Source organism: Perca flavescens, chromosome 21 (assembly GCF_004354835.1).
Source record: "Perca flavescens isolate YP-PL-M2 chromosome 21, PFLA_1.0, whole genome shotgun sequence".
Taxonomy (NCBI): domain Eukaryota; kingdom Metazoa; phylum Chordata; class Actinopteri; order Perciformes; family Percidae; genus Perca; species Perca flavescens.
In genome coordinates this window covers 3,843,480-3,954,399 of record NC_041351.1, presented here as the reverse complement: position 1 = coordinate 3,954,399, position 110,920 = coordinate 3,843,480, and the positions used below count along the sequence as shown (strand labels likewise).

General features: G+C 41.5%; 3 protein-coding genes across 7 annotated transcripts in view; 2 read left to right on the top strand and 1 right to left on the bottom strand.

The window, feature by feature from the left end:
* The window catches only part of LOC114548364 (oocyte zinc finger protein XlCOF6-like), a 4,479-nt gene extending 681 nt beyond the window's left edge, over nucleotides 1-3,798 (top strand). The window contains exon 2 of the mRNA XM_028568265.1: nucleotides 1,700-3,798. Within this exon, the coding sequence (XP_028424066.1) occupies nucleotides 1,700-3,582 (1,883 nt within the window). The 3' untranslated portion in view covers nucleotides 3,583-3,798. The remainder of the gene's footprint in view (nucleotides 1-1,699) is intronic.
* A 3,115-nt stretch (nucleotides 3,799-6,913) lies between these two features.
* LOC114547736 (parvalbumin-like EF-hand-containing protein) lies at nucleotides 6,914-9,584 on the bottom strand. Its single transcript, XM_028567074.1, has 4 exons — nucleotides 9,479-9,584; nucleotides 9,160-9,295; nucleotides 8,150-8,265; nucleotides 6,914-6,957 (listed from the first exon to the last, which is right to left on the bottom strand). The coding sequence occupies exons 1-4, from the start codon at nucleotides 9,582-9,584 to the stop codon at nucleotides 6,914-6,916; spliced, it is 402 nt and encodes a 133-aa protein (XP_028422875.1).
* A 41,168-nt stretch (nucleotides 9,585-50,752) lies between these two features.
* aatkb (apoptosis-associated tyrosine kinase b) lies at nucleotides 50,753-110,295 on the top strand. Of its 5 annotated transcripts, XM_028567310.1 has the most exons (14): nucleotides 50,753-50,896; nucleotides 73,492-73,625; nucleotides 85,057-85,198; nucleotides 93,954-94,033; nucleotides 95,367-95,485; nucleotides 96,564-96,651; nucleotides 99,741-99,874; nucleotides 100,891-100,975; nucleotides 101,456-101,577; nucleotides 102,162-102,311; nucleotides 102,873-106,404; nucleotides 106,978-107,107; nucleotides 107,532-107,738; nucleotides 108,204-110,295. In XM_028567310.1, exons 1-14 carry the CDS (start codon nucleotides 50,875-50,877, stop codon nucleotides 108,230-108,232), a joined length of 4,974 nt encoding a protein of 1,657 aa, XP_028423111.1. In that variant the 5' UTR covers nucleotides 50,753-50,874; the 3' UTR covers nucleotides 108,233-110,295. The 5 variants fall into 5 exon arrangements, with proteins under 5 accessions (XP_028423111.1, XP_028423113.1, XP_028423112.1 ...); XM_028567312.1 differs by lacking the exons at nucleotides 50,753-50,896; nucleotides 73,492-73,625 and adding an exon at nucleotides 81,869-81,984; XM_028567311.1 differs by lacking the exons at nucleotides 50,753-50,896; nucleotides 73,492-73,625 and adding an exon at nucleotides 82,917-83,176.
* The last annotated feature ends 625 nt before the right edge of the window (nucleotides 110,296-110,920 follow it).

The window sequence follows — 110,920 nt, the reverse complement described above, 5'->3', positions numbered from 1 at the left end:
GAAAATGAAAGCTCAGATGGGCCGATCAGGAATCTTCTCCTTATGAGGTCATAAGGAGCAAGGTTAATTTTTTCCTTGCTTGTTTTGTGCGTTAAATTTTCTTTTGTAAAAATGTGACACGTAACATTCGATGCTACCTTTCAGCAGAAATCAACATGTTTACAGCCTGGTACGACGACGGGTTGGGTCTCTATAGCTGAACTCCCCCTTTATGACATTTATCAGAGTACAGCATAGAAAATCTGCATAGAAATACAGGAACTATTGGATAGGATAGAACAACATCATGTAATTCTTCTAAAGAAAACATCACATAAATGATCACATTCATTATTAAATTGTTTTCATTTTAAATAAACTGTATATCTGAATACAAAACACATTTTCTAAAGGCTCAGTCTGCCACTTTTAAAAAACAAAACAATTCCAGTGCTGGTTCCATGGTATGAGAATTTTGGATAGTCGTCATGGAAACATTAATTGGTCATGTGATAAGGGCTGGGAAGATTGGCAGAACTGGCAGCCAAGTGACAGTACCCTGATCCAATGGAAAATGCAATAATATTTATCCTAGTTTATCCTATCTTAGTTTAGCTTAGCTTGGCTTACTGAGAGGATGACAGGGTTGTAACCTAGCAACAGCATAGACATATGATAGAGGCCAAGCGGCTTTAGACTCGGTTTTCATCGCTAAGTAACTATATACATATATTAGCCTACATATTTATCTGCAACATGGCTAAATACGCTACAATAAAAACTAAAGTTCAGAAATAAATATCCACAGCTTTTATCAGTGAATGATTGGGATAAAAAATAACGGCCCTGGCATTTGCAACACACTTTAAGCCCTCCTCCCGAAAAAGTCCAGTCTGCTCTGATTGGCCAGTGTGTTTCCTGACATATTTTACTGCCTTTAGCATGTAGGTACATGCGACAATGTTACCACCGCAGTAGCTTAAAAAACAAATCCTCCAGTCCCGCCTACCTGAAGCAGATGACCAATCATAGAAGGCCGGCTTAGAGTTGCATAACGTTTACCTCATTATTTGGCCACGTTCAACATGAAAATCAGACATTATAACATTGTAGATATGACAGAAAATACAGAAAAGAATAATAAGTCCACTTTAAAGCACAGTACATAATATAAAACATGGAAAGAGCAATGCATGGCCACAGTAGACACTATTTTACAAATAAATAAATCTTAGGTGCCTTCTCTTTTCGTGAAACTGAGTCAAGGCTAAATTTAGCCAGGATAGCTTGGAAATCCAAATAGGTTTTGTGAAAAGCCCTCTGGTTCATCATAATAAGGATCTCTTTTGCCCTTCTGGCATTTGCCAAAATTCCAGATTGCCAGTCCGTCACTGGTTGTTTTTTATTCAGATTATTATTATATTTTTTGGGGGTGGCTTTATTAGATAGTGACAGTGGATAGACAGAAAAGGTGGTAGAGAGATGGGGCATGATACACAGCAAAGGGCCGCAGGTCGGACTCGAACCCGGGTCGCTGCAAAGGACTCAGCCTACATGGGGCCAAGTCCTCTTACTGGGGCGAGACCAACATTTCCTTTTTGCAGAATATAAGATGAAATGAAGACTGCAGATCAGGAATCATCCCTGATCTCATACATACAGTAATGTTACCAGAGATACCAGTCTGAAGTCACAGTTGTCCATAATGTGCTCCCTGCAGATGTCCAGCAGCTGTTGGTGATTAAAGGCGATTTCCCCCCTGAGTGGAGCCCCAGCCTGGACCAGGAGGACACAGACCCCCTCCACATAAAAGAGGAGCAGGAGAAAGTCTGGATCGGTCCAGAGGAAGAGCAGCTCAATGGGCTGGAGGAGGCCAACATCACCCGCTTCCCTTTCACTCTTGTTCCTGTGAAGATTGAAGATGAAGATCGGTCTTCGCAGCTCCATCAAAGCCCAACGCAGGACAACAGAGAGGCAGAACCTCCAGCCGGCTGCTCGGCTATGCAGATAAAAACAGAAACCGATGGAGAGGACCGTGGAGGATCAGAACCAGCCAGGAACCCAGAACCAGATACTGAATCACAAACAAATACTGACGATGAAAGGGCTTCAGACTCCTCTGACACTGAACTCAGTTATGATGATTGGCAAAAACCTTTGTCAGATTCTGGATCTGAAACTGAAGACAGTGATGATGATTGGCAAAAACCTTTGTCAGATTCTGGATCTGAAACCGAAGACAGTGATTGGATGGAGACCAGGGCACCTGAGCCGGCTACAAATGCTCTGAAATCTAAGGAAGTCCCTTTAAGTGATAAGGGATGTAATGCTGGCAAAAAATCCTTTGGCTTCTTTAAGTGTAGTAGAAGATATTACTACAAGGAATGGCTTCAGAGACACATGACATGTCCTTTTGGAAAGAGGTCTTCCAGATATTTGGTTCCTAAGAAATGTTTGAGAGCGAAGCAAAAGGTGGATTCGCAGACCAGAGTCCACGCAGGAGAGAAACTATCAGGTTGTGATGTCTGTGGGAAAAGATTTAACCAGCGGTCAACTATTAAGATACACATGAGAGTCCACACAGGAGAGAAACCGTTTGTTTGTGATGTTTGTGGTAAAGGATGTAACCAGTTAGCACATCTTAAGTCACACATGAGAATCCACACAGGAGAAAAAACGTTTGGTTGTGATATTTGTGGGAAGAAATTTACAGAGAAGGGATATTTGAAGATACACATGAGAGTCCACACAGGAGAGAAACCATTTGGTTGTGATATTTGTGGGAAGAAATTTACAATGAAGGCAATTTTTAAGCAACATACGAGAATCCACACAGGAGAGAAACCGTTTGTTTGTGATGTTTGTGGTAAAGGATGTAAACAGTTAGCACATCTTAAGTCACACATGATAATCCACACAGGAGAGAAACCGTTTGGTTGTGATGTTTGTGGGAAAAGATTTAACAGGCAGTCAACTCTTAAGCGACATACGAAAGTCCACACAGGAGAAAAACCGTTTGGTTGTGATGTTTGTGGGAAAAGATTTAACAGGCAGTCAACTCTTAAGCTACATACGAAAGTCCACACAGGAGAGAAACCATTTGGTTGTGATGTTTGTGGGAACAGATTTAACAGGCAGTCAACTCTTAAGCGACATACGAAAGTCCACACAGGAGAGAAACCATTTGGTTGTGATGTTTGTGGGAAAAGATTTAACAGGCCGTCAACTCTTAAGCTACATACAAACGTCCACACAGGAGAGAAACCATTTGGTTGTGATGTTTGTGGGAAAAGATTTAACAGGCCGTCAACTCTTAAGCGACATACGAAAGTCCACACAGGAGAAAAACCGTTTGGTTGTGATGTTTGTGGGAAAAGATTTAACAGGCAGTCAACTCTTAAGCAACATACGAAAGTCCACACAGGAGAAAAACCATTTGGTTGTGATGTTTGTGGGAAGAAATTTACAGAGAAGGGATATTTGAAGAAACACATGAGAGTCCACACAGGAGAGAAACCATTTGGTTGTGATGTTTGTGGGAAGAAATTTACCAAGAAGGCATATTATAAGTCACACATGAGAGCCCATACAGGAGAGAAATAGTTCTTTTCAGTCTGTTGTGAACGATTCTTTGTGTAAATGTGTTTGTAAGAACCACAACAGTTTTTATCGTCTTTTATTGTTTTGATGGATTTTATTTTTTGTCTTTTGTGTTCTGGGTTTAAAATCTGTGAATTGTTTTAAATGTTCCCTTTGTCAAAGTTGTGTTTAGAGCTGCAAAGATAAATCGATTAATGAATCGCCATATTTTGATAATCGGTTAATTGGTTTGAGTCATTTATTTATGCAAAAAAAGCAAAGATTCTCTGATGTCAGCTTGTTAAATGTGAATATGTTATGTAGTGTCTTCTCTCCTCTGTGACAGTAAACTGAATATCTTTGAGTTGTGGACAAAACAAGACATTTGAGGACATCATCTTGGGCTTTGGGGAAACACTGATCCACATTTTGTTTTTATCATTTTCTGACATTGTAGAGACCATTCATCCAGGAAATAATCGACATCAATCGACTATGAAATTATTCTTAGATGCAGCCCTAGTTGTTTGTAAATGAAAGGGAAGTGATTGTGAATGATAAACCTTTATTATATTATGAGAAATGACAACATATATACAATAAGTCTGAAATGGAGGAAACAGAAAAGAAACCAATAACGCTGCAATAAGGGAATATATGACATTTCCTGTAATGTCTAATCAATAGATATTCAAACTGTGTGATCTAGTCATCTGACATACTGGATTGTACTTTTAAAATTAAATAGAGGGAAGGGGAGACCTTTACAGTATAATTTCTGACTTGGAGTCTGACCTATAAAAAAAAAAGTGGATTAACATAAACTAGGGATGTAACGGTATGAAAATATAACCTCATGGTTATTGTGACCAAAATGATCACGGTTTTCGGTATTATTGCGGTATTTTTAAAAGTGTGTTCAATATGTTCATAAAGCACTGATAGGCCTACACAAGCTGAAATAGTTTCAAAAATTGTAACAGTGTGTATTATATTACAAAAATATAGGCAAAACCTTATCAAAATTGCAACTTTTAACATTAATTGTAAACAGCTTATTTGTCAGGAACATTTACAGTAGTGCAGGTTTAAATTCTAGAAATGCCCTGTCCTTTGACGTTCTTATGATAACCAAAATATGCCCATGCTTCAGACTTAGTCCTCTTAGGGACTGTTGGTTATTTATTTAAGGGGCCACCGGAGGAGTTTTGGGACCTTTAGTCAAAATAGACCTGACCCTCCCTTCATCAGCAATACATTTTGTATAACCCTCCAACATGATTGGGAGAAAAAGGATGACCCTCCCAAACAAATGATTGTACTGATTTGTGCTTGGCAAAGCTGTACAGCTTTCCATTATTTTTTTATAGCAATGCCATAGATAGCTAAACGGCTGCACTCTCATCTGACGCATCCCACTCCTCTGATATGGTGTGGTGGCCATTTCAGTAGATTTACTCACTACCGTTGTTGTGGAAACATAATAAGCATGGAAACTAAATGCACACTTCCTGCGTTACTTCAAATACTAAGTTACTCCTCTAGTAAACTCAATAAAACATTGAGACCATTCAGCAAAGCACACTGAGTAATTCAACACTGGTTGCTATGGACTCGTCACTAGGCTTCCTCAGTCATTGAATATTTTAGCATAGGTAAAGCTGCCAAAGCTGAACATTATCCAAAACTCCATTTCTCAGACGAGCGTGTTCATTTGGGAGCTTGCATGTTACCACCACTTCCTTCTCAAATCCCTTGAAAAGGCTGTCGTTTGCACGATTTCACAAATAATCACCGGGACCGAAAGGATAAACCTCCTGTCTCATGCCTTCCCGGCTGCCGTCTGGTGCAAGTTTCGGCTTTTCAAAATGAAAGCTTGCGTCTGGTCAGCTATGTTTTCGTACGATGTTTTTGATCTAAACAGTATGGCAATCATACTAATGAATACAATTATTTTTTCAGCAGACAACAGTTACAACACGATTGAGCTAGCAAAGCAGTTTTGTGTTTATATGTGCGAGCGGGATTTATTCAGTTTGGGAAATCCCACGGTCTCTAAGCTACAGGTCTGGCTGACTAAATAGGGAGGGACCCATCTGCTAGCAATAGGGGCCGAGACTGAGAGAGCTACATGGAGCTACATGGATACATATGCACCAAACAAGCCACTTTGAAATTTTGCTCTTCTCATGAATACAAAAGTTGGGTGACCCTCCCCCGTAGACCAAAACATTTTTTTATGACCCTCCCATCAACAAAGAATAAAAACACATGACCCTCCCTTATTTTCCTCCGGTGGTCCATTCCATATATACCGAACGGTCCCTTAGAGGGCTGATAAATGTCCTGAGAGCTGTCATCTCCTCCGTCCGCCATGATCACATACTGGATTGTACTTTTTAAATTAAATAGAGGGAAAGTGAGACCTTTAAAGTGTAATTTCTGACTTGGAGTCAGCCTTTTTCAAACCGTATAGATACTGGGAACTATATTCTCAGAAGGCGAAGCACTGCTACTCTGCTACTTGGGCGGAGTGATTTGCTCGCAGCACCTGAGAAGCCCCGTGGTAAGGAGCAGAGAGTTTGCCTGGAGTTCGCTCAGAGTTGGAGTAATATCACTCCACCCAAATAGCAGAAGTAGCAGTGCTTCGCCTTCTGAGAATATAGTTCCCAGTTTATATACCGTTAGAAGAAGATGGCTGTGTGTCATGTGACCTTGTTATTTGTACACGCTGTAACTATACAAATCAAACCATGTAAATAGGAACATGTTGGCTTTATTTTGTCACTTATTGGGAGCAGTAGGCTAAATGGAGCTGGTTACCTCCAGGATCTGTGCTAAGCTAGGCTAGATGGAGCTGGTTACCTCCAGGATCTGTGCTAAGCTAGGCTAGATGGAGCCGGTTACCTCCAGGATCTGTGCTAAGCTAGGCTAGATGGAGCCAGTTACCTCCAGGATCTGTGCTAAGCTAGGCTAGATGGAGCCAGTTACCTCCAGGATCTGTGCTAAGTTAGGCTACGGGTGGGTGCGTCAGACAGAGTTAGGACACGCACGGAGATGAGAAGGGTATGTATGGACTTCTCTAACTCTGGGGGATATGGGGAATAAGACAAAGTCCTAATATGTCGGGGTGTTCCTTTAAGTGTTTTTGGCACAAGGCAGTGAGCCAATAAAGCAATAATGTTTTCAACTTGAACAAACTTAACGTTTGCTCTTTTTCATTTAGCAAAGTGATAACAATCTTCACAATCTCTCAAGTGTTGATCTACAGAAGGAAGCAGAGCATTCTTTAAGGAGGGCAGATCGTCTTCCTCTCCTCGTATCTTCTCTGTAGTACGGATTAACCACGGGACCTCTACTTCCTCGGTTTCTTCTCCATCTTCACCATGTCTGAAAACTCTGCAAGACATGGAGGGACACACAGAAATCAGGCACTTAATGAAGCTGCATTTTCAATTTTGGCTTTTTTTGCTCTCTCTAATAAAACGTTTGTACTATATTGATAGTCTATATCGACGACGTTTCATTTTGGAAATTCCACCGGATGTCCCTCATTTCGGCCAGATGTCCGTCCCCTTTCGACTTCCTTTGTGTTGGCGTTCTAACCTCCGGTGGATTTGTGAGGACTATGGTTAACTGCTCCTCAGATCTCTGCAGGGTAAATCCAGACAGCTAGCTAGCCATTCTCTGTCCAATCGGAGTTTTCTGTTGCACGACTAAAACTACTTTTGGTTACACTTTACTTGAAGGTATCTACATAAGAGTGACATGACACTGTCATGAACGTGTCATAAACATTATAAACAAGTCATAAAAGTTTAGTGTCATTCGGTTTTTGTCACGACAAGTTAGGGTTAAAGTTAGGGTTCATGTGTCATGACAGTGTCATGTATTCATGACACTGTCATATCACTCTTATGTAGATACTTTCAAGTAAATTGTTACCCAACTTTCCAGCAGTGGTGGAATGTAACTAAGTAGGCTACATTTACTCCAGTACTGTACTTTAGTACAAATGTTGAGTTACGTGTACTTTACTTGAGTCTTTTCTTTTCATGCCACTTTCTACTTCTACTCATTTCAGAGAGAAATATTGTACTTTTTTAACTCTATTTTTAACTACATTCATCTGACAGCTTTAGTTACTAGTTACTTTGCATATTAAGATTTTTGAACACAACATATGGAGTTTATAAAATACAATATAACAATATAACAGCCTACAAGTCCAGCTAAACTGTCTTTTCTAGTTGCTAAAATGTGAGGCTTTTTCGGAATTGAGTATGCTACTTTTACTTTTAATACTTTAAGTACATATTCCTGATAATACTTACATACTTTAACTTAAGTAACAATGCTAGACTATCTATTTAAATAACTGCAAACCAACTGCAATACATTGACATGATGATCACAGAAGCGCTACACCAGGCTGAGGTTATTTGCTGTTCCCGTAGCTTTTTAGAAATGTGAGAAATGAGCGTTTTCTATTTCCTGCCTGTATCTGTTGAGCTGTGTAGAGCCTGCTGTACTGACTAACTGCTGAGCCTCAGTGGTGACAGCAGGCCAGGGCACCAGAGGGCGCCCCCACCTCTGTAGTCGATGCGTCCGTCTCCATCAGCGTCGACAGCCTGGATCACGGCCTCCGCCTCCTCATCGGAGAGGGGAGCCAATGGGCTCGCAGCCGGTACTGTCGACTGAATGTACCTGTAAACAGAGACACCTGTATCAGATAGAATGAGGAACCAGCAGTGGTGGAATGTAACTAAGTACATTTACTCTAGTACTGCACTTAAGTACAAATGTTGAGGTACTTGTACTTGACTTGAGTCTTTTCTTTTCATGCCACTTTCTACTTCTTCTCTGCTACATCTCAGAGAGAAATATTGTACTTTTTACTCCACTACATTCATCTGACAGCTTTAATGACTATAGTTACTTTACATATTAAGATTTTTTTTAACATGAAACACTTTGTTTATAATATCTGTTGTTTTATTATAAATTCAATTACCCAACAATAGGGGTTGATTTCCACCTTTTTTAAAGCTTTTAACGCTCTTTTTGACACTTTGTTGACACTTGTTTGATAAAAAACTACAGTGACGAACTGTTTTAGGGAATTACTCAGCCTTTTTCTAAAATGAAATATTTAATATCTGTGATCATATTTTGAAATATTTACATCTTCAGTTTTCAGGGAAGCAGAAAATGAAAATGTTGGCTTTGTTGGCAACATAAACATCCTTTAGATGATAGCAGGGGTGGGCTAGAAGGGGGGCATGGGGTGGCACCAGCCCCCCCTGAAATATGATTCCCCTCCACCAATGCCATCCCTGGTGAAAATGTGTACTGTATTCGGATATACAGTTTGTTTTTGAACTAAAACAAGTGAAATTAATAATGATTGTGATGTATTATTTAGAAGAATTACATTAGGTTTTCTATCCTATCCAATATTTCCTAAGTTTCTAAGCAGATATTCTATGCTGTATTCTGATAAAATGCCCACTCTCCCCCAGACTGATGATTGGTTCCCCCTGTGCCACCCCACTTAAAAAAAATCCTGGAATCACCCCTGAATGAGAGTAGGGCTCCTACTTGATCTCGTTCCACTCTATGTAGCCGCTGCCGTCTTTGTCAAGCATCATGAAGGCCTTCTTGATGGCCTCCTCTTTTTGCTCCGAGGTCTCGAACTGCCTCATGTACTCCAGAAACCTGCTGTAGTTGAAGTTCCCTGCAGAGAGTCATAAAAGATGACCTCAGGCGATGAAATCATCAGCATGACTGACGTGGGAGCGCCTCCTGGTTCATCATGGCCACATCAAATCCACACAGACACACACACACAAACACACACACACACACACACACACACACACACACACACACACACACACAGAAACAGACAGATTGTCACCTTGCATTCTCATGTCCCGTGGCATGCGGTCCACGTCCTGCTCTGTGAGGGACGCGCCCATGGCCACAGCCACCTTCTTCACCTGCGGCCGGAAGTCGTCCTCCATGTTCTCCACGCGTGTCCTGGGCTGGAGATCAGGAATAAACAGGCAGGTCAACAGTTAAATCAAAGGTGGAAAGTACGGTAAGTAATTTTATCGAAATTGCAATAAGGGGTAGTGCAGTGATCTTCAACAGGGGTTCCGTGACCCCTAGGGGGTCTTCAGAGTTTCTGTAGGGGGGAGCCAAATACCAAATACCTGCGCTGTGCTTTACTCTCTTTCTGCTTTGCTCTGCATCCTACCTAGTGGTGCGTAGAACAAATCGATTATCATGTGTAGGTAGCATAAGTTAGCCATTATGGTAGCCATCCATAAATACAATTGATGGACTTACTTTGCCTTCCACGTGTTTAACATTAAAACATAATGTTTAAATAATATATTATATCCATGTGTCCATTTTCACTACATTTTTATATAATATATGTAGTAGGGGTCCCTGCTCGGCCATTCTTTCAGCTAAGCGTTATTATGGAACCCACGCAACTTCTTTTTTTTTTTTTTTTTTTTTTTTTTTAATACTGTGTTTATTGGTTTACAGAGTACAAGATTAACAGATCTGTGCAATGCAAATAACCATTTGTTTTATTTCTTTTTAAAGCGAAAGAAAAAAGAAAAAAAATTATAATAATGAAAATCTGAGAGAATAAATTACAAAATAGACGAGTATACACATACATATAGTATACATACATTAATAAAATATAATCGATAAAAATAATATAAATAACAATAAAAAAAAATAATAGTAATAGTTGCTTACAAGTTCAATAGGAGAGGATTAATTGCTGCGATGTAAAAAAGTATGTGTATACACCTACAATGACAATGACCAGGGACTAAACCCACGCAACTTCTAGGCAAGACCCGCCCTTCAATAGCATTCACACACTGCTATAGGCCAGGTGTCCATGCCTACGTGAGGTAACGTATCCTGATTTGTTCAGGTCCGATCCCCTGACCAATCAGCTATCCTAACCTTAACCACTCGAGGTCAATGCCTAACCCCAACCAATCGAGCTGCTTCGTAGGGCGGGGCTTGCCTAGAGGTTATGTGGAATCCATAATAACGCTTCAGCTAAGGGGTCCTTGGCCTAAAACATTGAAGACCCCTGGACTAGTCATTTCATTTCATTTTTTTATTTTTATTTTAATATTTTTCAATGAGAATAATGATACAGAAATGATCATTCCCTCCACTATCGTCAGTCATATTGCAATACCAAGTCAAAGATATTTTCCTCATATGGTGCAGCTCTAGTGACAAGAACAAAGTACATTTACTGAAAGCTCCCATATTATGCTCATTTTCAGATTCATACTTTTATTTGGGGTTTTGGGTTTCTACTAGAACATGTTTACATGCTTTAATGTTCAGAAAAGACTTTAATTTCCTCATACGGTCTGTCTGAAACGCTCCATTTTAGCGCCTGTCTCTTTAAGCCCTCCCTCCTTAAAAAGCGGTTCTGGGTGTTCAGCATCTGCGCTTTCGGAGTCTCTGCACCGCCATTGCAGCCGGGGAATGACTGTAACGCCACTGCAGCGATACTTTCTACCTACACATAGTACAATTGTGACCTCACAACCGTACGGAAGTCCTTTCTTTTACTTTTGCGGTATTTATATAGCACCTCAACCTGCTTTATAATCAAAACAGACATGGAAATCTCACTTTTTACAATATGGGACCTTTAAATCATTCAAAACAAGGCATAAATAAACTCTACTGTTACTTCAACATGAGTATTTTGACTTATTTTTTTTCCACTGTGGTTTGTTATCGAGTATTTTTCCATTTCAGTTTGCCACTTTGGCCTAAATAAAGGGACCTTCCTTCCACATCTACCTCTTTTCATCATTACTGAGTCTCCAACAAGTGTCTGCTGTTCCTTTTAATAATTTCTTGGCAGACTCAGAGACTTGTTAATCACCACTGGCACGAAACGTTTCCCGACTCCAAATCAATACAACCTCGATTACCTGGTTTAAGTGATTAGTCACAGCTGGATTGGGTGGGTCATGGATATTTCAGGTCCCCATCATGACCCTTGTGTTGTTCTCCCGGCTAATAAAAATGTTGTTTCTATGCTTGAGTGTACTGAAGTTTTTTCCCTTTTTAGAGTTTTTGTAAAAAAAAATTTTAAAGCTTTTTCTATGTTTTTTTTCATATTTGTGTTGCTTTCTTGGTGCTTCGTTGACTGATTGTCACTTTTTTCCAAATTTTTGTCACTTCAGTGTTTTGGATGCTTTTTTCCCACCAGTATACACCACTGACACTTATTCTTGGAATTCATGGTCAATAAACCTTTGAAAATGCGTCAAATTTGACCCAAGGTTGACAGGAGGGTGAATGATGTCTATCAACGCTGATCTCAGAGGACACTTTCAGTGTGTGAGTATCCGACACATAAATGGGGGTATAAATGTATGCAGGTTAGTTGCGTAAACAGCATGCAGAATGCAGCAGAGACTGAAAAACAGCCAGTGACGCTACTGAACATAAAGCAGAGCATTGCTGCATTTCCACCGGCTGTTTCATCATTCCTCCTCTACTCTTCTACCGATTTCACACCATCATTCGGATCAAGATGAACGTGTGCTTTTTCTCGTTGGCCAGAGACTCTATATAGATCCACCAAAAGTCAAACACGACCATTCAGCTTTTTTTCTTCTTTTTTTTTTAAGATAATTTTTTGGGCATCCCAGTCCCCATTTTCACAGGACAGCTGAAGACACGAAAGAGAGAGAGGGAGGGGTTAACGACATGCAGCAAAGGGCTGCAGGTCGTTGTTCAAAAGAGAAAAAAGTCCACAGCTTGTTTACAACTTTAACAAAATGAAGCTCAGCTCATTCAGACAGACTTCCGTGCTTCACATTCCTCTCTCTACCAACCTGATCAGCTGCACTGTCATGAGCTGAGTGTGGGCGTTTACTCTTTCAGTTAAACCAACCACATTTTTGCCACTATCTCCGTTAGCTATCGCATGTTGCATTCAAACTTTAAATCTGTTCTACTCTTTGCTGCTGTCAGTTGTCATTTCAGGAAAAATGGATGCAATGCTCCTCCCCCCATTCTTCTCCAGTTCTCATCATTCCCAGCGCCCAGGGTTCCTCCATCAGAAGCCCACCTTCACATCACCTCCATCCAGATCTTCAGGCTTCCTTTATCCCTTCATCACCTACACCAGTGTCTAGACTCCATTGGGTGGATATTCCTGTAGTTCCACAGCTTCCATACCCCTTATAATTTAAAATTGCGATGGAGTGTAAAGAGTCTAACATATCAACCTTTCATGCACCATGTTGATCAAACTTATTTCACTCTTAAATGAAGCCTCTCCTGATTGAATTAGCAACCATGATAGCAAAAGAGAACACAAGTATTACTTCAGGCCAATCAGCTCTGAAAATATTGGAAATCATTACCAGTTACAGACCAGTGACCACCCTTTCCAACATATCCTGTCCAGTACTCACCAGATTCAAGGTTTACTGGTAGAGTCCAGCTGACCTCCCCCCCCCCTCTCGCCGTCTCTTATATACGGGAAGGACGCAGCCCCCAGTGGCCTTGCACCTGTCTCCCCGGCAGAGCATTAAAACCTTGGCTCCTGCTGCTGCAGACAGGCACACATCTCTCCAGATGTACTGGGACAAGACCCTACATTAGGCCTGGTAATGGGGTTGAACTGGAGGGCAGCATTCGTTCGGCTCTTGGGAGTTATTCATGTTTGGTGCATCCAGACTTAAAGGGATACTTCACCGATTAGCATTAAGCTTTGTATCAGTAGAAACCATAACCGGTATACCCCCTGAGACGAGAGATCTCTGTATTGTGTGTCTGGAAAAAAAACTCAGATGACGCAAAAATCATCATTTTGTGTCAATCCGATGCCCGTGGCTACCTGTACGAGCCGCAATACAGCGAGGAACAGTTGCGGCTGACGGAGGAACAAGAGGCGGCCGGAGCAGCTGTTGCAGTAAAATGTAAAATGTTTGTCTGGCAAAGACTTTTTCAGCAGCAACCTTGCATTTATGTACATTCAAACTACCGCACATGTGTACCACTGGGATACATTGGTACAGATCGGAGAATATGCAGGAAACTTTATTACAGATGGAATACTCAACACACTGCGAGACGCAGACCAGCACCTCAGCCTGTGGTGTCGCTTGATGCCGCTAGCTGGGGAGGGGGATATTGAAAGCGGTGTGTGAGAAAGCGGAAACGGAAATGTTGGTTTTATAAAATGTTGTTTTTATATATTGACACAACTTGAGCCACGAAATTCTCCATTCTGGGAGTTGTTGTCTTTCATCCACATGAGCCAAAAATACATTTTCTGGCTTTTCTCGGTGTAGAAGGCACCAACTTGTAAAAAAATTCACATTCCTACTACATAAATGACCCAATTTAAATACATATTCATCTTTCCAGCGGTGAAATATCCTTTTAAGCAGTATAATTTCCGCAGTGGCAACAGTTGTGCAAATTAGGGCTGGACTTTAAAATAATCGATTGTCTGATTAAAAGCCATCATTGTTGGAGTGATCTGATGTGGATTAATAAAATCCTGAAATTGATCTTTTAGTATGTCAGTTATGTTCATATAATGTCAGTCCTAAAATGTGAAGAAAAGGTAGCACGTTTCAAGTTTTAGCCAAAATGCATACATTTTGATTTATTGTGATGTGAGCCAAATTATAGAAGTGAAATGAGAGTATTTTGTCCTCCTTTAAAGGTAACTAATATTTTTGTGTGTAAGTGACTGATGGGAACAACAATCTTTGAAACTGGTCCAGTATTAAGTGTTAACGCTGTAACCGGCAGCCTCAGACCGGGCTGCAATGTAACGTTAACCCCATGGGGCAAATGTTCAGCATCAGTTTGGTCCACTAAAAGTGCTGTTTTTGCCAGCGACAGGCTCAGATTAATATTCTAAGTGTCTGACAACATTATGGAAAGGATACCTTCAGAGATGGACATTTAAAACCTCTTTAAAACCTTTTTGTTTAACCAGAAATAGCTCTGAGGTCGCTGGCGCTAAACCCACCAGACTCCATCTAAAAATCATAACCTGGTGGCTTTAGTGAACGCAATTTCAAAATGTGTAGTTTCCACTTTCTTCCAATCCTGCATCCTCCTTTCTCCATTTAACCTGTTGAACATGCATTACTTGCACTGAGACAAAAAATGCATTGGCCCACCTATCTACAGCCAGGAGAGACAGTGATAAGCCCTATTTCAACAAATGGTGGCGTATTCCTTTAAGCTTAAGGATTCACTGTGCCTTCCAAATGTAGGTTTAACATTAAAACGTGATGTATAAATGATGCCCAGTTTAACATGCAACTCAATTGCAAACAGTGGGGGGGGTCCCTATTCGGTCTCTCTCTCTCAGCTAAGGGGTCCCTGGCCAGAAATCGTTGAAGACCACTGTTCGAAAGTGTTTTCACACAGTAACGCTACTCAGAAATGTAATCTTGTGACGTGTTTACTGTGCATTGTTCTGAAATGCAGAGCACTCTGTAGCAGACTGCTCCCACAGCCAGACGTCAGAGACCATTATTATATGTCTGGCCCTGAACATTTGTGGCTACCTTTCAAAAGGCGAGGAAGTCTATTCCACACACAGCATCACCACTTTGATCAGAAATCCCTGAAACGTTGATGAATCACTTCAGTTTGATGGTCCCTGCTCCCAGCCAGCATCACGACAGGCAGGTAATCATTGCTGCCTTTTCGCCACGTACTCATATTCAAGTGCTACAGGGCAGAAAGAAATAGGGGGTCTGCAGGGAAAGTCTTGTGCTACACAGTTATATCACTCAGTTGTATGTGCTAAAAACATGTGCATTAAATAACGTATGAGCAGTGGAACACGTCTGGGCAATTGGGTGTAAAACTGTGTGTGTGTGTTTGTGCATGTGTATACACAAGACTGTCCCAGAGGTCGTTTGTTCAAGCAGCACTTACGTTGTTATTATTTTGACGTTTATAGTGGCGGCGCCCTCTAGTGGCCTTAGTAATTATGACAGGAACAAACAGGAAGTAATGTGACGAAGTGTAAAGGCCTCTTTACAGTCGCCGTTCCCGACCTGTCACGCGGCAATGTGATATCAAAATGACGTTGATCTTGCTGGGCGCGCCAGGATTTAAAGGTCCCATGGCAAATTTCACTTTATGAGTTTTTTTTAACATTAAGCCTGCCTATGGTCCCCCAGTGGCTAGAAATGGCGATAGGTGCTCTGCCTTTGAGAAAATGAAAGCTCAGATGGGCCGATCTGGGATCTTCCCTTTATGAGGTCATAAGGAGCAAGGTTACCTCCACTTTCTCTGCTTTTCCCGCCTAGAGAATTTGGCCTGCCCATGAGAGAGAGAGAGAGACATCATGGCTTTCAAACGAGCAAAGTGGCAGTTGGTCAAGGCCACACCCCACCCTCCACCTTGCCCCCCCTCTCCTCCTCAATAGCTACAGACACAGAAATGACACATCCTAAGGAAAGCTCATTGTGGGACTGGCTCTAGTGGCTGTAATTCTGCACCAAAGCTGAATTTCAGGAAAGAGACTTCAGATACAGTATTAGGGGACCACTAAGGTCTATAGAAAAGAGACTTCAGATACAGTATTAGGGGACAATTAAGGCCTATATAAAAGAGACTTCAGACACAGTATTAGCGGACCACTAAGGCCTATATAATAGAGACTTCAGATACAGTATTAGGGACCACTAAGGTCTATATAAAAGAGATTTCAGATACAGTATTAGCGGACCAGTAAGACCTATATAATAGAGACTTCAAATACAGTATTAGGGACCACTAAGGTCTATATAAAAGAGACTTCAGATACAGTATTAGAGACCACTAAGGTCTATATAAAAGAGACTTCAGATACAGTATTAGGGGACCACTAAGGTCTATATAAAAGAGACTTCAGATATAGTATTATGGGACCACTAAGGTCTATATAAAAGCATCCAAAGAGCACCATGTCATGGGACCTTTAAAGTGCACGACCAGTTTTGAACGTAAAGGGTTGTGATTTTAAACACGTCTTTAACACTGTGAAACAGTCACAGCTGGTTATGTTTAGGCGTCAACACTACTTAGTTGACTTTAAAAAAAGATTGTGGTTTGATTTAAAAAATCAGATGCTACTTCGCTTCACTTTGGTGCCTAAACATAACCAGCTGTGGCCGTAAAGATGTGTTTAAAATCACAACCTTTACGTTCAAAACCGCCACCGACATTCTCTGTTTTAGATATGAGGTCGTATTTCCGCCACCGCTAGGGGCGCTAATTTATGAAATGCTCCCGTGGGACATTTTAGAGGCTAGAAATAAATGACCCATGATGTTATATGGTTTGGAGGACTTGTTGGTATACACACTAAAACAGGCTTGTGTACATCCTTAGCTTTTGACATCAAGTGAACTGTGTTAGTGATGCAGGGCACTCTTATTGAGCAATGTTTTGTTGGGACACACTTCGCTGAAACCCCTGAGTCAAATAGCTGCGATGCCATTGATCTGAAGGTTCGATATTCTCTTTTCCTGTGCAGACGGATAACACAGTGTGACGGCTACACTTCATCGGGGGATAGAGAATTCATCTAACCAAAATCTTTCCTTTCCTGACAGTCTCACCGCCCTTTAAAATAAACTCTTTGGCACAAACAAAGTGTAATTAATCCCATTAAGATCACTGAATTGGGTGTTAAAGGACTCCTTCAACAAGCCTGGCAGCCTAATTAAAATTGACTCCATAAAGACCCATTCAGCTGAGGTGTCACATTAAACAGACACACATTAGGGTGGTGGATTAGCACACCAGAGTTTTGCAGACAACCTCCTAATGATGTGTGAAACTGTATACTGTCTGTGAAGATATGACGACCCATGCATATATTTTTGTATCCCTGCAAGACGCACTGCACTGCTACAACTATTATTTCTAGTCATAGTTCTATTATCTTTATTGTTACTTTAAGTGCCACGGCGCATCATGCCAACTGTTCTAATTCTTATGAATCATATTTCTGTATATCTGTATCAGTGTCTCTGTGTGCCAACCGGCAGCAGCAGATGGCCGTCCAACTAGAGCCTGGTTCTGTCCTGTAAAAAGGAAGTCTTTCTTCGCCACTGTCGCACCAAATGCTTTCTCGTGGGAAATTGATGGCTCTATGTAAATTAAAGATTGTGGTCTAGACCTACTCTATTTGTATAGTGTCCTGATATGACTCCTGTTGTGATTTGACACTGTAAATACAATTGAATTGAATTAAAAAATAGTCCAAATCTGCAGATGGTGAACCAACAGCATACAGAAGGATTTTTTCAGGCTTAAAGCGACATATTGTTACAATCTACACTACACAAAATAGGATATAGTTCAGTTTTAAAACATGCATTTTTATTTAAACCAAGTAATCAGTATCATAAATATGAAAATGTCTGGCATTTGTAACAAAGATAACCGTTTGAAAAGTGGTTGGAAATTAAGCGAGAGATTACGATTTTATTGGTGGATAAACCTCCTGCTTTGATAAATGTAGGCCTGCACATTAGGAGGCGCGATTCCCCTGGACCAATAAACGGCAGCGCCAATGCGGTAGGCTATCAATGTGTGGTTTCAGCCCGTTCATTCTGCTCAGTTTAAATCCAAAAATGTCAGCATTCCAATCAAATTCAATGGATGCCCATTTCCGCCAATGTGATGAAGAAACTTTCTCAAAATAATGACTTAGTAGCCTATATTTTGACATACTATCTCACTATCTTATTTTTAAATGCTATCAATATTTTGAGATATTAAGTCATTATTTTGAAATATTTATCTCATTAGTAAAACATACTATGTCACTAGTTTGAGATAGTTTCTCATTATAATGACTTACATTACATACATACATTTTTTTCATGACTTTTTATAGTTAAGATCTCATTTTCTTATTTCCTGTTGCGACAGGACAAAATGGCACATTTAAGAAGTGTAAACCAATAGAATGTCAGTTTAGGAGAGAAAAAGAGACGCTGTTTAATTGGACAGGAGCGGACGGGGGGCGGGGCCACTTCAGAGTTAGTCATGGCATCATTGGTTAGCTTTAATGTTCCAACCAATCCGTGCAGGATGATGTCACCAGTACAGATCCACTACCAGGAAGTTTCTCCAGGAGTTTGCATTTCACACCAAACATTGCAGGAGACTTTGTTGTTTGATTTTGAAACTGTACAGAAATGAATGGAAGCCATTGGCTGCCTGTAAGGTGAGGAAAACTACATTTCCCAAACACAATATATTGCAGCATGGTTTGCTAACACACATGTGATTTGTAGTAAATGGGCAAAAACGTGCAAAATTCACCAGTACTTGAAATGATTGCTTCCAAAGTTACAGGTTACAATCTTTATATTGGCAAAATTTAATGGAAACTCAGAAGACAAAACAGTTTAATGGCTTTTGTTGGGTGGAGAAACAGACTGTGGGGCAGCCAGCAGAGCTCTCAGCTTGTAAACAAGGAAAATTAGTTTCAGATGTAATTCAACAAATGAACAACCGGCTGTTTCCAGAAGCAACATAGCAAAGCTGTTGTTAGAGCCACCATGACAGACTCAGTTGAAAGGACTGGTACGTTATCTGCCTCCCTGCAGTAAGGGTACAATCCACAGCTCCTCTTTGTCTCTGCACAGCTTGTTACTGTATGTCTGTGACTTAATCACTTAAGTTTTCCCTATGGACGTTGTTTCTGCCTGCAGGACTCGGTGGTAACTTTAACATATGCACACACAGATAAACATTTACACTTCTGATTTCTCTCCCTGTCTGTCCTCTTAATTATTTAGCTCATGCAGGAGGAGGATTATTGAATGAATCTCTATCCCAGTCTCAGGTCTTTGCGCTATACGTGGAGGAGGTCTCTTCTCTTCTGCAGACATATCAGAGTCTAACCAGTGTAAACATGTACTTCTCTTATTGTTTGAATGTGTCAGTAGCTGCATCCCATGTCCCTTATTTGATAGCTCCTCGGTCCTCAGCTGAACCGGAAGTTGTTCTGTCCCTTCTCAGTGAAGGCCGTCTCAAAGCTCTTATTTCTGCCCCAAAGAGCAAGGAGCGAGGGATCACGGAGGAGTTATAGCCGAGGATACAAGAGAGCATCCTTCCCGGAAACCGTGCAGCTGAAGGAGTTGCTAAGTGCGCCCAAACAGCTGACGAATTCATGTGACGCTTCAGAGGAAAGGTTGTCTCATCCCTCTAAAACACATTTGATCGTTGCCTCTGTCCTCCGATGATTTCCTCCCATCTCTCCTGGGCCTCCTCGGTGGGAGGGACTAAGATGCGAGGAAGGAAGGCAAGTGGAGGAGACGGGGATGCAATTTAAGGGCTATGGGGCGTACCCAGTGTGTCCGTGGCTCAGATTCGTGCATGATACAAGCAATTTCCAGGCTGTTCTTTAAAGTGTAATATAGATATTTCTATCTTTTGTGAGTCAAAAGAATACATAGTATACATTCAACAAAATGTACTTAATATTAACATAATGCAAAGTTGTAGGCCTATTTGATTTTATTTGATTAAAAATACATAGGAACGCCTTATCACCATTGGTATCATCCAATATAAATGGTCCAAATAACAAATGGCAAAGACACATCCAATATCGGATACGTGTGTGATTAGTTTAGTTGAAAGGGAGAATGGTTTATTGTCACTTTTGAGGGGAAAACTTGTAACTGTATCTCTTAATTTTTTGTCCAACGGAAAATGGACAGTAAAAACACTTTAAGTTCTAATTTACAGAGACACAAAGAAATCTGTGTAGAAGTCGGATATCTTCTTTTGACAAATGGCAACCCTGTCACTTTTATATAATTCTTATTTTAGTTGTTAGTACGTTTTTGTCGGGTTGCAAATGGACATTCAAAACTTGACATTTACACAAGACATTTCCCTCTCAGCCTATACATGTAGGACAGGGGTTCCCAATCAAGAGACCTGACAATTCTCTGATTTGTACAGTTTTCTTCTGAAAATTTGTTTACGTTCAGCTCTTTGGACCTTTAAAGATTCTTCAAATACAAACATCCCCAGAAGAAAAATCCAACCGCTCATATGTCCACACGAGGGCCGTGTGATAATAGACCCCTCTTCATTTTAAGACTCACTAGTCAACGTTTGTAGCCACTGCTACAGGGGACGGATGCTTAGACCCTTATAGCAAAGATCTTAAACAGGTGGTCCGGGACCCCTAGGGGTTCCTCAGAGTTACTGCAGGGGGGGACACAAAATTATTGTTTGATATTTTTTCAAAAAGTTGATGAAAGAAATGTCTGAAAATACATACAAAATACATTAACATGAATCCTACATATTATTAGCGAAGATAAACCAGCCTGTTTGTGAAAAAAGAAAACACACAACACTGATGATAGGCTTTCTGGCCTGTAAGGTAAACTAGCAACCAAAAGTAACAATCCAGATACAGTTAAAGGGTAACTACTGTTTTTTTCAACTTGGACCCTATTTTCCTATGTTTTTGGTCCCACCAAACCCACCAGACTCAATGTAAATGAACAATAATTTTAGCATCGTAAAATACACTTAATTCAAAGTCGACAGAAACAAAATAACACTATGAAAAGCCGTTTTGGGTCGTATTACCGCTTTTCCAACAATCACAACTCTAGTTTTGGTTGAAATAAACACATAGTTTACCCATTTACATGTAAAAATATGTTGGCTCTCTACACGCTAAAAGTATTGTTTTTTTAAATGGAATCTGGCGGGTTTAGCGCTAGCGACTTCAGAGCTGTTTCTGGTTAAACAGAAAGGTCTTAAAGAGGTTTTAAAGGTCTATCTCTAAAGGGATCCTTTCCATAATGTTGTCAGACACTTAGAATATTAATCTGAGCCCGTCAGTGGCAAAAACAGAACTTTTGTGAAGGTAAATACAAGCTGCCCTATTATCTCACATTATAGCTTGTTTAGCCGCTGCCGATTAAAGTGATCTTGCTTAATACTGGACCAATGTCAAAGATTGTTGTTCCCATCAGTCACTTAGACACAAAAACATACGAAAATGAATAGGTTGAAAAAGTACATGTATGTTTAAGATTAACACATATAAATATACATGTAAATGAATATGTCAAAAAAATATGTTAATAGTTTAGTATTCCATGCACCATAAAAAGTGTAACCGTGTGTATAGGCCTTAGGTCACCATGTACATTATTGAAGGGTGGCTTTTTATTTTGAACTCAATCTTACAATATAAGTAGGGGGTCCCTCCCTGCTCTGTCTCTCTTTCAGCTAAGGGGTCCTTAGCCTAAAAAACATTGAAGATGCCGGCCTTATAGCATTATAATATACTGGAACAATGAGCCTATATGAATGTTAATATTGTAAATTAAGTTTAATGAAGCAATTCTCAAGAGTGTCTTTTTTTTGTAAATGGATGGAGCAACACAATCCGTCTATTTTCAGAATATCAACTTTTTGGTAAGTCTACAGAGCCTTTTAAACATCTCAAATGTCAGCTCGCTCCTCAGGAACCATTAAACGCAGCTTTGTTTTCAGATCGACCACAAAGCAATTTCAAATGTATCAGACACTGTTCTGACAGGTTTTCACAAAGCCACACAATCGTAAAAAATGCTCTTAGTGAACAGATTAAAAGACAATTTGTAAATTGGTACTAAAGCATGGGAGTTACGAGCTCGGCAGAGGGGATCCAGGCTGAGCTGCTGGCGCTTTCTTTACAAGCCCCACAGTGAAACCAGAGAGGAGTAGCTCAGCATGTGCAGCTGCCCTGGTGCAGAGTGAGCCAGGCTCCGCAGGGAGCTGTTAAAGCAGGGTTCCAAGCCTGCTCCGTGCCACTGCTATCCTCCCCCCCCCTGGTGAAATCTCTGAAATGTGGGGTGAGGATGGAGATGATCGGGCCGGACGGCTGTTAATATTCCTCCAGTGTAATTTAGGGGTGGGGAAAAAATGCAAAGTGTTGCAATATTTTCCGTGGCAGCACTGTATCGATACACAATGCCAAGTATCACTCTTTTAATGTAAAAAAAAAAAATTGCATAATGAGAGTTAAACTTTTTGGTAGTAGTTAATATAATTTTAGTTGAAGAAAGATGAACAAACAGAAATTTAGCTTTTTAGATAAAACAGATGTTGACAATTTCTGCTGATTTCCACTCCAAGTGTAATTTTCCTTCCCTCAACACAAAATGGTCCCCCAGTGGCTAGAAATGGTGATAGGTGTAAACCGAGCCCTGGGTATCCTGCTCTGCCTTTGAGAAAATGAAAGCTCAGATGGGCCGATCTGGAATCTTATCCTTATGACATCATAAGGGGAAAGGTTACCTCTAGCCTAGAAATCTAAACTCCCCCTAGTGGCAGCAAATTTATTTGGCAGCCAGGGGGGGTCTAGGCACTCTCCGTTGACTTTCAAGCTGCAAAAACCAAACTCTGGTCAGGCCAATCACATTGTGTATAGAGTCGGTGGGCGGGGCTTATGGCTGCTGCTGGGAACAGCGGACTTCTGGAAGAGTTGGAGTTCAGCTTTTCTTTGATAAAAGAACAAAGAACGGCACAGAAATCCTTCTTAAAAAAGGAAGATGTGTTCGGAGTTTTGCCGACCGGATACGGCAAAAGTTTAATCTATCAACTAGCTCCGCTACCTTCTTTGTTGCTCTGCCTGGTTGTAGCGCTATCCTATTACGTGCAGAGGGAATTTGAAAGACAACCATTTATCCCGCCCCTTGGATCGAGCTCAGTCAATGGTGAGTTCCCAGACCCAACATCTGGATGTGGGTCTGGCTTGTCAGGCTAGGTTACCTCCCCTTTCTCTGCTTTGCCCACCCAGAGAATTTGGCTCACCCATGAGAGAAAGAGAGAGACATCATGGCTTTCAAATGAGCAAAGTGGCAGTTGGTCAAGACCACACCCCCACCCTCCACCTTGCCCCCCCCCCCTCTCTCTCCTCCTCAATAGCTACAGACACAGAAATGGCCCATCCTAAGGAAAGCTGGGACTGGCTCTAGTGGCTGTAATTCTGCACCAAGGCTGAGTTTCAGGAAAGAGACATTAGATACAGTATTAGGGGACCACTAAGGTCTATATAAAAGAGACTTCAGATACAGTATTAGGGGACCACTAAGGCCTATATAAAAGAGACTTCAGATACAGTATTAGGGGACCACTAAGGTCTATATAAAAGAGACTTCAGATACAGTATTAGGGGACCACTAAGGCCTATATAAAAGAGACTTCAGATACAGTATTAGGGGACCATTAAGGTCTATATAAAAGAGACTTCAGATACAGTATTAGGGGACCACTAAGGTCTATATAAAAGAGACTTCAGATACAGTATTAGGGGACCACTAAGGTCTATATAAAAGCATCCAAAGAGCACCATGTCATGGGACCTTTTAAGGCATTTTATTTGGACAGAAACAGGAAGGCATTCCTGCAATTAGGATTGAGCCTTAATGGTACACACCCTACACAGCGAGGGGGGCCGATATGCAGAATACAGTCAGTATGATCTGATCTGCACGATGCTCCTCTGTGTGGGAGCAGGTCTAATTAGCTCTGTGACATGAACTGAATGAATTAGCTGATTAAATATATTTTGAAGTACTGCAGTTAATGCTCATAACACGCAATGTCAGATGTGAAAGTGACTAGAAAGCACAATCTCCTCTGCTGGCCCCAGAAATCCATCTTATCCTCTCCTTTCTGTTTCCAGGGAAACGGCAGGCCTGTATCAGAGAGTGGAATATGACGTGACGAGACAGTAAAACAAGAGGAGGAAGAGGAGGAGGTGGAGGACGAGTGAAAAGATTCAGGAGGAATGTTCCTGTCGGAGAAATCCAATGTCCAAAAATAGGAACCTGTATGTAAAATGTAAACCGTGTCCTTCCACTGTCCTCCTCCTCCTCCTCCTCTCTGAGTTCTTATTCATCAAAGCGTGACTCCATTACAAAGAAAATGGCTCTGAAATGGAATCAAAGACAGAGATGACAAGCCGTACATCACCCTCTCTCCTCATCCCTCTGCTCTCACTGTCTCTACAGGTAGCGGAGAGTATAATGCACAAAGAAAAGTCCCTCAGGCCCGTCTACTCTAGATACATTTTCCAATCAGTAAATGGCTGGAGCAACACACATGCAGATGGTTTCATACATGTTTCAAAATGATAGGAATCCTATGCTATTGCCTTTTACTATCACCAGGCCTCAACCTAGTTGAGCACCTATGGGAGACTTCAGAGTGACGTACTGTATACTGTGCTCTGCACGAAGGCTGCACAATACTGTATATTGTTTTTTTTTTTAATCGTCATCCCAATATCAACCGGCGCAATGTACACACCGCGAAAGGCCGCAACATATCGCGAAAGACACTCAAAGATTTTTTTGTGTTAGCAGAAAGAAAATATCGGCAAAAAACTGCACTTTTTAAAATGAAACTGTCATTCTTTCAAATTAAGTCTTTATATTCAACTCAATGTTCAATTTGTTCAATTAAAAGAATGTTAGAAATGGGGCGCCTGGGCAGCTCACCTGGTAGAACGTGCGCCGCATGTACAGAGGTTCAGTCCTCGCCGCAGCGGCTGCAGGTTCAAATCTGACTTGCGGCCCTTTGCTGCATGTCATTCCCCTTACTCTCTCTCCCCTTTCATGTCTATGCTGTCCTATCAAATAAAGGCCTAAAATGCCCAAAAAATAATCTTTAAAAGATTATTAGAAATGCTTTCCTTTCATTTGTTTTAAATTCAACAAGCAGTTTGTTGTATTAATGCAGAATACTGAAAGCAGCAGAAAGGCAGAACTGAGTACACTTTAATATGTGTTTGTCTATCGCAAGTCATACAATATTGCGATATCCAACACCGTTATCACATATTTCATATTTTCCTCATATCGTGCAGCTCTACACTGCACCACCTTCATCAAAACAGAGTAGAGTCTGTAGAGTTTTACAGAACTGGAAAATCTCGGCACGGGGAGAAGAATCCCAAACTTAGTGAGAAACCCTGAGCGCCAAAGAGTGATCGTAGATAATGGAGTCTGGACACTCAAAGGTGACAATGTTTGATTGTTTTTGTGATTGCAGAGACCTCGACCTGACGCTGAGCCTTCAGGTGAAGCGCTGGATGGACGTGGCCTGGACTAGGACTCCTGGATGAACTCTGGAGGTGGAGGGATGGAGCTAGGTTTCGTCATGCCGAACAGTGGCTGCCTGTAAGGTGAGGAATTCACAAACACAATGTATTGCAGCATGGTTTGCTTAAAATGCTCATATTATGCTTAAAGGTTTACAAAGCCCAAAGTCCCCCCCCTCCCCAAAGAGACTTACCATCTCCAACAGAAAACTCTGTTCACAAACTGCTCCAAACAGCTCTATTGTAGTCCAGCCTTTACTTCAGAGACAAGACACGTTATAATGCTCGCCTAGCTGCTAGCGTGACACGCCCTCATACTCTGCTTCTGACTGGCTAGTAGTCCTTACCTAGGTACTGTCAGGGCACGCCCTCATACTCTGCTTCTGATTGGCTAGTAGTCCTTACCTAGCTACTGAACATGTGCGACTCCCAACAAAGATGGAACAGAAGTGAGATGCCTCACTCTGTAGCTAAAAGAGAGAGCTCAACACACAGGGTGAAAAGAGGAGCTGCACCAATGTGCAGTACAACAAAATATGGTGTTTTTTGAAAATGAAACCACGTAAACCTATTCTAAAATTCAAAATTCCACATGAAACAAGACCCCCCTTCCCCTCCACGCAGCTGCTATTAACCAAGGAGGACACGGAGGATTAAAAAACATGATGGACTCTTCAGAAGAGTTCATTATCTTCACTTGAGTTGCTGCGCGGGAAAGTCGCTGGACACCACAATCTTCTGAACATAGTCCTACTGAGAAACACAGAGAGAGTTGTGTGGAGCTGATAGTCTTAATTAGCTTTGTAGCAACTCATCTGGCAACGGCTCGAATGTAACAGATGTTCATTAATATCAAAACGATACGCACTAAAGCTTTAATTTTTATGGAAACTCAGAAAACAGAAATGGCTTTTGTTGGGTGGAGAAACAGACTGTGGGGCAGCCAGCAGAGCTCTCCGCTTGTGAACAAGTATAAAATTATCAAATATAATTCAACAAATGAACAACCGGCTGTTTCCAGAAGCAACACAGCTAAGCTGTTGTTAGAGCCACCATGACAGACTCAGTTGAAAGAACTGGGACATTATCTGCCTCCCTGCAGTCAGAGTACAATCCACAGCTCCTCTTTGTCTCTGCACAGCTTGTTACTGTATGTCTATGACTTATATCTGGCCAACAGAAAATTGGTACCCGAAAAAAAACATGATGAGAAATATAATGCCAATCACCCTGCCATTAGCAATTGTTGCTATAACCTGGCCTAAGACATATTCTCTTGTTTAACAAGTTTAATGTTTATTTGTGCATTGTCCCTGTTTCAAATATACTGTATGAGGTAGTGAAAACTTTCTGCTTACATGCTTGTTGAGACCATTTCTAAATGCCTGTGGATGTTCAGGAAAGGGATACAATTTTGGGGACTGTACTTCTGAATTCTATTTCTGAATCAAAATGACCCCAAATGACATACGGTTGTTCAGATTCAGATTAGTATTGTCATTCAAGCATGTTAAAAACTTAAAGGAAATACATTTGTTACCCAGATTCATACACAATAAATAACATTTGCTAAGAACCTTTTTTAACTTTAAAAGAACTTTTTCTTCTTATTCGTCACATACAATTGACAATTCAATTACTGCATTTAACCCATCCTAAGTATTAGGAGCAGTGGACAGCTATTACATACAGCATCCAGGGAGCAACGTGTGTGTGTGTGTGTGTGTGTGTGTGTGTGTGTGTGTGTGTGTGTGTGTGTGTGTGTGTGTGTGTGTGTGTGTGTGTGTGTGTGTGTGTGTGTGTGTGTGTGTGTGTGTGTGTGTGTGTGTGTGTGTGTGTGTGTGGTTCACTTGTTTAAACTCGCTTTTGTCTCATGTTTGTAACTTGGGGTGTTCAAGATCTTTTAATCTTCTATTTCCATTGGTATTTCATTTCTGTTTTGCTCGTTCATTTTGTGTTTGGGTCTTACTGCATTTTAACAATTTTATCATGTGAAGCACTTTGTGACTTTATCTGTAAAAGGTGCTTTATCAACTCAACTTGTTATTATATTCAGTGTCTTGCTCAGGGACACTTTGACATGTGGCCGGAGGAGCCTGGGAATCGAACCGCTAATCTCGTAGGCGACCACTATACCTCCGAGCCACAGCCATCTCAATCCCAGATGAGCCGACTGATTAAGTTGACAAGCAAAAAATAAAATGCATACATAGAACATTCTTAAATTGACTTTTGAAAAATACATTTCTCTCATAATTGCTCACTTGCATCACCATTTTTGTTTTTGATATGTAAATTGTGTCTTTATGCCACCTCTCTATATGGGATGTTGGCTTGTTCACATAAGGTACAGCAAATCTTTGAGACGTTGTGTCTATTAATTATAAATGACACATTACAAATCTATTCATCCATGCAACAACGAGCAGAATGCACAACCAGAATGATGGAGAATATGTGCTTGGACAGATCCTTTTCTCCTTTTTCTTGGCAGCTCAGTCTTTGGCTTTTTGTGTTGCTCTGCGCGGGCGGCGAAGAATCCCGATCTTAGTAAGCGTGTGAGATGCACAAGGAAAACTTGCTGTGCCGCCAGCAATCCAATCTGATGGGGAGAGAGGACGACGGAGGCAGGGGAAGAGGGAGATTGCGAGAGGATGAGTGTTGTCGAGTGGGGGAGGGGGCTTCATCCGACATGTATGAACAGTAGGATTAGAGTGGGGATAGTCCAGGGAGTCAAGTCCCGCTGTGTGCCTTTTCCCAGTGTTACAACACACACTGTTCATGGGAGATTATTTTTTTTTATTTTAATATCTCTTATATCTTATATGAGGCAGAGGGAGAGACCGCTGCAGGCTCTGCCTCCAGAAGTACAAAACACACATCCAGTGAAGTCATGACAGAAGGATTTGCTTTGTAGGTTAAGATGGCCGGTATAAAAATGCAAAAAATAGATCAGAATCAGAATCAGAAAAAGGCTTATTGCCACAATAAGTACACTTGCGTGGAATTTTCCTTAGTGATAGGTACAATCAAAACATATTAAATACGAATATGAAATGAACAATAAATACAGAAAACATAACCCAAAATAACTTCAACTTTCAATTTTATTTTGTCCCCGGAGGGCAATTGGTTTTGCAGCAATGTATACAATACATGAAAAACAACATAGTCATACAATATAGAAGGAGATGGGGGGTGACCTGAATACCAGTGGGCTAGAAGACCAACAGTAGTCAATGGTGAGCGATTTTGAATCTAAAAATGACAAAAAAGCTACAAATACCCACAATAAAGTGCAAAGTCATGTTGAATACATGATCAGCATCTCTTCCATCATAACACCAATTGTCCACATCAGCGGCATAGACATAATCATCATCATCATCATCATCATCATCATCATCATCATCATCATCATCATCAACTGTTGCATAAGAAGAAAAGACAAAAGGCTGAATGGGTTGAGGGCAGAATGTGCAAAGAATATCTAGCCTAGTATGTGCAATTCATTTCTTTCCTTCGATTCTGTATCTGCACCTTTCCCCCCCACTATCTGATTCTGCACTGTATAGTTCAGTCAGCTGAGCAAGCAGCAGCACAGTAGCCTATCAACAGCCTCTTACAGCCCCCCCATCTCCCCTGCAGGCAGAGCGCAAAAAAAAAAAAAACGAAAAAAAAAAAAAAAAACGCTCCATAAATTCTATTTAGGCGCATTACCGAGCAAGATGGCGCTCCTGCTGTCAGCACCTCGGACAGCTCCCAGTCCCGGCAGCTTTGAGACCCAAAACGGAGCGTTTGATTGATTTGCCGAGGTGTCCCGTCTCGTTCGCTCTCGTTCGGTCATTCGGATGCTTTTCAGATAAAGTGGCTGCATCCAGGTGTCGCGTGAAAGCTGTGCGCGCTATTCTCTGCAGCCAAAAAAAAAAGGGGAAATTAAAATTCTGGATCAACTTGACTGCCCAAAGCAGGACTTTGCCATCCGTCCAGTCGTCAGCCCTCTCTTCTCATCTTCCTCTTCTGCAGAGACAGTTCACATTGAAGACTCGTGGAGGGAAATAATAATAATAATAATAAAAAAAGAAGAATTCCAATCAGCCTCGGCCTGCGGTGACTTTACACCGGAGGAGGAGTGCGTGCCTGTCAGCCTCTTGTCTTTATCACGCCGGTGCGAAATGGTGGGGCGCGTTGAGACACCACCAGAGGAGAAATGAAGCTGCGTTCAAGGAACAGTGTTGCCTATAGCTTTGTCCTCCGAGCCCCGCAGCTTTCCTCTGGTTTCCCGTGAATATGTTGTTGGCGCTGCTGGTGACGATGTCTTCCGCCGCTTTCAGCCCCGGCTTCGCCCTCAGCTCCCATTTCAGCTCAGGTGAGCCGACATTCCCCCGCTACCACCCCCGAAGAGAATAATGGTGTTAACGTGCGGTTATTTGATAGGCTATTTCTAACATACCGCTTTCCAACAATCGCCTAGAAACTGTTGAAAAGTCCGTAGAAATCTAAGGCTACGGGCTAATATTCTGTGTTTAATATGATTTTCTGTAATGCTTTTTCACAGGTGATTTCCCGTTTTTTTTTTTTTTTGTTGTTGGGATTAACAGAAATATCCGTTTAACCCTTGTGTTATCTTCCCGTCAACCTTCGACGTTTTTGACGCCTTTTTTTCCACAGTTTGTTTTCGCTTTTTCCAACGTTTTATATTGTTACATTTTTCTCCTACACATTTGCAGCGCTTATTTCTACGTCCCATATTTTCTGATTATAAAACAGAAATTTAAAACTGGTCAATTTGAGCCGAAGTCAACACAAGGTACAGCATTGTTTTGGATTGTCCGCCAACTTAACTGATGACAGCTTTATTGTTGGACCCAATGTCCGTTTAAAAAGCATAGCCTACAACACAATTAAAAGGACAGACACAACAGGACAGGCCAAAATAAAAGAAGACAGCTACACCAGCACTGATCCTAGGATCAGACACTTGGAAAATGACGGGAGTTACAAGAAGCATTCAGGTGACGGATATAGTTATACATCAGATTTCTCAGCAAAGCAGATAATGATGAATATGTTGAATATATGCAACCTTCCTCATCCGCAGCTGTCAATGCTGTGTGCGTGTGTTTGAGATTTTGGATATATATATAAAAAAAAGAAAGAAAAGCGAGCCGGAGGAAATTCCTGGCTCAAGTCCTCCAGACACACACAGCTCCAACATTTGTTTCTCTCAGGTCGGAGGACGAGGTCTGCTGGGTTTAAAGGTGCAGTGTGTACAAAGGTGAAAGGCAGAAGTGAAGGTGAAAGGAATTGTGGGAGCAGAGGAGCGGTCTCTTATTGGATCTGCAGGGCTGGTGTATGTGATCCAATTAGTGCCGCAAAAGACGAGGATTATGGGAGATGACGATTGGAGGCAGATTGCCTCATTGTTTTCTTACATCACGGGGAAAAGAAATCAGAAATAATCACTGCAGAGACAAACGGCGATTTGTATTATTATTATTATTATTTTTTATTATTATTATTATTATTATTATTATTATTATTATTATTATTATGCAGCATAAGCAGATACCGGCCTGCCAATCAGCTGGTTTCTATGGCAACCAAAAGGTGCAGCAGTCCATCTCATTTCTTGGTTTTCAGCAGTGTATAAAAATGGATTTAGGGGAGAGTGGGGATAGTTGTAACATTTCTGCCTGTATCTTGGAGTTCTTTTAAGCCAGAGCGTTCAAACTGTGATACAAACTAGTCCCATGTGTCTGCTATTAAATGGTGTAGCTGTTATCTCTGGAACCCAAACAGAAAATGCATGGTTTCCTCTCAGACACAAGGAGTAAAATGTTACCACCCACCCCATAGTCCGTTGTTAGTTGTACTGTACCCTGGGGTAACAACATAAAATTAGGATTGTGACCAAATCTTGATATTGAAACCTTATATTCAACACTTTAACATTGTGTGTGTGTGTGTGTGTGTGTGTGTGTGTGTGTGTGTGTGTGTGTGTGTGTGTGTGTATTTGAGCTTGGGCTTGTTTAACTATATTTGTGGGGTCCAAAAACCAGGAGTCCAGTATACTTGTGGAGTCCCGACAGCTTTGTGGGGCCACAATTATGTCCCCACTCTCATTATGTCAATGACTGGTCCCCACAAAGATAGTGCCACAAACCTGTGTGTGTGCGTGCGTGCCAAGTAGCTTATGTCAGTTACTGTCATAGTAGGCTCCTCTTACAGTACATTTTCTAGAGTGAAGAAGACACTGGTGTGTGTTTTGTTCTGGATTGTTTTTAAAAAAATCACCACGGAGTGCCGTAATACAGAAGCCTAAACATATTACGCGTAAGTGGGTCTCTGCTGCCTTTTTTTGTTTTGCAATGCTTACCTTCATAATGCCCTCCTGCTCTTTTCAAAACACATCAATTGAATTATATAAATCCTCTCTCCATTCGTGCGTTTTAGTCTCTGCAGCCGTTGGTTTGAATCAGATGATCAAACAAGAACAGAAAGCTTTTCATTCTTTCTTTAAGACTCTCTTTCGCTGCAGAGGAAGGACAGTTTTTGTCTTTTCTGTTCTCTGAGATGTGTTGGTTTACACCGGCGCATCGACTCATAACTAGGGCTGCAACTAGGGATTATTTTCATCATTGCTTGATCAGTCTATTATTTTCTGGATGGGTGGATTAGTTGTGGTATATAATGTGTCAGAAAATGGTGAAAAATGTGGATCAGCGTTTCCCATAAAAGCCCAAGATGACGTCCTCAAATGTCTCGTTTTGTCCACAACTCTAAGATATTCAGTTTACTGTCCCAGAGGAGAGAAGAAACTAGAACATGGTCACATTTAACAAGCTGACATCAGAGAATTTCTATGAACTTAATCCATTATCAAAGGGTGATATGTTGGTGATTTATTTAATAGTTGACAACTAATCGGTTAACCGATTTATCTTTGTCGCTCTACTCGAAACCACACGTTTACACCAACATTGGGACACAGTGGGTCATCCTCCATTTCCATTTGTTTCATTTTGTACTGACAAAGATTCATCTGGGTTTAAAATGTTGTCTTTGTATATCAATGTCTAGGTGTTAATTTGTCTTGGGTGCAGGTGTTCCAATTAGGGCTGGGTATCATTCAAACATTTTCGATACCTGCGTGTCTCTACGACGTCTAACGTTAGACAGCCAATCACAGACATTATTAGATCTTGGTAGAGGCATGCTGCGTGCTGATTGGCTCACTAACGCTGATGAGATTTACTCCTTAGGTATTGGAATTGGGTATTGAATGATGAGAAATCTTTCGATACTTGATACTTCAGAGGCAGTTTGGGCGGTGCCTAAAAAGTATTGAATTCGGTACCAAGCCCTAGTTCCAATAGACCTGTGCCGACGTGTTGTGCTTATTAACACACACACACACACACACACACACACACACACACACACACACACACACACACACACACAAACACTCCTTTCTCTGGAAAGAAACATCCGGCAGCTGTTGTCATGGAGCTAAGTTACTGAAGTCATGATTTGGGATCGTTTTAATTGAATATCCTGGTATTTTAAAACCTAGGTCATTCTAACTTTGCAATGTCAAAGTTAAAAATGAAAGGATCTGATGGAGGCTGATGGAACGGAGGAATGAGAGAGAGAGAGAGAGAGAGAGAGAGAGAGAGAGAGAGAGAGAGAGAGAGAGAGAGAGAGAGAGAGAGAGAGAGAGAGAGAGAGAGAGAGATCGATCCAATAGCTTGGATCTTCCTCTCGGGATGACCGCTGCCTAGAGGGCGGGTACAGGTATGACATCACAGCCCAGTAAAGGCGGGGGGGAGGGGAGGGGGGGATTTTACTGGCAGTGCTGGCTGGTTTTCCGGGTCCCAGGTTATCCATTTCACATCTCTCAGTGGGCTCCTGGCTGTGCATACAGAGGCGCACTCTAATTATATGGACACACAACAGACGGGGAAGCAGGACAGAAAGCCCAGTGGACTTCCCTCTCTCCAGGCTATCGCTAAAACCATCGGGTCCAGGTGCTGGAGGACTCGGGCCTGGTGCTGGAGGAGCAGGTAAACCCAGGGGAGAGAGCTGTTTGTTGGCTCGGAGGGACGCGAGTTGAGAGTAGATGTACATAACTGGAGGTGGGGTGTCTGTCTTCATACAGAGAAGAAAACTAGGTCACAGTCCCAGTAGTCTATATTGTCGACGATTCGATTCTCCAAGCAAGGCAAGGCAGGGAGGGAGGGAGGGAGACAGACACACAGGCTTCAGGCATCAGGCACCTAATGAAGCTGCATTTTCAATTTTGGCTTTTTTACTCTCTCTAATAAAAAGTTTGCACTATCTTGATAGTCTTCGTCGACGATGTTTCATTTGCGGGATTGTTTCGGTGCCGCGGGAAATTCCGCCAGGTGTCCTTCATTTTCGGCCAGATGTCCGTCACCTTCCTCTTCCTTTGTGTCGGGGTTCTAACCTCCGGCTGATTTGTGAGGACTATGGTTAACTGCTCCTCAGATCTCTGCAGGGTAAATCCAGACAGCTAGCTAGACTATCTGTCCAATCTGAGTTTTCTGTTGCACGACTAAAACTACTTTTCAACGTACACATGTTCTTTCCCGAGGCCTTTTTGCAGAGGCACCATGGCTCCGTCCGGCGCTTAGCCCCGCCCAAGATGAATGTGATTGGTTTAAAGAAATGGCAATTAAACCAGAGCCTGTTTTTCTCCCATCCAAGAATGTTGTATGGACCAGCCAGACCTTCTTCCGCAGCACTGTGGAGGACTACAGTTAGGTTCCCCTTTTGACAGAGATGTTATTTTCTGTTTCTCGGTTGCATCCTTTTGCAAACTGTGTACAGTAGATGAAAGAGCAGCTGGCGGAAAAAGTCATGGTCCGGTTGGCAAGCTGAAGAAGTGGAGAGCATAAAGCTGTGGCTGTAAACTGATCTTCAGTTGTCAATATCCGCCTGCAGGATTTGTTTTGATTTTTTTCTCTGATTTCTGTAGAACAGTTTGTTCAGAACGTAATCATTCCCATAATTGAGGCTGCTGCAGACATGCCTCTGATTGCTGATAGATTCTGCAGTGTGTGTGTGTGTGTGTGTGTGTGTGTGTGTGTGTGTGTGTGTGTGTGTGTGTGCGTGTGCATGTGTGCGTGCACGCCTGCCTTCCTGAAGAATAAGAGCATCTAATTTAAGGCTAACGATTATTTTCATAGTCGATTAATCTGTAGATTAGTCTCTGGATGAAAGGATTAGCTGTTTGGTCTCTAAAATGTCAGAAAATTGTGATAAATGTCGATCGCTGTCTCCCAAAGACCAAGATGACGTCCTCAAATGTCTCGTTTTGTTCCACAACTCAAATATATTCAGTTTACTGTCACAGAGGAGAGAAGAAACTAGAACGTATTCACATTTAACAAGCTGACATTATTCATTAAAAAAAACAAATAGTTGGCAATTCATTTAATAGTTAACAACTAATCGTTTAATCTTTGCAGAACTACTCTGATTGTTCCCTTCAACCAAAATAGTGTTTTATACAGACGGCTACTAATTCGTCTCCACCTCTGTTCAAATTAATCTAAAAGTAAGCGATCAAAGTGAGCTTCTGTCCGCCTCGAGTGAATGAAGAGAGACGTAAACATCCTCAGGTTACAGCTGGAAGATCAGATAGACTCACACAAACACAATCATAAACATTACTTTGATACTTTAATGGCTCAATGCGACAAGAAGAAGCTATCAATAAACTGACAAGCTTGCACAACAGATCGGTTCAACACATTGCGTCTGCCGCTCTGTGTCTCCGGACTGCTGAGCTTTATTGAACATCACCATTTAAAACTGATCGGGAATCAATATTTCTCGTCACAGAGCGTCTTTTTGTTTTCATGTAGACAGACAGAGTCTGTTATCTACTGTAGGTCAGATATAAGAATTATGAACACTATCGCTTAATCGGGAGAGCACTTTTTCAATGAATCCGATAACTGTCGAGTCCATACAATGTCTCAAATGTCTTCAGTTTGCCTATTTAAATGTTTATTGTAATTTGATGAATGACCAACTCCAGAAAACAATCCAATAATCAACTAATTGTTGCATTACTAATCAGATAAAAAAAAAAACTGGATTAATATTCAGCGCCCGTCTGTTCCAGTGTATTGACCTCACAGACGAGGAGAGAATAGAGACTTCCTGATCATCACAGGCCTTCAGCTTTTGTACAATCCTTCGTCAAGTTTAAAGCACTTTGGTTTTGGGTGAAATAATCATGAAACGTCATTCGATCCTCGAGGGACATTATCTTTCTGTTTGCCCCGCAGCAGGGTGGACAAGGTTAGCTCCAACACAGCAGCTCTGGAGACAGGAGGGACTCTGCGTCTCGCTAAAGAGCACTTCAGCTTCCTGCTGAAGGGCCTAGTTACTCCTCAACATGCTGTGTCTTTGCTGACGCCCCTGCATGCAGATTGAGGCACGGAGTTGTCTGATTGTTGCTTAGTACTCTAACTGGGACTGGACACCATGTACTAGTTTGAAACTGAGAGGTTTGTCTAACCAGTAGACCGAGACGTGGAAGTGATATCCAGTTAATCAAAAGTAGGACGAGTGAATGAGTACACAGCGGCCTTTTTTGTGTCATATCGTAAATTAAATATCTTGGATTTGTAATTTGGGCTGGATAAAATGTCACCGTAGGCTTTTAAAAAAACATTTTATAGACTAACTGATAACTCCATTAATCAAGGAAATAATCAGATTTTGTTTTGGGCATTTTTAGGCCTTTATTTGACAGGACAGATGGAGACATGAGAGGGGAATGACACACAGCAAAGGGCCACAGGTCGGAGTCGAACCCGGGCCCGCTGCGTTGAGGAGTAAACCTCATTATATGGGCGCCGGCTCTATCAACTGAGCTATCCGGGCGCCCCATAATCAGATTATTTAACAATGAACAGCTCTTATCAATGTTTGTAGTAGGCTAATTTTGTGTCATATTCGTTTTAGGGTTAAACACACTTCTACACACTGCAGCCATACAAACACAACAAGAAATCCAATAGAATTAATAATTTACTACAGAAGAGAAACATTAAGCCAAACACAAAATTATAAATCCCTTTAAGAATATATAGCAAAGCTTGAAAAATTATTAAATTATTATTTTTGTCTTCTGCAGGCAAACGAATAGTACTTCTTAAATCAACACTAATCCTTGTTTGAATGACCTGGCTTACATTATTTATTCATCCATCCTGCCGTTTCACACATTTAATTCCAAGAAAATAGGACGGGGGATGGGGGATTCATACTTTTGAAAACCCCGATGATGGCGATGGACTGCCAAAGCTTGATTTCAGAATCAGAATCAGTTTTATTGGCCAAGTATACTTACATACACAAGGAATTTGACTTTGGTATTTTGATTTTATTTATTTTGGATTTGACAAACAACATAATCCAAAGGATATCATGTTAAAGTGTAAACACTTATTTCCAACATGGTCCTTGGTGTTAAAACATGCAACACATAATGAAGACCTATTTCAGGTCAAAGACAATAACATATAATACAGATCATCCAAGGTTTAAAAGCATTCTAAAATCAGAGAATCATAAATCACATAAAATAATCAGTCAACTCTAATTAAAACATATTGGCTACTCTATTCCATAAAAAAAGCCTTAACCTGATGTCTAAAAGCCCCTCTGGTTAGGTAGGTGTTAACTCTCTATAGATTCAACAAGTAGACATGTAGTTGACAAATAGTAATATAGACATACTGTACAATAGAGACAATACTATACATATAGGCACATATCAACATAATATACAAAAATACAAACCTACAAATAAGACATAATATCAAGACACATGGAGTGGGATGTAAAGTGAAAAAAGTAGTGCAAAGTAGAGTGCAAGATGCATATTGGAATGATAAGTATGTAATGTGTGTAGAAGTGGGTGACTGGCTAAAGTGGGGATGCCGCCCCCCCCCCCCTTATCCTCAGTTCAGTAGAGTGATGGCAGTGGGGAAGAAGCTGTTCTTATGTCTGGTTGTTTTTGTGTGCAGGGCTCTGTAGCGCCTGCCAGAGGGGAGGAGGTTAAAGAGAGTGTGTGCAGGATGTGTGGGGGTCTTTGGTGATGTTCTCTACCTTTTTCCTGGTCCTAACAGTGTACAAGTCCTGGAGAGAGGGCAGGCGGGGCACCAAGGATTTTTTCAGCTATCCGAATTGTGTGTTGTAGTCTGCGTTTGTCCTGTTTTGTGGCTGCCCCCAAACCAAACGGTGATGGATGTGCAGAGGATGGATTCACTGGCAGCAGTGTAGAAGATGGCCAACAGTTGTTGTGGTAGGCCGTGTTTCTGCAGTTGCTGTAGGAAGTACATCCTCCACTGAGCCTTTTTAAGGACGGCGTTGATGTTGGACTCCCACTTCAGATCCTGGGGAATGATGGATTTCATCACAACTGTCACCACAGCAGGAGTCAAAGCAGCGCGTTTTATCTCCTGATCCTCCCACTGGTTCTCACTATTGACGGTCCGACTCAGGCAGAGAGTTTCTGTCTCTCCCTGTGCTAGTCCTGACTACTGGGATAGATCATGTAGCACACACGTGTCAAACTTGAGGCCTGCAGGCGGAACCCGACCCCCTTGAAGGTTTTAATTCGGCCCGCTTATCAATTTAGGTTCACAATAAATGTAATCTAGTTGTGCGCCAAACCCAAGAACAGTTTTACTATTCAGGCTGAGAAACAGATGGCTGTGAGTCAGCTGTGTGGGAACCTGCTTTTAAAAAATGTAAGCATTGTTTTGCTTGATTTGCTCATTTCTATGATGGCTAAGGAACTTTTTTGCTGTTTTTTGTAGGGCTTTATTTAAAAAAAATGCGGCAAAAGTGTCAGAGAAAGCTACAAAAATGACAAAATAATGTGACAGATGTCAGAAAAAAATGACATTTCTATGAAGATAGATAGATAGATAGATAGATAGATAGATAGATAGATAGATAGATAGATAGATGGACTTCATTGTTAATTGGCAGCAAGTTACAAAGACATACACACTCACTCACACACACACACACAGATAATACAAGAAATATACTAGAAATAATAAGATAAAATAAGACCGCAAAGATAAAAATGCCAGAACTACTACTGAAAAAATATACTTGGAGGGAACAGAGTGTACATATATATATATATGCAAGTGTAGAATAAAATGTACAACCTACATACATTGTATATATATCACAAAATCAAATATGTATAAAATCAAATATGAAGTAAACAGTGTGCAAGTAGCATAATAGGGCAATATTGTAATATGTGAGGTAATGAGATTACTTAATAACTTACATGCAGTAACCCAGTCAGAGATATTTGTCTTTTCTCACTGAAAGCATGTCAGTAAACAGTACATACCTGTCCCGTGATGTGATTTTCATTTTTCCAGAGTGGCCCGTAGTGAAAGTGAGTTTGACAGCCCTGATGTATCGTGGCGCCAGTCACCTGTTCAGATCCGTCCCCACGCCTCGATCTTTAACCCTCTGAGGTCTAACGGCATTTTCGCACATCTTCTTCTTGTGTTCCATATCAAAATCTTCAGAACAAACTCAGCTTTCCGTATAGTGACGCCCACATTGTTTTCTAGATCAATGTGTAAAGAGATAATTTGCCGCTAAAGCTGAAACGCTGATGTTGGCTTTTAGAAAGTCCTCAAATCTCTTTTGGAAACAAACCTTAACTTATGATGTGTTGTACAAATTGTTTCGGTGCTTTAAATGAGTTTACCAAAGTCTTAGGTTATACCGTATGTGATTAAAATGGTAAATAAATGTCTAAAAAGAAATTTTTTGTAATATCACTTTTGGAGTAGGAGTTTGGTGCGTCTTTCGTCCTCAGAGGGTTGAAGGTCTCTGCCGCTCCTGATGGGGGCCACAACATTTCACAGTGAACGTTGAGATTGTGGTTTTTGCAGAACACATGGCAGGTCTAATGGGTACTTCGTCCTCTGAGCCAGCTAAAATAGAAATAGAATAGGAGAGAATGTGAGTGCTTTCCCATAATAACGCACCTCTGTCTGTGTTTCAGCACTTTGGACAGCTCCCACTGTTAAAACAAGGTGAGCTGAGGAAGAAAGCTGAGGCTACATTAGTGAAAGGATTCAAGGTTTTTGTAATATATACGTATATGTTAATTATTTTAACTTTTTTATTTCAATACCAATGAGCAGGACTATCTTATGGCACTATTAGATGTGCAGGAATGTAATGAATTGCCTTGACTTTTCACATATTTATCAAGTAGAGCTGCAAAGATGATTCGGTTAATTGATCAGTTGTCAACTATTTAGTTAATCTGCAACTATTTTGATAATTGATTAATCGGTTTGAGTCATTTTTTATGAAAAAAAAAAAAATCAAAAGCGACGCTTGGTCAGGTGCGTTTGGTGTTCGTTACTGACGCAAAAAGTCTCCTTTGGCGTCATGATGCGCTTCATCGGGACTCTTGGCGTCACTTTTTGATGCAGGAATTCACATCTCAGCTCTGTATGAGTCAAATCCACCCCTCTCTCTTTCCTCCAGTACAGGGGCGATTCTAGGACCAGACCTGTAGGGGGGCTCAGCCCCTAATGAGAATGTGACACGGATACAGTGCGTTGCAAAAGTGTTGGGTTCTAATCTGCGCTATGAAATGACCAACTTCTTCTCTGGGGACTACCAACGTTAAACTTCACAACCGTCTCCTGCTCTCCCTCTGACAGATCAGATAGAGACTCTGATTGGCCAATACTATGTTTCTGTTAATGGTAATTGTTTTTCCTCTGTCACTAACAGACAAGTTCACAGACAACTTTTACTTAAGCTCTAAAATTGATTAAAAGAAATAGTTTATTATTATTATAATTTTTAGGAGGGCTGAGATGAAATTTAGGGTGGCTTGAGCCCCGCTAAAAAGGGTCTAAAATCACAATTGCTCCAGCGCCTAAACTCTTAAAGGTCCTATGACATGGTGCTCTTTGGATGCTTTTATATAGACCTTAGTGGTCCCCTAATACTGTATCTGAAGTCTCTTTTATATAGACCTTAGTGGTCCCCTAATACTGTATCTGAAGTCTCTTTTATATAGGCCTTAGTGGTCCCCTAATACTGTATCTGAAGTCTCTTTTATATAGACCTTAGTGGTCCCCTAATACTGTATCTGAAGTCACTTTTATATAGACCTTAGTGGTCCCCTAATACTGTATCTGAAGTCTCTTTTATATAGACCTTAGTGGTCCCCTAATACTGTATCTGAAGTCTCTTTTATATAGACCTTAGTGGTCCCCTAATACTGTATCTGAAGTCACTTTTATATAGACCTTAGTGGTCCCCTAATACTGTATCTGAAGTCTCTTTTATATAGACCTTAGTGGTCCCCTAATACTGTATCTGAAGTCTCTTTTATATAGACCTTAGTGGTCCCTAATACTGTATCTGAAGTCTCTTTTAAGGCAAGGTGGAGGGTGGGGGTGTGGCCTTGACCAACTGCCACTTTGCTCATTTGAAAGCCATGATGTCTCTCTCTCATGGGTGGGCCAAATTCTCTGGTGGGCAAAGCAGAGAAAGGGGAGGTAACCTTGCTACTTATGACCTCATAAGGAGAAGATTCCTGATTGGTCCATCTGAGCTTTCATTTTCTCAAAGGCAGAGCAGGATACCCAGGGCTCGGTTTACACCTATCACCATTTCTAGCCACTGGGGGACCAGAGACAGGCTGGGGGAACTCATATTAATGTTAAAAAAGTGAAATGTTCATGCCGTGGGACCTTTTTGAAAACAACAAAACTCCAGTGTGACAGGCCAACCGATCTCAGAAGTGCACCTTCACTTATAATTGCTGCCTCAGACATCACACCAACGTGTTTTTTTTAATTTTTATATAAGTCAAGATCACAAGCCTCAAAATGAAGCACTTTGCTCTGCAGATGAAAGCCTGCGAGCTTCTACTTCTCTTATTACTTTGACTGTCCGAGTGATTATGAGCGTTAAGAGAATAATTTCATTTCTTCATTTCCCTTTTAGCCTCTCAGCTGAGGCCTTAATGACAAATTGATTTGTTTTGGAGCGATACGCTGTCCGAGAGACCTCCAGTTATCATCTCTGCTCCATTTACTCTGTTTGCTCGAGGGAGGAAAATCACTCGACTCGATGACTGGAGAGTCAACAGATGAGGGCCGCGCCGACCGGCTGAGCCACTGCAGATTCAATCAATGCACCCAGGGGCGTAGCACAAAAAAAATCCTGGACCCTTTTAGAAAGTCATTCTCTATGGGCCCCTCCCCACATCCACAGCTATTCGTTTTAGCATCTTTTTGGGCCCTCCTCAGATGAGGGTCCTGGGTACTCAGTTGGCAGGATTCTATGTCATAGTACGCACAAACACTGCCCGCCCACTGAGGCGGTTTACTGCGCCAGACGTCAGCTGTTCTTATATTTAACCCTCTGAGGTGTCAGGGCATTTTTAGATATCTTTTTGAATTCTCCTTTTAAGGGTTTTTGCAAATAACCCAAAATTTGTTCCAAAGCAAGAGATAATTTGGCCCTAAAGCGGAAACATTTCTCAAATTTCTTGTGAAAACATACCTACACTCAAATGTTTTGGTGCTTGAAATGAGTTCAGAAAAGCAGCGTAGTATATGAATCAAATTGGAGAAAAAAAATTCTAAAATACGCTCCTAGCGTACGTCTATCATTTCATAACCAGATCATGAAAATATGAGAGTCAGAGAGAGAGAGAGACTGTACGAAGATATGAATAACCTGATATCTCTGTGTCATGTAAACATCATATCCCCAATATTATCAAAAACGGGACGAGCCTCATAACCGCCATATTTATCTCCATGTTAACACACGTGATTCAAACTACATGCTGGCTCCGTCCGTGGGTTTAGCGATACTCAGCGTCCATAGTGACCAGTAAAATCTACTGATGGAATCATACAAAAAATAACATTGTGATTAATAGTGGATGGGTTGTTGGTGAAATGACGTGTAATTAATGAGAACATGATTACTGTGATCAGAGCAGAGAGCAGAACAGAGCTGTTGCTCCTGTGCCCATTTAACCTTTATCATTCGGTGCGTCCCATGTCTCACAGGAAAAAAAATATACGTACAGGATTACGCAGCTCAGTCCCCTTTCCACCCCCAGTCCGACAACCCTGAATGCACCACATAGTTTGATCCTGTTCTTGTTCTGTTTGGGTTTTGATATCCTACACTGGCACACCCCTTCTCTCCTCTGTGTCCTCTTTACTGTATGCAGCATATATATATATATATATATATATATATATATATATATATATATATATAGATATAGATATAGATATATATATATATATATATATATATATATATATATATATATATATATATATATATATATATATATAGATAGATAGATATATAGATATAGATATAGATATATATATATATATATATATATATATATATATATATATATATATATATATATATCTATATATCTATATATATATCTATATCTCATCATCAACTTTATTCATCATCAACTTTATTGCCAGACTCAACATCCATTCAGAAGACACAGACATGACATACAACATACAGTAAAAAGAGAGAATCAAACAAAATTAAAACAAAAGAAACAACAATACTGCATTTCTATAAAAGACACTTATACCAGTGTTTCCATAGTGATGATTGGTATCGTTGTGTGGCATATCTCCATTTCTTTATGAACTGTGCTATGGAGTTCCCTCCCAGTCCCTGCAGTATCACAGCAGGCTGTTAAGCCTGTGATTTAGAGGGATTCATCGCTGGCCACGCTCGCCTGGCTGAGGAATGGAGTGATTGGTTCAGACTCCAAGTGCCTCCTGATGCAGAGCGAGAGAGAGAGAGAGAGAGAGAGAGAGAAAGAGAGGGGGAGTGGGAGGGGGGGAGAAGACGAGGGAGTAATGTTGGCGTAAGAGTGAAAGGGAAAGGAGAAATCAGCTGGATGGGGACAGCAGTGGGCAGACTGCAGAACAGATCTGGAGCTCCTCGTGTAGGTTCAGGTGGAAGAGGAGATTTTAGTGAGTAAATCAAAGTGGGGGCAAAAGTAAAAGACAAAAGTAGGAATTTGTCCCCCCTTCCCTGGTGGAAATCATGCCCTCTCTTACCCTTGCAGACGCAGAAGTCTGCTAAACTTTCTGCATATTTTTAACAAATAATAAAAAATATAAAAAAAACAATTTTGATCACTTTGATTCACATCTGAAAGCTGTAAAAAAAGAAAAATAATTACGTTTGGATGTGCTGATTTACCAGGAATGTTGTTTTGAGCACCACAATGACATAGAATTCAGCTAAACTTCCGCAAGAATGTTTCTACTGAATGATGTTATACTTTATTCAACAACGTGCTTGGAGAATGAGTTGCCATTAGTGATGAACAGTCAAAATGATATAAACGTATGAACTTGAAGCGAAGCTGTATCGATCAGCTTGACAAACACAGAGACTAAATAGCTGGGTTTCAGTCAGAAGAAGTCTTTGGTATGAGAGACGAAATGTCTTCGAAGCTGTCCTTGATTTTAAGCCTTTCTTGAATGTAATACTTGTTCTGAATTATCGTCAAACTACATCTACCTATGAAAGCGTCTGCAGACCAAAACCACAAAAAAAAAATTATTTAAGTAGACTCCATTGGGATCCCAGTTAAACTAAAATGTTTAAAAGTGTATACCACACCCTTATACCCAAACCAGTAGCCTACATACTAGAGCTGCAAAGATGACGCTATTAAATTATCTCCAACTATTTTGTTAATCACTTAATCAGTTTGAGTCCTTTTCTATGAAAACAAGTCTAAATTCTCTGATTCCAGCTTGTTAAATGTGAATATGTTCTAGTTTCTTCTCTCCTGTGTGACAGTAAACTGAATATCTTTCAGGCCAAAATGTTCAAAAGTGGATACCACACCCATGTATCCATACCAGTACAGAAAATACGGCAACATGGAGTCCTTCTTTCTGTTCTGTACCCGAAGAAGAAATCCCCTGTGAAACGTGTTGGATCTGCATGGCGGCTGACCTGTGAGGTCAGTGCCACAGCCACCACAGCGCTGTTAGCCGCCGAATGCGTCAGTCGCTTTATAACGCAGCAGAGGACTGTCTCCATGGCAACACATCTCCGGGAATCGGCGGTGTCGTTCATTACAGTTTAATTCAGCATTTTGTTGACTGATCAAGGTCTGAGCGAGTGAATAAAGCAAGTCTCTCCCTCCCTCTCTCTCTCTTGCTCCCTCGCTCAAAAAAAGCAACCTCATAATTTGCACGTGAGCCGGCAGACTCCGCACGTGAAGCCGCTGCAGCTGGAGGACCTTGGTTATTCATGTTATGTTATGACTCATAACTCAGTGTCATGTGACAGCTGGTGTACATGTGTACTGTGTCTGTACATGTCGGTATTGGACAGAATGAGCGGCAAGAAAAGCGTAGTTTGTTTTGTGGGTGGATGTGTAAGTGTTTGCACATTGTGTGACAGCATTTGCTCCAGTTTTTTTTACTTTTGGCCGGTTCTTCTTGCCTCCTTTCAGTCACAGATGAGCTCATCCAATATTTAGCATGTCAGTCCCCCTCCGGCCTGGATCAGTGTTCCCAGATCGAAGCCAGCGGAGTCCCGCATGGTTGGAGCTGGACAACCACTATCCTCCAGACACCCCTTAATCTATCTCACCTTTTGGCAAGACAAGGAAACACAGTGCCAAGGCGTATAAAGCAGGAAATAGAGGCTGGGGGATACCAGTTTGAGTTACCAGTTGTGTCCTGGTTTGAAAAGGATGCAGTGTTGTAGTCGAGTCACCAACTGTCCATTCCGAGTCTCGAGTCCCCAGTGTTCGCATCCGAGTGACCAAAGAAGAGTCCGAGTCGAGTCACGAGTCTAGAGAATAGCGACTTGAGTTGGATTCAAGTCTGAGTCCAAGACACATAAAAGTTGTCCGAAACGTCATCCAACTTCCAAGTCGTATTTCGTAAATCCGATCAATCAAGTCCGAGTCCAAGTCATCAGGGAGCGAGTCCAAGTCGAGTCCAGAGAATAGCGACTCGAGACAGACACAAATCTGAGACCAGGACTCGAGAACTCCATCACTACAAGGATGTAACAATGCATTGTGAATCGGTTAAAAATGGATATGAAGATACAAAATGAATCACAATGGCCTAGGGCGTAATCTACTTTTGATTTCACTTCCTAGACTTTAGACGTCACTACGTCTTCTTAGTTTATTTTCTATTTATTTAGTTATTTTGATGTGGGATTTATTACAGAAATTGTATAATTATTTTTCTATAAATTTGTTGTTATTAAGATGAAATACAATCTTAGCTATACTTTTAATAAGAGGACACATCTGTTGCTTTGCACAGTTCATATAAAAAAAGGAATATTTTTCAGTCATTTGTCTGCAGCCCGTTCTGTTAAAGAAATCCTGTGATTAGCGTTGTGAACTTAAAGTCGTGAATCATTTCGTATCGTGAGTCGGGTGTATTGTTACACTAGTGACTACTGAAAAATCTCGGTTCACAGTGGCATAGTACACAAGATTGTTTGCACAAATCTATTTTGCAGGTGAGCATCAACAAAACCATTAACAATATGTTTGATTGGCGTAAGGAGTTCATATATCACTACGAGTAACTCCAGGCAAGGACTGAATGCGTGGGATTTGTTTCTAACACTGAAGGCAAATTAAATGTCATCTTGATAGTGTGAAGGGGGGAGGGGACTCAGTGTTACAATTGCTAGTACCACTTCTAGAGTGTTGCGAATATTTTTGTAGGCCTCAACAAAATGCCAATGGGAATATTTTACATTGGATTGTTGTTGCAGGAAATGAGCTCTGTGGCAAAGCTAAGTTACATGTTTTGTTCAGCTGTTTGTTCAGATAAACTTCAGACATATGAACAAAGAACAAAAGCTAATGTTGAATAATTATAAAAGTAAATGTAAGTTCCACTTTTTACGCTCCTTTTGCCTCTGTTTTTGGTCCCTACCAACTCCTGAGCAAAATGTCTGTATCTTTAGCAGGTAAATGATCCACTATGTTCGCCAGGTAGTCGCTGACTTTTTCTGTCAGCTGAGCAGGATGGTGCGATTTTAGCCCTTTTTTTAAGGTTGAACTTGTTCCCAGCACCCCATTAAATATAATTGCTGATAAAAAAAGTGTGTTAATCTATTGTGAGCTATGGCTATGTTCACACAACAACAAAAAAGATGCCAAGTGTGAACAAAGCCTAAGGAGTTCTACTCTATGAATATAACAGCATCGTGAAACTGAACCCAGAATCTAGATGCCTAGATCTAGAGCCATTTTCAGAAAATGGTGTTTGTCAGTCATTTGTCAAAATTGCATAAATTTCAAATTTTCAAAGGTTATTGATACTGCATTTTGGAAATATCTGCTTTTCAATAAATAAATAAATATCCAATTTCATTTGTAAAACCTCTTCGACTTTGTAGTAATGGCCCTTTGGCTCAGCATTAAAGTAAGTTTTCTCATAATCGTTGGTGTCTTTCTAGTTACATAGTTCAGTGTTTCCCCTATAATGAAGGTCCAAAATTATGTTAAAATGCACAGTTAGCACAGTAGAATAAAAAAAAAAAAAAAAATAAACGTTAAAAGGGTTCCAGGCACCCCTAAAGCTGATGCTAGAAACGGCCCTGTGAGCAGGTATCTCATGTACTCACAAACTACAGTGCCTTGAGAAAGTATTCGGCCACCTTGAACTTTTCGACCTTTTGCCACATTTCAGGCTTCAAACATAAAGATATAAAACTGTAATTTTTTGTGAAGAATCAACAACAAGTGGGACACAATCATGAAGTGGAACGAAATTTATTGGATATTTCAAACCTTTTTAACAAATAAAAAACTGAAAAATCGGGCGTGCACAAAGAAAATTAGTTTTATATATTTATGTTTGAAGCCTGAAATGTGGCAAAAGGTCAAAAAGTTCAAGGGGGCCAAATACTTTCGCAAGGCACTGTACATACATAGTACATGCCAGTAATCCTGACATATCGTGTGTACCCTTTCTAGTGTTGGGTATACATTTAGTCTGTTTCTACGGATATGTTAATGTTTGAAGCTCCATATAAGTTAATCATTTAACATGTGTCCTCTGCCTGAGCCTGAATCTAGATCATCCCAGTTATATAAAGCAGCCTGCACACGTCATGATACACATTCTTATTCCAGTTCTGAACAGGAAACACAACATTTAGAAGCCAATTCCTGCTAATAGCACTTGTTCCTGGCCATAAAGCCATTTCACATGAAGCCCCACACTGAAATGAGGCAGGCTGATATACTTAAAGCGTATCCATGGAAACCGTGCTTCGAAGCCGGTGCACAGCAGGGGGGCACTTTGGAGAGGGTCCGCTCGCTGTGATCGTGTGTAATAATGGCAGACACATATCACAAAACCTGGCCAGCTTCTCTCATCAATATTTGAAGACATGCTCTGCTGTCTCGTTGTTCGTTATCTGCTGGCCTTTTAAAGTGAAGACAGTTGATTAGTTAAAAGCTGCTTTTATGCAAATGTCCATCTTAAACAAGAACAATATCACCACATTGGAACCGTGCTGGCGAGTCTGAATTTGCAAAAGGCTGTCTTTTGCAACACCGTCTCATTTCTAGGACGAAAAAAACACTTAGTTGGGTGTCTTAAAGGAACACGCCACCGTTTTTTGAATGGGTTAGATGGGTTATTCACCGTCTCCCTTAGATTTAGATAGGTGGGCAAACGCATTTTTGTCTCAGTGTATGCATTGTCTTAGTCCGGCAGCGCCGCCACTAGTTTAGCTTAGCATAGTGAATGAAATATTTTGTTCCCAGATAGCATGTTGTGAGTAAAAGTGATGACTTTGAGATTCGAATGAGTTGACTTTATCCAGTGATGCAGTTTGCTTTCTTCAGAGTGTCATTTTCCAGACAGGAAAAGCCTCGTCGACAAATTGTGTTTGTGACATTCAGTGGCCTCGGTCATATGAGCTCCCTTCTATCTTAGATAATGGTTACGACACTGCAGGAAAATCTACTTTGGTCCTCACATGCCGTGGTACTCCTTAAAGGTCCCATATCACGCTCATTTCAAGGTTCATACTTGTATTTTGGGTTTCTACTGGAACATGTGTACACCCTTTGTTGTTCAAGTTCAAGTTGTATTTTTGTCATACTGTCTGTGTGAATATACCTGTATTTACCCTCTGTCTGAAACGCTTAATTTTAGCGCCTGTCTCTTTAAGACCTCCTCTTGAAATAGCCCAGTCTGCTCTGATTGGTCAGTGTTTAGGGTCGTCCCCATCTGTGCTTTTAGGGTCTCTGCACCATCATTGCAGCTGGGGAATGACTGTAACGGCACTGTAGCAGCACTTTTTACCTTTAACATAGGCATCACCAACATGCAGAAGTCCTGACGAATCGTTTAAAGCCACAGTTTCTGAATACAGGCTGCGTGTATTTCTCTGTGCATTGAGCGTTTTGATACTTTCACAGTATTTATACAGCACCTTGACCTTTTATAATAAAGAAAAAAGACATGGAAATCTCACGTTTTACAATATGGGACCTTTTAACATGTTTTCACATTTCTTTATTAGTATACCTTGGAAACGTTTGGAGACCAGTTGTGTTGTTCTTTCTTTTCATCAGTATTGTGTTGTCATATTTGTACAATCTTTATGTTATTACCCAGTCGGGGCTCACTGTTCTTATGGAGTTGATCAGTTCTTCTGCTGCAAGCATCACAGTGAACAGGTTTTTTGGAGAAAAAAATTCCTCGCTTTTTTCTTCACTTTTTCTGACGATTTTGACATTTTACGTAGTTTTTGTTGCATTTTTCAAAAGTTTTTTGCTCTTCCAACGTTTTTCCCATTTTTTACTCATTATCTTTACTCATTTGGACTGCTGCTGCCGTTATGGTGGTGACTATACTGCAGGAGTGTCAAACTCAACTTCACTAAGGGCCACACTGGAAAATGAGAATCACATCAAGGTCCAGACATGTAGAGTTTATTCACGTGCTTTTATTTAATCGAAAAAGTTCTCATATAGCCTTCTCACTTACAGTTTGGTCCACATAAAGCCCTGAACAAGTGAGCAAAAAAGTTCCAAAGCCATCACAGAAATGAGAAAATCAAGAAAAACAATGATTACATTTTTAAAAGTAGGCTACTACACAGCTGACTCACAACAACCTGTTTTACAGCCTGAATAGGCAAACTCACAGGTTTGTGGGGTCTTTTGAGTCTTAAAGTCGGCAAATCTGCCAAATTCAGCTTTGAGTGTCACATAATTTCAAGTTGAAAATCAGTTTCCTGTGTTTTTGGTTTGGTGCACAACTAGGCGGGCCAGCATTTATTGTGAACCTAAACTGATATGTGGGCCGTATCAGAATTTGTGAGGGGCCGGATTTGGCCCGCAGGCCTTGAGTTTGACCCATGCTTTACTGCCTATGCCACAGGATGGCTGTGAAGCAACATCTTGCATTTTAAATATTGCATTTATTCTGTTGTTGATGCTAAACTACTGATTACTGGAGCTTTAACACAGCAGACTTTAGGGAACATTGCATGTGTGTGTGTTGTGCTGCGTGTGTGTGTTATGTAATTGCCCCTGCATGGCATTTATGATGTGATTTCATATCGGAGCGTGTGCAGTCAGCGCCAGTGGGGACAGAGGGCAAGAAGATGAGATTAATTCTGCTCCAGTGGCCTCTCACCTCATCTGCACACAGACAGACAACACCTGGCAGGAGAAAGAGTTAGAGAACGCCATAAAAAAAAATAAAAAAATCTGTCTGAGAGTGTAGAGAAAGAAAACAAGTTGCAGTTTTTGATAAGTGGAAGACAGCTCCCAGGGAGAGAAGAGTCAGGAGGAAGTCAGAGATTAAGGACTTGAGGAGGAAGTAATAAGCATGGAGCGATAAGTAATGGTCCGTCTGTGATGTGTGATAGCTTGTATTTTCTCCGCTCCATTGAGCCTCACCGACTGAGACGATTCATCCAGACAAGATCCACAAACCGAGACGTGTCAAAGCTCTGCTCTCATGCTCTCCGAGGTCCGCTCAGGTGAGCCGTGCGTGTTTCCTAACTTTCCTGCGCGCCCGATCTGTCGGATGTTTCTGTGTGTGCACACACAACGGCTCCACGACTACACGAAGGCTTGTTTGTTTCTCACGCCTCGCCGGTTCTCGGTGAAGCAGCGCTACACGTGAGCTGCGGCGCTACAGCAGAGACCCATAATCCTCTGTTTCTGCGCTACGCTCCACACTACAAGGACTTGATAAATGCCAAGTTTTCATTGCGTATCGCACGGAATAATATTCTCAATTTAACATCTTCACACTCCTGTTATTATTCCTATTAAACGCTATTATTCTTTGAGGTGGTTCACTGAATATTCATTTAAGGGGAGACGCTGCAGGTGAACAGGGAAAACATGTTAACTAACAGATATCATTGTGAAACTTCCCCAGTTGATTACTTAAATTAAGATAATTATTTTTTTTATTACAAGTTTTCTGAAATGTTATGTTTAAATATGCAAGTGAGGCATTATCTTATAACCCAAGCCATTTTTGAGCGTTTTTTCTTTTGCTCACATTATTACTCATTGCAATTGTCTGGCATCTCAAATGAACAAGCACAACCATGGCCAGAAGTAGGAGTACGTCCTGAATGTCTTTTGAGCTGTATAACAAAGTTATCATGGCATAAAACATAAAAAAGGAAAAACACAAGTTAGATTTATTTAATTTTTTTTTTTTTTTAAATAGAAAAATAATTGAATCAGATACCATTTCCTTAACACCAACTTCACACTGGCACTTGAAATCAGCTTCGATACGGCAGCGAAACGACCGGAAGACATTCATTTCCTATGGAGATTCGCAGGCCGTATGCGAATGGGTCCGAACGAGTGCGGTGCGAACAAAATTGTGTCCGTTGATTATCCGGATGCGTTCAAAAAATGTAACTCTTGCGACAGGCTACAGACGGTTCCTATCCGACAATACGAGCGGAAGTTAGCGTTGCTATGATACTAATAAACAAATCTGAATTCTTAACTTTTAATCAAATAAATAATGATTTCATGACGATATGTTGTCATGTAATTTTTTATTTTCATGATTTCCTAACGTTATTAGGGCAGTTAATACAATTGCTCGTGTTAGCTAACGCTAACTAGTTGGCGTCGATTAGCTTGAGCCCGCTAGCTGACGTTAGCTAACGCTAACTAGTTAGCTAGCCTGAGCTCGCTTGCTCAGGTGAATTGACGTTATGCATTCAGACCAGCATTCAGAGCAATACTTTTCTCCACGCAGCAGCCTTTCTGATTCTATCTCTGTAGCCCTAGAGGAGAGCTCAGAGAGAACTGGACATTCGGACACTGACAGGATGAGACGTTCTCTCCGCCATTGTTTTTCTACTCGCTATCGACGCTTTCAACGGTGTAGTACGACGTCCACTGGGGGCGTATTACGGAGCTGATTTCAAGTGCCAGTGTGAAGGCGGTATATATATATATATATATATATATATATATACAATACAGGAAAAAAAATATTTTCATACAAAGAATAAGTTACATTTGTACATTCTTAACACTAGTAGTGATGATGTAACTAAGTACATTTACTGAAATACTGTACTTAAGTCCAAATGTTTAACTTTAAGTACATTTTCCTGATGATATTTACATACTTTTACTTAAGTAACATTTTCAATGCAGGGCTTTAACTGTAACAGAGTATTTTTACAGTGTGGTATTAGTACACTGTTTTGGTGCGGCTTGCAGTCTCAGTCACGGATGGATTGGATGAATTTTAATCACATGGCTGTGCGTCACACTATCAACACAACGGTTGCCATTTTTAAACCTGGAAAATTGTATGCATTTTACACCTTTTTTATTTTTTTTTTACAATTTTTTTAAGTTGAACATGCTCTATGTGAGTTTTTTATAGACTTAGTGGTCTTTTGGCCTATCTTTGGAGCATTTTTACATAATGTCGGCGAATTTTGTTGAGATATATTCAGGGACTGTCTGAATTTTGAGAATCCGACTTAGCTTCTTTCTAGGATAAGTGGTTTTTCTTTGGTGATCTTTTAAACAAAACATGCTTTTTCAAACCTGCCGGTGGGTTTTGGGGTTAGGAGGGTTAAAGCATTTTGGATATCTCTTTTTATCACTCCAGAAGTGAGAAAATCCTGTCAACAGCCATTGAATATCCCTTTTTTTCTATGTTTTTAGATAAAGAATGTTCCATAAATCAGGCTGTGAATGATATTTGAACAAAGCCCTGTGTACAAAGCTTCAGAATATAGATGGGAATTAAAGTGGAAAGTAATGTAAGTGAAAGACAAAGTAGCATAAACAAAAGTCGGTGTAAAGCACCACCCTACCAAACAAATGAGACTTAATGCAACATTCACAGTTCATGAACGGCTCAGAGACAGCAGAATTCTCAAAAACATTTTAATCATCATATTCAGAGCACATTTACATCAATATTCACATCCATGTGTCATGTCATCAGCCCACACAGCCACGTATTCTCCCCTCATCTACCACTTTGTTTTTGTCTCCGAGTTAAGTCCTCACCGTGGGATGCAGAGAACAACATAACTGCTGTTTATCTCCATATAGAGTTTTATGTATATATAGAGCTGTTTTCAGAGAACCCATGCATGCACGTTCAGCAAATCCCATCATCCCCAAGGGGGAAAGTGATGTCGTATTAGGATGGAGAGAAAAGAGCAGAAAACATGAAGGCAAACAAATGAGTGGCATTCATGTATTTTTGTGTTGGAGGGGGTCAGTGGGAGGGATGTCGCCGCCCCACTGCTTCTCTCAGTGTTGTGACCTTTAGCAGATGTCACACATATGTAGCTCGCCATGCGGACACACACACACACACACACACACACACACACACACACACACACACTCAAGGGTGGCTGATTTCAGATAGGCTGTGCATTCCCAAGTCTATAAGAACTGTTTATCTAGTTCACCGAGGCAACATTTACATTGCTACGTTTTGGTTTAAAAACGAATATCCTTTGCTACGTTTAAACATCGCATTTGCACTGCTCTGGTGTTTCCGAGCCCCTAAACATAAAACACTTCTGACCCGTTTGGGTTTGGAATCTGCGGGGTTGTGTTGCAGTCCCAACGGTCCTGGACGCAAACACAACACCGACACTGACGCCAACGTTTCTCCTCCTGATTGGGTCTTATCGGTCATGCCGTCTCATTCTCTGAGACTAAGCTATTGACGTTACCATGGCAACTGCCAGTAACGAGCAAAGTATACATGCTGCCTCCGGTTTATGCCCAGTATACCAGAATGTTGATGAGATATTTTGGTTTGGGCGTATTAGTTTAGAGATTAGTTCTTCTGCTGGAGCTAAAAACACTTGTGTGCATGGAGTTCGCTTTTGGCTCTAAACTCTGCCTAAAAACCCAAACGTAGCAATGTAAATGTATACAATGTTATGAACAAAGCATGACGATGTGTGTGAATACGCAATTGACAAAAACATTCTACATGTTTACAACTATCCATTTCACACAATATAACTCACACAATTAACAATTGGAAAAGGAATAGGCTGAAGCCTAAGGCTTATTTTTGCCTATCCTATACAATCCATAAAATAACAGAATATTAGCAATATGAAAGAAAGATACAATAGAGGAAAGTCCCCAGTGTTGGAGGAGGAATTGAAATCTTTTAGCCTAATTATTCTTGTCCAGTAAATATTACATTCTGGACTTTTGTTACCCATCATAGGGCATCCTGTTGAAAAGATTAGTTGTTTTAAATACTTAATACTTGATACTTAAGTTTACAGTCAACACAGATTATGTTTTTTTTAAAAGCTATGCAGAGGTAACACCTACTCAGTGAGCAAGAATATTCTTGAAATTGAAATTGTGAACAAGAATCTGCTGGAAATCATCTTGCCGTGTGGTACTGACACTTCAATGTTAAATGTAAAGGTTGGTTAAAGAAGAAAAGGAGGGGAACAAACACAAATGGGGAGAAAGCAAGGAGGAAAAAGGCTAAAGTACTGATGAAAAGAAGGAAAGAGGAAGTAAAGGGACGGTAGAAGAAAAAAAAAAAAGTAATGAATGAAGTTAAGCAGGACAGTGGCTCTCAATGCCAGATGGGTCCAACAACCCAGGACTTTCACCCACGAGACCGGGGTTCATGTCCCGTTTTCGTCCCGCGTGTCACTGAAACGCACATTTTGTAACGCCACCCATGATCCTTTCCTAACCCTAATTATCCCGTTCTCGTGCCGCACATCAGTTAAACGTACGTCCCGACCAAGCGCATCTAAATATGACGCCAAAGGGCTAGACACGAGACCCAAGAGCATCAAATAGTGACGCCAAGAGTCCTGAATCAGAGCGTCAAGAAGCGATGCCAAGAGTCCCGACCAAGCGTGTCTAGAGGTGACGCTAAAGGAGACTTTTTGCGTCAGTAACAAACGCCAAAGGCACCTGACCAAGTATTGCTTTTGACGCGATGGGAGCGACAATGTGTTGAGCAAACAGAGAAAAAGAAGGATTCATCTCGTGTTAAATGTAACATCTTTATCAACCATCAGATAACTGACGCAATGACAAACAAAGTCTCCTCAAACTGGACTCAAGTAAATATATTTAGTTGTGTTCCACTGCTGGGACGTCCTGCTGATGTGCCCGTCGGGCCCTCCAGGGAGCTGTGTGCTGAAATAAAGCAGACGAGGCCGAGATGCTTCTAGGCCACGACTCGTCTGGGGAGGGAAGTGAGAGCGTCAGGTGGAAGCTGCGAGGAAACAGACAGCCGAGGATGCACTCTACATACTCAAGTGTAACTGCCACAGCAGGGCGGGACATGTCAGGCAGACAAAACATCCACACACACACACACACCTACACACCTACACACCTACACACTGGAATAAACACTCCTGACAGCAGAAGTGCCGCCGCGGGTGATCCGGAGAACTATTCTCGGCTGCTGAACAGAGATAATATGGCTGCTCCAGGAAGATGTGTTTCATGGTTAGTTGCTCTGATTTACAGCTTCCTGTAATTAGGTTACAGTGCGTGGGCTGCCTGCTCATATTGAAGGAACATAGGCCCGACTCCCACATGATATGAATAGCTACTGTAATCTTGCAAGATCGTTTGTGTGGACGGGTCCAAACAGTGTAACTCCACAGGAGGATCTCGCTTTGTGCTCGAGAACAGCAGGAGGAATGACACTGAAAGGCTTCCAGGAAGGGAAATGGAGAGTGTTCAATTGGAACGGGAAGTTGGGACCATTTGAATTTGACTCGTTTAAGGAATACACAGAGAAGAAGTGACACTTGGGGTTTATTTAGGGTGATATATTGAGAGTTGTTGTTCACGTCAGGTCTGCCATAAACACGAGCCGCCGAGTGAGAAAAATATAACTTCATTGGGCAAGATCAGTATTGAATTTGTCGACAACTTCAACTTTCTGACAACATCCATCCATCCATCTTCGTCCGCTTATCCGGTGTCGGGTCGCGGGGGGAGCAGCTCCAGCAGGGGACCCCAAACTTCCCTTTCCCGAGCAACATTAACCAGCTCCGACTGGGGATCGAGGCGTTCCCAGGCCAGGTTGGAGATATAATCCCTCCACCTAGTCCTGGGTCTTCCCCGAGGCCTCCTCCCAGCTGGACGTGCCTGGAACACCTCCCTAGGGAGGCGCCCAGGGGGCATCCTTACCAGATGCCCGAACCACCTCAACTGGCTCCTTTCGACGCAAAGGAGCAGCGGCTCTACTCCGAGCTCCTCACGGATGAGTGAGCTTCTCACCCTATCTCTAAGGGAGACGCCAGCCACCCTCCTGAGGAAACCCATTTCAGCCGCTTGTACCCTGGATCTCGTTCTTTCGGTCATGACCCAGCCTTCATGACCATAGGTGAGGGTAGGAACGAAAACTGACCGGTAGATCGAGAGCTTTGCCTTCTGGCTAAGCTCTCTTTTCGCCACAACGGTGCGATAGATTGAATGCAATACCGCACCCGCTGCGCCGATTCTCCGACCAATCTCCCGCTCCATTGTCCCCTCACTCGCGAACACAACCCCAAGATACTTGAACTCCTTCACTTGGGGTAAGGACTCATTCCCTACCTGGAGAAGGCATTCCATCGGCTTCCTGCTGAGAACCATGGCCTCAGATTTAGAGGTGCTGATCCTCATCCCAACCGCTTCACACTCGGTTGCGAACCGATCCAGTGAGTGCTGAAGGTCGCAGGCCGATGATGCCATCAGGACCACATCATCTGCAAAGAGCAGCGATGAGATCCCCAGCCCACCAAACTGCAACCCCTCCCCACCCCGACTACGCCTCGATATCCTGTCCATAAATACTACAAACAGGATTGGTGACAAAGCGCAGCCCTGGCGGAGGCCAACCCTCACCTGAAAAGAGTCCGACTTACTACCGAGAACCCGGACACAGCTCTCGCTTTGGTTGTACAGAGATTGGATGGCCCTGAGAAGAGACCCCCTCACCCCATACTCCCGCAGCACCTCCCACAGTATCTCCCGGGGGACCCGGTCATACGCCTTCTCCAAATCCACAAAACACATGTAGACCGGTTGGGATGGTGAAAAAGACTAACGGCCCTATCTTGCACCCGGCGCAGCGCAAAACCCGACGCAAGCGTCTTTGCTAGTTTAAAGGTGCAGTAGGTAAGCCTTATAAAACTAACTTTCTGTCATATTTACTGAAACTGACCCTATGTTCCCGTAGAACTACATGAAGCAGGTCATTAAAAAAAATCCAGCTCCTCTGGCACCACCTACAGCCTGTAGTGCAATATGCAAAAATCCACCGCTCCCTGTTCAGATGCACCAATCAGGGCCGGGGGTGTCTAACTGCATGTCAATCACTGCTCATGCACACGCATTAATTTCCCTTGTGGGGGGAACGGCTTAGGTGACCGTTTTAGGCTTTAGCAGAAAGGGGGGAGGGACTGAGAAGTTGTTGATGTTACATTTTTTTGCCTAAGTCCTGGATCTTTAAAATTCTACCGACAGCACCTTTAAGACCGGCCCAGTTGTCAATTTCCCATCCAGCGCCCATGTTGTTTAAATAGCGAATGCAGCTGCACCCATCTGTGCGCCCATGGGCGTGCTGGTCTTACAGGGAGGTGTGTTCAGGTGCATTCTGGGCGTAATGCTATCTTGAGGCAGCGGGAAGTGATCGCGCCATTGACCAACCAAAAACCTGGTCTAAAGTCAATAACGCAGCATTTCATTGTTATTTTAACAGCGCATTAGTAAAATGGTCCTAGTCTTACTCTTAGGACGACATCCTTAGAAACCCTTTTCCATAATGTTGTCAGACACTTAGAATATTAATCTGAGCCTGTCAGCGGCAAAACAAGCACTTTTGTGAACGTAAATACAAGCTGGACAATTGTCCTATTAACTCACATTGTAGCTTGTTTGCGCCGCTGCCGACTGCGGCGATCTTACTTAATACTGGACCAGTGTCAAAGATTGTTGTTACCATCAGTCACTTAGACACAAAAAACATAGGAAAATGGGGTCCAGGCAAAAAAAAACAAATGACAGTTACCCTTTAAAAAAAGGCAGCGTCAACAGCGTCAGTCTTCAGCCGTGATTTTTTTATAGGTGGAAAACAATGTTGTAGTAAGATCAAGAGAGTTTGTCTTTCCAGGAAGCAATATTTGCATTCCTCATCACACAAATGAACTCCAGTTTCTGTGAAAAATATTGAATAAAAAATATTTTTTTAAAAGGTGCCCTGCCACACAAAACCATTTTTACTTGCATTTTTTGAAATATGTTAGGTCCATATGTGTTTGTGTTATGTTGTGAATGTGAAAATGATATCATACATCATATTGCCTTAGCTCATTACTATTCATGAGTTTGCCCAGTTGCGCTGGGTAAAGGATGCTGATAGCCAGGCTCTCATTGGCTAGCTGTTAGCCAATCAGAGTCAAGCAGCTTAGCTCGTTGGCACAAATCGAGCTGAGTCTTCCTGCAGGCTTTCTATACCAAACTAGAATGGCTTAAAACAAGGTAAACAAGGCAATTTTCCACAAAAAATGTTACAGAGTCCATGGTAGAACTTCAGACATTACCACAAAGTCATGAAATACGTGTGGCAGGGCACCTTTAAGAGTTTTTCTAACACTTTATGTGAAACTCTAATGACTCTAATAAACTCCAATGCTAAAAAATATTTAGGTGTAGTAAGGATAAGAATAATAAACCACCGAATGATGCACAGTGCCTCCGATAGCTGTTTATATTCATTTTCCTTTCCTAAAGTGTTATTTCTCTGTTGTGCCAAAATGCAAGACTGTTGCTTTTATTTAGGCGAGTGACTAGAAGGTTAATTTCCTTTCTAGTGTAGGGGGGGAGGGGCAAGTTGTTCTTTGTCTTGGCTCAGCGTCTGTGAGCAGGGAGGGCTGAACAGGAATTGGGGGGAAGCAGTGGGGAAGGAGTCACCATGGAAACTAGTTGATTTAAAAAAAAAAAAAAAAAAACTTGCAGCCTGTTCTTGAGTCAGAGCCGTCGGCAGCTGTTCGCTGACATTTGGTTAGGTTTACCTTCAGATCTCCAAGGACAAACCAAACATGCGTCATATTCTTTTATTATTATTTCAGAGGACAGGATTTGAAGGGACTGTATTTTATGTGAGAAAAGGTAGATGTACAAACTTGGAAAAAAAAAACATCCATGCTGTTCTGAGTGAGATACGGTTTCTGAATGTGTCCTGCCTTCAGTCTCCGGGTGAGCTGTTCAAAATCTGCACGCCTTTCTACGTCACTAGCCGAAACGAGGGGGCCTCGTTTAGAAGAAGTCTCCCGGCTAATCCTGCCTTGTACTGACTGAAGTTGGAGAAACAGCTAGCTAGCTCATGTAGTCCTTACCTAGCTACAGAGCATGTGCGACTGACAACAAAGATGTTACAGAAGTTGAGAGGTCTCACTCTGTAGCTAAAACAGAGACCTGAACACAGGGTGAAAAGAGGAGCCGCAGCAATGGGCAGTACAACAAAAATATGGTGTTTTTTGAAAATTAAAACCACGTAAACCTATTCTGGTACAACCTCAAAATACAATTATGAACCTGAAAATGAGCATAATATGGGCACTTTAAGATTGCAATTATTTAACAAAGTTGAAGTAAAAGAGACGAGATAGGATAGAGATCTGTTAGTTGGGTTGTTTGAACATAAAACATGTTTAATTTGACTTTTTAGAACAAGCATGGGCTAAAAGGAAGACTGCTTTGTCTCGATGATTCTGAGTCTGGAAGTGACATTCGCTGTTATTTATTCATTTTTTTTGTGTCCGTAGTTTTCTTTTGAAATGTTTAGACACTATTGTGTTGTGGCTGCTGTAATATGTTTTCTTTATTCTTTATCTTTATCTTTATATTGGTGTCATGTAATTCCGTGTGGGATGGGCCACTTAGTGGCATGACCCATATATATAAAATATATCATACAGCATATCATATGGTCTCTCAGTCTAATGTCTGGATGAAGAAGTGACCAGAAGGATGAACCAGCAGATGTACGGCAGATTGTTCATGACCAGATCATCAGATCCATGCAGTTCACACGTGTTTAGCCATCTCTAACCCTCCCTCCGCCCATTTGTTTTCCTCCTGTCACCTGTTGTTTTTTTCTCTAACTGATGAGTCTTCCTGTTGTCACCCCATCCCCCTCCCTGATAGAAGCACGGTGTCAGCACTAGTGTTGCAGAGGACCGAAGGGGGAGCAGTGATTTATTGCACCAGCCCAGCATTTTTGAAAGCGCGGCTCAGTTAGCTGGGAGCTAAGAAGCTTTGTCTCTGTCACCTAGTTTGGCACACAGACACACTCACGAATATCTTACAGTGAGAAGCATCTACTGATTGTATCCATTCCTTAACTCCTGGCGCTGATCCAGCTTTCTGCAATGGAGTCTGAGGTCATTTGCATTCACAAGAATACATCAGGTGTAATGTCCATGAGAGACTGAGACTATTGTTTGGGGCTTTTTATGGCCTTTAATCGACAGGATAGCATGAAGACAGGAAAGGGGAGAGAGAGGAGGGATGACATGCAGCAAAGGGCCGCGGGTCGGATTCGAACCTGGGCCGCTGCCAAGGCCTCAGCCTACATGGGGCGCACACTCTACTGGGTGAAAGAAGGCAAGGCAAGGCAGCTTTATTTATATAGCACATTTCAGCAACAGGGCAAAGTGCTTTACATAAAACATGAAAGAGCAGTTATAAAACAATTAAAAACAATTTAAAAAACAAGAATACATTTTACAGTGCAGTATAAGAATTTAAAGAACTGAGAGATAAAATACGTGAATAAAGAACAGTTAAAACAGTAAAACATATAAAAGAAATACTTTTATGGAGTGAAACCTCTTACATTAATGTATAATGTGCAATGATTTACTGATAAAACAATGTAGGGACTTAGGGCGCTTTTACACCTGTAGTTCGGTGGACTCGGTGCGATTCGAAGGGTGAAGTAGCAACATTGTTGCATTTCTCATTTGGTCCGGTTTGCGTTCACAGTGCGCTTTGTCAAACGCACCAAACACGGTAAACGGTCGCTTGTTATTGGACGGAATATCTGAGTGAAACTCACCGAGACTTAATGGAGAAATATTGGAGCGACGCTACATTTATAACCTCTTGGGTTTCCTGGTTCTGCTTTAGTGTTTCTAATCTTTTGGAAGAAGGCGAACAATGAGAGCAGCTGACACACAGTGAGTAAAGAGAGAGAGAGAGATGATGATGTCACACAGACCACCAGCGATGTATGGTCATGACAGGTTATGGATCTTAATGTTGTCATCCCTTAAGTCTTATATAAGTCCTTACATTGTGTGCAAGGTTGAAAATGCAGGCCAGTAAACTACATGACTCTATTTGTTTTTTTTAAACCCCCCAATGTGACACATCGTTCGTGTGTTGAGCCCCCTGAACAGTTATTTGTTACCTTTTTTCGGGAGTGGGTTATCTTTCATATTTTTTTTGAGGGGGACAAATCTACCTCTTCTAAATATTATCCCCTGACCCCTGCTAATCCAAGTCTGTATGTTAACATGCACACGTCAGGTTGTAGAGCATCCCTCCACTCAACAGGCAGGCTGTTATTCAATTGTCTGTCAGTGGCTGCCTGAGGTCTGTGGGCCGCACACATCACTCACCTGACTGCCAGCGTTAGCCTGAGAGTGGAAACTGTTACTTCTGCTCCTGATATAGAGCGCAGGGGACCTCCACACATTTCACAGCCGTACAGTGAATACATTTGGCAGTGAATCATATGCAGATTCTCACAGGGATTAACATAACTCCACAGTTTGGGAGTATCTGCTGTTATTCCGAGACAAGAATATTCAAAATGTTAATGTTTCCAGCACACACACACACACACACACACACACACACACACACACACACACACACACACACACGCATATTGTTGCTAACAGTAGAGCGAGCTCAGTTGTGATGAATGTGTGGGATGTTGGCATTTACATGACACTATAGGTCACATTTGCATCTGACATAGAATGCTCTTTGTATCCCAATCCTTTGTGTTTGTACCTTAAATATTAGCGTGTGTGTGTGTGTGTGTGTGTGTGTGTGTGTGTGTGAGTGTGTGTGTAAGTAAGGCTTTGTTCTTTTATCTTTTAAAAAAAAATCATGCTGATATGAAACAGTCGTTAAGAGAAGACTGCTAATGACAAAGATGCAAAGATCAGTTGTCAACTTTTAATAATCTCCAACTATTTTGATAACCAAATTCTAGGTTTGAGTAATTTTTAAGAAAAAAAGTTTGAATTCTCTGATTGCAGCTTGTTAAATGTGAATATGTTTCTAGTTTTGTCTCTCCTCTGTGACAGTAAACTGAATATCTTTGAGTTGTGGACAAAACAAGACATTTGAGGACGTCATCTTGGGCTTTTGGGAAAACACTGATCCACATTTTTCGCCATTTTCTGATATCTTCATCTCAAACCTCTTCACTCTCTGCTTCTTTCATGCTTAATTGGGATCACTGTGTACAATCTTTGCCCTGGCCAGTTTCCAGCCCTTCAGGTGCTTTCACCTTTCTCTCCGCTGAGCTTTAGATCATCTCGCCGCGGCGAGGACAGGTAACCAGACCCAATGATGGGTGAACGGTGTCGGCTTCCTGCTGACTCCCCTGAGCTGGATGTGAGCAGCGGGCACAGGAAGAGAGCCAGGTCAGAGCTGTACTTACCCTGCTCAGACAGTCAGGGAGGTGTGCCCCTTCTGGATCACAGCTGCAGCATAAAACTGGGCTTCGCTGGCTCTATAATGGCTGGTCGGCTTATCTGAATGGAGCAGGCTCAGCAACAGCGACGCACTAATGCCTGAATTAGATCTGGAATTACCACCTGTAAACACAAAACCAATACAGATTTACACATGTATTTGTTGGTAGAGCAATTGTTTTATGCACTTAGGCAGCTGCAGAGTTAATGCACATTCAGGCTGATAGCCAGGATATTATGTCGACAGAGTTTGGACTCCTCTCAGCCTGTCAGCTCGGATCGAAATGTCCAACATGTCAACCACACTTTAGTCATTCTGACAAGCCAAGTCACAGCAAAACCGTGATTCATCCCTGCATTGTAGGCTAGCTCAGTTGCTTATTGTCAGTGTTGGGTGTAACGCGTTACAAAAGTAACGCAGTTAATGTAATGTATTCCTTTTTGCCGTAACGCAGTATTATAGCACATTACTAAATCAATTTTGGTAATATTATACCTATTTCAATCTCAGTAACGTGAGTTACAACGCATTTCATCCTGAAATTAAGTAGCATTTTTTTTTTTTTTTTTTTTTTTTTTTAAAGGTGCTCTGCCATACAAAACCGTTTTTACTTGCATTTTTTTAAATCTGTTAGGTCCATATGTGTTTGTGTTATGACGTGAATGTGAAAATGAACTGCTACCCCTTCTGTCAGCTCTAGCCACTGAAAAGAAATAAGCAGAGAAATCAGACCTATTACAAAAGCTGGTCAGTCTGACATCATGTTGCCTGAGCTCATTATTATTCATAATAAATGTGAAAAACAACTTAGAGGTGGTGGGGCTGGCGAGTCTAGTCGTCACTGAGGTTGCCACGCAACCAGCCGGAGGCTAAACTAAGCTAATCGCCTGCTGGTTCTCGCTCTATAATAAGTGTACAGACGTGGCCGAGGTATTGATCTTCTCATCGACACTCTTGGCAAGAAAGCACTTCCTTCCAAAATGTCTTATTCAGCCTACAGGGAGATTGGTATTCTAACAGCACAGAGATTACAGGTTGTGTTTGGTGTGTCTCACTGCTGAAAGTTTACGTATCGCAATCTGGAAATCAGGACGAAGATGGCCTGCAGCGTTCACAGATGGAAAAGAGAATAGAATAGTTGTATTGTCATTGTACATGTACAATGAAACTGAATGCAGTCCTTTCCTTGCAAAACAGCAAAAGTGCAAAGCAGGTAAATTTAAATATATATAAGTTGCATTATAGGTCCCATGACATGGTGCTTTTTGGATGCTTTTATATAGACCTTAGTGGTCCCCTAATACTGTATCTGAAGTCTCTTTTATATAGACCTTAGTGGTCCCCTAATACTGTATCTAAAGTCTCTTTTATATAGACCTTAGTGGTCCCTAATAATACTGTATCTGAAGTCTCTTTTATATAGACCTTAGTGGTCCCCTAATACTGTATCTGAAGTCTCTTTTATATAGACCTTAGTGGTCCCCTAATACTGTATCTGAAGTCTCTTTTATATAGACCTTAGTGGTCCCCTAATACTTTATCTGAAGTCTCTTTTATATAGACCTTAGTGGTCCCCTAATACTTTATCTGAAGTCTCTTTTATATAGACCTTAGTGGTCCCCTAATACTGTATCTGAAGTCTCTTTTATATAGACCTTAGTGGTCCCCTAATACTGTATCTGAAGTCTCTTTTATATAGACCTTAGTGGTCCCCTAATACTGTATCTGAAGTCTCTTTTATATAGACCTTAGTGGTCCCCTAATACTGTATCTGAAGTCTCTTTTATATAGACCTTAGTGGTCCCCTAATACTGTATCTGAAGTCTCTTTTATATAGACCTTAGTGGTCCCCTAATACTTTATCTGAAGTCTCTTTTATATAGACCTTAGTGGTCCCCTAATACTTTATCTGAAGTCTCTTTTATATAGACCTTAGTGGTCCCCTAATACTGTATCTGAAGTCTCTTTTATATAGACCTTAGTGGTCCCCTAATACTGTATCTGAAGTCTCTTTTATATAGACCTTAGTGGTCCCCTAATACTTTATCTGAAGTCTCTTTTATATAGACCTTAGTGGTCCCCTAATACTTGTAGGATTCTCGTAGGGTACAGATTTGATCATTGGCAAATTATCAAATATGTTTTATCAATATTAATAAAGTTATGAATATGGTTATTAATAACTTTATCAAATCGACAAACAATCAAAAACGGGGCACCACCCTGCAAGTCAGGGACCAATAATCAAACTGTGGAACAGTCTCATTCTGTGGTAATCCTTTAAAAAGGAATTAAAGGAAGGGGTGGATCCAAACACGGACCTGATTGACCAGCAATTATTACAACAAGTACACAAATAATCACAAGCAACTGCTAATTAAGCATAATAAGATTTATTAACGTCACAATTATCGGTAGCTAATCAATAATCCTTCACTAATAAACTCATATACCTTTTTACAATATCACAACCAAAAACAAAGCAAAACAAAGCAGCATGTGTCATGGACACGTCTGTGGGTGTGGGTGTGTGTGTGTGTGAGAGAGGAGGGGCATGTCGACCTGTATTTCTAACACAAAGCTACCCAAAATGGCTACTCCTGTGAGCTGCACAAAACTATTTGGCCTCAAGAGGGCGGTAGTGGTGCTGCGTGCACGAGGAGGGGCTGAAGAAGCCGGGGGTTGCTAGGCAACGCGCACGCTTAGTCGGTATGGTAGCTAGTTCCTGTGTTAGCTCTGTCCGAACGTAAGCATGCCACGTGTGAAGCTAGCCTGCAGCGTTAGCTCGGGAGCTACGCGGCTAGCCTGTGGGGTGTGTGTGTGTGTGTTAGAGAGAGAAGAAAGAAGAAGAATAAAGGAAAAAAAAGGGGCACTCTGATCTTGAGTTATCGATAATGACCCAGTTCCCCTCAGCCACTCAGGTCTGGGCTAACGTGTGGTTTAGGACAGACTGAGACTTTTGACTTACTGAGGGAAACTTTTGTCATTATAACTAATTCAGTGACTAACAGCTGATTTTCGCGATTCTATCGCAGACAGTAACTAAACTCCTGAAAGGAGTGATTTAAGCAGGTAGCGATTACAGTTATACCAAGCTACTTAACACAACATAAATCAACGAGTATAGTGATCAATTTATACATTCACAGACAAGATTAATAATCACATATGGACCAGTACATGATTAAATCAGATCACATTAATGGCAACAATGGTAGCGAACCCTTTTGCTCATTAATAAACACACTACTTATCTCTGCCCAGACGTAAGCCTTCTTACGGTGTGTTCAGTCCGTTTGTTTCTGTCCAGAAATGAAACGGAACGGGTCCCTGGCGCTCGTCAGCGGCCACGGAGAAACGTCCCAAAAAAAAAAAAAGCAGCAAGGGGCAAGTTTAGTCGACTTTGAGAAGAAAAACGTTGTTTCCTTCTCACTGCAGATATGAAAACACTGGTGTGTTTTCAAGGATCCACCGAAATAAAATCCACATTCTCCAGAAAATGGAAGTTTAGCACAAGCGCTTGCGCCTCCTTTCAGCAACTGAGTTGCAAGTGAAGACGGGGAGTTTCCTAGGGTCAGGTTATTTATAGGTTAAAACCCACCTGCTGTGTTTATGGTCCCGCTGAACCAATAGGAAGACTCAAAACTCTTGAAAGGGTAAAAACTACACTTTTGTAGTCATTTGACTTCCTGCCAGTTGTGAGGAGTTTCCCTTCTGGCTGGCATTTCGCATAGAGGTGTGAATTATCCCGGCTTTGGGGTTTACATGGAGGCCAAGATTCCTTTGTCTTGGTCACATGTTCCTTTGTCTCTGAGCACATGTGTGTCCTGTATCCAGAGGTCAGTTTAATCTGAGGCCTTTTGGTTAAAATCAGATTTAACCAAACTCTTGGTCCCCAACATACTGTATCTGAAGTCTCTTTTATATAGGCCTTAGTGGTCCCCTAATACTTTATCTGAAGTCTCTTTCCCAAAATGTAGCCTTGGTGCAGAATTACAGCCAGTAGAGCCAGTACCACAATGAGCTTTCCTTAGGATGTGCCATTTCTGTGTCTGTAGCTTTAAATGCTATTGAGGAGGAGAGAGGGGGGGCAAGGTGGAGGGTGGGGGTGTGGCCTTGACCAACTGCCACTTGATGTCTGATGTCTCTCTCTCTCTCATGGGTGGGCCAAATTCTCTGGGCGGGCAAAGCAGAGAAAGGGGAGGTAACCTTGCTCCTTATGACCTCATAAGGAGAAGATTCCTGATTGGTCCATCTGAGCTTTCATTTTCTCAAAGGCAGAGCAGGATACCCAGGGCTCGGTTTACACCTATCACCATTTCTAGCCACTGGGGGACCATAGACAGGCTGGGGGAAAGCATATTAATGTTAAAAAAACCTCATAAAGTGAAATTTTCATGCAATGGGACCTTTAAGTTTAATTATGGCTCCTGGATAAAAACGGTTTCTCAGTCTCCGTTTGTTTGATGTTTTAATTGTCCTTAAATGTCTGCCCGAGGGCAGCAGTTCAAACAGAGAGCATCCGGGGTGAGATAGAATAGAATAGAATAGAATAGAATAGACTTCATTGTCCCTGGGGGGGAAATTCTAAAATCAGCATAAAATAAAATCAACATAAACAAAGCGTCCTGGGACACATAAGAAGGACACACATGACAGCACAGACAACACAACATCCTAAGAATGAATTGTGATAAATAAAGTGTGAAGTGCAAAAAGTGCTGGTGTATTTATTGCACCCTGCTGTGCTAATGATATATCTTTGAGTATGCTCTGGGATTTTTTGAGGCAGCGGGGGCTGTAACGATCACCCAGGGATGGGGAAAGAGCAGCCAATGATCTTCTGGGCGTGGGTGATGACCCTCTGGAGCGCTTTCCTCTCTGCTGCAGTATATCGAGGCTAAGTCATTAAGCTGCAAAAGAGTGAGTTTTTTCGCCACTTGTGTCTCCGTAAAAGCCGTGCGAACACGTGCGGTTGTCAGATCGACTCAGTCTTTGCTTCGTGGTTCTGTGTGCTCTCGCTCAGACTCCGAGCTGCTGCTCTTCTGCTCACTGAGTTTCTGTGTTGAGTGCTGGAGAAATTCTCCTGGGGGAGACACTGCAGAGTACACAGCCCTTCAGCCTCTTCTTCTTCTCTCTCAGATCCTTTCTTCTCTCCTCTCGTCTCTTCATGCTCGCTCCCTTTTCATCATTTAGTCATCAGTATGTGCTTCAGCGCCCTGCCTCGGGAGGCTAAAAATGGCTACCACCTCGGAGTAGCTGAGAGCTATGCGGTACCCGGGCTGCGAAGCAATAGAGAAGTAAGAGGAGAGAGAAGATGCAGACGCAGAAATTGTCTGTCCACCTGCCTGTGTTTTGCACTGTAAATGGGGTTTTGTGTTGTTGAGTGCAGCTAATGAAGCTCTCTGGAGAGACATGTCCCTGAATGATTGATTGAACTATAAGCGTTCTTTAACAGGAGACATTTGTCCCTTCTGATCTGGGCTCATTACAGCTAACAAGAGGCAGAATCCTCTATTTCATTAAGATTAGCAGTCAATGGGATTGATTTTTCACAGCTAGGGTAGAAAACACAACAACAAGGTCCTTTTTTTATGTGTTTCTGTGGAGGTCCAACTCATCTTAGCTAGTTCCAAAAAAAGGATGTATAAGATCTTAGTTGTACAGTTGCTGACTGGCAAAATCAGACCTGTACAGCAGCGTCAGCATCAATAAATTTCAGTAATTTTTCTCGTTCCTTTCCTCCACTCCTCTCCTCTCTGCTAACCAACCTACCAACTGCTGTACTAAGCTGGTTTCTGCACCTGTCTACACTACCAGGGTTGGGGCTTAAAGGGGGGCTGATTGCAGCTTCTTAAAATATGAATACTTTCTAGTTTCTTCTCTCCTCTGTGACAGTAAACTGAATATCTTTGAGTTGTGGACAACACAAGACATTTGAGGACGTCATCTTGGGCTTTGGGAAACACTGATCAACATTTTTCACCATTTTATGACATTTTAAAGACCAAAACAACTAATCAGTTAATCCAGAAAGTAATCTACAGATTAATCGACAATGAAAATGATTGTTAGTTGCCGGCCTATAATTATTGTATACATCAGAAATCTTGATTAGTTGATCAGTTCCAAAAACAGGTTCGACCCACATTGTGTAACTGAGAAGAAAATGTACAGTAGTGTTTCTGATATAAAGTTAATTTTAGACTAAGGGTGTGGCAGTCATACATGTAGCATCTGCTTAAAATAATAATGCACAAAGTGATTATTATGCAATCTTTTCATTGCGACTGCACGTGGACCTAAGGGTGTTCCTTAAATATTAATCCCGAGCAGCATCCAACGTCACACTCTCTGTCTTGCGCTGTTCGGGGGAGATGGGATTTGTAAGCGAGGGTGTTTTAAATAAACCACAACAGAGCCAGAATTTGTCTCTGCTCTCGGTAATTACCCCCCTGACAAATAAAAAGTAATTAAATCTGAATGCTCTTGTAGTCTATCAAAAGCACTGAAGGGTTATTGTGGACCGAATTAGCAAGCTGGCATTCTCCACTTCTTCCTCCCAGTCTGCTTCATGTTGCACTTTTTATTGACATTGTTGCTGCACTGTACCTCTTGTTTTATATAGCCCATTCGAGTGAATTCCCGACTGGGACTCCCATGTTCCAGGAACCCCTGAGCCGGCCAGCTAATCCTGCATCTAACTGTTAAATTTGCATGTTTTTTGTTGTTGTTTATATTCTCTTGTCTTCCTGCATTCTGCCAGCCGGCCAGCTAAACAACAGTGTTCGCACTCTGTCCAATTATACTAAGAGCCTGATACTCACTGAGAGCCAGTCGCACCAGCTTTCAGAGGATCAGCAGTGTGTATGTGTGTCTGTGTGTGTCTGTGTGTGTCTGTGTGTGTCTGTGTGTGTCTGGTTGGCAATGCTGTTGGCAGGAATCAGTGTCAGAGACTTACAGCTGAAGGCAGCCCCGCGTGGCTGTCTGTCCAATCTCTTTCCATGGCAACCGTTGCATTCCAGAAGCCATCGCAGAACGAGTTCAATAAATCACCCACTGCTCAAAAATGCCCCCAAAATTGGGAACCAGATATTATTTACGAGAGTGGACAGCATGCACGCGACACACATGGAGCATAATACAAACCATGAAGTCTGAAAATTGGCCTCACTGGTACAGAATGAGGCTCAGAGCGGCATAATGAGAGAGAAATGGAGCTAAAATTGTAGTTGTAGTAGTCCATGGCATAGCAGGGCAGCAAGGCATACAGGGCATGGCAGGGTGTAGCAGGCAATACAGGGTGTAGCAGGGCATACAGGGTGTAGCAGGGCAGCAAGGCATACAGGGCATGGCAGGGTGTAGCAGGTCATGGCAGGGCATGTGTATACATACACATACAGTACATGTACAGTATATCTACCTATCTGCCTACATGCACATTTACACATGCATACACATAGACACATATGCATGCATACACACATACATATACACATTTTTTCTTTTCCATTTATCTAATTCAAACCGAATAATAACCCATCCAAACTAGACATAGTATATAAGGAGTAAAACAATCACCTCCAGTCCTTTTCGTATACGTATATTCAATATATTCATTTTAAATAGTCTCTTAAAATTGCTCATTGTTGTACATTATTTCATCTTTTCATTGCTGTTGTTCCATAAATGAACTCCTTGGTTGTGATGTAATGATATTTAGCATTTGTTCTTGTAAGTTTCTTTTTAAATACACAAGTTCCTCTTAAGTGATGTTTGCTCTCTCTCATTTGAAACAACCCTTGGATACTGTTCAATAGCTTTTCATTATTTACCTTTTACGTGATTTGTGCAGTATTAAAGTCAACAATATCTTTGAATTTGAGTGCTTTTAGTTTGATGAAAAGTGGATTAGTTGGTGTTCTATGAGTGGTTTTATTTACAATTCTTAAGGCTTTATTTTGAAGGATGAATATAGGTTCAGTGTTTGTTTTGTAAGTGTTTCAACAGTAAGTAATGTATGGTTGTATGAAGGAACAATACAATGTGTACAGTGAACGTGGATTTAATAGGTATTTGGTTTCATACAGTATTGCAATTGATATTCATTTTTATTATGCTTCTGCTATAGGTGAAATTCTTAAAGCTATAGTGCATAGTTTCTGTCACCCCCATGAGGAATTCTAAGAAATGACAACAACACTGTCGCTGCATCCACATGATACTGCATGATACCCTGCGTGATCGCGCACGCGCCCCCACCCCTTCTCCACACAGTTGCTAGTAGCCAGGACATGGAGGATTAAAAAACATGATGGACTCTTCAGAAGAGGTCATTATCTTCACTCGAGCTTCTGTGCGGGAAAGTCGCCGGACGACACAATCTTCTGAACATAGTCCTACTGAGAAATCCAGAGAGAGTTGTGTGGAGCTGATAGTCTTAATTAGCTTTGTAGCAACTCATTTGGCAATGGCTTATTATCAAAAAGTTATGCACTAAAGCTTTAAGGTTTTCACTGGTTGTTTACTTTGTATTTGATCACTTTCTGTTAGCATCTGATACTGGAGTTGTCTTCCAAATTAAACTGCCAACTGGTGGAAGACATAACTGACATGTTGGATATATAATTAGAACTATAAACTTCCACAATAATTTAACTTTTCAGATGATGTTGTCATTTTAATAAATAACAAAATGTGAGTAAAAGTAACAATAAATTAAGGCAACTGATGTAGTCCAAACCTGTATCATTAACAACCAATAATGAGAAAATGATAGTGGACATGAAAAAAAAAAACTATTAAAGCATGAGTTGACATGAAATTTTTTTTTTATTTAGCCTAATTTATACATACAGTAGAAGAGGGATAAAAACAAATTGGAGGGGAAAAAAACAACCTCATATATATATATATTTATATTGTGTTTCTGGGGTGCTGCAGCAGTGACCGTGAAAAATACATAAATTATACATCAATAAGTTTCGTCTTCCACCCCCTGTATCCTCATTATGTAAAAGTGTCCTTTTTTATTTGGGTAAAACAAATTAGAGTCACAGCTAGAAAAAGTTAAGCAATTTATTTATTTGCAAATTGCCCTCCCAGCGCTGTTTTCTATGAATATTATATGAAAAAGCCTCTTGGTGCAAAAGATATGCCACCATTGCCAGATGAAGGTGATACATCATCACATGCAATCATAGCCTGGTTTTCATCGTGCACTGGATAAATCCTACAGAGCTATAATGTTTCAGAGCATTTCATTTTCAGCAAAAACATGACTGCAAGCCATAAATCAAGCATGTGAATGTCGCTCAATGGAAATTTCTCATGAGACAGAGTCAGTTCATGAGCTACTCTATAATACATTAGAAATGATGCGATGGAAAGCCTACTTACGTACAACAGTGTATCAGGGTGGATTACAATTCTTTTGTTTTTGAAATCCAATTACTCTCATGTACCATACTAGTCTATAGCGACAACGATTGCTCCGGCCAGATGTCCGTCCCCTTCCTCTGTCTCTGTGTTGGCGTTCTAACCTCCGGTGGATTTGTGAGGACTATGGTTAACTGCTCCTCAGATCTCTGCAGGGTAAATCCAGACAGCTAGCTAGACTATCTGTCCAATCAGAGTTTTCTCTCGCACGACTAAAACAACCTTTGAACGTACACAGGTTCCACTAAAACAAGTTCCTTCCCGAGGCTATTTTGCCGAGTCACCATTATTGTGTCCGGAGCTTAGCAATTGTGATTGGTTTAAAGAAATGCCAATAAACCAGAGCACGTTTTTCTCCCATCCAGGAATGGTGTGTGGACTAGACAGACCTTCCTCCGCCATGCTGTGGAGGAAGGTCTGTCAATGCAAGAGACTAATGCGATACACACAGGCCCCTCGCTTTTTTCCGCGTTTCAGGTTTTTGTTGCCTTTTTCAAGGTTGTTTTTTGGGACGTTTTTGTAGCTTCTTTTGAAGTTTTTGTCACTTAAAAAAAAAAAAAAAGAAGAAGAAATTGACAATTTCTGCGATGTTTTTATCACCTTTTTTTTCCCAATGTTTTTTGTGCTTTTTTCAACATTTGTCGCCATTTGAGGTTTTAGTTTTTCGACAATTTTTTTCCGACGTTTTTGTCACTTTTTTCAATACATGCAGACATGTCCCGGGACCTCCCTAGATAGTTGGAGATACTGTATCAACCTCCCCATTGTTGAACCCAAAGTTACGCCCTTGGCCATACAAGCTTAAGTATGCATTTGATCCCATTAATGTAGTCCAAACAAACAATAGTGTTGTGCCTCAGCTCATCTTCTGTCTGTGTGTAACGTTTGTGTCCTGCAGTTGGCGCTCCGCTGAGTGAGCTATCCTGGTCGACCTCCCTGGCCGTGGTGGCCATCTCCCTCTCGGGCCTCTTCACCTTCGTCTTCCTCATGCTGGCCTGCCTCTGCTGCAAGAAAAGCAAAACCGGCTTCAAGGTGGGCCTCTCTTTTTAGAACTGAACTTCTTTTTTTTTTTTATCAGCAACTTCTACGTGAAACATGAAAGAAATATGAGCCATAAAGACAAACTGACACACCTCTGCTCACTCCTACTCCCATTAAATCATATACAGTTTTAATGGAGTCTTGCATAGAGATAGTCTAACGCTCTTTGCCCATGAACGTTATTGCAAATGGCCTGAACGCGGAGCATTCCTCTCAGGCTCTCATTAGACGTCCATTATATTCAGTACACAAGCTCTCCAGCCGTTTATACTTAGAACATGTTGATGGGGAGTGGATAGAATAGTGGACAAAGGTGGTAGAGGCTGTGTTTATGTAGCGACGGGACGCCTGCAGGTCCTCAGGGCCATCTTGTGTCATTGATGTAGACCCCATTTCTAAAAATGGGTCATAACACCGGAGAAAATAGGACAGGGAGCGAGGAAGGCAGTGTGTTTGTGTGTTTGTGTGTTTGTGTGTGCGTACGTTGGAGGAATGGTAGTGCTGTGCATTTGACTGCAAAAATGCTTAAATACTGTATGTGTCTATGTGTCTCTGTCTCTTGTTTTGTTTTGTTTTCTAGTACTAACTAACAAAGATCTTAGTCCGTGTTAAGCTGAGGCTGAACAAACATCCTGAAAGCACTTCCTTCCTCATAAAACATTTGCAAATCGATTTTTTTTAAATTATTTTAAAATGTGCATTATTTACATCCACGTCAGCTAGCAGTCTTCTTCTTCCTCGTCTAGAACCACGACGTTCCACTTCCAGGATTGCTCAGTTGCAGCTGACAGATGTCCTTTTACACCGGATTGCATTAATGTTTAGCGTACATTACGCCGCTCTTCCTCGCCCCCATTGTCAACCGTGCATGGCCAGACAATTTGTGCAGCAGCACCGTTTTGCAGTCACAATTTCTGATGGGTCTCAGATTTCAGTGTAACGCCTGTCAGCTGGACCCGTCTATTATTAGGAAGCTGAGATCCGGACGGCAAAAAAAACGAGAAATTCCGGACCCCAATGGCCCCGGGAGACACAGCCCCAAATAGAACATATTTCAACCTTGCTAGGTATTTGCTATTACACGTTATCAGGAAAAAAAAACAGTGTCTTACCTAGTAATGTAACGTAACGTAACGTTAGTAGCCATCTCTGTCTCCGGTGCCGGCCATGTTTTGACAACCCGTTCTCACTCTGAACTCGTAAAATAGCTGTCAGCGTCAGCATAGGGAGGTTGGTTGGGGATGTGGATGGGTCAAAAAACATGGGATTGTGTCACGTTTACTAAACCCAACTGTCGCGTTCTTCTTTACCTAAACCCAACTGTCCCGTTCTTCTTTTCCTAAACCCAACTGTCCCGTTCTTCTTTTCCTAAACCCAACTGTCCCGTTCTTCTTTTACTAAACCGAACTGTCCCGTTCTTCTTTTCCTAAATCCCAACTGTCCCGTTCTTCTTTACCTAAACCCAACTGTCCCGTTCTTCTTTATCTAAACCCAACTGTCCCGTTCTTCTTTATCTAAACCCAACTGTCCCGTTCTTCTTTTACTAAACCGAACTGTCCCGTTCTTCTTTACCTAAACCGAACTGTCCCGTTCTTTTCCTAAATCCCAACTGTCCCGTTCTTCTTTACCTAAACCCAACTGTCCCGTTCTTCTTTATCTAAACCCAACTGTCCCGTTCTTCTTTTCCTAAACCCAACTGTCCCGTTCTTCTTTACCTAAAGCCAACTGTCCCGTTCTTCTTTTCCTAAACCCAACTGTCGCGTTCTTCTTTTAAACCCAACTGTGTTCTTCTTTTTACTAAACCCAACTGTCCGTTCTTCTTTACCTAAACCCAACTGTCCCGTTCTTCTTTACGTAAACCCAACTGTCTTCTTCTTTACCTAAACCCAACTGTCGTTTTCTTTTTTCCTAAACCCAACTGTCCCGTTCTTCTTTACCTAAACCCGACTGTCGCGTTCTTCTTTTCCTAAACTGTCCCGTTCTTCTTTTACTAAACCGAACTGTCCCGTTCTTCTTTTCCTAAATCCCAACTGTCCCGTTCTTCTTTACCTAAACCCAACTGTCCCGTTCTTCTTTATCTAAACCCAACTGTCCCGTTCTTCTTTATCTAAACCCAACTGTCCCGTTCTTCTTTTCCTAAGCCCAACTGTCCCGTTCTTCTTTACCTAAAGCCAACTGTCCCGTTCTTCTTTTCCTAAACCCAACTGTCGCGTTCTTCTTTTACTAAACCCAACTGTCCCGTTCTTCTTATACTAAACCCAACTGTCCCGTTCTTCTTTATCTAAACCCAACTGTCCCGTTCTTCTTTTCCTAAACCCCAACTGTCCCGTTCTTCTTTATCTAAACCCAACTGTCCCGTTCTTCTTTACCTAAACCCAACTGTCCCGTTCTTCTTTACCTAAACCCAACTGTCCCGTTCTTCTTTACGTAAACCCAACTGTCGTGTTCTTCTTCTCCTAGAGCCAACTGTCCCGTTCTTCTTTTCCTAAACCCAACTGTTGCGTTCTTCTTCTCCTAAATTCAACTGTCTCGTTCTTCTTTTCCTAAACCCAACTGTCCCGTTCTTCTTTACCTAAACCCAACTGTCCCGTTCTTCTTTACCTAAACCCAACTGTTGCGTTCTTCTTTTCCTAAACCCAACTGTCCCGTTCTTCTTTACCTAAACCCGACTGTCGCGTTCTTCTTTTCCTAAACCCAACTGTCCCGTTCTTCTTTACCTAAACCCAACTGTCCCGTTCTTCTTTACCTAAACCCAACTGTCCCGTTCTTCTTTTCCTAAACCCAACTGTCCGTTCTTCTTTACCTAAACCCAACTTCTTTTCTCCTAAACCCAACTGTCCCGTTCTTCTTCTCCTAAACCCAACTGTCCCGTTTTTCTTTACCTAAACCCAACTGTCCCGTTCTTCTTTACCTAAACCCAACTGTCCCGTTCTTCTTCTCCTAAACCCAACTGTCCCGTTCTTCTTTACCTAAACCCAACTGTCCCGTTCTTCTTTATCTAAACCCAACTGTCCCGTTCTTCTTTACCTAAACCCAACTGTCCCGTTCTTCTTTACCTAAACCCAACTGTCGCGTTCTTCTTTTCCTAAACCCAACTGTCCCGTTCTTCTTTTCCTAAACCCAACTGTCCCGTTCTTCTTTACCTAAACCCAACTGTCCCGTTCTTCTTTACCTAAACCCAACTGTCCCGTTCTTCTTTTCCTAAACCCAACTGTCCCGTTCTTCTTTACCTAAACCCAACTGTCCCGTTCTTTCCTTAACCTAACTTTGTCAAAAGTGACGCCAATAGTCCCCACCAAGCGTGTTTAGAATAAGGAGACTTTTATCGTCAATAACAATGCCAAAGGCACTTGACCAAACGTCCGTATTTTAGGCGATGAGAGTGAGAATGTGTTGGTTTTGATCGATAGGCTACATAATAATGTCCACAAAACAATCCTTGCCAATAAAGTTTGTATAGTCTATTTGATAATATGAATAAATCCCCATTTTCCGTAAATTTTCCTCCTGATAAACGCGTAAAATAACGATTGATCCCTTGAGATGCAGCTCTCAACTGACTCCTGACTGACGTGACGTGATGACACTGTCACGTCAGATCGAAGGAATTCATTACATTTGAATATTTAAAACAATTTTTTATACTTTTTTTCTGACAGGCACTTCATATTCTGAAAAATAAATAAATAATGTAATAAATAAATAAAATAATTTTCACCAAGGGAGCACAGCACTCCCTCTCGGCCACTAGGGGGTGCTGCAGCACCGTCAGCACCCACCCTCCACCGCCCTTGCGTCCAATGACAAGTCTAGAAGAGCCGCACGATTAACCCTTGTGTTGTCCAAAGATTTTATATCAGAAATATGGGTTTCTTTGAACCAAAATGCCCAAAATAACATGGATGTAATGCATGGATGTGCATTTTGTAGGAACCCATACAACGTTCTTTGCAGGTAAAATTAATGATTACATTCACTGAATTTGGGGTCTTTCATTCAATTTTTATAACATTTGAAAAACATGTTTAAATGGTTTTCAAAACAGTCTTCTGACTAAACTTTGACATAAACCAGTCTGTGATCCACTCAACGTCCTTTGATCTTAACGATTAGTCAAAATAATTCATAATTTCTAGGTATAATGTCATATAATTTAGGTTTATTGACCTTGAATTTAAAACAAAACTTTGAAAAAAGTGACAAAAACGTTTTAAAAAGTATCAAAAGCATAAAAAAAGAGCCAAAAATGCTGAAAAAGGACCAAAAATTCAATTTCACTTTTGATCTGCATGGACAAACAAGTTCAAAGTGGACGGGAAGACAAAACAAGGGTTAAATAATTTTATCCCCATTTAAGATACAAACAACATTGGGACCCTCTCATCAAAACTTTGCTTCACAGCACCACTTTAGGCTCCGGAAACTTCAACCCAAATTTAATGTTTGAAAAGAAAAAGGTTGACGGATAAATCAAGACAAGAAAGTAATTGGTTATACACCCTACTGTGATGCATTACACCTTTTATCTTTCCTCTTCTACAAAAAGCCCCTACTGTGATTCCTATTCCCACACGGCATTTGAAACTGTCAAATCAACATGATTTATTCTTCAACTTGTACATTTATGACACAAAATTATGTAGGCAGTTAACACATAATTCAGATCGAAATTGCAGAAACGTTTACGTGAGAATCACACGGTTAAACCTGTCGGATGACTTTTCTCACAGAGTCAGGGACATGTAAGATTGTTTGAATAATGAGGTTCTCTTTGTGCAACGGCGTTTAACATTGTGGGTTGGGTGGTGGTGGGGGGGTGAAAATTATAACTGGGGTGTCTGGTGGTTGTCTCCCAGGAAATTTTGGAGCATCAAACGCTTCATTTCCAGCATTCTGGTCAATTTTTCTGCAACAATTTGTGCCTTTTCTGTATGCAAATGTCTTTATTTATGTAAATATTATTACTAATAATAATAATAATAACCAATACCCTTACGTTACACGTGTTCTAGGATGTTTTATTAGGAATTATGTTCATCTTAACAACAAATATTTGCTTGCCTCAGCATTTAAACTCTTTGACTCCATTTCCCCGGCCAGTTTTGAATATTGGAATAATTTGAATATTTAAATTTTGAGCATATGAAACACTTGATTTCCTGCATTGTGGTGAATTTTTCTGCAACAAGTTGTGCCTTTTTTGCGTCAAGTTAGGGTGCAAATGTCTTTATTTATGTAAAGGAAATTATTATTATTATAATAGGTTTTTGGAAATTGTAAATTACGCCTATGTCTTTGTGTATATGTCCATCTTCTCTCTCTGCACCTTCAGCCTTTCTTTCATTTTTTTCACTCTACTTTGAATATCTTATGAAGCACAGAGCTGCAGTGATTCCAGAAGTGTCTGGACAATAGGTGTAATTTACAGGGGGGAGGGTTTAACTGGCCAGTGCAACCCACCCCAAAAACCTATTATAATTTCCTTTACATAAATAAAGACATTTGCACCCTAACTTGATGCAGAAAAGGCACAACATGTTGCAGAAAAAATCACCACAATGCAGGAAATAAAGTGTCTGATATGCTCAAAATTAAAAATTTTGCTCAAAAGCGGAGATCTCAAACCCCCCCATGTTGAACCCAAAGTTATGCCCTTGGTCTGTAGCCATATTGCAAAACATCCTGTTCTTTCTTGAGCACTGTCAAATGTGATTATAAGTGTTCATCTTGAGTTGTTGTCGCATATGTGATGTGCCTCGTGTGTGTTTTGTGTCTCTGGCGGGCTGGACCACCCAGCTCTGACCTGTCAGGGTGTGTCCGACGAAGGGGCCAGCCAGGGTGGGAGGCAGGGGGAAGAGAGAGGGCGCGAGGGCGTGAGGAAGGGCATACCCATGAGGCCACGGTGCATCCGGCCTTAGGGCCCCCATCTGGAATTAGACACAGCCTCTCCCAGAGCAGGAAGAGGGGATTTCAGAAAAAAAAAAAAAACATCAGGAGGAGACGAGAGAGAAGAGCTCTCTGTGTTTTACAGACAGGAATGATGAGAAACTTCCTCCAGAGATCCTCTCGGCTGTGAGAGGCAATAGTTCGGGGTTAAATATCAGGATTAATCATTTAAATGTATTCAGAGCCAACAGATTTAAATAAACCTTAAATCAGGTTCTCGAAACCCTTAAAGGACAATTCCGGCGCAAAATGAACCTAGGGGTTAATAACATATGTGTACCGAGTCGACTGTTCTCTGGGATCTGTTTTCATGCTAATTGAATGTGTCTCTAGCTTGAAACAAGCTAGCGCAAACCGGTGATTAGCTTATAACGCTAACCTTCGTGGGCAGAGGGTAAATCTATATTTCTGCACTACTAACAAGGCTAAAAATAGCACCACACTTCAACGGCAGCATAATGAGGATCCCTACATGTAAACCGAAGCAGTGAGAACTTTGAAAGCTAGCGCGATAAGCTAATTTAGCTTGTTTCAAGCTAGAGACACATTTGATTAGCACGAAAACATATCCCAGAGAACGGTCGGCTCGGTACACATATCTCGGTACACATATGTTATTAACCCCTACGTTCATTTTTGCGCCGGAATTGTCCTTTAATCGTTCACAAGAGCGGAATGAAGCACAGAAGCATTTGAGCCGACGATTTGTTTTTTTATGATATTATTCACATTCAGTTGTTAAAGATGACTCACTCCATGTACACCCCCCTCCCTTAATTTAGATATGAAAGTTTTAAAGGGTTTTTAATGTAAAATTAAGAAGTTCTGTTGCCTAATGAACGTAAGGCTCCAAACAGTGCTGTAGTACTCAAGATCGGTCTTGGTCTCAAGACCACTTTTTGAAGGTCTCTGTCTCGTCTTGGAACGGACCGCATTTTTAATCGGCCTTGTCTCGGGCTCGGATAAAGAGGACTCTGGATTTTATTTCAAGTCTGCAGGGATATCACTAAATTGGCTGGTTTTATGTTATCACCATTACTGTGATTGGATGTAAAACTGCCTGCTTGAAATGTAACCAATAACTTGACTCATTTCTAGTTTGAAATGTGTTACTGTTAACCCGCTCTCCCCGTCCCGCTTAACACACACTCCCGAGAAAGAGAATCCCGGAGACAGAAGAAGAAGCTCTGGCTGTCTGGTCTGGTCTCGGTCTTAGTACATTTATTCAAGTACTGTACTTAAATACAAATTTTAAGTACTTGTACTTGAGTCTTTTCGTTTCATTCCACTTTCTATTACGTACTTCGCTACATTTGAGAGAGAAATATTGTACTTTTTACTCCACTATATTCATCGGTTACAGCTTTAGTTACTAGTTACTTTACACATTCAGATTTCTGCACACAAAACACATGGAGTTTATAATATATGGAGTTTATAAAATCTGACGTTCTTTCATAAATGAAACTAGCCAAAAATATGATAGCTGAGATAATTAGAGCATTAAACACACAACTGTTTGGATCCTTTACACTTTCTACAATGGGAGGATTTTTTGTTATTAAGTACTTTTACTTTTAGTACCCTAAGTACATTTTCCTGATGATTCCTTACTTACTTTTACTTAAGTAACATTTTCAATGCGGGACATTAACTTGTAATATAGTATTTTTACAGTGTGGTATTAGTACTTTTACTGAAGTAAAGGATGTGTGTGTGTGTGTGTGTGTGTGTGTGTGTGTGTGTGTGTGTGTGTGTGTGTGTGTGTGTGTGTGTGTGTGTGTGTGTGTGTGTGTGTGTGTGTGTGTGTGTGGCCATGCTTTTGTGGGGAAGGGGACTGACAGATGTTCTTTGGCTTTTGGGAGAGAGAAAGAAAAAGAGAGGAAGAGAGCGAGTGATGTCACATGTATAGTATGTGAACCCCCCTCTCCCCTTCCCCCTCCCACTTGTATTTTCTCCCTCACATTTTTGTGGGGGCTCAATTTCTCTCCTCTCGCCTTGTGAACTGGGAGATAGAGTGCTCCTCCTCCTTCCTCTCCCCAGCTTCTCGTTTCCCAACCTCCCTCCCTGCCTCCCTCCCTCTATCCCTCTATCCCTCCCTCCATCCCTCCGTCCCCAGTAGTCCCGGGGACAGTCAGTGGTCAGCTACGAAGCCTCTTCCTCCTCTTCTGGACTCAACAATGACACTCTCTCTGCAGAATGATGTGGCCTTTTTCTGCAGCCTGCTCTCCCTGGCACCGCCAACCTCCCGCTGCCCTGCACCCATCACACAAATGGGAACCGGGGGGGTGTGTATGTGGGTGTTGTTATGTGGGTGTATTAACAAAACCAGAGAGGTTGAGATGCTGAAACCAAAGCTGAGGGCGTTTGACATGCCAACCTTATCGGTGGACTCTGAGGAAAGGTAAGAAGAGGAGATGCTGTGTTGTCACAGAAACACTGTGTGCTGCTTATTTAACCAAAAGGCAAGTTTTGTGGTATAAAGATGGAAAGGGGGATTTAAAGGACAAAACAAATGATGGAATCTTTTAGGAGGTTTTTTGGACAGACAGCTTAAGAATGAAATCACTTAGTATGAAATCTTTTTTTTATTTAGCAGATTTTCATGTGAAAAACCAAGTGTAAATCTGTTGATGCTGGTTTTATTGAGTCCTGACCAGTTTAGACAATTGATTGATTAGCTGGAAAAACAAGTTCTTCAAGCAAAACTACCAAATATTATCGGATTCAGTTTCTGAAATTTGACGATTTTCTGCTTTTGCCCGTTTGATATCGTTGTAATATCTTCTTAGTTTTGGACTGTTGATCGTACAAAACTATTTTAAGACAACACCATGCATTCTGGGAAAATGTAATGGGCATGTTTTTCTATTTGTTGATTTAGTTTCTTAGTAAAGGTCTAATCGATGAATTGCAAAAATAACAAAACATTTCATGATTTGCAGGCCTAGTTTTGATACCTTTTTACTGCAAGATGTATGGGAAATGAGAGATACTTTTGCTGTTCTGTAAATGCTGGTGTGTGTGTGTGTGTGTGTGTGTGTGTGTGTGTGTGTGTGTGTGTGTGTGTGTGTGTGTGTGTGTGTGTGTGTGTGTGTGTGTCTCGATGTGGAGAGTGAAACCACATGTTGTATGGGAGGGCGAGCGGGGCCGTGTGAACATTTGGATCTCTGGCCGAGAGAGGGTGTGCATGTGTGCATGTGCTCACATTCTTGGGGGACAGGATGAAGTTTGAGATGGAGGTGTGTGTGTGTGTGTGTGTGTGTGTGTGTGTGTGTGTGTGTGTGTGTGTGTGTAAGGGGTGTGTGTGGGTGTTTGTGTGTGTGTGGGTGTGCGTGTGTGCGTGCATGCATCTGTGTCCATGTCCGTGTGTGTGTGTGTGTGTGGCTGCAGCAGGTCACATTTTTCCAGTGTTGGGACCCCACTGCTCTTCAGCTCCCAACTAAGAGACTTTTATTCTGACATCCGGTCTGTGGATGGAGCCAACTCCCTCCCTTCTCCCCTCTTCATCCTCTTCTTCATCCTGCAATGTGTCTTTGACACACAGAAGGAATCATTCAGAGGCTCCTCACTGTCCATCCACACCAGGCTTCAATGTAACACACTAACATAGAAAATTGAAGGGATTTTCAAAAGCTTGCATGTTCTGAAATATTGCACCTGTATCTGACATTGATGCATCTCTTTTATTCATACTATTCATTCATCTCATCCACATCATCACTCCAAGAGCAATTACACGATTACAGAGTCGTTTTTCACTTTGTGAAAGATGCTCCACCAGATGAGTCGATCCATCACATAAAAAGAGAGTAGAAAGAACTTAAAAAATAGAGCAAGAGAGAAGGAAAAAATAAAAATGTTAAAATATGTGAATACAGTTACACGTAACGGTATGGATAAATAGAGCAAACTCAGTTTACCTCAGGCCGGTTTCTCATTACATGGCGATTTCAACCTTTTCATCCATTGTTTTTCATGCAAAGAAAAGTTACCTCTTAGTTTGTATGTTACTTCTTCTATATGTTGGCTTTTATTTGTACATGTTGTTCCAGACACTTCTTAGTAATCAAGTCCAAAGCAGTCACTGTCAATCTTCTTAAAAGATACGCTTTTGTTCAGTTCTTTTTTTCATGTCCAAAATCTCTCTTTGCCACTCAGAGATGTGAAGACTCACATTTATCAATCTCCTCCTTTGTGCCATTTGGAAAAATAGAAATGCAGTATCAAGTCAAAAGTAATTTCCCCTTTCTCATAATTTTTTGAATATGCTCATCTTTGGCTTTGATGTGACTTTTTCTTTTAATATAGCACATGCTGAGTGAGAGTGACTCACAGAAGCCTTTCTCTCCCAGCTTTGCTCTGCATGCTTCCAGAAAGCATCTCACCACTAAAATCATCAGGCTTACTTGCGATGTTGGGGATTGAGTTACGTGTAATGTTAGCACACAATTAATCTTTTGGGTAAATCAGACGGGCTTTGTTTACACTCCGATGTTTCCAATCGGTCTCACAAACAGCTCAGAGAAACACTAAAGCGGGCCAGGACAGCTTGCCTCAGTTTATCTCAGCTCAATGGGCCAGCCAAAATATCAATTTTGGATTGTGTTTTTTTTTCAAAACACTTTCTCTCGCTTTCTACATATATGTACATAGATGCAGTCAACTATTACATATTGCATTGAGTAGCTATGCACCCATTATATGCAGGGACGGGGCCAGAAGCGGGGCAGGGGGTGGCATGACCCCCCCTGAAATATGATTCCCCCCCAATCCATTGGGCAAGAGTGCTGTCAATCTGACAACTGTGATTTCCATTGGATCAGAGTACTGTCACTTGGTAGCCTGGATGTCAGCTAAACTTAGCCATGCCCACAAAATTCGAGGTCGGGTAGAATCTGAGTATGACCACGTCAGGCTAGTCACTTGGCTGCCTGTTCTGCCAATCTTCCCAACCCTTATCACATGACCAATTAATGTTTCCATGACGACTATCCAAAATTCTGATACCATGGAACCAGCACTGGAATTGTTTATTTAAAAGTGGCAGACTGAGCCTATAGAAAATGTGTATTGTATTCGGATATATAATTAGTTTAAAATGAAAACAAGTTAAATGAATAATGAATGTGATGTATTATTTAGAAGAATTACATTATGTTCAATCCTATCCAATATTTCTTATATTTTTAAGCAGATGTGCTATGCTGTACTCTGTGTTTCAAAATGCCCCCCGCCCCGTACTGATTATTGGTCCCCCCTGTGCCACCTCACTTAAAGATTCCTGGACTCGCTCCTGTTTATATGATCTACAATGCCCCTAAAAGCACATCAGGGAATGCTTGTGAGGTTTGTTTCCAAGTCTTGCGTGTTCATGTCCTCGCGTCTTACAACCAGTGTCGTGAGTCTAATGCAAGCAACCTGTTCCTTTGCATGACCTTTGACCTCTGGGTATGTTTGTGTATCTGTTTCCCAGGAATTCAAGAATGTGGACGGGGAGGAGTACCACGCAGACATGTCCACGTTGGCCTCGCCGGCCTCCCAGGGCAGCCCGGACGTCTACATCCTGCCCCTCACCGAGCTCTCCCTGCCGGTCGCCAAGCAACCTGCTCGATCAGGTGAGTCAAAGTGTTCACTTTAAACCAGGACTGTCAAACTCAATTTCACTAAGGGCCACAAAATGGGCCAAAAAGGGCCAAAATGAGAATCCCATCAAGGGCCAGACATGCATATTTTATTGCCTTAAAGAAGTCCGCAAAAAAAGTTCCTTAGCCATCATGGAATTTTGCAAACCAAGCAAAACAATGATTACATTTTTAAAAGTATACGCTACCACACAGTCGACTCACAGCAGCTTGTTTCACAGGCTGAATATGAAAACTCAAATTTGGCAAATCTGCCAAATTCTGCTTTGAGAGTCACATAATTGCAGTTTGAAAAACCATTGTAAACCTAAATCGATATCAGGGCCAGATCAAAATTTGCGAGGGGCCGGATTTGGCCCGCGGGCCTTGAGTTTGACACGTGCTTTAAACTCTGCTATAGAAAAGGTCCGCCAGTGCCTACGTCGGTATTTCTGCTTAATGTGATGTCATTTCCTGGAGTGTCTTCAAATGCTTCATATCCCTAAAATCATTACAACCCACGCTAAAAAGTTGTGTAAGTCAATAAACCATAATAACCACTAAAAGTATTAAAATTATGTCATAAATTTTCTCCATAAGTTATTTAAACTATGTACATTTTTTAGGTTTTGAGATGTGCTAATGTTCACCAAAAGTGTAAAGACGTTTTGATAGTTTCATCTGCAATGGAAATGGTGTCACGCAGGTTTGCACCGGACGTCACGTAACTGATAGAACGATCGTATTAGAATCATCACGAGCGTGTAGCCTAATGACTTGAAAAGAAAGAAGCCTTGGCTTTCTGCTGCAAAAAGAATGAATGCTGTAGCTGTTATGGTTTTTATTTGAGATCCATTTAAACAGGATCATGTAAACAGCGATCTCCCCCGGCCGCCGGCGGGAGTTCTGTTATCTCAACACATTCTCACTTCCATCGCGTGAAATACGGATGCTTGGTCAGGTGCCTTTGGCATTGTTTTTGACCCTAAAAGTCTCCTTTAGCGTCAGATCTAATGCGCTGTATCTAAACGCGCTTGGTCGGGACTATTGGCGTCACTTTTGACGCAGTTAGGTTAAGGGAAAGGTTGTGGGTGGGCTTATGTTTCCATGACACGCGGGACAAGAACGGGACGGTTGGGTTTAGGAAAAGAAGAACGGGACCGTTGGGTTTAGGTAAAGAAGAACGGGACAGTTGGGTTTAGGTAAAGAAGAACGGGACAGTTGGGTTTAGGTAAAGAAGAACGGGACAGTTGGGTTTAGGTAAAGAAGAACGGGACAGTTGGGTTTAGATAAAGAAGAACGGGACAGTTGGGTTTAGATAAAGAAGAACGGGACAGTTGGGTTTAGGTAAAGAAGAACGGGACAGTTGGGTTTAGGTAAAGAAGAACGGTCTCCTGGGTGAAAAGCCCTGTGTTGTTTGACCCATCCACCCCACCAATCTACCTCCCTATGCAGATTTTTGGTCTTTCATACTACTAGCTACCTTAGTTGTTCTTAATGCTTCTTCAAACCCCGTGTAGCTGGTGATCTCCCCGGTGTGTTCTACAAACATGCTAAAGGGCTCTTTTTGTGTCGTATCTGACGCTGACAGCTACTACCGAAACGTCCATATTTTACGAGATCGGAGTGAGAGCAGGTTGGTTATCTAAGGGTTAAACTTGATCCAAGAGTGGCTCCATCTGTAAACAGAAATATGTTGTGCAGCCAATCACAATGTGAAATGTTGCTAAAAATCCCAACGTTTCCCAAAGAGAGAGAGAACCACACTGAGGTTTTTGGGTGAATATTCCTGTGTTTGGTGCAACCATGAAGAAACCTGGAGTCTTGAGTTTTAAAGAATCATCCAGAGAAATGAAAGTGAATATTGAGTATTAAGAGGTCAAACTTGATCCGCCACTTCCATTTAGTCCACTCATTTTAGATACCTTCTTGAATTCTCCTTTTGAGGGTGTTTGCAAATAACCTGATCCCCATATGTTTCATATTAAAATGTTCAAACAAACTCAGCTTTCTGTATAGTGAGGCCGGAAATTAATTCCAGAGCAATGTATAAAGAGATAATTTGGAAATCTTTTGTGAAAACAAACCTAAAGTCAATTGTTTTGGTGCTTGAAATGAGTTTACAAAAGTCTTGGGTTCACAAAAGTAGCGTAATATATGAATAAAATAGTAAATACAATGTCTAAAATGAAATTTTTTAATATTGCTTGTTGAGTAGGAGTGTTGTGAAACATCGCTTGGACTCGCCAGTGCGTCTTTTGTCCTCTGAGGGTTAAATCTGTGAAATCCCTGCACTATATTTAAGAAGATTTACATTTGTTCTCTGCTGTTGAAAGGGATAAAATATAAGATGAATGGGTGGTCAAAGAATATCCAATTATGATATCATCTTTAAGGGTTCGTCAGTGCTTTGTAATTCACATCTTCAGTCATTTTGTTAGGCGTTAGTCAAAGTCTGTCCCTGGAGTGAGCACCGCCCTAACGCTGGCCCGGGTCAGTTCGGTCTCCACCTATCCCACAATCCCTCGCTGCAGGTCCCCACAGAATGGACTCTGTGCTCTTTAGCTTTCCCTCTCTCCCACAAACATCTGCCTGTTGCGTAACAGCGTCCAGGCGGCCAGCCTACACTGCTGCTTGTTGGAATGCCAGGCATGCGAGAGCACAAAAACCCCAGTGAGAATATTCCTCTTTCCCTGCGTCGCTGTCTTTCTCCTGTTCTGCCTCCGTGTGACAATGGTCCTCGTTGTGTGTTAATGGGCTGATGCTGCCTGATAAACTTATGACCCTAGAGTGTGGCGAGACTTAATGGATCATGCCCACGCAGTTAACTCCCGGGATCAGTCTTCATTTAATCTCAAAGAGAATTGAATGTGATCATTTACATTTATACAGTTTGAGCTACACTAGTTAAATCGGTAGTCTTTAAAGCTTAAAGTGCGTAACTTTTTGATATTAATGAACGTCCGTTACATTCAAGCCATTGCCAAATGAGTTGCTACAAAGCTAATTAAGACCATCAGCTCCACACAACTCTCAGTATGGCTGTGTTTAGAAGATTGTGTCATCTGAAGAGTCCATCATGTTTTTTTAATCCTCCGTGTCCTCCTTGGCTACTAGCAGCTGTGTGCGATCACCAGTGTTGGGCAAGTTACTTCCAAAATGTAATACATTATAGATTACTAGTTACTGTCATTTGAGAGTAATTAGTTATATTACAATATTACTGTCTCTGAATTGTAATGCGTTACACTACTTTTGCATTACTTTTGAGTTACTTTCACCAAAATAAAAGCAGAAGTTTGACTTGGCAGCTAGCTTGTGAATTTCACCACTGGATCAATAAAGTCTCATCTTTATCCACTTTAATACATCACAGATTATTCATAATATTTTGTATAATTAATATGAATATGCAAAGTAACTAAAGCTATAAAAAATAGATAAGTAAAACGTACCGAGGCAAGTAGGAGAAAATGAAAATACTCAGTTAAAAGTACCATACAGTTGTATTGAAGTACGGCATTGTTGTAAAATGTTTGTTTAAAGCACTTGAATAAGAAATTCATGTTGTTTAGTTTAAAACAGTCTAAAGGAAATTGTCAATTATAGTGTGATTAAAACTCACTAGTTACATTATTTACAGTACTTGATATACAGCTGATATGTGAAAAGGTACACAACCTTATTTGTTTAACAGTAATTTAGTTGTCGGTTGTGTACCTTGTGTACTCTTGCTAGCTTACTGAGATGTAACTGTTATGCATGTTGTTGATGCAACAAATACTGTCTATGGATGCAACATGTCCGTCAAGCTAAGTTGCTCACTTTCTTGTTTGTAAAACTGCAACTGTAATAATTATTACCGTTCATGACAGAAACATATTGAACGGTAAATGGTCACAGTAAAAGACGAGCGTTTTTGGTCGCCAAGCCATTCCACTACAGAGTTACTCTCCACGGCTGATAAACTGCAATGATTTACGTGTAAGCAAGCCTAAACATTAATTCCCGACATGTTTAAATCTGTCAGCGGCTCGGACACACTGCTGTCCGAGCTGACGTACCGTCACCTGTTGGGACACAGATGTTATGAAATAATACTCTCGGCTTTTTTTTCCTGTGAACAAATGCTTTGCGGTGTTGGGAAATTCTTAAAAAATGTTGCGTTAAAATGCGTTGTAACTCGCGTTACTGAGATTGTAACGGGTAATAATATTACCGAAATGTAATTAGTAATGCGTTATATTACTGCATTACAGCAAAAAGGAATACATTACTGTAATTGCGTTACTTTTGTAACGCGTTACTCCCAACACTGGCGATCACGGAAGGCTTGTATCATGTGGACGCGCCAACAGTTTTGTTGTTCTTACTTAGAATTCCTCACGGGGGCGACAGAAACTACACACTATAGCTTGATACGGCCAAATATTAAGAGCTAAATAAGAAAGGGTTGGTTCGACCCAATCATAAAGAATGTATTTTCTATGAACCTGCAAAGATTAATCAATTATGTGTCAACTATTAATGTAATCGCCAACTTTTTAGATAATCGATTCATCGGTTTGAGTCATTTTTTATGAAAAACTGTACAAATTCTCTAATGTCAGTATCTTAAATGTGACTATGTTCTAGTTTCTTCTCTCCTCTGTGACAGTAAACTGAATATCTTTGAGTTGTGGACAAAACAAGACATATGAGGACGTCATCTTGGGCTTTTTGGGAAACACTGATCCACATTTTTCACCATTTTCTGGCATTTTAGAGACCAAACAACTTATTGATGATTCGAGAAAATAATCGACGGATTAATCGACAACAGATATAATCGTTAGTTGCAGCCCTAATTTTTCTAACTTACTCTGAGTGATAGCTCGCCATGCGGATAGGTCCTGAAGTTTTGAGAAAATTAGGTCCGTACAAGAAGGTTGATGGAGCGCAGTTCCTGGTCGCCAAAGTCTCAGAAGCAGAATTCTCTAAACCCCAAAATATGTTCATAGCATGACTTCATAAAACTTTACTTTCTGTTAACACAGAACATTTTCTTGCATCGTCTGCTCCAAAAACATTAAAAAACATCTGTATGGTCACCGGACAAACATCTGACACAACTTTTCGTTGCACGCAACCATACACACACACACACACACACACACACACAAAATCCAAACATGTAATATTTATGATTGTCATAATTGCAGTCCCACAATGATATTCGTGTGGGGACGTAGGGGGCGAGTGTATAATCACAGTGCTTGTTGGGGGAGGGTAGGGGGGGGTCGCAGTCCCTAATATGGGGGATGTATGTATGTGGTTGTGTTGAGAAACTATTTTCTCATGTTCTGGGACTCTGAGTGAACCGGTCCTTTGACACATGCTTTGTCTTCTGTGGATAATAGAACCCATATGGTATAAGAGTAGTGGCAGAGGTCAGGGAGTTATTACTGCAGCTTCAGGACTGCCTCGCCCACTGACATCATAAGGGGAAATGGATTTGTGTTTTTATCAAGAAATATAATGGCTGAAATGGATCCATCATATTCTACTGCTAATACATCTCCTCTCTTTTACTTTCTTATATTTGTTGCTCAGGATTTTGTCCTCTTTTCCTACAGCTATTCTAGTTCAGGTGTATATGTACACCATCACTTCTTTCATATGAAAGCAGTTGAAAGTGCTTTACAGGTTGATAAAATATTTAAACTTAAAAGCTAAACTTACAGCAACAGAATGGAGGGGGGTATGGAACATTAGAGAGGAGCAAATGCACACAAAAAAATAGGCAAGGAATAAATGAATACACAGGAACAAGCAGTAATTCAGATTAAACGAAGAAATTGAATAAAAAGGTCTTGCTTTTAGGCAAACACGATGTACCGTAGGTTCACCTCTCAGATTTCCAATCCCTTATGATTCCTGAGAGCTGAGGTAGATGTGGAGTTGAAGTACTTAGCAGTTACATGAGCGAGTCTGGTTCCTTTCAGCCATTGTTCCTGTCTCCTCGTGTTATCCTGCTGTGTGATGGGACTGTCGAAGGACTGTGTGGATATGTGTGAGTCCCTAATGAGACACCAGTACTGTAACCAAGAGCTTGGCTCAGTCCCTGGCCCCGTCCCCGGGACCCGCCCTGATGCAGCTGTTCTGTGCTGCAGGCTGCACTGCAAAGACTAATGGAGCCTCACGCCCATTCAGAGGAGGCATGTGAACAGCTACACACAGGCACACACGCACACGCACACACACACACAGACACGCACAATGATATTTCCATCCACTTAGAGCTCTACAGTACATGTATTCCATGCATCCTTTGAACACACACACACACACACACACACACACACACACACACACACATTTCCTTCCACTCAGAGCTGTACATGTACTACATGCGTCCTTTGAACGAACACTCTCCAATCTGCTGAATAAAATTACACAATCACTCCCATACATCGCAACTCTAAATCCTCGCCATGTTGCCGTTTCTAATTGAGTTACACAACAAGAATTGGTCAAACGTCATAAGTGAATTTAAATGCCCAAGGACGGATCTACATTTCAGCACCTCGGCAGAGACCCGAGAGAAGATGCACTGGACTAGAAGAGCATAATGGGAGTTCCATTTGGCTCCGAGTGATTTAGCCGCTGTACATTTTGCTAAAGACTTCCTGGCTACTCTAGCAAATAAACTTGTTAGACGCTTTCTTCAGAGAAAGAGATAAGGTACACAGCTTAGATGTGGGGCTGTCAAATGGAAATCGAGTTAGTGGGTTGGCTGTAAAGACATCCGAGAACTTGCCAGGTCAATCAGGGGTTTTCAGTTCGTCTCAGCGGTTGTTTTAGAAAAGTAGAAAGCACTGATGTGGTTCTGCCAAGGCTGCATTTCTTCTAAATACATTATTCTAATAATAGAAACAAAATCTGTGACGTACAAACATGGGATACATATATTTTATTGGCCGTCATGGAGCAGGTGGATAATGGCCCCAGTGTGTGCGTACTAACTGGTCCTAACTGGTGCCATGTGGCCCCAAGCAGCCAGACAATGGTGGTTATTCTGCCGGAGAGAGCGTGAGTGGGTGTAAAGGAATGACCAGTCTGGGGCAAAGAGACAGGGGTGTCCAATATGGCCTCAGCACAGTGACTGGACTGTGTGGCGGCGTGGAGGGGGACGACAGCTCCACAAAGATCTGTCTGTCTGCCTCTACGGCCAGAATCGAAGTGTCATAGTGGGAGACAGAGAGAGAAAGAATGGGATAGATGATAAGGGGGGGAGATGGAGGGGCAGGGGTTGCCGTCAGTCCCGTTTCGTTTGACTGAGCTGCGGACGGGACGGCCGGGCGTGTTCGGGCAGGCAGGAAGGACTCAGGTCATCTGGGGATGCTGACGGAGATGCCCCAGGGGCTTGAAGGACAGTCAGACAGATCGGTGCCAGAGTTGGCTCAGTAAAGAGTTACATTTGTTTACTCGTGGATCATGGGCAACGTCCACTGGCATGTTCGGATATTTCATTTCAGAGAGGGTTAATACAATTGATTTGGGCGGACGATGGATTCTACGACGGCCACTTAAGAACCTGGAAAAGGTGCGTTCTGTCACTGTTATCGGTAGGGCTGCATCCAACTACTACTACTTTCATTGTTGATTAATCCGTCAATTATTGTCTGGATTAATTCTTTGGTGTATAAAATGTCACAAAATGGTGAAAAATGTGAATGTTTCCAAAAGCCCAAGATGACGTCCTTAAATGTCTTGTTTTGTCCACAACTCAAAGATATTCAGTTTACTATCACAGAGGAGCAAGGGCGAAACTTTGAGTTCAACATTAGGGAGGGGGGGGTTAACCCTTGAGTTGTCCTCGGGTCAAATTTGACCCGTTTTCTAGTTTTTTTTATAACAAAAATATGGATTTCTTTCAAACAAATGACCCAAAAATAACATAGTTGCATGTATGTACGGATGTATGGAATCCATACAATGTCAAATTAATGGCTACTTTCATTGAATTTTGGGTGTTTTATTCAATTTCATAGCATTTGAAATCTTTTTTTAAATGGTTTCAAAACAATATCCTGACTGTCTAAACTTTGACAGATACCACTAAACATCCTGTGAACTTAACTATTAGTCAAAATAAATTATAATTTCTGCTTTTTTTAAAACCCCAAATTAGGTATAACGTCATATAAATTAGGTTTATTGACCATGAATACCAAAAAAGCATTAATACTGACCAAAATGTTGGAAAAAGCATTAAATGGACAACAAGTTCATGGTCGCCGGGAAGACAACACAATGGTTGAGATCTCCACTTTTGAGCAAAATTTAAATTTTTAACATATCAAACACTTCATTTCCTGCATTCTGATGAATTTTTCTGCCACAATTTGTGCCTTTTCTGCATCAAGTTAGGGTACAAATGTCTTCATTTATGTACAGTAAATTATAATAGGTTTTTGTAGGGGTTGCACTGGCCAGTTTTGATTATTCCATCCCACCTGTAAATTACGCTTATGCAGATGAGTGAAGAAACTAAAAAATATTCACATTTAACAAGCTGGATTGAGAGAAGTTTTACTTTTTTTTTTTTTTTTTTTTTATAAAAAATGACTCAAACCGATTCATTGATTTTCAAAACCGTTAACAAATAAATGGTTTTGTAAATACCACAATGATGTCATCAAGAGTGCGATGTTGGAGGTTTATCCATCATTGTGACGCCTTTTTCCTCTCTCTTCTTTTCCTCCAGTCCAACTCCTGAAATCCACAGATCTCGGCCGCCACAGTCTTCTCTACCTGAAAGAGATTGGGAATGGCTGGTTTGGGAAGGTAAAGCCCACTCCTGACGTCTCAATCTTCATAACTTCCTGCTGACCTGTGGTGGAATGTAATTAAGTACATTTACTCAAGTACTGTACTAAAGTACAAATTTCAGGCACTTGTACTTTACTTTTGTTTTCATGCCACTTTCTACTTCTACTCCGCTACATTTCAGAGAGAAATATTGTACTTTTTACCCCACTACATTCATCTGACAGCTTTAGTTACTTTACAAATTAGGATTTTTGCACACAAAACACATGTAGTTTATAAAATTTGACTTAGTTCAATATATTGGCCTACAAGTCCAGCTGAATTGATTAATTGATTAAACAGTTGGTTGATTGACAGAACTGTTTGGGTTTCTGCATTGAGCACTTTTACTTGTAATACTTTCAGTACATTTACCTGATGATACTTTAATACTTTCACTTAACCCTCGTGTTGTCTTCCTGGGTCAAAACTCAAAAAATCTACAAAAAAATTTTTTTAGACTGATGTTGTTTTTTTTTTAATTGGACTTGCTATTTCCATGTTATTTCCGAGCACTTTGGTTGAAAGAAACTCAAATTTCTGATATAAAAAAAAACTTGTAAAAAATGGCTCAGATTTGACCCGAGAACAACAGGAGGGTTAAGTAACATTTTCAATGCAGGGCATTCACTTGTAACAGAGTATTAAGAGAGGTATGATAACTTTTACTTAAGTAAAGCATATAATGAATACTTCTTCCACCACTGCTGATGAAACGCGGCATCAGTCTCACATCGCGGCTGTTAGTCTTCGCTCTTGTCCCCGCCGTGTTTAAAAGGCCGACACGCTGACTTACCTGTAATGTCTGAGTGTGTAATACCAACATGATCTCCGTGCCTTTGATGTCAGCGTGTCCCAGAAGTGATAGACTTAGCCCTTAAGGATACATTTTCCGCTGGTAAAATAATTTCAAAGTAATTACCCTCCACTGCAGGCTGAGCCGTGTGGTGAGGTGCCGTGTTTTTACAACCAGATAACATGTTGTTGTCGTTCTCTCTCGTTCTCTCCCCCTCTGTTTCTTTGTCTGTTTTCTCCTTTTCCAACTCCAACTGTTCACTCATGAATGTACCATGCGTCCTCTCCATCCTTGCGTACCTTGACTCGGTATGTTCCATCTGTTTGTCTGCATTTTTCTGTCCCTGCGGTCTTCGGATCCCCCCCCACCCTTGCATGGCTGCTTTATGTCTTTTTGTCTGTCTTTTGTGTAACGGTCACTCCCACTCATGCTCAATGGGTTTTGTTTGTGTGTAAATGTCCGTCTATCTGTCTTCCCTGTGTCGTATATATGTCTCTATCTGTACGCTTTCAGGTTCTGCTGGGGGAGGTGAACGCAGGCCTAAATACCACCCAGGTGGTGGTGAAGGAACTCAAAGCCAGCAGCAGCGTGCAGGACCAGATGCACTTCCTGGAGGAAGTACAGCCTTTCCGGTACATATTTAACCTCTGTCACCTGTCACCTGTCTTTATGGTTGGAATTTCTGTTTTTCTCTCTCAGTGATGGTTAAAGTCAACTCATACACTCTCAGAAATAAATCCGTGAAATAACAGAAAAAGTTCTGGTAGCTCATTACCCAGACTTAGAGTTTGACAGCAGCATAAAAACTAATATTGCACATATGCAAAATTCTAATGTGTGTGCAGGTTAATAAAAGATCAATGCCCAAAACTATTTCATCAGCAGGCCAGAGTTTTACTCAATTCACAACTTTAGTTTGTCTTTCCGTGGCAATACAGGTTAACAACGTTAACTACCTCCAAACAGTGGCATAGGTCTTAACACTCTGCTCCAACCCCCCCTTAATATGAATAACACATTTAAGGATACAACCAATACCAAGAAAAAAACCCGGATACACCCATAACACCCATAGACAAAGACGCGTACCGTTCTAGAATCATTGACTATAAGAGATATTCAGACGGGCCTCACCGCGTCCGCGCACCTTCCCACTATAAACACAGTACAAACGTTCACACACTTCATACTCAAACTGTGTTTACAGTTCACATAACACAGCAGTTTAAATATGCACATAACAGGATTCACACATACCATTATTGAAGCCTAAGCGCCCGAGAGGAAGCGACTGCCTCACGCTGCCAGGCAGTCAGCGTCCAGCAAACGTTGCCCGCCAGCTAAGCTTGACGCTTCCTAATGCCGTTATCAGCAGCGTGCCCGGCTACTGTGCACGCAACCCCACCCCCCGCCCGAGAACATAAATCATTCCCACGATGATAAGGCTAAGAGCCAAAAACAAAAAGTACCTGCAGGGTCCAATTCCTTACACGGCTACCGTGCACGCATCCACAGCTGTAGCTGCAGCACCTTACACAATTAAGCAATATAGATACTGTTATTGCATGTTTATAAATAAATACTGTTAATGCGGTGTCATAGTTCACATGAAGTAGTATTTCCATGTCAGTGTGGGTGTTTGGGAATATTTGTACTGTCTATAGAACAATGGGTCAACACTGACTTTGTACCCTGTGCTGTGATCTCCAGTGGCCTGCAGCACCCAGCTCTGCTGCAGTGTCTGGCCCAATGCACCGAGGTCACTCCCTACCTGCTGGTGATGGAGTTCTGTCCACTGGTGAGTATACCCAGAGGCCAGGTGTGGGGAGGAGGCTTCACAGTATGTGTCAATTCAATTTTATTATTAAGTGTCGTATGTTAACAGTTGTTATCTGAGGACACTTTACAGATAGAGTAGGCCTAGAACACACTCTGTAATTTACAAAGACCCAACAATTCCCCCCAAAAGCAAGCATTTAGTGTGACAGTAGCGAGGATCAGTCAATAACGATTAAAAGGGCAGTGAGCGATGCTGGGAAAAGATTATTGATATTTGAACTCAACTGTCAAACGAATTCAACCCCCCTTCAGAAGCTCCGCCCCCCAGATTCACAGACAGATAACTACTGGCCGGCCGGCGCATTCACATGCTGCCTCCCCCCCCCCTCACCCTCTGCCATCAACTCACGCTGCCTGTTGCTGATTGGTTGGAAGACTGTTTTGTGGCACGTGCACTCCTTTCTGTTTGCTTTCCATTTACGCAGCTAGGGCTGTGTATTAACGCACACAGTAAAAAGAGAGCTAGGTGACCGTGAGGAAATATTGACAAAGTTTGACAAAAAGTGTATTGGATTGGCGTCAGCCCTATGTTCCCACAGCCCAATGGTTCCACAGCCCAATGTTCCCACATTTCTAAGATTTTTCTTAAAATTAGGCCCTATGTTCCCACATTTCTAGAACATTTTCAAAATTGTGTTTCTACATTTCCCTTCAATTTAAACCCTATCCTCCCACAACATTTTTTAGGGTTAAGGTTAGGGTTAGGGTTAGGGGGATACAATCGGATACAAATTTATGAAAAAGGAAATGTGGGAACATAGCGTCTAGTTTTGGAAAAAAATCTTAGAAATGTGGGAACATGTGGGGGGCTGTGGGAACATAGGGCCTAATTTTCAGTGAAAAAAAAATCTTAGAAATGTGGGAACATAGGGCTGTGGGAACATCGTCACGCTCCCATTGGATTACCATCAATATACCTTTAAGTAGGAGTATGGATCTGAGAGAAGTGCTGCCAGCACTGTGGCGTAAATCTCCCTTTGTCGCTAAGTGTTTTTATTTTTGGCTGAACTACAGCCAGATGGTTTGTTACACAGAACCATCTGAGAAGCCGTCATTTGAAACTGTTTGGTTTTTTTAAAAATACTTGGGAGGTGATTGGATGAACCATCTGTCTACCACATCTGCCACTTTTGTTTTAAACGAACAGTCGCAGCTGCCATACGCACCTACAACACGCCGTAGCTGCCAGTCAGTAGTTCCTACAGGATGCTGATTGGTTCAGTTTGCTGCTGTTTGAACCCAAACACATGTACTCAAAGCCTGGCAAAACGGATTTTTGTGTGATATGTGATCTTGCAGTTCTCGAGTGATCTCGTGATATCCTGAGAATCCAGCTGCCGTGGAGGGTTAATGACGCCTCGCGGTGTAAAAAAGAATAATAAAGATAAAGTAGCAAAATCCAAGCGAATGAATCTCACAGGAGTGCTGCCAACACTGTGGTGTACATGTTTTTTTTTGCCGCTATGTGTTTTTATATTAGTCTGAACTACATTTGGTGCATGAAGTGGAATTGAAAGCATCTACAGTCAAGTCGTTTGACCATTGCTTTAAAGATCCAGGACTTAGCCAAAAAATTTGAACATCGACAACTTCTCAGTCCCTCCCCCCTTTCCACTAAAGCCCAAAACAGTCTTTTAAGCTCCTCCCCCCCACAAGGGAGAATGAATGCGCATGCATAAGCAGTGATTGACACACAGTTAGACACCCCCCCTGGCCCTGATTGGTGCATCTGAACAGGGAGCGGTGGATTTTTGCAAATTGCACAACAGGCTGTAGGTGGTGCCAGAGGAGTTGGATTCTTTTTTACATGACCTGCTTCATGTAGTTCTACTCAAACATAGGGTCAGTTTCAGCAAATATGACAGAAAGTTAGTACTTACCTACTGCACCTTTAAAATTTAAAAAGTCTGCGTTGTGTCCTGTAAGTCATTCAGTGCATTAAAGAGATTGTAAGCTTCTCATAGAATGTACTGTAGTTTATGGGATTTTTTGTTAATTAACTTTGGCAATAAAATACTCTTGGCAGCTGCTGTAAACATTTGGCTGGTAAGCCCAAAGTTGTACCACTCAAACTGCTGTCTAAAATGCACCAGCAGCTCCAACAGGATGGATTGGTTTAGTAGATTTAACACTGATATTTGTGGTAATATTGAAGTAATCAAATGAATAAGAACTGGCTTCCTTCCACTTTTTCTAGGGCTGCAACTAATGAATATTTTCAGTGTTGATTATTCGGTCGATAATTCTCTGGATGAATGGATTAGTTGTTCGGTCTCTAAAATGTGGATCAGTGTTTCCCGAAAGCCTAACATGACATCCTCAAATGTCTTGTTTTGTCCACAACTCAAATATATTCAGTTTACTGTCACAGAGGAGAGAAGAAACTAGAACATATTCACATTTAACAAGCTGGAATCAGAGAATGTTTAACTTTTCCGACCGATTATCAAATAGTTGGCAATTATTTTAATAGTTGACAACTAATCGATTAATCTTTACAGCTCTACAGTTTTAAATTCCAACAGAGTCTAAGTGGTGTAAATTGGTAATAGCTGATTAAATATATTGTTTACAGGAAAATCGATCCACTTAGTTAATGACAGAAAATGACAAAATATTATAATAATAATAATAACAAATAATACGTTGGATTTATATAGCGCTTTTCAAAGTCCTCAAAGGCGCTTTACATAGGATACAAATAAAAACTAGCAGTAAACATGTATTAGCCTGAGGAGGTAATGATTGTTATAGAAAGCTAATAATTCAGTGTGATTAGTGAGATGGAGGAAAAAATATCCCATAATTCCCTCAGATGGCCGGATTGGTTTCTTTATCCCGAACATTTCAGTTGTAAAACTGAGGACACAGAGTTTGCTGGTTCATCTGGTGCACTTTCATGCAGGATTCCAGATTCTAACACCAAGCCAGATTAACGTGATCGAACAAGAGATGGGCGATTCCATCAAGCAAAGTAATGCCAAGACTGCCCTCCAGTGGCCAGTGGCTGCAACATGCAGATGTTTTATTTTTGCATTCTGTGTCCAGGGGGATGTGAAGGGTTACCTCCGAAGCTGCAGGACCTCAGAAACCATGACCCCAGACCCCTTGATTCTCCAACGGATGGCCTGTGACATCGCCTCGGGACTCATGCACATGCACAAACACAGCTTCACACACAGGTAGCGAGCAATTTCTGCTATTAAATAAAAACATTACAGCGTTTCAGTGATATGGAAAGCTTTGCCATCAGATTCATCAAAGCTAACACTTGTGCAATTTAAGAAAGCTAGAGGGTTAAAAAAAAAAGGTTTGTTTTTGCAATGATTTCCCTATGGGATGTCTTGTAAACAACCCATGTAACTCCTAATATTATTATACCTCTCATATTTATTCTATTGTTTGTAATTTTAGTTTTTTTTCCTATTTATTCTCTTTTCTTTTCTTTTTTTGTTTCTTTCTATTTTAATTGGATTATTTTATTTATATATTTAATTGTTTATTTAGATAGGGAGAGTGCATATTAATGGCCAGTACAAGTACACAATGTAAATATGCTAGAGATTGCACCAGAGCTTATTTTCATCTATTGTCCCCAGGCAGATACATAGAAAGAAAAACATAACAGATTAAACCCCTCTGAGGGTTTTTTGCATCTCTCCATCACATCTTTTGTTGATTATGTGTATGTTAATCGGTAGTTTTTGCATATGTGTAAACCAATAAACTAAACTAAAAATTTTAAAAACCACACACACACACACACACACACAGACACACATACACGTCAGAATTGCAACAGCAGACCCAGCCAGTATCTTATGTTTGTTATGATCAGTAACGTCTGCCTTTTGCTTCTCGGTTGCTTCCTGGAACAATATCCTGGTGCTGCCTGAGTGTTCCTTACAGACTCCAGCATCAGTGATTTTGTTGCAGGTGGTGACCCTCATCTCCCGAACATCTCGAGCCGGCACTCAGTCTGCAGCCCCGTTTTCATTCCTTCATGTGTGTTTTCAGAGATGGCACTGTTGAACTGTAGTCATCTGTGAGCTTTCTTTGCATGCAGGGCTTCTAAATATTGTTGTGCCTCTAGAAATATGACCCTCCTGCAATGTTCTGGTTTTAAATTGTCTGTTTATAAATAATTAAGAGCGGTAACAGCTGTTTATCCCCCTCCCTCCCTCCCCTATGTAACCAGTGACCTGGCTTTGAGGAACTGCTTGTTGACTGCTGATGTCTCAGTGAAGATTGGAGATTACGGCCTGTCCCAGAGCAAGTACAAGGTCTGTTTATCAGAAACAATAGCACACAGTAAAATATGCAAACATAAACAGTCTTATTTTGCCAGCAAACCATTTCATTTGTTCAGTTTGTTGTCTGTCGCTATGCCACATAACAGCCACTAGGATCAAATGGGCAAACTGTTTGGATGAGTGCATGAATACATTATTTAAAGAATAGAGCTAAGCTTGTTAGTGATTTGCTATCTAAGTCCCTTAGGTGCTTTGCATCTGCAAAAGGATCTATCATTTAATCCACCCAAGCGAGTTTCTACAGAATTTCCAGATTATTTCCAGAGCTGTTTTCATTTGTTATGGTTATGGTATTAATATTTAACGCGTGTAGATGATAACAACAAAGCAAATTTAATTTGAAAAAGTAACACTTTTAGTCAGAATTAAATATATTTGCTTTACTGTTCAGCTGATAGAAACAAATTCCAAAGTGTGATTCTCTTGTGCCCTCCCTGCTGCTCCTGTCAGGATGATTACTACGTGACTTCAGATCAGATGTACGTGCCGCTGCGCTGGATCGCTCCCGAGCTGGTGGATGAGGTGCATGGAAACCTGCTGGTGGCTGACCAGACCCAACACAGCAACATGTGGTAGGAAACACACACACACACACACACCAGACACAAACACACACACACACACACACACACACACACACACACACACACACACACACACACACACACACACACACTCACGCGCAAACACACCAGACACATACTCACACCAAACACACACACGCACACGGACACACACAGACCAGACACACACACACACACACACACACACACACACACACACGCACCAGACACACACACAAAGATACATGCACATTTATTTACCTGTTCTGAAAAACAAAAACGTAAACGAGATTTCATAGCATAACGCGTGTTTTTCAAATGCTTCAGGGTATAAAATAAAAAATAATTTACTTTATATGTCAGTGTTCACAGGCTGGAGTATGTTATAGTTTTTCAGGAACTGTCTTCAATTCTTTTAATTTTTTTGTTGAGTTCCAGCTCTTGATACCAGCATGACAAGAGAACAACACCAAGTTAAAGAGCAAGAGCAAGTCAAATACCAATAAGAAAGAGGGCGTTTAAATGATACATAATTGTTCTGATAACTTTTTTATGTTTCATCATCACAATATCCATGATATCCTGTGTCTCAGGTCTCTGGGAGTGACTATCTGGGAGCTGTTTGAGCTTGGGAACCAGCCCTACAGACACTACTCTGACAGACAAGTACTGACCTACGCTGTGAGGGAGCAGCAGCTGCGACTGCCCAAACCCTTGCTCAAAGTGCCGCTGGCAGAGCGCTGGTGAGACACAAGAAGAAACACATTTAGAAACATCTTTAAAATATTTAACAGTCCTTTAGAAGAATCATAAACATGGCAAAACACAATATTCAGAGCAACACAATTACATTCCTTCTCTCCATCTCTATTGCAGATTCAAATTATTGTGCTAATTCTTCTGGTTTTGCTTCCCTGTATTTGGGGACATTTTTTTTCCCAGTTGTCGCTTTTTTTATACCTGTTATTACAACTTAACCAATAATTCTAGAGCCCCAAAGATTAATCAATAAATCAATTACTTGTCAACTATTAAATTAATCGCCAACTATTTTGATAACCGAATAATCGGTTTGAGTAATGTTTTTATAAAAATTCAGATTCAAGCATATTTTCTGGTTTCTTTACTCCTCTGTGACAGTAAACTGAAATAAAAAATGATCAACAAAATATTTTGACAATGAAAATATTTTTTTTTTAGTTATTAGACCGGAATTGGGCACATTACATGTAGTGCACCAGAAAATCTAATAGAATTGGGATGTTGTCTTTCATAACTTGTGTCTGTTTTATTGTTTGTCTCAGGTATGAGGTGATGCAGTTCTGCTGGCTCCAGCCTGATCAGAGACCCACCGCAGAGGAAGTCCACTTGCTGCTCAGCTACCTGTGTGCCAAGGGGGCCAGCGAGGCCGAAGACGACTTTGAGAGGCGATGGAACTCCCTTCGTACCAATACTGTATTCAACAGCCACCGTGGGGCCTCGGCAATGTCACGAGACCACTCCTCATCAACATCATCCTCTTTCCCTCTCCTTGAGCAATTTTCAGCTGGTGATGGCTACCACTCAGAGTCCGGGGATGATATACTCACAGTCACTGAGACCAGCCACGGTCTGAACTTTGAGTACAAGTGGGAGCAAGCCAGGGCAGACCAATCGTTTAGAGCCCCGGACTCCTCTAGTACCCTTGGCCAGGCCACCCATCATTTTCAGGAAGCAATATACACACCTGGGGGCTTCGTGGGAGGCTGCCCCATGGAGAGCCACAGCCATGGAGTTTCTCCTACTTACTACCAATCAAAACATCTACATGCTCCAAGCATACTTCCTGTCCTCAGTGCCCACAGCCCCTCGGTAAGCAGTGAGTACTACATCCGCATCGAAGAGCCAGTAGACTGTAACCTTGATCCGGACTATACCATGTGCTCCTACAGCCCAGACTACCAGGGCAGCAGTGGAAGCTTTCTGACTGGGAGTGCCGACTCAGGCGAGTGCATTGCCTGCCCGTCACAGGCTAAGAACATGGGTCCCTATTGGTCAGCAGACCTCCATAAGTCAGATTTGTATGACTCAGATGTCTCAAGTCCTGCTATCTCCCTGACAATGGAGCCCCTTTTAGGGCAAGTGTTGGACAACAGACCACTACCACCCTGGGAGTCTAGTCACTATGTGTCCTATAAAGACAGAGATGGGGGTTACTACTATGAGCACTCGCCCCCTTTGGGAATAGATCACTATCTAATTGGAGGTGAGGCCTCCAGTGAGCGTCATCAGGAAAGCTGGGGGTCAAGGAGCCTGCGCCAGGCCTTGGGTGAGTTGGAGAACCCGCTAGGTATATCCCCCGCTGTAAGCGTAAGTGCACCTCAACAGGCCTACAGAGACACATACCTGGACACAAGTCAGACCTCTATTATAGGAAAGAACATGACAGGGGGCTACTACGACATGATGGGCTCCCTGAGGAAGACTATGCCCAGCCACAGCAGGCATAGCAGCCACTCTGTGAGTATTAACATGGAGACAGAGGGGGCACTCTTCATTGGGCACAGAGACAGTGATACAGAGGAGGAAGAAGACGAGGACATATTTGTGGAGAGACACACCTGCAACACTTGGCCTTCAAAACACCGCCAGAGCAGTGTGGGTCACCACAGACGGGCTAGCCACAGCTGCAGACAAGATGCTTATGTTGATTTCCATTACACAATGCCAAGTACAGACATTGAAGACTCCTGGCCGGAGGAGCATAGCCTGGCCTTCCACTCTTTGCCCAAACCTATTGACTATCTTGAGACCCACCAGGCCAAAGATAAAAGTGCCTGCCTTAGTCTAAGTAAACATCATGCAATGGTGCCTTCAGACAACTGCAACGCCTACATCTACCTGTGCCATGAGGGCAAGACTCAGGTGCCGGCATCTGGAGAATGCTGCCACTCGCACTTTGTTGACCCGCTTACAGGCTTGCAAGTCAGAAACAACAGCTTCAGTCACAGCTACAGTCACAGCAGCTACATCAGCGACAAGGCCATCGACATCCCAAGCAATGACGAGATCATCAATCTATCCCCGGCTCCAGGGGGTCCCATTGTGGCCAAACCTGCCTTGATAAAGACTGAGGACAGAAGAGAGCAGTATGTTGACCTAACAACAGATGATGCACTCTTCAAAGAGAAGAAGGAGCATGTAATCAAAGAAATCACGCAGAAACTACCAGACCATAAAATAGAAGAAGTGACCCTGACAATGACTATAAGCACCCCGCCTCCTGCTGACAACATGCATGTGATGGTGGCCCTCACAGATGCGCAGTCAGAGCTGAGCCCCACTGGCGACAGCGGTGTTGACCGAGGAGGCTCCAGTGTGAGCCTCGCTGACATCCTCGACTGCAGTGACGACGACGATGACGACGAGATCACAGATGATATCACCGACATCACCTCAGGCATCTTTGCTGACGAGTCAACCGAGCTGAATGCTTCTCCGGCCTTCAAGTCACTACAGAAGCAGGTAGGAACTCCTGATTCCATGGACTCCATGGATCTGCCTTCTGCAGCCGGATCTTGTGAAGGCTTCAGCCCTGCGTCCTCCCACCCTTCCAGCTCACCTAAAGCTATGGACAGTGGCTATGACACAGAAAATAATGAGAGCCCTGAGTTTGTACCCAAAGAGTCTCATGAACCCCATGAACAACCTCTGGGAAAGCCTATTGTTGATACAAGCCTGGAGGAGGACAAGGAGCTAGAGGAGCATGAGGTTGAGGACAAAGCAGTGCCCACAGAGGGTGAGCTATTATTGGGTGAAGACTTGGCTTTAGGAGCCTCACAGACAGGCAACCACATCCTTTTACCACTGAGCGATAAGACTCCATACAGAGACTCTGCCTACTTTTCAGACTATGAGAATGAAAGGCAGTCCAGGGATGAAGGGGAAGAACTGTCAGAGAGATTAAGAGATGAAGAAAATGTTGAAAAGGAACAGCACGTGGGAGGAACAAAGGGTGAGAAAAGGAAGAAAGAGGAGGAGGAAGAACTAAATGACACTGTAGTGAACAAAGATCTAAAACTTGAAATGAAACACATATCAACAGGAGGAACAGAATCCTATTCTCTGCCAGAGATTGATGCATATTTGACAGAAACGTGTGGCCAGCATGAGGCATTGGGGCTACCTCTGGAGCCCTCTGACACTGCTTCAATGGACGAATGGCCATCTCAGGAGGAGAACTCATCCTTTGGAGACTGGGCAGCAGAGGTGGTGGGGGCCATGGAAGAAGCCCTTGGTGCCCTCAATGGAGATTGTACTTCCAACATCAGAGTAGAGGAGGATGAAGCGGAAGACTCTGTTCAAGATTTAGAAACAACAGGAGAGCAAGAACTCAAGACAATTCAAAACAAGCCATCAGGGATTTCCGGTGAAATCCTGCACACTTTACCCAAAGACGAGGTGGCCTTGCAGCACCAGGCAAGCATCAGGAGGTTTTCTTCTTCCTCTCCTCCACCTCCAGCTGCCCCTCCCCCTCCGCTCCCTGCAACAGAGGGCCGAGGGTCTCCAGCTGATGGGGAAGACGCGGATGAGGAGGGCGGCGATACTGATGACAGCGACGAGTCAGATGAGGAGCTGCGAACCTACAGTGTGCAGGAGCAGAGCGGAGGGGAGGAGAGCGAAGACGAGTGCCACCCAGTGCCCATTGTGATGAGTGACAACAGCGAAGCCCACAAACTGCGCAGCCTCCTTAAGATGCCAACACTGCTTACAACGGACAACCTAGACGAGGAGCTTGAATGCAAGAAGAAGACCGTGTCTTTTTTTGACGATGTCACCGTCTATCTGTTCGATCAGGTGAGTGGCATTCAAATGGCTTTATTATTTATATAATATTTAATCCTGCATTAATCAATATTTTTGATAATAACATTAAATTAGCATGTTGCTTATTGTAATGTTAGAAGGTCATTACAACAAATTAAGCTATACAAAACCTTTTTTAGTCTTAACTCATTGCTTTGGTTTTATGGTTGTATGGTTCAGTCAGGGCCACTCTAATTAGTAAAAGCCAACCATTTAAATTTGATTTGATAAACCCACTGAACACCATCTGCCCAACAGCAAATGGCAGACACAGTTACAGAGTAGCTAGTGGGTGAACGTAGTTAATGAACTAGCAGCTAAAAACCTTGATATTTTTTCTCAGAAGTTAGTGGAGTACAGAGCTAAAAGCGGAGGGAATATAGGACTTTAATTCATCAGATGAGAATAAAGGCTAATTTTGCATTAGGAAGTTTGTTAATACTTAAGCTTTAACAATCTTAATAGCCAATGAACTGCTAGGGCTATGTATCTATGAGATTGCTTTGATCTTAGGTCTGTCTAAGATCATTTTCATTTTATTTTACTTAACTTTGCTGCCAATAGGAAAGCCCAACTAAAGAGTTGGCTGAGCATGGCTTCCCTTTAGGAGCAGAGGGTCTGAATTCATGGAGCAAGTCCCAAGAAAGGCTTAATGCCTCTGATGACTCTTCAGATGGGAACATCTCAGAGGAGAGTAAGTACAATAATACATTTATTAATTTAAATATAGTGTAAAAATGAAACTGTGATCAATATTCTTGAGCATCAAGACATAAATTAAAATATAAACTAAATATCTTATTATTGCATATTATATTCACCTTATACTGTATATGCTTCCTCTAGGCAATTTTATTAGGAAACACTATTAACTTTCAATGTTACGCAGATGATACCCAATTATATCTATTGATTAAGCCTTTAATTTAGTTAAACTTCAATATGCATTTAGGACATGAAAGCCTGAATGACCTACACTTTCCTGATGTTAAACTCATTTGGGTCTTTGTAAATTATAGAGTATGGTCTAGACCTACTCTATCTGTAAAGTGTCTCAAGATAACATTTGTCACGATTTGACATTATAAATCAAATTTAATTTAATTATCTGCTCCTAGGTGCAGGGTATGAGTGGGAGGACGACTTCCCACTGCTCCCTCTACCAACATCCTCAGTGGCGTCTGACTCCCCTCCAGCCCGCTCCATCCCCCCAGCTCCGGACCCCAAACCCACCGTACAGTTCTCCCGCTTCACTGTCTCCCCTTCCAACGTGTCCCGTTTCTCCATTACTCACATCTCTGACTCTGATATGGACTCCGCGGGAGGTGGGTCACCTCTATCTCACAATGCTCTTTCCTCATACCAGACATGATTAGGGGTTTTTCCATTAATAATATCCTATATAAACAGATATTTTTACTTTTTTACTTAAACTTGGCTCCTCTTAAGGTTTAATTTCAGCCTTGACTCTTGGAGTAACCCTAATGTAAATCTAGACAAATTCCAAATCATGTATGGACAAGTTTTGGTTGTCAGAAGGATACTTTAATTGTGTATTAGACTTAATCCCGGTCTGGGAAACTAGCCCATTAAAGATGCAAAAGTTGGCTACAACGTGTTGCCACAGGCTTACAGTCAAACGTCCCACACCAATGAGATAATAAACTTTCTTGCAAAATTTCATAGAAATCTGCCAACATTTTGGAGGAGCAAGATGCCTAATTGCCCATAAAGAGTAATTAATGATAAGTTTTCATTCATCCTTTTCTGCCTTGTTTTGTGTTTTGCAGGAAGCAGCGAGGATGGGGACAAAGAATAACGAGCCATGGATATTTACTGCCTCTCATACAACAACTTGGCCTGCTCGCATGACTTGTAATTTATTTTTTAAACGTCAGGTTTTAGAAACACAAGACAGTGCCTGTTACCGTCTGTGGACACTTTTAAATGGTCCGTCTTACTGACCTAAGCTGAAAAGAGAATGGTTAATATATAAAATGTCCAGAATATTAATATATGCTGTATGTATGATGTAAAGAATCTATGAAAGCAGGGGAAACTTGTATGTTGAATTGTGCATATTTTTTGGATCAAAGAGACACAATGGAAGGACAGACCTTTGGAAAGCATTTGCCACCTCTTTCACTTCTTAATTATGATGGGAAGCATTCGTGAGAGTGTGGAACCACCTGGACTTATGTATAGAAACAGGACAGTTGTGTACGGTCGCTGAGTTAAACTTTTCGGATTTTCAACAAGGGATCAGCACTTTGAACAAGACTTTACAGCTCCACAGACTTTGTACTTTTTAGGAAACTCCTTTACTTGTCTTAATTAATATCAACAAGAATCCTTGAGGTATCACAAGTAATATGATGTTAACATCTGGGTTCATTCTGAGATAAAGGACATGCTAGTGTAATAGAAGGAAGCAAAGGGTATTTTAATGGGTCATGTCTGGTTACAGAATGTTTTTTTGTGGAAACAGCTGATCAAACCTGGACAATGTGATATTTTGGACTATTTCTTTTGTATCAGGACCACTACTGCACTGTTTTACGTAAATATGTGGCTCATTCTCTCCAAACCAAATTCAGTGCCAGCACCGCCATCACAACCCAACACTCTTTGGCACAACATTGTCACTCTGGTGACAGGAAGTGGAGGAAGTCATTTCGGATTTAACTCTTATTAAAGGTTTAACAGGTTTTTCAAATATAGCAATGCATGGTTTAACTATTTAGGAAACAGTATCTATAAGAATGTATTGCCTCGAAACAAAAGGGGACAGCTTTTGTTTTTGTTTTGGAGTAGAGACAGGCACACATGGTCATGGAAATCCATTTTCATGTTTCCTCTTGCTGCCAAAACAAATTGGCAGACACCATTCATGATTTGGTCTGCTTCATAAGACGTGGGCCTGTAGGGCTGGGCGATGTGGATGCAATCTTCATCACAGTATATGTAATGTCATAAAGTACTTTTTTCTGATCTTCACTTTGAAACGTTAGTTAAAAAATTAAATGTCTACTTTGAAGTTAAACACCTGCCAAATGAAAGTTCTTCATCACATTGATGCAAAGATCCCGTAACTCCAATATTGCCAGAATTCATAATAGTAATAGAAGGATTTTCCCAATTGTGTAGAATATTAAAAGTATTTTTTTTATATTCAGTCTATATCATCATATTGCCCAACCCTACAGGCCAATATATATGAAAATACAAACTCGCGCAACAATATTAAAAAGTCTGTTAAATTCTATTTTTGTCTGCACAGAGGTCAGTCTGAACAAGCGTGCTTATGCGTATGTAAATCAGCACATTTTACATCCAATATTTCTCAGCTTCTGCCCGTTCCTACAAGAGAAATGAGAACAGCTGCCTGACACTACTGTTACTCTCACTTGCTGTATATTGGCTACACTGAGCTTGTTTGGAGCTGTTTTGTACTATGATTGTGGTATTAAGCTAAACTGTTGAACCTTTTCAGATTCAAAAGAAAAAAAATGTTTGTTCTAACTGATTACAATTTGGGTTATTTACCTATAAAACAGGAATGAGATTTAATGGCACTTGAAAGCGGAAATATTAAAAAACAAACTTGCTGTTGAGCCATGTTGCTTTGAGGTGGAACAGATCAATTCAGTGTTAAAGCTTTAGTGCGTAACTTTGTGATATTAATGAACGTCTGTTACATTCAAGCCGTTGCTACAAAGCTAATCAGGACTATCAGCTCAACACAACTCTCTCTGGATTTCTCAGTATGGCTATGTTCAGAAAATGGTGTCGAGACTTTTGCGCGCAAAAAAATCAAGCGAAGATAATTACCTCTTCTGAAGAGTCCACCATGTTTTTTTTAATCCTCTGTGTCCTTTTGGTTACAAGCAACTGCGTGGAGGAGGGGGGGGAAGGGAGTGGTGCGCGATCACGGAGGGCTTGTATCATGTGGACTCGCCGACAGTTTTGTTGTAATACTTAGAATTCCTCATGGGGGAGACAGAAACTACGCACTATAGCTTTAAGTCTTATTTGTCTGATCAGCTGGTTGAAAGGCAATCAAGGGCTGATGTCATGATCACGAAATGTTACAATGCTTTGCTTTCTGTGTGTATAAATGTAAGGAAGTGAAATGGAAGGTGTGGCTGATGAACTGTTGGTTTGGCTGCTGTTTCAAAGCTGTCTTTAAGTGTTTGTTTGCCTCCCAAGGCTTTACTATTCTGTAACAGTTTAGCATAGACCCATCTACCGTAGACCGCTGTCCGTAATATTTTTGTATCTCAACAAGAATACTTTTAGGAGTATTGATGTACTGTACCTGTAACAGATGGGAAGGTTATAAATAATAATTTATGTCTCTTATGTTTTACTGTTGCCAAAGAGATGTGTTGTTGTGGTTCAGGGGCAACAGTTGGTGTTGTTTTCACCCCAAAATGAAGACCGAGGAGGAACATTACAGGAGCTTTGGCCTGGCCGTTAAAAAGACGTGCAGGTGAAGATTTGGTTT

Coding starts and splice junctions, on each gene's coding strand:
- LOC114547736 (XM_028567074.1), bottom strand. CDS start 9,584: ATGGAGGACGACTTCCGGCCGCAGGTGAAGAAGGTGGCTGTGGCCATG. Junction 9,296..9,478: donor ACGGGACATGAGAATGCAAG/GTGACAATCTGT, acceptor GACTCTCTGCAG/GGAACTTCAACTACAGCAGG. Junction 8,266..9,159: donor ATAGAGTGGAACGAGATCAA/GTAGGAGCCCTA, acceptor CTCTGTTTACAG/GTACATTCAGTCGACAGTAC.
- aatkb (XM_028567310.1), top strand. CDS start 50,875: ATGCTCTCCGAGGTCCGCTCAG. Junction 99,875..100,890: donor AAACACAGCTTCACACACAG/GTAGCGAGCAAT, acceptor CTATGTAACCAG/TGACCTGGCTTTGAGGAACT. Junction 107,739..108,203: donor TGATATGGACTCCGCGGGAG/GTGGGTCACCTC, acceptor TGTGTTTTGCAG/GAAGCAGCGAGGATGGGGAC.